This window comes from Canis lupus, chromosome 25, assembly GCF_003254725.2.
Source record: "Canis lupus dingo isolate Sandy chromosome 25, ASM325472v2, whole genome shotgun sequence".
Classification (NCBI taxonomy): domain Eukaryota; kingdom Metazoa; phylum Chordata; class Mammalia; order Carnivora; family Canidae; genus Canis; species Canis lupus.
The window spans coordinates 24759004-24887505 of NC_064267.1; the positions used below are offsets into that span (position 1 = coordinate 24759004).

The window sequence follows — 128502 nt, forward strand, 5'->3', positions numbered from 1 at the left end:
GATTACCTACATTGGATCTCACAGTCCATTTTTAGGGGGAAAAACATTAATGAAGCAGTTAAACTGCAACACTAAAATTGATACATATTAAAAATGTATATAATTTTTGAGAATTTTAAAGATTCAATAAATGATTTGACGGCCTCAGGATTGAAAATGACCTTGGCCTTGGAAGAAACTCACTGCCAATGTGATGGGTAAAAATGCGCTGCTATATACACATAGCTACTCTGTTTTGCTGCTTCTTATTGTCCTCTCAGTAAGAGCAGTGCCCTTGATAAACTTTTCTAGATGTCTCCACTTTTCTGGGCTCTTTTCTCAGCTGCCTCCCACAGAAGTGTAAGCAGATTCATTGGGAGTCTGGTGCTGGCAGAGGGTCTGTCTCCTCGGTTGCATACACTCGCAGTTCAGAAGAGATGACTCCTCCGACATTGTTTAACATGAAAGCATGCTTTATTCATGTTTTGTTTGGATAAAAATCGGCAAGTAATCATTATGTTAAATTTCTACAAAGGTAGTCTTCAAATGCCTATCATATCCTCACACTTTCACTATGCTTTTGTTGGAAGAAATTCCCTTTCCTCGAACTTTTCACATAGGGTTTTAAATAAGATGATAAACACTGGTCTTGTTTTTTTTTACAGTTAAACACCAAAGCAAAAATACATATTGCATTAACTATCCATAACTAACCATGTTCAGTAATTTGGTTTTAGCTAATTACATTGATTATTTTTAAAATTGAATACATAAATAAGTATAAAATCACAATTTTTCAGCTTAATTTAAAAACTTGATAATAAAACTGGGTTATGCTGATGGCTAAGATGTGTTTTCAAAAGGGAAAAATGATTTTACTTTTTAAGAATGCTTTGCTTTAATTCTTAAAAAAAAAAAGGAAAGCAGAAAGTAACCTGAGATCCTAGAATTCTTGTTTATTTTAATTTTTAAGATACATTAAGGAGACAGACATTTGTAAAGATTTTGGCTTTAAATAGTTTCTTTTGGAAAGCATCAACAACTTAAATTTTTCCTTTTTTTAAAATAATTGAAATATTTAAAATTAGTCACTTGCAAAAAAAAAAAAGAGTGAAAACATTATCTTAGGTATGTATGTCCCCAAAACTTACATATTTCTGATTCAGACTTTTAAACTGTCGATACCCAAGAGACAATGCCATTGACATGTACCTGGCACTAGTTCTGCCAGTTAATTTTTTCCCTGGAGAGTGGTTTTGGGCGACAGAGTGGCGTCCGGGCTTCCCGGGTTGTTGCACTGACAAACTGCAGTGGTGGTAAAGTCAAGGAGCCTGACAAAATCTCATTAATCATTTTAAATTAAATCCAACCTTCCTGTCCAACCGCGCCAAGAAGAAAGCCATTTTTTTTTTTTAAGCAAATGAAAATTTCCTCAGTAAAGATTTGGTATCTTTCTCTTGTTGGTCTTTAATTCAATCAGACAAAAATAATATAAGACAATCCACTTTTTGAAGCTTGAAAACAAAACATTTGTCCAGAAATGATTTAACAGATCAACTAAGTGTCTTTTAAAAATAAAGCAAATTCTGAATAAAAATACATGGAAACATTCTGAGGGAAAACTATACTAGTTAATTTAGGGACACCATTTATCTTTATTTTCTGAGTAGGTCAGGGAATTTATTTAGTTCTATCTAAAATATATGATCCTTAATAATATTTGAAAGAGGAAATGGGAAGATCATTATCCATATCTTGGTATATTTTACTCCAGTTTCTGTTTTCCAATCAGATTTTTGCAGTTTTATATGGTAATTGTAATGTGTGTGTGCACACATACGTATATAGACATATGTGCATAATTTCACATCCTTTTGGTATTCATAATTATTTGTAACTGCTTTCTCATTTTATTCATAAACATCATAGCTTCAGAGTAACACATGACGAGGATGTATTTTGGTCTACTTTACCACTATCTAGCATAGGATCTTGTAAATAGCATATACTCAAATATCTGCTAGTTATTTGTTTGAACAGCCCCCAAGTTTTGGGCATTCCAGTTCTTTCTTTTTTTTTTTCCTTGAATTAAAAATAATGGCAGAACTAATGGTGTAAGTAATATCTTTTTCCCTATTTTGGACTATTTCCTTAGGATGGCTTCCCACAGTGGACATATTCAGTTATGAATGCTTAAAAAGAAACTAGGCAGTTAATAGTGATATTTAAGAAGTTCACTTTAAACACAGAAAAACAGACTTCAATTACAATAAACAAATTGCTATTTTAAAGGTTAAGACTTCTGAATAAGCTTACTCTCATCAAACACCATATTAATCATATTGTAAAAAAATGTCAAAGATCAATTTAGAGAAGTAAAAAGATCAATGGTTTAAGCTCTTGAAATAAAAAAAAAGACAATCTTAAAGTAGTGATTCACCCAAATATTTAAAATCAGAAGTCCTCTAGAGATGAATTTATATCTAGAATAGCAGGTTGAATTTGTTTTTAAATATTTTTAAGAAGTTAACTCTAATATGCTGCAATTTGTAAATTGTGTACAACTGAAAGCTCCAAATATATATATATTTAAAATGGACGTAGTTAAACCATCTTTCTATGTGCTTATGTACAAACTAAACCAGATCTAAAATAATTCAGTTGGCCAAGGTCTATGTTAGGTACCGAGGGAGATACAAGAATAAAATTTCCACCACCTGAAAGAATTGGAACAGCTGCGCCAGAGAGGAAAGAGTGTAAGAGGATTTTGAAGGGTAAATAACATTTCAATAGGTAAATGTGGAGGAGAGGTTACAAGCTTTTAAGAAAACAAAACAAAAAACAAAACTAAAGGAAGGATGAAGATACAGGTTGAGATTAGAATGAGTTTTAAATCTGGAGGACTCAGTTTTTAAGTACTGTTTTTCCTTACCTTCTTCTTCTTCTTTTTTTTTTTTTTTTAAGTATACTAGAAAACACAATTGGTAATTGTGTATAGGAAAAATGCACTAGCAGTATGCGATTGGTGTGGTATGTTCTGGGCTTGAAACAGCACAGCCCTTAGTGGGGATGGAAGGTGTAGACAGGCCTGAGCTGTGGTGGACCATAAGTACTCTTGTGGGTTTCAGCAGAGCTCAGATTACGCATTGAGGGTAAGAGAATATTTGATCAGAGACAATATAAAAGCCATTAGCACTACTGTAACTAAAGAACTCAGCCTCAAGCGGAAAAGGTAGACCCAAAGAAGCCTGAATATAGATTGGACACAAACCACTTGGTTGAGCTGCACGTATTGCAAGCTCAGCATTCTTCTTGAAACCCTACTTCCCTAGCTCTTGGGATACCATGCTTCTCTGGTCCTTCTATAGTCTTCACAAACCCTCTGTCTATCAAAACCTAAAATGTTGTTTCCCCCCAATTTTTTTACTCAAACTGCTGAGAGTTCTTTCCAGTGTTTCACTTAACAAAACACCTTTTATTTACTAATATGATCCCAACTTAAATATCCAGCCTCTGCTTTTTTTCAGCCTTCTTCTCCAGCTGCAACCAATGTTCTATTGATACTTTCAATATTCAAAATATCCAAAAATTGGGATCGTTATCTGTTCCATATCACTCCACTGGTTGCTTCTCTTAGTAGCTACCTAGAATAGTAGGACAACCAGATTCTTATATCAAAAAACTTCCTTCAAAATCACTAAATCCTATCAATTTTCATTTTCATTTTTTATTCATTTCTCCTCTCTAAATCCTCTGCCACTTACCTAGTTCAAGCCTTATAATAGAAAGGCAGCCTCTGAAAGCTTTGCTGAATAAGTTATATTTGTGGTAGACCTTAGATGATGAGTAGGGGAACTTTAGATATAGAAGGGAGAGCAGGATGTCACAGAAATGCCAGTTTATAAAAGGTAAAGACAGATCAGACCACATTTGAGGAATGCTGGAGATAAGGCTTTAAAGAAAGATAAGCTGAGGCCAGATTGCACAGTCTTTTTTTTTTTTTTTTTTTTTAAAGATTGATTTATTTCAGAGAAAAAGGGAAAGAGAGTGCATGGGGGGCGGGTAGGGGTAGAGGAAGAGAAGCAGAGGAAAGAGGAAGCATGGAGCCCAATCGGGGCTCAATCCCAGGACCCTGAGATCATGACCTGAGCCTAAATCAAGAGTCAGATGCTCAACCAACTGAGCCACCCAGGCACCCTCAGGTTGTACAGCTTTATATGCCATGGTAAGGCTTAATTTTGTAGAAAGGAATGCATTGAAAGACTTTAAACAGATGTGTCATAAGGAGTTTTGGTTATAGAAAGATAAATTTGTTTTATCAGAAAGAAGATCCACTAGTTCTCAACTTTAGTCACTTGGAAATCCATGGGGACATTATTTGTATATTACAATAACTGAGGAATGCTACTGGCATCTAGTATGCAAAATCCAGGCATGTTAATGTCCCATACTGTAGAGGGCAGTATCCTGTAATGAATACCCTTCCCCCTAAGCCAGTAGGACCTCCATTGGAAAACACTGAATTTCTAATTGAGTAAGCATCCAGTAAACACTTATTATGCTGAGGGTTTTTTTTTATTATTTAATAGAGCATTTAGATTTATACTCACCTAGTTTTTTTTTTAAGATTTTATTTATTTATTCATGAGAGACAGAGAGAGAGAAAGGCAGAGACACAGGCAGAGGGAGAAGCAGGCTCCATGCAGGGAGCCTTACGTGGGACTTGATCCAGGGTCTCCCAGGATCATGCCCTGGGCCGAAGGCGGTGCTAAACCGCTGAGCCACCTGGGCTGCCCTCACCTAGTTTTTAAAATGCCAGGAATAAATCCCTATTTAGTAAGCAAGTAAGTAGTACAAATACTGTCCAATTAAAGAGAGATCTACTTCAAATGATGGCCAAGTAGCTCTTTCAGACCAATCCTTGAACAGATAAAACCACAAATTTTGGACAAAGTTTAGAAATCAACCACCTGAAAGTAATGGAAAGCAACCCAATATAGGCTGATCCTACATTGGAGAGAATACTTGGAAGAAGGGAATAGCAGTAGATGAGTTTCCCATTTTTATAGCTTTTGTCTGTGGGCAGCCCCCAGTCTGCATCCTAGAAGCCTTTTGTGTTACTGACTTGAAGAACCATGGGGCACAGTTTGGAGCAAAAGCAGCTGCAAGAAAATGAAGAAAGAAAAAATGGCAAGAGAAGAAGAGAAAGCACTCTAATTTTTGTGTATGAACTGTGCCCCAAACTCTGGTTTCTCTCTGAAATATGTACATACAGAAAAGATTCCAGGTTAAAAAAGTGAACTGACATTTGAGCAACTTCAGGGGAGCCAGAACTTGCAACTGAGTTCTTCCAGTTAACTTCCAGCTTTAAAAAAAAAAAAAAAAAAGAAAGAAAGAAAGAAAAAGAAAAAGTCTTTGGAGAAATGTATCATAATACGGGGTTTCTACATATTTTATTTGCCGTGTCCAGGACAAAGTCTGAATTACTAACATATGAAGAAACAGGAAAATATAATCTATTCTCAAAAGAAGAGACAATCAAAGAAGATAAAATGATAGAGATTTAAAGCAGCTATTTTACTATGTTCAAGGTTGTAAGGGAAAATGTGCTTGCAGTAAATGAAGACAGGAAATCTCAGCAAAGAAATATAAATTATAAAAACTTGAAGGAATTTCTAGAACCAAAAAGCACAGTAATTAAAATAGTTCATTGAATGAGCTTAAAAGAATGATTACAAAAGAGTCAGTGACCTAGAACAGAGATCAAGAGAAATAATCCAACTGAAGAAAAGAGGAAGATAAAAAAAAATCTGCAAGATGGTATCAAAAGTTCTAGCATATGTATAAAAGGGGAGAGAGGAATGAGACTGAAGAATAATTGACAAAAAAAAAACTCAGAGGAAAATGGGATTTTTATACATATAAGGAGAAAATTTGAATATACGGACTTCTCACTGGAAACAATGGAGAACAGAAGACAGTGGAGGAATATACTTAAATGCTGATGAGGGTTAGAAACTGTCAACACAGAATTATATATGCAGCATAAGTATTCTTCAAAAAGGAAACCAAAATAAAGACATTTTCATGTACAAGGAAACTATGATAATTGATTGCCAGCAGACCTGAACTGTTATAGATGTTAATATTTTTCAGGTTGACATGAGTGATACTCCAAGGAAACTTGGATTTTCAGGAAGGAATAAAACCATTAGAATGATAATGTGGGTACATATAAATGAGGGTTTTTTCCGTTGTTTAAAATGTATATGACAAAAAAAATGTATATGACTACTCAAAGCAAATTATTACATTGTGGAGTTTGTAAAATATGCTATCTGTAATACATATGACAACTATAAGATAACAAATGTAGGAATTGGGTAAACATACCTATATGGTTACAAGGTTTCTATATGTTAAGTGAAGGGGTACAAATATTAACTGTAAATAGGTTATGTAAGGTTGAATATCTTGATATGGGCTTTGTTTACTCAAGTACATGGATTTATTACGATTCATGGATTAGTACACTTAATATTTTTGCATTTCATTGAATGTAAATTTTACCTATAAAGAAAAAAGAATTTTTAAAAAGTGGATCTCTAGCTAATCATATACAAGTTGAATTCTATAGGAACAAAGTGTGCTGGTGTCTGAAACTTATATTACCTGTATCAAAACAATAAGATGGGTTGATTGATGAACTGAGGGATGGATAAATATCTGCTAAAGTGAATGCAGTAATACTCTAATTGTAGTATCCACATAGTGGTTATATAGGTACTCTCTATAAAATATTTTAATTTTCATGCTTGAAAATTTTCATTAAAAAATGTTAAAAAAATAATACTGCCAATCTACATATATAATCTGGCCAGGGCAGAAAAAAATAAGAACAGGAAAAAGGGGAAAGTTGGAAATGTAGGATACAAAAAAGAAATATAAGGAAAGAAAAGAGAATACAACTAAAACAGAGGTAGAGAAAAACCTAATGGTAAGGGAGAGACAGGGATAGGAAAAAAAAGAGATAGGGCAAGATGCCTGCCATTCATGGGAAAATACAAATGATACAATGTTATCATTACTGTTGGTCTTCTCAAAGTTTTCAATAAATTAGTTTTGAAGTTAAAAATTACAAAGAATTATTTTGTCATGGAATTCAAAATTATGCACATGTGAAAATTTAGGTATTTTCCTCAAGATCTGAGAACTTGTTTGCTTCCAGCCTAAAAGTCCCTTTGACTTCCAAAACTGTCACTACCTATGTCTTCTCACTGAAAATTCTTATTACCAACCACTATTCAGTTAGGACCAGATCTGGAAAGAAGCTGGGACTGTACACTTCTGGTAAAAAGTTTCTACTCTTCTGAGTTCCTCCCCCTTGGCTAGCAGCTCTACTCATCACATAGTGTTTCATTTCAAAGCTGTTGCTTTTTACTTAGGAGTATTCCCAGGAAACTTCTGACTTACATATAAATAAATATACTGTTCTTTATCATTTCAATGCTACATATTTCATAATTATAATTGTTAATTAAGCTATGTTTATACACTTGCTCTCCATGAAGCACTATTTTTCTTTTCGTTACCACTCATGTAATATCTATGAAGGCAGGGCCTATGTCTAGGTATTGCCACTACCCAGCCCAGTGTTTAGTACACAGAAGGCCCTTAGTAAATATTTATTGAATGAATGAATGAATAAAGATAATTTATTCATTTATAATATCCCTTTGTCAACTGATTCTAAACAGAAATCATCAAGTTAAGAGAATGGTAAAGCTTGACTAATCACAAAAGATATAAGTTCTAAAACCATTCTGTTCCTATATATATGAATCCCAGATTTTAACATAATTTGCTATCTCAAATGCTTTAAAGGACTTAATGAGAAAAGAGTAACCCAGAACTTTTAAAAATGGAAGGTTAAGTGATGAATTTATACTATAAAAATAAGTGCTTGTTTTGCTTATTACTAGTAATAAATCAATACTCTTTTCAAAGTTCAAAGGAAAGAGAAACTGGTATTGGTTTTTATCCAAGTGAGATCCAACTTTTATGAAGATAGTAATAAGCTCAGATCACAATCAAATAAATTTCAGAACTCAGTTTGAGAGAAAAAGAAAAGGCTTTAGTTAAAATCTTTACAATAAAATAATTATGATTATAAATCTCTTTAGTTAAATATGTACACATTACATGGTATTTTAAAAAAAGAATGAAAATGAGTAGTTTTTCAAGCAAATCTAATGCACAAATATACCATCTTTTAGAGTATGTCAGTTTAACATTCTTAAACAGCTGGGTCAGACAATGGCTCTGCTTTGTGCAAAACATGATAAGCAAAATTAAGAAAAATTCTGCAAAATTCTTTAGTTCCCCAAGGAAATTACTAAAAAAGAAAATAGTAAAAGAAAAAAAAAGGTGTACACTCGAGCTTGATTGTATATAGAGGCTAGAATGACCAGCACTAATGTAACCCCCATATCTGCTAAATAAGTCCTTGGGTAACTTTAGTTTGAAGTTAATAGTTGAAGTCCTAGCAATTGTGCTTTTATGCAGCCACATGGCCAATAAGGTAGATGTTGTCATACAGGTGCCCTACAAAATCTTCACTAATGTTTTGAGCAGCACGACGGGTATTTCGAATAAATTCTCTTTTTGACATTTTATTCTTCACATGAGGGCTAGTGAGGTCAATGGAAAGTAGAATCAAAGAGTAGCACAGTACATAGACAGCATCTGGAATTAAAAATAAACACCTCCAATTATTAGGTGGTTTGAAAAATATCCCAAAGGCATTATCTAATATGATAATCTTCATAATTTAAAGAAATTGAGATTAGATCATCACTATACAGAATGACCAACTCATCCCAGTTTGCCTGAGCCTTTTCCAGTTTTAGCATTGAAAATCCTGTGTCCTGAACATGATAGACTCCTAACTCTGGGAAACGAACTAGGGGTGGTGGAAGGGGAGGTGGGCGGGGGGTGGCGGTGACTGGGTGGCCGGCACTTTGGTGGGCACTTGACGGGATGAGCACTGGGTGTTATTCTGTATGTTGACAAATTGAACACCAATAAAAAATAAATTTATTGGAAAAAAAAAAAAAGAAAAAAGAAAATCCTGTGTCCTGGGAAACTCTTCAGTCCTGGACAAACAAGGATGGTTGATCATCCCAACTAACAATTCACTGAGTATTTTCTTTAACTAATAAATAATTTTATTTTATTTTATTTTTTAATTTTTATTTATTTATGATAGTCAGAGAGAGAGAGAGAGAGAGAGAGAGAGAGAGAGAGGCAGAGACATAGGCAGAGGGAGAAGCAGGCTCCACGCACCGGGAGCCCGACGTGGGATTCGATCCCAGGTCTCCAGGATCGCGCCCTGGGCCAAAGGCAGGCACTAAACCGCTGCGCCACCCAGGGATCCCCCAACTAATAAATAATTTTAGAATAGTTCAAGATTTTATAGTGAAAGCTCATTCTAAATTTAATAATTTTAGAATTGGCTTTATTTTCATCATTGCTTTCAAATGTGATATTTCCATTCAACTATCCATAAAATACACTTGAAATGTTAGTATATCTATCTTCCCATTAAAAAAAAGCCACATATTTACATAAAATGTTTTTTATAAAAATATAATTGGGGGGCAGCCCAGGTGGCTCAGAGGTTTAGCGCAGCCTTCAGCCCAGGGCTGATCCTGGAGACCAGGGATCGAGTCCCACATCGGGCTCCCTGCATGGAACCTGCTTCTCCCTCTGCCTGTGTCTCTGCCTCTCTCTCTGTGTCTCTCATGAATAAATGAATAAAATCTTTAAATTAAAAAAAAATATATATATGTAACTGGGAAGTATTTAATGACAAAGACATGTATTAACTTAGTACTCAAAAATAAAAAGTAAACAACTTATAAGATTATTAACTTAATATCCTCATTTTAGGTATGCATTTTAAAGGTCCATGGAATTTATGTATCAATTTCAAAAGTAAATTTTTAGAGAAAAGATTGCTAAACCTGAGTAGCATGCAACAACAACAAAATGTCTTTATATATGCCCAAGGCAATATCGGATGTTTACTATCAAAACAATAACAAACCTCAAGATACTTGCTACTATTATTTGCTACAACTACTTGCTACTACTATGGGGTTTTTATTTCAGATTCCTGCAGTCTTAATAAAGCAAAATTGAACATTTTGTCTTATAAAAGCATTTTCAACAAATTTCATATGATGGGTAAATGTTTTATAATCTCCACTTAATAAACACAATAAAATTTTTGAGATAACAAGAAAAGTAGAGCTCTGTCAAATGAAGAAATACACAGGATACTCAGGCTATCTTGTGCGCACGTAGATACATACTTATACACACAAGTTATAAAAATTAGTTGTATTAAAAAATTTTAGTAGAAAAATTCTAGGTGTTAACCTATGTAGTATGTGGACTATGAAAAGCTTCAAAAATAATTTCTCAAGTTTTTAGTTAAATTAGTAATAATATGTAATTCTCAAATAAGAATTTTAATGAATTTATAGCTAAGTCTTTCTTCCTACAAGTGTGTTTACTACATATAAATGACAAGCATGATAAACTATTCTAAGCTCACATAAATGTTGTATTCTATAGAATTAGTCATTGCTACAAGTAGTAAAAGAAGTATTCGTAATTACTGAAAGAATGTTTCCCCATGGTGAGAAAAAAATGCCTCATGTACAACTATTTTTACCTGGAGATGGGAAGGGGGATAGAAGAAAGTCACTATATATATTCTTACCAGGACTAAGGCCAAGTTCTCGCATTAAATCAGGGTTACAAGCACAGAATCTATGTGAGAACTTTGTTATGAGAGTTTCAAGATATTCTCCACGCTCTTCAGGGGCATGGATATGACGAAAAAATTCTCTCAGTGCATTGGGCAAAAATTGATTTCTAAAATTATGCAATGTTACAAGGTCATCCAAGACATCTCTCCTAGTGGAAAAAAGAAAAAGATACAGCTTTAGTTAACATTTCTCCACTTAAAAAATGATAAAGACTCATAAATTATGTTTTTGGGTGAAAATATTTTATTACTGATTCTAGATCACCTACTCCTACAAAATATACATAATCCTTAAAATTAAAAAAATACAACTCTGATTAATTTTTAAATCTCTTGTGGATAGGTTATAATAAAGTAAGGTAAATTTAGTAATTCTATTTAGACTTTAGTAATTCTAAATATAAAATGAATTAAAAATAAATTTTGCAATATTAAAAGGGCCAGCTTCTTTTCAAGTGTCTTTTTGGCTAAATTCAAACAGTAACAGAATTCTTTATGTTTTTACCTATAAAAATAATAAGAGTTCTCACTTTCCACACCAATCCACACCACCAAAGGTAACAACTATTTATGTAGGCTTAAAAATAAAATGTCAACATATAGTATATATTTTTTCTAGTATTTGTTTTTATTTCATATGATATACTGTGAACAGTTTTCTATGTCTTTGCACACAGATCTAAGTCATTCTTTTTAATGGCTCAACAGTATCCCATCTTATGGATGTAACAATTCTACTTATATACATTTAGGCTATCTATAATTATACAAATACTTGTGTATATGTGTGTACATATATGTGTATATATTTGACTAAATATATGTATGTATGTGTGTGTATATATATAATTTTTATATATACATACATATTTTTATCAATGGCATTCTAATAAATAGCCATCCTTTGTTATAATATGGTTCCAATTCTTGCTGAACTTAACTATGATTATATGACCATAATCTTTAATTTCTATCAATTGTTTAAGGTAGGGATAGGAAAATTATAGCTACTAGGCCAAATATGGCCTACTATCTATTTTTGCAAATAAAATTTTGTTAGAGCACAGTCATATTCATTTGTTTACAGACTGCATTTTCAGGCTACAATGGCAGCTATAAATAGCTGCAAGAAAAATTTCTCCACTAGATGACTGAAATGTAGTATGGTTTTAAAAGTAAAGTAATGCTTTTAATGAATTAAGCTTTACTAATTTCTGATGAAAACTTAAAAAAATTGTTTTTACCTTTCATCAAGATAGATTCTCAGTTTTTTCCAATTTAGTGTTCTTGTACAGAAGATAAACTTTGCTATTTCCTTTGGTGAGTCATCTAGGATACCCTTGGACATAAAGTAGTTCACTCCCTAAGGCAGAAAGACAAGTCTACATAAATAAAGTCAGTCTTTATTTATAAATTTTAACAATTAGGCAATAGCAGAACAATAGCCATAAATTCTTTCCAGCATTAATAGACTTTTTATAGCTTTAACATGCAAAATACAAGCTAGAACTTGAGCTGAAACTATTACTTGTGGTTGATAGTTTACATGCAATGAAAAGTAGGAAATTCAAAGTTAAGACTCCTAAAGAAATCCTAATTCAATTTTCTGGCTCATGTCAGGTAAAACTAACTATACGGAAATACGGCTTACATGGTAGTGGTGGCTGGGGGAGGAACTACTATACAGATTTTAAAATAAGCCTGTAGCAAATGCTTTTCCACTGCCTAATAAAAAAACATGATTTCTTAAAGACATAGTCTAATACACTATTTAAGGAAAAAGCTTGAGAATAAGATTCTCCAAATCAAAGATCAACAAATTTATTCTGTAAAGAAAAAAAATTAAAATTTAACTTAAAGTAGGCCCAGTTCCAGGCAGGTTTATGGTCTATACACACTTTAGGCATCATTACATTCTATAAAAATTTAGCTTCAACATATAGTGAGGCAAAAATGTAAGAAGACAAATCAATTTTAATGTTTTTTTTTCATAGGATTTATCTTTGAATTTCCTTTTCCCTGCATGCAAAGTTTTCCAGAGAAGCATTATCCACAGTTTGTACCTATCTTAGATTTAAATCAACAACAACAAAACATCAACAAAAAAAATTGAACACTGAAACCAATGTTTTCTCATGTATATGGAGGTCACATTCAAATAAATACCTTATGTGGATTTGAATGTGCAGTTATTGAAATAAAAGGCAGGTGTGTTTATTTCAACTCGTAGTTATCCAGATACATGCGTTCCCATGAATACTTATGTCTGGATAATAGCACACTGTGTGCAGTTAATTAGTAGAGAAAATGATGTATTATATACACGCAACATACTGTTTTCACACATAAATTCCTTCAGCATTTCTTCCCTTTTACAAACACATATAGTACTCAGAAATATTGCACCCATTAAGAATTCAAAAAGTTAGAAGAATTTTTATGACTCTTCTAGATAAAAAAGTCTCATAAAATTTTTATATTAAAAAATTACAAAGCAATTTGGTACCATGAGGTAATGCCTTTGAAAGTTTATAATTATCTATAAATTGTAATTCAAAGATAAGATTTTTTAATATAAAACTAATTTTATGAGCCATGAGGATAATATCCTAATGGCAATGTTATCAGTTTCTCATGTGAATTTTAATAGTACAAAAGCAGTGCTAAAGCACTAATTTCAAAAATGTATATAAGAAGGGCAGAATGTGATAACATGAAACTTTCTAGTCAACTCAATCATAAGCCATATTTCAGACTGCATCCTGGATACAAAGCTAGGAAATACAACATGGTCAAGATGGAAAGCCAAACAATTTGTTTGGAATGAGACTCTCAGCAATTATCTGAGGGGGGCAGGAACTAAAGAAATAGTAATGCTTGTTCCATCCTTTCCTCCATTAGTTTGAATAATCGAGAGTTGACTGTATGTTTTAATTTCATCTACTTAGTAAAAATTATCAGGTTTGATTTTTTTCCCAAAATTCCTCCATTTAAAAGAATATTTCAGAAGTATTTGCAGTGCTTAATTTTAATCTAAGTAATTCAAACCCCAAGGGACACCAACTAAATATTATTTAATAGCTTTTTTATTTATAACTACTTGTAAATCAATATTTCAGAATGTAAAACTAATTCTAATCAATTTATAAAACTATACAAAATATTAAAAAACACTAAATGATCCATTAAATAATACATAATTCTCTATATGATATATGTGTTTTAATATCATTTGGTGCTTCTTAGTTACAAATGAACATTGGTATTTGCCTCATGTAAGCATCCTAAAAATAATGTTGTTGATAATTTCCTAAGAAATACATGTTTTAGGAATTTAATCTTTCACCTAATTTGAAGTCTCCAAGATCACTCATATACAGAGGAGTAAGCATGAACACAGTCATACAGCTTTAAACTCAATCCTGAAAATGAAGGACACAGGTTGAAATAAGCCAACTCTGTTGGTTTTATGAGGAAAGGAGGCATCAGTTTTCAAGCCTGGGATTTCTCTGGATAGGAAGATTACTTCAGAAGGGCTATCAAAGTGAAGGGTCAAGGGATGTGAATGAAATAGGAAAAGGCATAAGATCAGATTATAATTTTCTTCAGTAAGCAAGCTGGCAACCATCTGAATTCCTATCTTGTTACGTAAGCAATGAACTACAAAAGAAAACACAGTAAGAGATTTGTTGAATAACCATACGTTTGTTTAATAAGTGGTGTAAGTATTTTTTTTATTTTTAATACAGTTTTAGAAGAATGGTACAGAGAAATCCCTAGAACACATAGCACATTACTAATCTGGACTAGGGCTCTCAGCAGAGTGAGAGTATGCATGTGGTGTCTCACAGACAAAGGAAATCATGAATATTAATATTAGTCTATACTAACAGTTTCCAGAAAAGGGGAAGGCTGTACAAAGTGTCAGAAAAGGCACTACTTTCCACATAATTCACTATAAAAGTGTCTGATTCTGGATGTCACATTTTGTGGGGCATACTGACAAACTAGAATTTATCTGGATAAAGGAAATCAGGACCTGATAAGATTGTTGAAGGGTCTAGAATTCCTGTTAGATAAGAAAGAGGTGAAGGATGTAGTGATATTAGCCCTAAAGAACAAACTTAGGAAAGGAGATTAAGACTAAGACAGCTGAAAGGCTTTATCAGAAGGAAAAAGGAACAGGCATTATGTGTAGTTTTAGTGAAGATCTTAAACTGATTAAAACTACAGAACTTCTTCCCAGAAAAATTCACATACACATTTTTAAATTATAAATTAAATGCCTGAAGCCTAAGTAAGGACTGCAGGTTAGGAATCCCTATTCTAGATGATGTAGGAGCATGGTTACTGAGTGCCAGTAATAAGGAGAAGGTTAGTGCCATGTAAGGAAGGTCATGCTTGCAATTTTACAGCTGAGTTGTTCAAGGCCAATAGTTCGTCATTTGTTTGATTCATTTTTTTTTTTTACATTTCCAAAATAAGCTTAAGTTTCAAAATTATTAGTTTATTTTGATTGCTTAATCTACACACATTTTACTCCATTATCTCTTCACTGTTCAACTTGCAGAATTATCTGAATTGTTAGAGTCATAGTATATATAGTTCCTTTTCTTTCACATGGGAATAATTCTAAGACATTTTTGTCTTTCAACTCGAAGATAAATTATGATAGTGTCAGTCCTACAATGAATTGGCTCCATAGAATAAAGGGAAGTTTTTGTCATCTGGAAGAAAACTATTGATCAAAATGGATTTTATTTAAAAAATAGTTTTAAAGGACTGTTACAGTGGGATAAATAAAATTCCTGTTATAAAAATAGATTGGATATATAAAGATTCATATTTCTCTGGAAGACCATAAATGTATATATTCATATTAAAAATCTTAAATTCTTTAGTAAGGTGTTTTATTTTTATTTAAAAGAGAGCATGTGTGTGAGCGTGTGTGTGTGTGTGAGTGTGTGTGTGTGTGTGTGTGTCTGTCTGCACTCCATGCTCAGTGAAGACTAGGAACTTGATCTCACAACCCTGAGATCATGACCTGAGCTGAAATTAAGAGTCAGATGCTGAACCAACGGAGCCACCCAGATGCCCCAGTAATGTGATTTTTAAAAGTATCCATTTAACTTTAGATTTAAATATAAAGATAGACACTCAAAGACTAGTTTGTAAAACAGATGTATGTATGCTGTATATATGTGTAGATAGGTATGTATCTGCTTTAAAAGCATTTCTGAAACACTGACTCAAAATATATTAAAATGATCTATATCTTCATTTAAAATGTATTAAGTGCAAGGTATATATGCAAGGTACTCAGTGATAGACACTGAGAAGTATACATTTTTGCTCTAAGAAAATCTAAAGTTTATCTGGGGAGATAAGATAGGTACACAAATAACTAGTAATCGAGTATGACAGGGCCTAAATGAACAAGTATGAAAAATAAGCACTTCAGTAGTTCAGGAAAGGAAAAATCACTGTGGGACAGGACACTTAGACAAGTTTTCCTGGGATATCTACTTTGAAGGAATGGTACAAGTTTAGATAGCTCAGAATGAGGGGAACACTGGAGATGAATATTTTACTTGATATAGTATATGAGCAAAAGCATTATAATACAAAAAAAAGGCAATTTTCAGGAAATAGGGGAACTATTTTGGGTTTGAGAACAAGTCTGGAACCAAACTGTAGTAGGAATAGCACTGAATTTTAAGGCAAGAAGTTTATTTTCTACCTTATATGTAACTGGAAGCCTCTGAAGGCTTTTTAACATGATGAAGCAATGGCCTGTAATATAAATTTGATAGTAATATAAAGAGAAATAATAAAAGGGAAATTACACAGTAGGCTACTACAATTGTCCAGGCTTGAAGCAAAATAAATGCAAAGGAAAGAATCTATTCTAAAAACATATGAAAAAATCCCCCACACATGTTACATATGTATATGAAAATAAGAAGTGAGAGCACATGCTACCATGCTGGCTATCAAGCCAAGGAATAATGAAAAGTGAAAAATAAAGTTAACTGATGTTTCTGGCTTAGATGAAAAGGGAAATGACTGACAAGGGGGAAAAATTCACAAGTTATAGAGAGTGTTGATTTAAAGGAAACAGTAATGGGTTTGGACTTCAAAATTTTGGACTTTCAGGTGATGACAGATAAAACTAAAAGGGAAAGTAGGCAGTTGGCAATGTAACAAGACATTAAAAAATGCAGGTTCAAGGTACAGACTAAGGATCTTGAATAAAAAGAATCAATCAGTAAAGGAGTAGCCAGAGATGGAAGAAGGCAGATACAGGATAACATCCCAGAGGCTAAAAATCATTGAAATGTAAAGAAAAGGATATACAATGCAATTACCTACTATAATTGAAAGATCATAATTTTCAAAAGAGCGATCAAAATCATGGCTCTGCCACTTAATGATTTTGTGAACATAATTTACTCAAAATTTGAACCTCAGTTTCCTAATCAGTGAAAATCTTATTTAAGTGGTTATTGTGAAGATACAAAAGTGTCTAGCCTAGAACATAGCTTGTTTCCCTTTTCCTTTAGGCAGCTCAAGGAGATTAGAATGGGAAAGAGGGTAACGGATTTGGTGATTGGGGAAAAAAGAAAGTAGTGACTTTTAAGGGGTCTCTTTTCACAGCATAATGGGGACTCAAGTCTAAGAAGAAAGCTAAGGAATGAGCTAAAGTTAAGGAAACTGACAGCTCACTCACTTGAAAAATTAGTACAAAGGAGGAAAAAATATTAAAGAACATTAAAATTAAAGGTCAAGAAGAGAAACAAATGCTTTATTTTTTAAAGTATTTTATTTATTTATTCATGAGACACACACACACACAGAGAGAGAGAGAGAGAGAGAGAGAGAGAGAGAGACAGAGAGACAGAGAGGCAGAGACACAGGCAGAGAGAGAAGCAGGCTCCATGCAGGGAGCCTGACGTGGGACTTGATTCCAGGTCTTCAGGATCAGGCCCTGGGCTAAACCACTGAACCACCCAGGCTACCAATAACAAATGTTTTATCAAGACCATTGTGACCCATGAATGTGAGAAGACAAAAGAAAGAGCATCAACAGGGAGAGGAAAAAACTGACATAAGAGCAAGAGATCATGGGAGCAGCAAGTGGAGATTTGGGGACCCAGGGGAAAGACTGAAAATACAAGTGGAATTGAAACTCATCACACTCTGGCCAAGGTCCAAACACTCCCCAAGGAGAAAAGCCTGCAAGGAGAAAGCCTGCAGAGGACTGCCCTGAGGGATAGAGCAGCCACACATAACAGAGTGGCAGAATACACGAGGCATACACCAGAGACACTTCCTGAAGTGCCAGGCCCTGGGCAGTATCTCACTCCTTGTTCATAAAGTCATTACTCTCAGGAGCAGGAAATATAACTTGCTTTCTTAACACAGAGAAGACAGAGACCTAGACAAAAGGCCAAGATGGAGAAATTCATCCCAAAAGGAAGAACAAAAAAAGGTCACAGCCAGGGATCTAATCGAAACAGGAAATATGCCTGCTCCACACTTTAAAGCAACAATTATAAGGACATTAGCTAGGCTTAAGAAAAGCATAGAAGACACCTAGGGAATCCCTCACTGCAGGGATAAAAGAGCTTAAAACCAATCAGGCCAAAATGAAAAATGCAATAACCAAGATATTTGAAACTGACTGGATGCAATGACCACAGGGATGGAAGAAGCAGAGGAACAAATTAAGTGATACAGAAGACGGAATTATGGAAATTATGAAGCTGATCAAAAGAGGGAAGGAAAAATCTTGGATCATGAAGGTAGACTTAGGGAGGTAATAATGCTTTCTGAGACTGGAGGACAGGACAATATGCTGGTTCAGAGACAGGCATATTAAGAAACTGACAAAGGCAGAATGTAGAGTCCATATTGGTTTCTTCTTAGGGTATATATACCATCTAGAAAGAGTTGGAAAAGAGAGCTCAATTGGATCCCACAGTGAAGTGGTAAAGATTTCTATCAGCAATGGTGTGGGCAAAACAGGGAATCCATTAGGAGCAAACAAAAGGAGTATCAAGCAGCAGGATGAACCCAGGCTATGTTAATGTAAATTCATCCTATTACATTAACATAAATTCATCCCACCTCATGTTAAGTTTTCTTTAATAGAACAAATGCTGTAGTAATTCAAGAAAAAAATTAAGAAATTTTGTAAAGTAGACTCCACTGGGTATGTTACTAAAAAATGTTATGCAAGTGATATAGCCCCAAGACTTACATGATCAGATTAGAGTGGTGAGTTGTTTCAATGTAATTTGTTTAGGAGGCAGACAAATAATTCAAGAAATCATGAACAGGTAGCCTACACCAATATTAAGAAGGAATTTAGAATAAAAAAAATGTGTTGGATAAAGAAGATGTGGTATATAGACAATGGAATACTACTCAGCCATCAAAAAATGAAATCTTACCATCTGCAACGATGTGGATAGAACTTGAGGGTATTATGCTAAGTGACATAACTCAATCGGAGAAAGATAATTATCATATGATTTCACCTATATGTAGAATTGAAGAAACAAAACAGAGGATCATAGGGAAAGGGAGGGGGAAAAATAAGACAAAATCAGAAAGGGAGGCAAACCATAAGAGACTCTTAACTATAGGAAACAAACAGGATTGCTGGAGGGGAGAGGTGTGAGGGATTGGGGTAACTGGATGATGAGCATTAAGGAGAGCTCATGATATTATGAGAACTGGGTGTTATATACAACTGATGAATCACTAAATTACCCCTGAAACTAATAATTGAATTTAAACTTAAAAAAGAAAAAGATATGTTGGGGCTTGGTCATCTATTTTTTCTTATTTTTTTTAAGAATGGCTCTTCTCCCATAATTCATGTTTTAAGACACATTTACTTTGTCATATGTCTTCTATTACATCAATACCCACATTTTCTCTTCCCTTTTAATAAAGCCTTATTTTTTGATTCAAATCATTATCCACAGTGTGCTTCAAAAGCAAAATTTACTATACATATGTTCAGAACCAGAAATCATAGAGAATAGAGTGAATTCTAGAAAACTAGGTAAGCAAAGCCAAATGAAAAAGAACCAACTGTTGTTGCAAACCTAAAGCTGACTTAAAAAATACATAGTCTTAATTAAAAAAACAAAACCCCCTGACCACTGGTACTGAAAGTACTGGCTGGCTATTGGCATGGACACCTGGCAAAAACATTATGTAGCAGTTTGTATCAATAACAGAAATCACTAATGAAACAAAATTGGGAGTACCCTTGTTTTCTTAAGAACAGCATAATAAAGACATTTAGAAAAAACCTTGGTTTAACTAATTTTGTTCAAATTTTACAATGTAAAATCCAGAACCATGGCTACTATTTTTTCAAGTAATAAGTCTATCCTTAGAGCATTATATAATAGAAAGCATACTGGATATTCCATTTAGTTTTTTTTAAAATTTTTTATTTATTTATGATAGTCACACACAGAGAGAGAGAGAGAGAGGCAGAGACATAGGCAGAGGGAGAAGCAGGCTCCATGCAGGGAGCCCGACGTGGGATTCGATCCCGGGTCTCCAGGATCATTACCTGGGCCAAAGGCAGGCGCTAAACTGCTGCGCCACCCAGGGATCCCCCATTTAGTTTTTTTAAAGGGCATGTGAAGACTTTTAAAATAACAGTCCTTAAATTTTAACAATAAATATTTACAAAACATAGTTCGATTTAGATTTCTACTTTTTCTTACAATGAGAACTGATACAATAATATTCAAAGATGTATTTTAGCCACAGTGAAATGAACAATTGAATGTCATCTTTTTACATTAAAAATATAAAAATTAAGAGATACAAAAATGTTATGGGTATTTATTTTCTGGATAGTAAAAAACAATTAGCACATCAGAGAGAGCAGCCTTCTATATGTCACATGGAGCATTCCCACTGTATTGTTTGAAAAGAGCACTGATGGCTCAGATGACAGGTCTGATTCTATCTCTCCTTTTTTTATAGTGCTTTCAGAATCACTTAAGCAAAATATAAAACCTTTTAATATTTGCTCAGTTGGCAAATTCTACCTTAAACAGAGAATATGTGATCCATAGTTAAACTATGTGGGATAAAACCACATAGTTAAGGGATATGTTCCATAGTTAAGGGATAAAACCACATAGAACTAGGGTGATATTCATCTGGGGATATATCTGTCAAGTAATAAACTAACACCTTGCTTTTTAGTTGCAGCCAAGTAAATATAGATTACTTAATGAGCAGGGCTTAAGACTATGTATAGAAGTTTTCATTCTGTCATTTCATTTCATTCTACCGCATGAAGTTTTGCAGGGTTTTCTTCTGTAAGTTTCCATACCACTTTGATTCATGGTAACTTAAGCTGCTTATACATATTATGATTGTTATTCCTAATTTAGTCACTAGACTCTGAGACTAAAATCAAAACTATGACAAGGTTTTTAAACTCATCCTATGTGAAAAGATGATAAGAGTGACAAATCAAGTTTCTCTCTTACTGAGGTTCCCATAAGTAGGCTATTCACTAGAAGCCTCTGTGTGACTTAGTTATAATTAAGACAATTGGGAAAGACATGTGAAGATGATTTTGATGTCAGTTTGAAATCTGAACTGCAGATTCCAGTCTTGTCTCTTCTGTCGGAAGAACAGAGAGCACACACTGTCCATGCCTATGTGGGGGAGGTAAAGTTGTGAAGAGGCAGTGCTGCTATATGGCACCCAATTCCTTCTCATAGTTACTGAAAGTGGTCAGAACTAAACATTCTGGAGGATAATGAAGAATCGTACTATTCAGTTTTGAGTATGGAATATGGAATGAAATCAGCTTATTTACAGACTTTGAAGTGGCAAGGATTTCAGCTTTCAAGAACAATTTATGGAGGAAGTTTCCATATGTTAGAGTGCAAAATGTTGATGAACTAATAAGAAATATGGAAAATCCTTCTAATGGAGTCCTGGAGAAATGGAGAAGAAATGTATGACAGATTGTACTGTTTCCTTTTCACGGGAGACAAAGCAGTGACATCAGACAAAATCATATAAACAGCATTACCCAGGTTTTAAATAACAATGAAAAGTTCTAAAAAAAAAAAAGTTCTTATTAATTAGTTTTAATAGACTCAAAAGAAAAAGTTACACTTTGAGTTCTAATAGTCCCCAAAAGTGTGGCTCTGATGACTGAGATAGGTCAATAAGATGAGGAACATGAAAGTAATTTTTAAATGATAAATTACTACTAAAATATCAATATTATTGACAAGTTGCTGGTAGCTAAAGTAAGGTTCTTGGAAAAGGCCCTTCTTCTCTAAACTGTCTGTAAATTAGAAAATAAAAGCTTTCTAGTCAAAATCTGGAAACAAAACTATTAGGTTAAGGTACAATTAATAATAATTCAAACTAAAGAGAAAGTAACAAATCTGAATACTAATATTGGCTAATTTAGAATTCTTGCTTTATAAAAATCACATACAAATAGAACTATTTAAATGACTAGCTCAACTTTAATAAAAACAAGTTTTCTCATATTACCTAGATTCTAATATGTACATTCACAAATATACCTTAACAGCTCAGAAACAATTTTGAAATAAACATTAAGAAAAACTCCAAATCTTAATGGTAGACAAGTGGGATTTAAATAGTAGTTTCACAGCCAGGACATGTGTATACTTACTCATGAATTAAAGTATCTGTTCATCCTACTATCATATTCAGGCAGGACACATGTTTTAATTTGAACATAATTTTAGACACCTAATTAAACTGTTTAAAATGTCCACCAAAAGATTAAGCATTACCACTGACACCAAAAGTTACTGTATATGCAAAAGATTGTTCATCACATGCTACAAAATGAAATTAATGGCAAAGGGTTATTGCCATTTAAAGCTAGCAGATGTTGGTGTGACCGATATATTCTGAAGGAACATTATCTACCAAAATCCAAAAGTTCCAAGAGAGGATGAATCCCAAAGCCTAGAGCAGTGCTTGGTTCTTGATAGTCTAAGTTGCTATAGTTGTACCTCTAGTATAAATATAAAGCTACATTTTGGTGAGCATTTAGAGGCACTAAGCATTTAACATACATTATTTCATTTAGTAGACACAGTAACATCACAATACACATTATCGTGTATTACAGATATTGTCTCCATTTTACAGACAGGGAAACTGAAGCACAGAGGTTAAATAATTTGCCAAGGTCTAAATCATATAATTAGTAAGTGGAGAGGGACTTAATAAATATTTGTTGAATGAATGATTGAATCTGCTGTGCAAAGCCTCTAGGTAGGTGGCTTTCAAGAGAACCTATCAACTTTTAAGGATTATACAATTAAACTAAGGGGTAAAAAAAAGAACCTAACCAGAACAAAAACCTATGAATTAGACCAAAACTCCAGTATACTTTGAAATACCTCAAATATAAACTCTCAAAAGTTGGAGTCACCACTACAAAAAAGCAACAGGTTACTCTGATGCTATATTTATCTGCTAATGGCCAAAAGTAGTTCACAAAGATTGATTGACAGAGAGAGCATCAACTGGGAGGAAGGGAGAAGCAGGCTCCCCACCGAGCAGGGAGCCTGACCTCAGGATCCTGGATCACAACTTGATCCGAAGGCAGAGGCTCAACCACCTGAGCCACCCATGCACACCATAACATTTTTATTACAAAGAAAGTATGACATGAAAGAAAATGTTATGGAATATTAGGGATAAATGTATACTACAGTTAGTTGGTCAAAAAATTTGCATTTAATGTAGTGTTTCCTTCATACTCCCAGATTTCAAAAGCTGTGATTTGATGCTGTACAACTGCTGACATCCATGAACTGAGGAAATACTGTTTTTTAGATTTCTAATAAAGAATTCATCTTTTAGAGTGACATTTACTGTGACATCGGTATTAGCAATTGCTAAATTCAGACAAGATGTGTAGGAAAGACAACTACTTTGGACATTAAAATTGAGAACTTAGATCTAGAAAGTGCTGTCACTTTCTAGAAACCGTGGTCACATCAGATAACCATGGAGTTTTTAAGATGGTCAGGATATGGTAAGGAAACAAAAGGTATACAGATTTTTCTTTGAAATGTACTTAAAATATTAACACAGTTTTGTAAATTTGCCAGGTATATTTATCTAAATTGGTAACAAAAGTAAAATTCAAACAAAGAAAAAAATATCTTGCTCATTTTAGCCCTGCACATTTTAAAATTTGTAGTATGAGTGCTGTGTTGGTAAAATATTCTAACTTTACTCTTTCTTCTAGTTGAAAGTAGGACTTTCAATCCTGATCAATGTAGTAGATCAATACAGCATCCACTAATTTGTTTGCATTTACCCTAGATAATTCACACTAAATGAGATAACAGTATCTCCCATGACAAACTAGGAAAAACAAAAGCACAATGTATCCAATGAAGCAGCTGAAGAATATACAGAATAATACTGATTGAAGAAGCTATAGAATACTCTCGGGTTGAATCTCTTTTTCCAATTAGATTAAGACAAAAGAGGGCCTGGGAAATTTGTTTCCCTCTGAAGCTTCTAAAGGTTTACCCTGAGTCCACATACTTCTGTGGAGTCTCATTCTATACCACATACTGGAATGACTCTTGGTGACAAAGGAAAGGGAGGGTACTGAATATATATTATGGTCAGGGCAGGGTGTAAAATAAAGTTGACCTGAAAGACACAGGATAGTTACCTACTTAAACATAAAATTAACACATGATTGATCAGATTAAAAAGAGAGATATATCCCTACATACCCATACACATGCCACATTGCCCTCAAAAAAGTGAATGGCCTCCATTTTAGTATGACCTGCCTAGTGGTAATCAGACTGAAAATATTAAATTATCTAGCCAGAGGATAACAGTGTCTAAGACACATGGATTTTCACTTTACCTCTAATGCTAATCAGGGGAAAGGGGCTCTTCCAATTAACTTGAGTATTTTAGCTCTTTTGGGTAAATACTTTCAATAGAGGAGAAAGATTTATAAGCTATATATAGTTAGGGACTCCTCTCAGTATTAACTAGCTTCTTTGCTCTAAATTCTCATCAGCAAATTGGGGATAAAATTAATTAGCTAATGATAATTAGCACTGTTTATTTTTATAAGATAATGTGTTCAGGATTACATATCAAACTCTTAATGAGTTTGGATAATAATAATGATGATGGTGATGATGATGCATTAGGATACTCTTGATTGCAAACAACAAGAACCCCAATTAAAAAAAGTAAAGGGATTATTTTCTTATATAACAAGTAAGTTCTAAGTATTTTGGCGCCAGGGTTGTCAGGCTCATGGACCCAATTCTTTCTTCCCAATGTTCTACTTGCCCTGTGTTATTAATAGCTCTCATGGCTGCATCTGTTTCTGTCATTATATGCTCATACGTTAGTGCCCAGAAGTATACACACATACAGGTATGTTCACATACACATTGATACAGTATTTTTGGTCTCTTTTTGAAACTTAAAATTTTCTCTGCATGTTTTCTCCAGTCTTACAGGTCAGAACTGTATTGCATGGATGCCATGGAAGCCAACAGTAATAAAATCAGCACAATTATTTTGGAATTGTATACAACACCCGAGGCTGGGAATGGAGCAATCCTTTCAGCTGGTTCAAGTTCTTTATCTAGTGAGTAGTCTAAGTGATGTGATTTAAACCCTGTCCATATAGGGGCTATTCTGATTTTTTTAAATTACTTTTACAATAGGATACAGTGGTATGAGAAGGACCTTGAACACATCTCCTGAGTTCCACTTATATCCTTCTGTTTTCCCCACTTTGTGGGAACAACTATTTTTCACAGATAATTAGGCTTCATTACTTCAACCACAGCATAATTACCGACCCTCATCCTTTTTTTTTCTTGGTCATTTTTGCTCAGTGGCAGGAGGACCTAAAACCACAAGGAAGTAGTCTCAGCAACCAATCTGAATTATTGTGCCACTTAGGAATATTCCTCCTTTGGGTACTAAAGGCGTCTAACCCAGTGGAGCCCAGAAATGAGAGAAGCAGAATAACAAATTCGGTAAGTGGCTCACTGGTAAAACTAGTGTCGCAGATGCTTGGGCCTGCCTGAAAGCCATTTCACTCTTTTCATTGCTTTTAGCATTTCAACCACAGTTGCTAAATCATGATGACTCTAAGTCAATCAGGTGATCCCTTCTATTCTGTTCTCAAGAGGTCTAGGAATGTTGATGTGATTAAGTCTGTCCATTAGAAATGAGTAGAAGTACACTGAAGGTGCCTGAAAAGACATTTTACTTCCTAACAACCATAAGGAATTTGAGGAGAGTTTCTTTGTTTTGCCCCCAATCTTTGTGCTGAGGATACTTTCATATGAGGATATGAAACTTTGAGTGGTGGTGGCCAGCTTATCATCAAAAGAAGGCATAAGCCATGAGATCAGTGTATCATTGAAATAACTCTAGGATACCCACCTCTGGGTCTCTCTGGAGGTAGGTAAATGTATATATGATTAAGCCACTATTAAGCTGTCTGTTCCTTCCAGCCCAAACCCCCCAACTGGTACATACAAGGAAAAGTGGGCAATACATTTGCCAAACTTCAAAACATCTTAGTGGCCTGTCAGCCTTCACTGAAAATACTCCTGTGTTGCGAGAGATAATTGAGTTAGTATAGAGAATGAGATATCAAGGATGTAATGATAAATGATTTGTTATAAATTATCTGACAAGCATACTTATATCAATGCTTAAAGGCAATCATTTAAATTCAATATTGTTATTAGGTTTGTTGTCCTACCCTTATTTTATAAAGTAAAAATTTTCTTAACATATTAGATAATTAAAATATAGAACATGGATAAACTTCTCAGTCTTTCAAGGCACAACTTTCAGTTTTAATTTTTTTTGTAATAATACCATTAGACAAAAGGAAAGAGAACAAATATAGATTCACAGACTTTCAGAAAGAAAAAAGATTACTGGTAAAATAGACATCATATAATGCTCAGTAAACAAGAAGGTATTCAAGCTATGTGTCTATTTAGAAATACATTTTTTACACATAATAAGATTACAGATAATCTACACTAGCATATCACAGAACATGTCCCCTAGAATGTTACTTTGCTGAGAGAGAGAGAGAGAGAGAGAGAGAGAGACTGCCAAATAAATCTAACACTATGTCAAATAAATCTGAATAATGCTGCATACAACATATACTCACAATGTGCATCAATGTATTAAAGGCTTTGAAAAGTTACTCTTTAAATAAGACAAGTAATCATAACCTATCATGGTCAAATTTATTAGACTCAGGAACTCTGACGATGTCCATTATCCAGCGTAATAATCACTGCAAAGAATACATTTGGGAAATGCTTATCTGTACATTCTGATTATACAAATCAGGGTTTTCTATCTTTAAGAATAAAAATAAAAGTTACCTTTCATCACTGTTATGCTATGAAGTAATGGTAATGAACATTTCGCTGCTGAATACTGGAGCAAAAAGTCAGTAAGATTTAATATATCTGAGTATAAACTCCTGAGTTCCCTTTTATAATGGAGAACTACAAACTTCTTGCTTATATTTTAGCTGGCCCAACAACAACAAAATGTTATATTGAAAATTAATTGCTTATGTATTTCCATTTAAAATGTGTGCATAGGTCCAATTTAAAATATTTCTCATAATAGATTCTACCTCAGATCAATCTCATTATTATGCACAAAATTGTATGCATGCATGTACATCTTCCTTTATGAAGACAAGAAAAATGTGCCTATAGGTTAAAAAAAAAAAAAGACTGCTTTTACCTGACCCCAAAGACAGTATTTTTTTAAAAGATTTATTTATTTTTAAAGAAGAGAAAGAACATGAGAGAGCACACATGTGAGTGAGGGGGTGGGTGGGAGATACTCTCCAGCAGACTCTCAGCTGAGGGGCTCGATCCCACAGAGCCTAAGATCATGACCTAAGATGAAACCAAGAGTCTGGTGCTCAACTGACTGAGCCACCCAGGCCTCTCAAGAATATTATTTAAAAAAAAAATTTAAACATATTTACACAAAAATAAAACCTATAATATACTGAAATTAAATCATGTTTGCTTCCAATTTTTCAGATTCTAAATTTAAAAATAACTGAGAAAATGTTTAATACTAAACGGAGCTCAAGGAATATAGTTAATTGGTTGATAAGTAAAATTACTTTATCATAATACTACTAGGAGAATAAAATCAACACACATAACTTGTACATGCAGGGGAAATACAGCCTAATGTAAACAGATGGTTTTTAGCACATTCCTTTACTAGAATGTGGTCACCTGCCACAAAGTACACAAGCTCATGCACAAGATCAAGACTTTACATACAGCTGAGATCACAACGTCATGCAGATAACAACAGCGTGCTAGATAATCGTACCACAAACTGTGCGGATGTTCTCCCCCACCCCATGAGCCACTGCCAGCAGTTGCTGTGGAGTTTGGTTACCCATATCCGTGACATGAACGATGTCCTTTGGAGAATCTTGTTCCCTGTGGCTGTAAGTATTCTTATTTTTATAATATTTTAATGATGCTTGCTATCAAAATGATAAGTACAGAACTAGAAATTATGGAAAAGTAGGTTTTTATAATACTGAACAATTATACACATCTTAACTCAGGTACTTAAAATAAATCAAAATTTATATTTACACATATCATCAAAACTAATTTACTTTTCAAGCTTAAATGAACCCAAAATAACACATCTGATGATAGTGCTCCAATGAAGTGGGAAAGAAAATCAACCTCCAAAGTACTTCCTTATTTGTAGCACTTAAAAAACTTGGCAAGAGTCATTCTAAGACCTGGCTAAAGTATGACTCGTACAGGTAAGTTCTATATAAAAACATCTATTAGGATAACTCTTTCAATTACATTATTTTAATTCTGAAGATTTTGCTTGGATAAACAACCAAGTTGATATTATTTATATTAGTCAATGAAGAAGTACGAATATAGTCATTAAAATATTTTCCCTCGTTTCTCTGCATCTACAACTGTATTTATCTCAATGTTCTTCTTTGCCTATCTATAACCTAGGTGCATTCTGGTAAAGATAGGATTCTATTTTGTTATCAGACAATACCTGCTAAGTTACCGATGTTTAAAAGAACAGAATCAGAATTCTGGAACCACAAGTCACTCTGAAAGGTTCAGCTTAAAAAAAAAAAAAAAAAAAAAAAAAAAATGAAAGGTTCAGCTTTATGTCTCTTGACAGCACTGTGTACCCCTTTCAGAATAGAGAATTCAACACTTCTGGAATGCTCCAAGATATCTTTAAATCAGGCAAAGGAGTGAAGAAAAAGAAAATACAGCCAACTCTCAACAATGGAAGGTAGGATGGATAAGTAAAATCTGAAGATCTAGAAATCTTATGTTAATAACTTCAATCCCCTCTCTTAGCAAATATTCGATTTAAAAATTTTTTAAAGTTTTATACATAAAAAAAAGGTCTGTTCATTTTACCTTTTTTCTCTGCCCACCCCTCCAAACACAGTAGAGGAGGTGTAACAAGAACTCAATAGTCTGACATATGTAGCTGCAAAGATGGAAACATATTTTGACATCTAGCTTTTTCAATTTAGATATTTAAACCAATCCATATCATATTCTAGTATATAAGGGCCTATCTATGGTTTCATCTTTACATAAAAATGATGGCCTCATAATTTGTTTTAAAAATAGGTATTCCTTTAGCAAGGAATGCTACTTACCATAATCAATATCAGCAGTTACATCCAACTTTTCTGACTTTGTAAATCTACAACTCAGTACTTACCAAGTTATTCTTTCCTTAGAATATGACATTTGCAAGTGATATGAATTAAAGATGATAGTTTTACTCATTATCAGTATAATTTATAACAGGAACCAGATGCCTTGATAAATTGGGCATAATAAGACTGGGGTTTGTAATAGCTGCCTTTCCTGATTCTTATGTACCTAGAGTTAAACACTGTACTATTCTGCCAAGGTTCTTCAGTAATCATCATTTGACTAACTTAAAACACTAATGCAAAATATGTAACTTATTATAAAGCTCATCATAGGAACTGTTTTAATTAGCTACAAGTAATATCTAATTCTAATAAACATTAATAATGAAGTCTCTGAAACCATGCCATTATTCAAATATATAAGTATAGAAGAATCTCTTGAACTGAGAGCTATGCCATAGTGTAAGATCAGAAAGTGACATGGAGACTATTGCTGTAATTTGGAAGGAACAGAACTTAAATTTTACCAAAAATAAGAACAAGTGTATTTTATGATAAAATAAATACACCAGAAAAAAAAATTGCCATAAAAGGATGTTATAAAACCTAAATTTATTTATTTAATTTTAAAAATTTTATTTATTTATTCATGAGAGACACAGAGAGAGAGGCAGAAACATAGGCAGAGAGAGAAAGAAGCAGGCTCCGTGGAGGGAGCCTGATGTGGGACTCGATCCTGGAACTCTGGGATCACGACCTGAGCTGAACATAGATGCTTAACCACTGAGCCACCCAGCCATCCCCAAAACTTAAATTTGTGATAATTTATTCATTTGTTTGTCTTCTAAATTAAGTATCAGTTTTCTACTTAATCTGAACATCAAAACTCTTATTAAACAGTAGTGAGAGAACAGGCTTCTTAATTCAAATATTTATATCAGGCTTTATAATATATATATTTTGTTATATTTGTGGGGCTAAAACTTAACTGATAATGTATGGTGTATCAGTAAACTTTTGCAATGGTGTTATATTTTTATTCATGTCTAAGAAAAGTTAAGAAATCGTATGTAAGAAGCAAAAAGTCAATTTAATTTTTAAAATGTTATTTGTATTATATGCCTATTTATAAAATCAGTATTTCTGTTTAATATTCAAATACAGTACATGGGGAAACATGTTTCTAACTATAACATAGTAAAAGTTATTTTATTTATTTATTTATTTATTTGACAGAGAGTGAGGGAGCACAAGCAGGAGGAATGGCAGAGGGAGAGGGAAAGGCAAGCTCCCCGCTGAGGAAGAGCCTGGCTAGATGCAGGGCTAGATCCCAAGATCCTGGGATCATGAACAGAGTGGAAGGCAGATGCCTAACCAACTGAGCTACTACCCACGCATCCCGAGTTAAGATATTTTAAAAAATATTTGGCTGCATAATTTAAATAATCCTTACTACCTCTACAATGAATTAAAAAAAAAAGTTGGTTTTGAAAATTAAATAAAAGAAAATAACTGGCAGTTAAATTTTTCCAGAGAAAAGAATTCACCTAGAAGTAGTAGTTTTGAGTGCTTTATAATTTCCATTAGATATCTAAGAATAAGTCTAGTAGACATTTAAACATTTGAGGGGGAAAAAGCAATTCTAAGCATCTGACCTTTCCAGGATATATTAAAATGAGAATACAGAAAAAAAAATGAAAGAACTGTCTTCATATTTTGATCATTCTTATATGTTACAGTAAGAAATAATTAGTTAATACAAAATTATTCAATTTTATAACAATCTAAAAGCAGTTTCTATGGAAACATGGACTGTTAAAGGCATTTTGATGTGTCACAAATGAACAATGTCCTTTGTGATTGTCTCTGATAAAAGTTGCATCCTTACTAAATAGAAAAATCAAACAGGAAGAAAATGCTGCAGATAAATCTGATGAACTTATCTTGTGCTCTCCACATATAATATAGTATTTCAATCAGTTCAATGTAGAGGACTGCATATATGTCATGGAAGCTGCCATACAACATGGGCAGGTAGGTTTAAAATGTGAGTTGATAAAGGAAAAAGAAATGACTATGTTATATAGCATTAACTTCAACTTAGTGGGCTTCTCAGTAATTTCCTCATTGAGAAGGAACATCAATGACTGTTACTTTACTTGCAAGTTTATTGTACTAGAAAGCTGCAGCAAGAGAGTAATAAAGTTCAACTATTACAAATATTCAAGTTCTTCACTTACCTCCTCTGGGTTGGCATTAAAGGTGAGGCTGCCTTCATCCAGCTGCATATACAATTTTCTGAAAGAAAATCCTAGAGGTGGGTTCTTATTATATATGGAACAGTGACCCCAAGTGGATTTACACAACCTATAAAAGATAAAATCAGAAAACATTATATATACACATAATAAAACAGTAACATGAAATTTACGTCTAAAGCTGAAAATGTTTAATTCTGTACTTGTTTTTTACTAGAGTGTGATTGACAAATGACTTCAATTTAGCAACTCTGATAGTATTAATAAACATGAGTTATAAAGATTAATAATATTCATGAGTACTATCTGAAGTTAAATATAAACTATTACTAATAATAGCAATGATAGCCTATTTATTTATAATATTCAGTGCTTACTAGATGTCAGGCACTATTTAAAAATTATAATAGTATTAACTTGCTTAATCTTTATAACAACACAATGATTTTGGTGCTAAAGATAAACATAGACACAATAAAAGATTAAAAAGATGATTTAAACCCAAGGAATCTTACTCCATAGTTAGCAATCTCAACCAAGAAGCTAAACAAGATTAAGTAACTATATGCTCTATTGCAAAGTAAAATTGATTGGAGGTAAAGATTGCTAGGTAGGGGCAGCACTTTATTTTTTTTACATATATATATATATCAGTATATATATATACTGCTAACTGGCAAACTAAACATAGAAATTATGATGCTATAACTTCAGTACATACATCAAAAACTATGCGTGATATTAAGCATAGATGCTTTTAAGATACTGCTTCAAAACAGTTTTTTACCATCACAGTGATACATGATTGCTTAAAAATTATATGAAACCTAAAATGCTAGTAGTTTGTATCAAAACACATTATTTTTGCAGATTGGGATAGTCGTGTCCAACTCTGTACAGAGACATTAGCTACTGGTTATTATTTGAAAGCTAAAGTTTAATCTTATTTTTTCTTATTACCAAGATCAGGCGTATTCAGGGTGGTATGGCCACAGACATTTTTTCTTATTACAATGCCTAGAAATTCTTGATCATTAGACCATAGATCATTAAATAGAAGTGCAATACTCTAGAGACACAGAAAATACTGAAATATTTTAGTGCACTTTTAATGACTCTATCTCAAAATTATCTGATTTTTGCGTGTTCAAAAACACCTACTTGTAGTGACAGATATTATTAAAGTAGTTTCATTTTCTGATTTTCATTATTGAATATTGGCTAAATTTCATGTCACACACAATTAGTTTTTCATTTAGAAATTATTTAATGTATATAGGGTAACACGAAGATGTTACCGTCTCAGCCTGTAACATGAAAAATTGTGAGGATAGTGGATAAAGTATGTAATTTAATATGAGAATATCTTAATAGTTAATTTATATCCTTGCATTATTTTTACCAACCAAATTAAATCATTGATTCTAATATAGCAAGTTTAGGAGCTTGTTTAGACATCAATATTTTAGCAAACCCTTTAGTTTTATTGCTTTTGACTTTTATTACTGGTTATGTCAAAGTAACAGAACCTCTCAACATTAATAAATATTCAACACATCCAAAGTTAAAATAAAGACTAAGCTAGCCTTCAATTGAAAATAGAAGTAATTTATCATTAAAAAAATATGTCATAAAAATAGGCATAATTATGTGGTAACAATATAGGAAGCATTCCTTTCAGAAATGAACATCCAGATTTAAATCCCAGATAAAGAATACATTCTGATTGAGGTCAGATAACTTAGAAATAAACTTTTTTTCAGAGTTCAAATACAGGATACAGGATTACAAATTAAGTTTTCTGGAAATACAAAAATGCAGAAAAGAAATTTTAAATGAGCCAGTTTTAAAGCATTTTTTTTGTTCTTTTATTAAGCACCACAAATAGAATTTTTTCTCACTTCCACAGTACCTTCACTATAACAAGACAATGAGAGAGTAACAGGGTGAGGCTGATGATTTTTATCTATTTAGAGGCTGAGATTAACTATATAATTAATACTATAATTCTGTAGCATCAGAAAGCCTAAGTTAGAAATGTCATTTTTGGTAATACATTTTTACTAAAGTTTGGCTATTTGGATAATTTATTAATTCCCTCAATTAGTTTTTCACTTGGAAATTATTTAAAGTAACAAAAAGATCTTTGCTTTTTGTCTTTTCACATCATTAGAAAGTCCCATTTAAAATAATCAATCAATAAATAAATAAATAAGCAAGCCTTAGCATCTCATTCATTTTGGGAATATAAAAAATAGTGAAAGGGAATAAAGGGAAAGGAGAAAAAAATGAGTGGGAAATATCAGAAAGGGAGACAGAACATGAAAGACTCCTAACTCTGGGAAATGAACTAGGGGTGGTGGAAGGGGAGGTGGGCGGGGGATGGGGGTGACTGGGTGACGGGCACAAAGGTGGGCACTTGACGGGATGAGCACTGGGTATTATTCTATATGTTGGCAAACTTAATAAAAATAAATTTATAAAAAAAAGAAATTTATAAAAAAAATTTATAAAAAAAAAAGTAAATATGCCTTAGTAAAGAATTCTAGAAAGCTCAAGATCCAGTGACTCTTCTAAGTTTGGTAACATTTTTACAACTCAAGTATATGATCTTATTTAAAGAGTAACTTCAGTTACATAAAATAGATTATCTTCCAAACATTCTTAAATTTATAGGTTAAATTGGTATAATTGCTACTATAATTTCTATAGTCTACTTTTACTTCAGCAAGCAGATTATCTCCTTACATTCTATTTGACTTCATTGATGAAATGTTGGTTAGAAAAAAAAAAAAGTAGATGAAACAGTCACCACAGATTATGTTAACAAGCACCTCTATGACAGAAAGAAATATATAAATAAGTAAACATAACCTTCATATAAGAAGCACAAACTATACTGGGGTGTGAACACTCTAAATTTTGGAATTATAAATTCTCACTTAACTTGTATTTTTATTTTTGAATTTTTTAAAATTATTTTTAAAGTAATCTCTACATCCAATGTTGGGCTCAAATTTAATAACCCTGAGATCAAGAGTTAGTTGCATGTTCTACGGACCAAGATTGGCAGGTACCCCAACAACTTGTATTTTTAGAATAAACTTATAACTTCTGATTTATAATAAACTGACATCTCTTGATTGGTAACTTATCTTCTAACTACAGAGTCATTTTCTTTTATACTGTCCTTCTTTCCCCAATATCAAATTTGACTGTAATGCTAATTCATTATCTTGACAGGTTTTAATAAAGAGCAAGTCAAAATACAAACCTAGGTTAAAAAGAAATACATCATAATATATGTCTGTTATAAAAATAACATTTAAGCATGACTGCCTTTAGAGATATCTGAATCAAACATGTTAGGTTGAACTTACCCTTGCCAAAGAAGTTCATCATTTGCAAGGTCTTGCCAAACACATGAAGCTAAGCAGAGGTCAGTTGCATTCAGGTAGGACAAGATGGTAAAGCTTAGCTCAGGGGGCAACATTTCCAAATTAATGAATCCTTCCTGTTCTTTAGATTTCCGTGCCTTCAAAAGATGATATATATCAATGCCTCCTTGGACTTGTTTACGATGACTGGTGTTAGAAATGTTGTTGGCAGCCATCCTCCTGCTCTGGTCTCTGCTGAGGTAGCCTTGCTCACTATAACCTTCTTGCTGTAGCTGCTGGTTTCTGGCCACTCTCCACAGCCCCTGACCCATCTGCAAGCCTGGGAGAAAGCCAGGATATAGTAAGAAGGTGAACTGTGACACGAAGCATTAATTCATCAGAATTAGCATTATTCATTAAAACATATTCAAAGGAGTGGCATATTACAAAGAGCTGGAACATCCAAAGTACAAAACTTGGACAGAGAAAGTTGCAGAAATACTTGATTTGATCATCACCTTTATCCCAGTTTGCTGACTACTTTTAAAGTCCACAGGTGACATAATCATTTTTCACATGGTAAGATTTAAAAGTTACTGATGTCCTAAAGACTCTTACAAATTATAATTATGTGGACTTATGGGCCAGTATTAAATACAGCTCTGATCAGAGCACAGGACTTTAGTTAAAAGGCCTCTAGACCCTGCTTTTTATCACAACCCAGGCTAAGCTAAGCTAGCCCCTTTTAACCAAACTCCCAGATGCATAACAGCTGTGAAACAGGTTTTTCCTTTAATTCTTGCCAGTCTACACTTAAGTTGTAGACTGTAATAAAATGTAACATAGGCCCTGAAGTCTAATTCAGAAACCTTATAAATTAGACACCTAGAACTCCATGATAAATAACTTAGTAATGACTATTTGGTTTTGTTGTTGCTTTAAATAAAAATCATAATTTAGACTAATGTTCCAGTTCTTCTCCATATAACCCTGTGGATTCCTCAGAGATGCCTGGGAAAAGATAAAGAAGAAAGTATGTACCAGCCTCATCTACCTCCATTTGACCTCCAATCAGTAGCTCTATGTTTATCTGTTAAGAAATATTAGACTGCCTAGTATATAAATGTTAGGAAACTACTGGCCTAGACTTCCTGTTTGATCTTGGTTTTGGAGTAAGTAACTTCTCCTAGGCAAATAAACTCATTGAGAAAAATGAAATCAAGAAGAGGTTTTAATTAATAGAGACTTCTAGGATCTCTTTTCCAAATAAAAATATTCTTGTTTTATAAATCCGAGTTGACTACTAATATGTGTATGTATGTAATTTAAAAATTTGGGGGGAAATCGGATTTTCAAATAAAATCATTAAAATAAATTTCATAGCACGACCTATCTTTAAAACAGTTTTAATTAGCTGTTTACAATGAGAACTAACAAAAAAGGAAAGAAAAAAGAAAAAACCTCAAGGGTGACTAGAAATTTTAAATATTAGGAACAATTTGAAAATTGAGTAGCATTTCAAAGAATGTCAAAGATATTTTTTTCAGTGTTTAAAAAGGCATGCTCCACATGTATATTTACTGAGTTATTGGCTATTATCTGGATAATGACTACTGTAATGGGTTACTTGTTGATTAGAACAGAAAAACAGTCCAGGATAATTTTTCACTCTTCTCCTTTAAGTGAACTTCTTGGAATCACAGCAGCTTAAGTATAAAGGGATGGGGGGTACAAAGAGAAGGAATAGATTAATAATTTTTAAATATGGGGAAATTAACTTTAACAAAGAAACCAAAAAAAATCTTTTATCTCTACAATACATACCACAATAATGGTAGCAGTTCTTAAATTAGTGATTAGGTCATAATAATTAAATTGTATTTTTAATATGGAATATTAAGAGATTGAAAATACAGAGCCAGAGGAAATCTCTGCAAAACACTTCTAACAAAGGCCTGGTATCTACAATGTACAAAGAAGTCTTAAAATTGAACAATAAGAAAACAACTCACTTAAAAAGTTGCAAAAGATCAACAGATGTCCCACCAAAAAAGATATATTGGTAGCAGATAAGCATATGAAAAGACACCCCACACCATGTGTTGTTCTACAATCTCAAATTAAAACAATGAAATAGTAAATGTTACACATATATTAGAATGCTTGAAATCCAAAATACTGACACCACCATATGCAGGCAAAGGCATGGAAATGCAAAACGGTACAGTCACTTTGGAAAACAGTTTGGCAGTGTCTTACAAAACTAAACATGCTTTTACTATATGATCTGGCATTTGTGACCCTTGGTATCTACCTGAATAAGTTGAAAACTTATATCCACATAAAAACCTGCACACAATGTTTGTAACAACTTTAGGCATAATTACCAAAACTTGTAAGCAACCAAGATATCCTTCAATATAGGTCAGTGGATAAACTATGGTATATCCAGACAATGAAATATTTAGAACTAAAAAAAAAATGAGCTATGAAGCCATGAAAAAACATGGAAGAAACTTAAATGCACATTACTAAGTGAAAGAAAATGATCTGAAAAGAGTACATAGTGTATGATTCCAATTATATGACATTCTGGAAAAGGCAAACTAAAGAGAGCAAAAATTATTAACAGAAAAATAAAGAATATCAACAGAAATTTGTAAGGAAGTTTGTTTGCTAAATGTTTAAATATGCCATGTCATATTATAACATAAGTATAACTTGACACAAATTAACATTTCAAGATTGGAAATCATAAAGATCATTATGTCCATTATGACTATTTCTCTGTTTATCTTAGCAAGAAAATATCTAGAATCACATTACTTGCTAAGGTCATTTAGCATATCTTGTCCTTTTCTGATGATTATTTTTTTCTTTTGTTTTTATACCACTAAAAGTAAATAATACAACATGGTAACTACAATGTTTGAAGTCTCAAGATTTAAGGCATTTGATATCAATTTCTGTGTATTTCCCCTGCAGCATCTTTCTGGTTAAGCAGCTGTTAAGCAGCTGTTGTTATTCTCAGAGATGTTGCTAGGGAACGCAGAATCAGGGTGATTTCCCTAGGCTCTGGACTTTAATGGGGATCACTTAAATTGAGCACTGGATAATGTGATTCAGAAAGCATCCGGCAGGTAGAAAGAGGTAAAGCTAGCAGCTGGCTCTTGGAAGGGGGAAAAAAAAACGTGATGGGGAGGGTGGAAGCTTGAGTCTTATGTGCACATAATTCAGACAAAGGAAACTTCATTCTCTATTCTACTGATGAATAATACCACAAATTGCCCTTCTGAAATGTCCTTTCCCTTTAAAGCAGGTTCTTGATACTGGGCAAAACCAAAGTATAATAAACCACTTGGGGAAGATTAATATCAAATTTACGCTTTGGAGAAAGGAAAGGGTGTTTATAGAGTTCCATCTCCATTCTCCTTAGGGTAACAGGAATGTGAAATGTGGGTGGAACTGTCAGAAAAGTGATAAAACTCTCAATGACATGATATCCATTGCAGAAGCTGTGAAGTAAGTCATGGAGGAAGCACAATATTGTGGACTCTGACATCGAACAGACTTGAGTTTAGATCCTGACTGCACTGTTATTTACTTATAGGACCTTGGGGAATTTATTTACTATTCTAAGCTTTGGTTTCTTCAGATATAATGTGATAATTTGCATATTACATAATAATATCTATAGTTCAAGAGGTTGTTGTATTGAATGAGATAATGCATATAAAGTTCATTCCATAGCTACGAAAATATTAGCTATTAGTTTGTTGTGACAAGACCATATTTTCATAAAGTGAAAATGAGAACATTGGCAAACTTAATGATTCTTCAGTTGTCCAGATGTTATGCCTACTGAATAAACTCATTTGTTCATGTTGATACCCATAATTCTTCATCTCCTTTAGTTACTTCATATTTCAGCCATTATTCTTTTCCTCATAAATACAATTTTTATATTGATGACCAAACCAACCAACCAACCAACTAACCAGACCCAAACCTGAAAAGTGAAAAAGCCTGCTTATATTCCACAAAAAATTTCAAACCTCAGCATGTCTTATGATAGAGCCAATAACAATGGCATGAAACAGATTTTGGTGTTATTAGTAATGTGTCAACATCTGCCTCTAAAAGAGATGTAAAATATGATGATAGTTTCATGCTGGGGTCTTACATGATTTCAAAATTCTTGAAAATAGGTGTGTGGACTGAATTGATCAAAATCTGACTTTAAAATACAAAATTTTCAGATGACTTATTAAAGTTTTAATAAAATCTTAGTATAAAGATTTTCAACATTAAAACATACATCATAAAAGATACAGTACTGTCATTTGTGCCAGGAAATCAGTCCAAAAAATATCAAGCTGCATAGTGGAATCACTGAATATACAAAGAGTTTCAAATTGAAAAAAATTAAACGCAAAAAAACTTTTGTATTTGAAATAAACAGTTGGTACAAATATAGATTGTAATTAAACCACTGCTAATAACTTGTTCACTCAAAACAGGCTGAGAAAAAAAAAAAAACAGGTTGAGGAATATAGACACTTCCAGGAAACAATACTCTTACAAGAGCACAGTTAGTCTATTTCATGTACAAATAAAAGAAATATGGTCATTTCTTGTAATTCATGGTAGTTATGTTCTATAAAGTCACTGCAAACAGTAAATTAGCCAATATGAACCATTGTTCCTAGGAGACATGGAGGGGTTAGGTTCCCACATGCTTCTGGCTACATTTTTTGCCAACTGATGAACATATAAGCTTGTTTTATGCGTGTTTCTATTAAAAGACACTTTTAATATACACTGTTGATTTATTAACACTGAACTCAAATCTGATCAGAGCTCATCTAACATAGGCATTTTCTCTATAAAGCACCATCACAATCTTCTTGCACTTAGGAAGGCTAAACAGTGCTTTAGCAATAAATGTGGAGGCCATTTTAAAAAATGAAATCATCAACAAAAGAGCACAAAATATTAAAAAATGTGCCACTAAAAAGATCACAAAAAGGACACTAGTTTACAATATGAGAGCTAAAACAAAAAAGTGGAGAATCACCTTATTTGACCTTAGCTGGAAATGGCATGTCAAGATACAAATTTTCTGCAGATCTGTACATTTCTGAAAATGACTGTGAAAGTGCTGAGAGTATTGATTTGCAGGATTAAAAACATAAATTTTATTGAGTAGGAAAATTCACAAATACAAAATCTGCAAATAAAGATCGACTATAATTAATACTATTTAAAATATCCCATGCCTTTTTCTCCAAATTTGAATTTATTTTACTTAAAAGTTTATCATATTCAGAGGATTTATAAAATTCTAAGGACCTTCAAAATGAAACCAAAGAGATTTTCTTTTGGTCTCCAAAGTGAGGAACAGTGCTTCATTATTTCTCATCTGATGGAAATAAATTAAAATTTCATAATTACATAGGTTGCAGAGGAGAAATTATGCTAACAAAAATTCCATACAAGATTTCAAAGTTGAAATTCTTCCTTCCAGAGAAGAGAAAAAATTATGGTTTAAAAAAATATCAAGGCAATTTTCAGGAATGATAATATGATAACTATAAACAAAGATTTAGATATTATTTATTAGTAAGTTCAAATGTACATTTTTACAGAGAATGATTAATGCAAAATAAATCTCAAAACTCTTTTTTAAATTGGATGAAGAGGGACGCCTGGGTGTCTCAGGGGCTGAGTGTCTGCCTTTGGCTCAGGGCGTGACCCCAGGATCCCGGGATCCAGTCCTGTATTGGGCTCCCTGTGGGGAGCCTGCTTCTCCCTCTGCCTGTGTCTCTGCCTTTTTCTGTGTCTCTCATGAATAAATAAATAAAATCTTTAAAAATATATAAATAAATTGGATGAAGAATCTCAAAACAATGGCCAAACATGCAAATGAACATTATTTAATAATTTCTATTTTCCTGGAATTATGCAGACACGGCTATAATCTTGATCATTTTAATACAGTAGTCAAATAATGCTCCTGATGTCTCAGAGATATTACATACTGTTTTCATGTAAGGGCCAAATATTTATGTTCAATTCTGTACTACTTGCAAATGTACTCATGTACATATGTATATGAATATGCAAACCTCTCAAATGGATAGAAGACTCAAAAACCTGGTATTACTGGCTATGGTATGGGTAACACCAAACTGAGCAGCTTTGAACACTCAGTAATACTGTGGATAAATATGTCACATTAGCTGAAAGAGACACCTATTTTATTATTTTAACCTAACATATATGAATTTCGTATTTTTATTATCTTATACAGTTCAAACTTAACTTTGTGTTTCTAAAGTCCTATGCTACAATGGCACAGTAGCTGGGATAACATAAATGGAAATTAACATGACTTTAGGAAAATTCCAATATTTTTCAAAAATAAACAAAGTCGGGCGCCTGGGTGGCTCAGATGGTTAAGGGTCTGCCTTTGGCTCAGGTCATAAGGCCTGGGTCCTAGGATGAGCCCCACATTGGGCTCCCTGCTAGTGGGGAGTCTGCTTCCCCATCCCCTGCTCATGCGCTCTCTCTCTCTCTCTTTTTTCTCTCAAATAAATAAATAAAATGTTTAAAAAATAAGGTCTTTGAAAAACTTTATCACTAAGAGTGAATAAAGCTGCTTGCTTACCTAAAGGTCCATTTATGGAGCAGTCACTATCACCTCTAAATGATTTTGTTTCATCTCTACCTGACAATATCTTAGGCATGTTACATCCAGTGTTATTATGCATATATGGTGCTTTTCCTTCCAAATAAGCTTTCAGTATCACATAGCTTGATTTTAATATGCTAAACTCTAAAATTATTTTGATTCATGCTAGCATGGTTTCAGGAATAGGTCTTAAGCCAGGACCAGGATAAATATAAATGGTAGGGTACCATCTCATTAATATGATTTGTGAGATAACAATTAAACAGTAGTAGATAACAGAATATCCTAACTCACTTTTGGAAAAATCTTTTATAGTCAACTCCTAGCTTCTTGTTAAAATTTTAAGTTTCAACACATATATTTACCACCTTTTTCTCCTATTAAAATGAGAGAAAATAAATAAAAAAGGGAAAACTTAAATCTAAAAGAGAAGGAAAACAGGCTATTGAGTGGACAAAACATTTCAACACATTTCTGTAACATGGAAGTGGGAGGAGTAGTGGTTGCTAATGAAGCCATGAAGAGGAAGGAGAAAGACAATATGGAATAGTGCAGAGAATTAAGCAGGGGCTTATTATCTTGCAGAACCTCAAAAGGCTTTTGGGGGTCCAATACACAGTGTAACTATGGAAACAACTGAGAGTAAAATGAGAAACAAAAATCAAGGGATTATTGGGTCACCATTTCCTTCTTTACACAATAATGAAAAAAAAAAAAAAACCAGCCCCTTTGCAATCTTCATGAATATTGAATGAACTAATATGGAACAACAGACCATGAGCTATCCCTCAATACACATGTATCAAGTGTCTAGAATGATTAGCCACACACTCCAACCCCTTTCCCTTATCTAGGTTGAATGAAAAAGTGTTTCCTCTCAAGATTGAACCCTAGAGAAAGACTCCCTTTCTCTTCTAACGTTTGTAAGTGGCCCAGTATAATGGCTATCAAACCAATCATCTCAAAGGAAGGACCACCAGCTCTATACAGGTGCATATATCCACAAATCGAGTATTTTATGGTCCCAAAGATCCACTGTTCAATCTTTTTCTTTTTTTAATTTTTATTTATTTATGATAGTCACACAGAGAGAGAGAGAGAGAGAGAGAGAGAGGCAGAGACACAGGCAGAGGGAGAAACAGGCTCCATGCACCGGGAGCCCGACGTGGGATTCGATCCCTGGTTTCCAGGATCGCACCCTGGGCCAAAGGCAGGCGCCAAACTGCTGCGCCGCCCAGGGATCCCCCACTGTTCAATCTTTAAAGTATAGCTGAAGCATTTACACAATGACTACTTGGCTAGTTTTTCCTAATTTCATACAGTGACTCTTGACAAAAGTTAATTTTAATCTTAATCTAATAAACACAATCATAAAGCATAAATCTACATATTACATATTTGAGAGTTTGCTTAGAGAAGGAATCCACTGAAGGTCTACAATATATAAATATGGCAAAAAGGTATATCTTTCTCCCAACTTCAATCTTTCCAGTCTCCACCTGGGACCCCCTTAAGGGCTACCAAGAAAATCCCAAGGCAATGCTCCTTAAATGTAGATTATGAATGTCCAGTGACCTAAAAAAAATGGAAACAAAAGCAATGGGAAAATGTCAAAAGGAATGTCAAGAGCTAATGTGAAAAAGCTATTAGTCAAACATAGGACAATTTGAGCATCAAAATAAAAATAAGGACAGTAATAGATTATAATCCACATAAAAAAAGAATCCATAAATTTACATTGATGATCAATAAATAAAGGAAAAAAGAAAGCTGTTCTTTATAGTAAAATGTCAACTAATAAAGATTAAAGGAATAATGGGTTAGAGGAATCATTTAGAATCATCATGGGAAAAATTGGTAACCATACAGTGGCTGTGTCACAGGATATTCTTGTTCTTAGGAAACACACTGAAGTGTTAAAACATAATATATACAACCTAGTCTCAAATGGTTCAGAAAAATAGTAATATCTATCTCTATATAGAGAGAGTGCTAAAGTTAGGTTGGAAAATTTTCAAATTGATGAATCTCTTAGAGCATATACTAGTTATTTTTATTATTCTTACAACTTTTCTGTAAACAGAAATCTCGTGTGGAATTCAACCAGGTGAATTTGAAAAAATTCTTCGTTTGATGTGCATGCAGTTTAAAAATTAGTTTAGTTTAGTATTATACACACTAAAAACCATCACTAAGGAAATAGAGGCCCAGCACTATGGCTTAAGAGAAGAGACTCCTGTCAAAGAAAACATCAAAATAGTAAGAATTATTTTTGCCATTTTTGACAGAAATGTTTAAAGGATAGAGAAAAAATTTTTAAAGAAAATTGAAAATACCCCTTTTAATTCTTTTTGTGTTCATATTAAAGGCTTGGAATTTCTGGCTGTTTCTTCCTTCTGTACATAATTTTAAGTATATAATATCTAGTAATATAAATATTAAACTATAATACTGTTTTTGTACTATAAACCACCATTTAATACTCTCTGTGCTAAGCACTTTTAAAACTTTTATAGATGATCTCATTTTAATCCTCACAACAACTCTAATAGGTAGAAATTATTACTCTAATTTTATAGCTGAGGAAACTGTGACCCAAGTAAGTAACTTTGCTTGAGATCTCATAGCTGGTAAATGTAAAATTTAGTACTTAGACTTAGGTCTGAATCCAAAGAATTTGTGTTCTTAACCACCAAATCTTATGCTAGAACTGTTAGAGCTCACAGATGGCAAAGGCAATCTACCATCTGTTTCTTCATTACTGGCTCTCATCTCTTTTTTCTCTGTAACTGCTTATTACCTCCATTGTTGTTCCCAGCTGCAGCTTTTCTCATAGGTTTTGATGTGAAAAAAATTCTGGTTCAAACTCCAACACAGAATCTGATTCACCTATATTTGTGGTCTTCATTTTCCTCATCAGTAAAATAATGGATAATTCTTTTTAAAAATATATATATATATTTGGGGGCAGGGGAGGGAGAGAAAGAATCTCAAGCAGGCTCCATGACCAGTGCAGAGCCCCACACGAGGCTGGATCATGACCTGAGCTAAAACAAAGAGTCAGATGTTTAACTGACTCAGATGTTTAACTGAGGCACCCAGGTGCCTCAATACAGATAATTCTTATCCCATGGGACTTAAAGGGGCTAACTTTAGGGAACCTAGCTCACAGGAGGTAATTTACAATAACAGGTAGTTCTGTAGTTATCTCTCAACCCTCTTTAAATTATTATCCTATATTCTTCCATTTCAGAGTGTACCTGATTATTTTGGATTTAATTACCTGAGCCTATATAGTCCTGCTTCTAAATTTCATTAATTTAGGATCTGTGAAATTTGGAAGAGATGCTATTTACCTTTGCTAGGAGAAAAAAAATAACTAGTAAATATATAATGTAAGAAGCATCAGCTAACTTTGCTTAGACTGATACACTATATATAAAAACAAATTTTGACAAGTAAAGTCAAGTACTTAGTCATCAGTCAGTGATTGAACAGATACCTTTTTGGCACTAAGCACTACCATCATCTTTAATCATGATCATTGTTTCTAGAAATGAAAACTTCAAGACTTCATGGGAAGATTCAACATATCAAAGTTCCTTCTGGCAATATCACAAAATAAATCTGTCAATAAGAGGAAATTTCTACTATGTCTAGTAATCACCAGTAATTTGAATTTTAAAGTGCTTTGTGAATAGCATGTTAATTTCTTAGATCTTTAAAATCAGTGTTACAATTGTTGAGATTCATATTTTTAAGCATACTAATTACAGAATAGTATTTACTCAAATATATTCATTAAAACAATACTTTTGGAACTCACCTATCATACTGTACTTTTTTCAAGTTTATTGGATTTAATTTATTAAAAGAAATATAACTTTTAAAAATGTATATATACACATATCTTTTTTTTATTGTGTTCTTCTTTACTACACTTCACAGATAATGAGTTTTTAACAAATTGAAGGTTTGTGGCAACTTGGCATTAAGCAAGTGTATAAATGCCATTTTCCCAACAGCATCTGTCCACTTTGTATCTGTGTCCAATACAAACATTTTCATTATTGTATTTGTTATGGTGGTCTCTGATCAATGAGCATGACTCTCTGGAAGCTCAGATGACGGTTAGCATCTTTTAGCAATTACCTTTCTAAGTAAGGTATGTACAGGTTTTAGATATAATATTTTTGCACACTTAATAGATGACCATATAAACCTAACTTTTATATGCATTGGGAAAACAAAATTCATTCGATTTGCTTTACTGTGATATTCAGTTTATTGTGGTGGTCTGGAACCAAACCCTCAATATCTCCGAGGTATGCCTGTACAGAGGCAGTCCTTGCTTTGTACAGTATTGCACTACTAATAGTGACCATGGGACCATGCAAGGTAAGGCCACAGCTCTAATATGCACATTTCAGTTAACATGGTACCATGCAAAGTAAGAACTAACTTTAAGTCCTAAGATGAGGAACTGATTCCACACAATAGGCTACATGGATAAATCTAGTACCAAACAGTACCTTAGATCTATAATGTGCTCAGTAAACGTTTGTTGAGTGAACAAAGGGATGAATGGTAAACAATGATAAAATACTGACTTAGATGAACCTCGACTTAAACTTCACATATCTTTTAAAAGCTAACTCAAATTGTATCATGGACTTAAATGTAAAGCATAAAATTGTAAAACTTTTTAAAAAATTCATAGAAGGAAATCTTAAGGATCTAGGACCAGGCAGAGTTCTCATACTTGACATCAAAAGCATGATCCATAAAAGTAAGAACTGACAAAGCATACCTCTATAATCAAAAACTCGCTCTTTGAAAGATCATGTGAAGCAGATGAAAACACAAAGTATGTACAGACTGATAAGATATTTGAAAACCACACCTGACAAAGGGCTAGTATCTAGAATACATAAACTCTCAAAATTCAACAGTAAAAAAAAAAAAAAAAAAAATCAAACAATTCAATTAAAAAGGGGGCAAAAGACATGAACAGATATTTCACTAAAGAGAATATAACAAAGGGTACACAAGCACGTGGTGACATGTTCACCATCATTACCCAGGAGGGAAGTGGATAATCATACAAGGGCATAAAATCTATTGAGCTGTTAAGTATCTTGACTATGGTACAAGATACATGAACCTGTGCAGAATTTCATACACCCATTTATACATGAGAGTAAAAATAAAACTGGGGGAATATGAATAAGAAAGATGGACTGTATCAATGTCAATGCCTGGGTTGTGATTGTATATTACAGTTTTGTAAAATGTTACCATCCATGGAAACTGGGTAAAGAATACAAGAGATGCCTCTGCATATTTCTTGCAACTGCATGTGCATCCAGCATTATCTCAAAAAAGGGGGGACAAAATAGCACACTTAAAACGGGTGAATTTTATGGTATGTGGATCATACCTCAATATAAACTGCTTTTTAATATATAAAAACAAAAACGAAAAAAAACAAGGGTTCCTGGGTGGCTCAGTCAGCTGAGTGCTGACTCTTGATTTCAACTGAGGTCATGATTATCAGGGTCCTAACCAAGTAGGGCTTCAGGCTCACCAGGGAGTCTACTCAAGGTTTTCTTTCCCTCTCCTCTCTCTGCACCTCCCCTGCTCATGCTTTATCTCTATAAAATAAATCTTTTAAAAATTTAATAAAACATTTTAAAAAATAAGAGAGAGAAACTAATGCCTGCTCTAAAGAGAATGACCAAGGATATAGCAAGTCTAGTGTCATTTGGCAAAGAGTAACTATTTTAGATTTCAGGAAATATTACTAATTATTAAAATCTATAACCTAGAAATTTTATCTGACTCCATGGAATTTACTATATAGGTCAAGAGAAGACATGATCAAGGAATACAAATCCTTAAAGACACAATCCTATGTTTTAACTATTTATATAGTCTATATCAATAATTGGGTAAAGAGGGACGCCTGGGTGGCTCAGCAGTTAAGCGTCTGCCTTTGGCTCAGGTCCTGATCCTGGAGACTGGGGATGGAGTACCACATCAGGCTCCCTGCATGGAGCCTGCTTCTCCCTCTGCCTGTGTCTCTGCCTCTCTCTGCGTCTCTCATAAATAAATAAATAAAATCTTAACAAAAAAATAAAAAAAAACTTTCTAAGGTTAAAAAAATTGGGTAAGGATATAAATGCTAAAGGATTGGTATTTGTGTGCCTCCTCCTTGATTTAATAAAAATGCAAATGAAAAATAGATTAGAGAGAAAATCGGTATAATTTGCTTCATTAAAAATCAAAGTACATAAATTAATGTAAATTGGATTTCTTCAAATATTTCTAATATATACAAATAATGGTTTTATGTATTAAAAACATTTTTAAAATCAGAATAAATTTTGTTTAAATCTGCTAAATTCTTACGTATCCTTGTTTTTATTAAAATAACAGCAACATTAATAATAATACTATGCATTGATGTAATAATTATTTGGATGAGCCTATTTTTAAAAAATAAATGTTCAGGCCTCTTTGGTTTTTAAAATTTATTTCTAGTTTTATTATGCTGAGATTAGAGAATATAGGCGTATGATGTCTGCTTGAGAAAAATGCATAAGTTTTCTTGACATTATTACTCGGAAAGATGAGTTAAAAGTTACATCTCCAATTATGCCATATGCTGTGTGACCTTAGATATTTCAAATAAGGTTTGTGAGCTTCCATTTCCTATAAAATGAGGGAAATCACTTCTCTGTATTGTAGGACAGGAGTGCTGTAAGTCTTAACTAAGATAACATATATAAAAGCATCTTTTAATTGGTAAAGCAGTATGTAGGTCCTGCTTCACTTTTTTCTTAATGCAAAAATCCAAGAAACAGCAGTACATTTCTGACATGATCTTAGATGCAGTTTTCTCATTTTAAAAAAGTTTTAGACAAATGAATCGGTATTACATAGCACACTTCTAACTAGAAGGTGGTGTAAATTACTCACCAACAACTATATTAGTCAATGTATTAGAGTTTATAAGAACCATAACACTTTTCTATTAAGTACATAGCTGTTTCTAAAATAGATAGTATTTTTGACTATCTTTCTAATGTCTTGTTCTCTTTTCAAGAGTAGAGTATTTCCACAAAAGCATAAGATAGCTATTAATAGCTGTTGGTGTATCAAACATAAAGCTTATCTGTAAAAATGTTAAGCAACTTTAATCAAAATATCTCTAGGTAACAAATTGAATATCAAATGAAATACTATTCTATAAGACAAAAGTAACTGCAGTAGTACTTTTAGTAATTCCATGGCACCAAACATTCAAATAGCACATGCTGTGGAGACAACTCTGTGTAATAGAGAATGGTTTTACAACATCATTTAAGTAGAAAATACACATGGAAGATGGGAAGAATAGAAACGAGCCTGGAGGATCAAAAAAGCACTCTTGTTTAAATACTTGTATTTGAAGCAAGTCAATTCCATAAGTCTCTTCCTGAGCAAACACTGTTAAATCACCAGTATATGATGATTGGCATAGAAATAATCTAATTAAAATAACTCATTATAAAAAATTAGTTTTGTTCAGTAATTCTATAACATCTGAATTTAAATTCTTAAACAGTGAAATTTAAAAATAAGATTTTTCTTATCTCAAATAAAGACCTAAGATGCCTACCAGAAGTGTTATCTCTAAAATGCTAATTTTATTAAGACTTAAAAATGAGGAAATGTACTTACTTTTATCCTTTTAGAAATTTTCAATATTTTTCAATTAGGAAGTAACAACTAGAATCTTTAAATGATATCATGAGATATTACTCAATGGCATAAGAACATGAGAAATTCTGTGAGAAAATATTTTCTACAATACCTTCAGAATCAAATGGGCAGCCCAATATTTATTTCTCTACTTCCAAAAGAACAGACCACCAAAGTAGTTTAGAACACAGTAGGTGGAGAAATTTTTTTAAAAAAAGAGAAAAAAGAGAGAAGAAAAAACATGATAACCAATCACACCCTTAAAATTGAATGGCAACAATTGTAGAGAAAGAAGGAAGGTAAGCCCACAAGGAGGTCTTTTCTAAGGAGAAAAGGGAAATAGTTAAGTACTAAGAGGTCACAAGGTACCTCAAACACATTAAAAAAAAAAAAAAAGAAAAAACACCTACTCATTAAATTTAAAGATCTGGTCCTGCAAGAGCAGTTTGTGTTACTAAAAGGCATACCATTTGTAGTGTTTTTTTTTTTTTTAATTCAAAAAGACTTACAATATTACTTTCTGAAGCTTTTTTCCAGTTATTTAATTTGATTCTATAGTGAGTGTTACCAAATGGCATGTAAACAAATGTAAAAATTAAAATGTGTCATTTAAATGTAACCAAAAAAGCTGAGAAATTTAGCCTTATTTAACTCTTTTGGCTTGTTTTGCAAGAAATGTTCCACTGTTTTAATCTTTAAATAAATCTTTAAATAAATTTATCATACTTCTCAACTTGTAAAGAAACAAATTCAACTTTTAAAGTAAAAGCAATCATACTTCTCACCAGCATTATTGTTAATTACACTGGTTCTTTCTTAACTGCACTATTACTTAATCATCGACTACCATATCAGCTCCTTGGGGCACAGCACACTCCATGCTCACTAACCAAAATGGCCATTGCTATGAGAGTTAAGGAATTAAAAAGCAAAGCATAATAAAAACCGTAATTACTGAATTGCTTCCAGACAAATTAAATGAGATATTAAAATATTGAGGGAAGCCTGAATACAAGGGAAGTCAGAAATAAGATGAGAAAATATAACTATATTGGGAAAGTCACTTAAATTTTGATGTCTCAATTTCCTCACCTGTAAAACAAGGATTTTGAGCCATATGATCAATCCCTAAGGTCTCTTTTAGCTGTAAAATTCTATAATTCTATAAAAATTAAATGAGAAAAATAAATAAAGAGGTGATGGAGGCCTATGTGTGTGTATAAATCTCTGTTCTTTCTCTTTTCTCCAATGTTGATGACTAAACCTAATGCCTAAACTTGAAACCACAGATCTTTTATCATATCTATGTCACTAAAGTACTTGCCCCACATATGATGTGAACTTATTCAACTTATTAGTTTTATTATAGAATGTATCTCAATAAATTTGTCAGAAGAACAAAATAAAGAAAAAAAGTAACAGAATATAAATTTCTGGAGGTGGATATATTTCATTAAACTTGTTTTAAAATAGTAAAATAATGAAAAAGCAACTTGAGCTGGATGTATATTTCATACACTTCAGTATCAACGATTGATGCATTAATCACAAACCAGCCAAAGGATTAGTTTGTTTCCAAATTTGAATCAAAATGTAGAAAAAACAGTAATACATAGCACTTGGTTAAGTAATAAACTGTAAAATCATACATTTGAATAAGTAATTGCAATGCACTGTGATCAAATGATAATCTCTTGGTAATTCAATGGTTTTATATTGTGAAAAAAGCAAAACCAGTATCTTCTAATCTACACAAAAGCACAGTAAACACACAAAAATCCCCTATTAAACTAATATAATAACTTATAACATGTTTTTGGCTTACTAAGCAGTTATTACCATAAGGTAATTGGTGGATGGAAGTGTTTCAACTGTGTTTTCTCAAGCATTTGTTTAAAATTTTGCAGCTATCTATCATATCACATTCATTAATTGGTTGAAACCTACTATATAAATGAAATATGTTAACCTGACAGGGCATCTCTATTTTTTTTAATAAAGATTTTATTTATTTATTTGAGAGAGAGAGAGAGACAGTGAGTGAGAGAGAACATGAGGGAGCTGGGTGGGGAGAGACGGGGGAGCAGAGGGAGAGGGAGAAGCAGACTCCCTGCTGAGCAGGGAGTAGGGCAAGGGCTTGATCCTGGGAATCTGCGGATCATGACCTGAACTGAAGGCAGACACTTAACTGACTGCACCACTCAGGTACTCTGGGAATCTCAATTTAAAAGCCTAACTCATAATTTGAGAATTGACACATTTAGGCTGGTGTTAAGCACTTAAGTTATAAAAGATAAACCAGAATAATACTTTACTAACAGGTAAAAGCTTTACAACGTCTTTCAAACCTGGAAGCAGCATATACAGTTTTACAGTAGATCACAGCCAAAATAATGTTAGAACACTGAAAGGCTGTACCTTTAATTTTTAAGAAGGTTATGTGATTCACTGACAAAAGCTGTGCTAGTGATGGACAGCCAGGTAATGTGATAGAAGGTGGTACCTGACCCCTATTAATAATGCTGAAAAACAGACCTAAAAACACACTGAAGATATCCCTCTCCCATCTTTATTTGATCTCACAACAACATAAAGACTTCCACAGACTTGCATTCTTTCTATACTAGAAAAGCATTACCTCTAGCTTTTCCTAACCTCTTTTCTCCTTAAGAGCTACCCCGTTGCTCATGTTTGTTTTGATATGTCAACCATATAAAATGGCAATGGGTAAGGAATACACCATCTCCAGTTGTGATATGCTCTGCTCATATAGACCCTAAAAACACAAAACGTACATCATCCCTCATGAGGCAGAATTTCCCAGGAAAAATCTCGAGATTTATTAGATTTATCTTTAGATAATTAGTAGGGGAAAAAAGACAAAAAAAAATGAAAATAGCTGTTTTCAAAGAGAGATAATGCTTGCAAATTTATTTCTTTACAAGTTGACATTTTTCCTTGTCTGACTACACTTCTTTTGGATGCATTTTTTGCTGTTATTCCTATCTAGTCACTCTTAAAAGTTATCAGCCAGGCTGGGTTAGGTGGTCTTGAGGATAGACCTCAAAGATCCTTGCATCCTGGGATTCATGCCCTTATATAAATCCTCTCCACACTGACTTTTCGTTGGATTTACTACTAATAAATGTCACTAATGGTGAGATATCACTTCTGAGATTAGGTTATAAAACACTATTGACAGTCTTGGGTACTCTCTATTCAATTGCTCATCCAGTGGGAAAGCAGCTACCATATTGTGGTAAAAGCCCATGTGGTGGAGAACCTAGGCCTATCAATCACTTGGAAGCAGATCCTCCTACCCCTCAGTGAAGCCTTCAGATGAGATCATAGTCCAACTGTAGGTTGACTACAAACTCAAAGACCTTGAGTCAGAGGCTCTCTACTAAGCTGTAACTAAATTTCTAACCCACAGAAACTGTGAGATAATAAGCCATGTTTATTTTTTTAAGCTGCTAAATTCTGGAGTAATTTGTTACCCAGCAATAGATATCTAATACAGTATCTCATCAGACAAATTATCAAAATAATTGGCAAAAAAATGGAAGTTTCCTATTCAACTTGAAAAACAATAACATTATTTCTTCATTCTCAGATCAATTGGCTCAATTTTGTACACCATTTTCTTAAAAATATGGTTTCAAAAATATGGTTACCATACTGCAAATATTAAAAAGGGAGGAGTAAAGCTGAAATGAAAAACATAAATCAGTTTCACTTTGTAGTAATAAAAATCATGATACATTGATTTGGAGGGAAACATCTAGGATCCTTGAAAAATAAAAATTCAACTTGTTAAATAGACTCCGTTGTTTAATGACTAACTGCTTACATAACCTAAAAATAAAAACAAAAAAAAACTTCAATGAGGATTGGGACTAACTTATGCAGTTTCGTGTAATAATATTTAATCGGAACACCCGCCATGGAAGAGAGTAGAGACCAGTCACAAAGAAAACAAACAGACAAATTAAGAACCTGCCAAATCTGTGACATTTGAAGCACCGGGCAAAGCCATCATGATCTTAAGTAGAAGTGTTTGCATTCGTATCACTGAAAAGTAAGCAAAGAACCGAAAACTGCATATGCATCAAGAAAATACTCTATTTGAAAAGCAGCACTTGGGCTTGAAAAGAGTAACCTTTGCCATGTCTCAGCTTTATTTCATAGCGAGGCTGGGACACTCCCTGGGGTCCCAAGTTAACCTATACTCCAGTGGCCTAGAAACATAAGGACACACCCACTCCCGCCTCCTGGTACAGACTCCACATTTTAACAAGCCGCCGCGGCTGTCACTCAAAATGCTCTGCGCTGCCATTGGTCCCAAAGTCTTGCTGGTTGGCAAGTTTCTGCCAACTGGCAAGCACCGGTTGTCTTTATTCCCGAGAAGAAAAGTAAAAGTATGCAGAAGAGAGAGGCAAGAGCTCTGAAATATTTTGTACCTGAGCGACCTGCGATCCCCACCGCCGCCGCGACGAATCGGCCTCTGGGCGGGGGCTTTTAGTCAAAAAAGAAAATGGCTCAGCCAGGAACTGATGCCCAGGCCATGGAGAAGCCGGTTCAGACTTTACTCGTTCCCGCCGGTGGAGCTAACAGCGGCGAGAACGCCAAAAGCAGCGCAGGATCCCCCTGAACTCCGCGCACCTCAAGCTGCAGCAGGCAGAGCTGCCGACCGTCCGACTTTTTGACGTTTCCTATTGTTGCCGGAAGTGACGTTAGGGTTCTGAGCCTTAGAGAAGCCGCGTTTTGTTCCGGGTATTTACGATTCGCTATAGATCCCCCGTTTCTCACTTCGTCCCCCGAGCTACTCTAAGCACTAACATTAGGCAAACTTTTAATCTGCAACTTGGGATCGGGCTGGCCATTGAAAAGCGCCTCGGCAGAGCCAGCGTCCTCGGGGGTCTGGACAAACGTGGTGTGGAATCTGCAGCGAGGAATCGTGAAGCACCGAGGAGCCGGCAGCTTTGAAGGTGTTGCCGCGGCGCGCGGCGGGCTTCCAGCCACTGTTGAAATACAAACGGTCGACGCGAGCCTCGGGCCGCCGCCGCTCCTCGCTGCTGTCGGCTGGGCTCCGGTGGCTCGCTCCGGTCGCCTATGCTGTCTCCCCCTGTCCCTGCTGAGCGGGGCGGGAGGCCTGCGGGGCCCTCCTCCGTGCTCGGCGGCTGCTGGGGAGGCTGGCGACGGCGCGCCCCGGGTTATGCAGGGGAAGCCTCTCTCTGCTGCCCTTTCCGAAACGGCGGGCGGGAGCGAATGACCAGGTGTGCCTTTTCATCCTTTTAAGTCGAACGGAGGGAGGGGAGTCGTAGAAGTGCCCCGCCTGTAGACTCCACCGGTGTGGCCTTCCTTAGGATAAAGAGCCAAGTAGGGGAGATCGTGGCAGCCAGCTCAGTTTAGGGTTAGGGTGGGCGAGTTACAGGCTGATTCCTTCACTTGGCAGCTCTGAGCTCAGGAAAGATCAGCCTCCTCCGAAATGCGGACTGGAAGGAAGAGGTGAAAAGCTGAGCGTTTCCCTTGCTTGCGTTTCCCTGGGTTTTCTGTATTTCTCCATCTTCTGGACAATTTAGGGTTTTTTGATTTTTATTATTTATTTTTATTTTTATTCTTTTTACCTCTCTAAGGGGAAAAAAAAAATCAGCCTTGGGCATTTTGATTCCGAAATTATGGGTACCCAAGACTGTTGCCCTAAAGCGACCCACAAATATTTTATATTCGTGAGCACTTTGTTTGTGAACATGGCAAGCCTACTGAGCTCCTTGCTCGACCCGCACCCTCTTTGTTTTTCTCCCAATATTCTCGGTGTTTTTCCTTTTCCAGACCTTTTCTGCGTATCTCTTAGACCAGTGTTTCCCCGAATATCTTTTGCGAAAATTTCGTAAGCTTAATTTTACCTCCTATTTTTGATAACGAGTTTTTGTTTGTGTGTGTGTGTGTGTGTTTTTAATAAAATCTAGTATTGTAAGATATGTCACAAACTCTTAGCCATGGACCGTAAGCATTAAAGTCCGTGTACCTGCTTCATTCTGAACAAAAATCACTCTGAGTTCAATGGCTTTCCATGGGGAGGCATCATTTAGGAACTCTGACTGCAAGGAGACTGAGCTAGATTAAAAATCATAAACTGCTATTGTATTCCGTTTTCACGGCGTCTCCCCCAATAGTATATATATATTTTAAAAGGTTGGTTGGTTTATCTATCTATCTATCTATCTATCTATCTATCTATCTATTTATTTATTTATTTATGATAGGCAGGCAGAGACACAGGAGGAGGGAGAAGCAGGCTCCATGCAGGGAGCCCGAGGCAGGACTCGATCCCAGGTCTCCAGGATCAGGCCCTGAGCCAAAGGCAGGCACTAAACCACTGAACCAGCCAGGGATCCCCGCGTCTCCCCCAATAAAAGTAGTTAGGCAGATCTGACTTGTGGAGATACCTCTCCGGAGGATGCTAGGAAGCAATATTGAGTACACCGTAATGGTTGGAATCTATGTTACAAATAGTTCTCCTCTTCATTTCTTTTGATAAGGGTTATAAAGTGAAAACATTAATCAAGCTTAAAAAAATTACAAGTTATTTTTCATTTCTGCAGGTACTGTGCTAATAAAATGCACATAACTTGTAGATTGGCTTCTACAAGTCATAGAATACTTTAATTTTAGTATTTTTCAGTTTTGTAATATATTTAGCAAAGTCTTTCATGAAAATGTAGAACAGTAGCTGTCATTTTTTTGTATGATACTCACTTTTATCCCTTTTTTTTTATCCTGTTTTATTACTTATCTCCTTCACCTGCAGATTCAACCTGTACTTGTATCTTACCCTTCTTCAAAATATTTGTTCTGCTGATATGGAAGAGGATGTGTTCCAAGGACATACTTTGTTGTCAGAAATTCCATTATCAGAGGTAGAAATCTGAGACATTGACATATGTTCCAGGACTTCAGAGGAAGGAAAGATACCACAAAGTATTAAACAAAATTACATGTATTAGAAGCATGGAATATACATTTGAAAGAATTAAAGGAAATCTATGGAGAGATACACAATTTATATAAAAGTTATAGAATGCCTTAGATGGAAAAGGTACCCCTAGAAGAATCATATTAAGATAGGTAGGTCTGGAACGTAATACAATACTATATTGGCTAGTGGCAGTACCTAAGAATATATATTTTTTTGCAGTTACAACCAGATTAGTTCCCATTTCATCTCCCAGGGAAGTAAGGCTGGTCTTGGGAAGCCCTCTCTTACTGTTTCCCTATGTCCATCTATCACCTAGTCATCCTAAAAGGTGTTAAATAAGGTCTATTTTCTTGGCCAGTATTTTGTATAATGTGATTTCAGAATCACTCCCTCTTTTTCTAGTTATCTTCCATTTGGCAGTACCTGAAATTCCTTCTGCCTAAAAAATGTAAATATTTAGAAGTAATTGATTAACTGAAAAATACTAAAATCCATGCATGTTTATAAATTATATTCAATAACCTGTTCTTTACCATATCCCTAAAGGAGAACAGTCTTGGAACAGCAAGATACTATGTTCCTAAAAAGGGGGGAAGCAGCATTGAGTGGCTAGCGGCTCAAAATAGAAAGCCTACTAAGTTTAGGATTTTGCAAATTGCTGACCTTATTAATACAGAGAAAGTATGTAAGGAGATGTTTTGTATCCTGGACAACTGCTGGAATGTTGACTGGGGGAAGATTATACTAACTCTACTTTACCTGATTTCTGAATTGTTCTGTTTTTAATGCCTATGACTTCATTTTAAAGGAACTTCATTCCCAGAGGATTCGTTATTCAAGGTATTGTTATATATTTTCCTTCTATGAAGTGTCCATACATTTAAAAATAGATATTTTTAAGTGTGTTACTGAGCTTTGCCTTACTGCTTGATTAAACTTACAGTTTAGAAGCCTTTTAGCTTTTTCTAACAAAGATTCTTTTTTTTAAATATTTTATTTATTTATTAATGAGATACACACAGAGAAAGTCAGAGACAGACAGTTGGAGAAGCAGGCTCCATGCAGAGAGCCCGATGTGGGACTTGATCCCAGCACTCCGGGACCATACCCTGAACCAAAGGCAGACGCCCAACTGCTGAGCCACCCAGGTGTCCCACTAACAAAGATTCTTTCTTATCATTTATTTGCCTATCAATATTTATTATATGAACCTCTTTTGGGAATAATCTTCTTTGAGAATCAGATTGAAAACTCTACACATTGCAATGAGTCATTTAAAAATACAGTTCCATGGTATTTTCTTCGGTATTTACAAAAATGAACTCATTTATTTAAAATCTCAAATATTTTTCCTGTCTTTTGGTGCACATATACATACACATACTGTTTCATAGATGTATTCTCTAGAATCATATTGCTGTTTCATAGGCCCTGTATATGTCAGACTTAGTGGATATCACCCTAAAATTTTCCGTAAAGTAGTTGTACTAATTTACCCTTCCAGAGCATTGTGTGAGTTTCAGATGTTCTATAGATTCACATTTTGGATTTACTTTGGAATTTCCTAATGATAAATAAGATAGAATGTCTTTTCACTATTTACTCTTTTAGAAAGTTCCTGTTCAGTTCTCTTTCCCATTTTCTATCGTCTTTTTCTTATTGCTTTGAAGGAGATTCTTTACATATTCTAGATATGAATCCTTTTGCTGGTTTAATACATCCACAACATATTTTTCTCTCAGTGGTTTATCTTTCCACTCTCTTAAAGATGTCTTTTGATGAAGAGAGTTGCTAATTTTAATGTGGTTCATTCATAAGGTAAAAAATCTTTCTCTACCTGAAGATCAAAGATACTCTCCTCTATGATCTCCAGCAAGCCTGGTTGTCTTGCATTTTATGTTTAGATCTTCAACAAACCTGGAATTAATTTGGTAAAAGATGTGAGGTACTATTCACATCAAGGGATCAAGATTTATTTACTCTATCTGGATATTAAGTTGACACAGTACCATTTATTGAAAAAGACCATCCTTTCTCCAGGGCTACTCAGCATCAACTTTGTCATAAATCTAGTGTCAATATATGCATGGTCTTTTGTGAACTCTTCTGTTCCATTGTTCTGTTTGTGCATAATTTCACTGATTCTAAATGTTACATTTACATATGGGTCTTTTTTTTTTAATTTTTATTTATTTATGATAGTCACAGAGAGAGAGAGAGAGAGAGAGGCAGAGACACAAGCAGAGGGAGAAACAGGCTCCATGCACCGGGAGCCCGACGTGGGATTCGATCTCGGGTCTCCAGGATCGCGCCCTGGGCCAAAGGCAGGCGCCAAACCGCTGCGCCACCCAGGGATCCCTTTTTTTTTTTTTTTTTTTTTTTTGAGGGAGAAGAGAATGCATTGAATTTATGGATCAATTTATTGAGTCTTCTAATCATTAAACAAGTTGTATACTTTTTCTATTTAGGGCTTTAATAAATCTAAAAGTTTTAGGATTTTTGGTTTTGAGATCTTACACATCTTTTCTAGATTTATTCACACGCTCATGATACTTTTGAGGCTACTTGATTTATACAAGAAAATTTGTTTTAAAAATCATATAATTACTTGATACAGAGAAATACAACTAGTTCTTATGTATTGGCCTTCTACCTAGCTACCTTGCTAAATTCACTTATTTCTTTTGGATTCTTGTATACAATTATGTCATCTGTGAATAGGTACAATTTTATTTCTTCTTTTTTAGTCTTTATTACTTTTATTTCTTCTTCTTGCATTTTTGTACTATGACTCTATTACAATGTTTAAGAGAAATGAGAGGAAACAAGATTCATTCCTAGTCTCAGAAAGAAAGCTTCCCATATTTCACCATGAAGTATGACATTTGCAGTAGGGTTTTTTGTCTTGTTTTTGTTTTTGTAGATATTCTTTATCAAATGCAGACAGTTCCCTTCTATTTCTAATATCCTCTAAGAATTATATCACAAAGGAATGTTGAATTTTATGAAATGTATTAAAATGATTGCATTTTATCCTTTATATGTTAATGTATTGAATTATAGTGATTCACTTTTTGTTTTGCTTATACTTTGGATTATAATCCAATAGTATTAATTTTGTCATTCAGATAGTTTCACCTTTGACTATTGGGAACTGTTTCATTTGTTTCCTGTGTCCTATTGACATAACCCCCATCACTTTGGGATTGGTTTGTTTTTTGTATGCTTTCTCATTTTCTGGAGCTATGTAATACTTCAGGCTCATCTTGTATATTTTCTGTGCCAGTCTTAGAATTTACCATTTCTCCAAGGAGTCGTGTCCTTTTATTGGAGAACAACATTACACGCTAAGATCTGAATATGAAGTGTGCTCTTTACTGCTGGGGTGTTGTTGCTTTTAATCACTTTCAGCTGGCAGAGAAAGGACATATGCATTTATAGACCCGTATAAATATATATATAAATATAAATATAATATAAATATACAGTATACCCGTATCGAGAGGTACTTCAGTATATAATTATCTGTATATTAAGCTGAACATGAAGTTCATTCTGGATGTGTCTAACTCTGATTAGACAGGCATGGCTCATTCTAGTCTGCTCTCCTTACTAATCTATAAACTACCACCCTAGCAGTAAGAAACCTGACTCCTACGATCTTACATATTGTTCAATTCCAGGGTGAATGCATAGAAGTATCAATTAATTCATAAATACATGGGAAACAACTTTATAAACTAGGGTACAGTGTTTTTATATGCAAGTGATTTTGTCTTTAGCCATACAGGCTCCACTCATTTCCGGTAGTTACTTAGCACCTTTTCCACCCATCCACTTCTATGAGGTTGTTTCACACATTGGTAATATAGATTCTCTTGTCACAATCTGCATTCTGTCTTGGGGTTTACCAACTTATAAATGTTTTTTTAAAGGTTACAAACATCAGGGTTCTCTTTGTGCTATATAGTTTTATAGGTTTTGACAAACACATACTGTCATATGTCTACCATCACAGTATCATACAGAATACTTTCACTACCCTAAAAATTTCCCCTACATTTACTTATTCAACCCTCTCTTCTCCTTCCCTCTGAGCCCTTGTGTAACCACCTTTCATCTCTCTTGTTTTTACTGTCACTATAGTTTTGCCTTTTCCAGAATGTCATATAATTAAAATCATACAGTATGTAGCCTTTTCAGACTGATTTCTTTCACTTAGGAAGATGCAGTAAGATCCATCAGTGTCTTTTTGTCACTGCTCATTTCCTTATTGCTGACTAAATATGCTGTTGTGTGAAGATACCACATTTTTTTTCATCCATTCACCTATTGAAGGACATTTCGGTTGCTTTCACATTTTGGTGATTATGAATAGATCTGCTATAAACATTCAAATGCAGGATGTAATATGTACATACTTTTTCAGTTTGATTTGGCTAATACCTTGTTAGCATGATTGCTAATTGTAAGACTGTTTAGCTTTGTATCTGCTAAACTGTCCTCCAAAACAACTATACCATTTATATTTCTTCCAGGAATAAATAAGAATTCCTTTTGTTCCATATTCTCATATAAGCATTTGGTATCATCAATTTTTTGGATTTTAGCCATTATAATAGGTGTGTAGCAGTGTCTCTCTTTTAATTTGCAGTTACTTAATGATATGTAATACTGAGCATCTTATATGCTTGTCATCTGTATGTTTTCTTTGGTGAGATGAATATTCAGATATTTTGCCTATTTTTTAATTGGCTGGGGTTTTTCTTCTTATTCTTATAAGAGTTCTTTGTATATTTTGGAAACAAGTATTTTATTTACTATGTGTTTTGGAAATATTCTCTCCCAGTCTGTAAACTATCTTTTCATTCTCTTAACAATGCCTTTGTAGAAAAGAAATTTTAAATTTTAATGATGTACAACTCACCATTTTTTAAAAAGTTATTGATTGTGCTCTGATATTATCTAAAAACTCATTGCTAAACCTGGGGAAGCAGAGAGGTAGTTGCCTAACTGAACAAAGTATGTGGGAGGGGGTAAGGGAGGGAGGAAAAGTAAAAATCTAGGGTTTAGCAGCTCCTTTCTTTCATGGACTTTCAAATAATCATCCTTATTTCAACCCCCTTGGCCTTACCCCTTAGCCTTTCAAAAGCATTAGGGAACTTCGTTTCTAAACCTATCTTGGCTCTGGTAGTTTCCTCCTAAATGGGCAGACAGGATTAGCCTGTCTCTGCTCTGCTAGGTTGGTTTTCACTTATTCATCTGCTTTCCATCTTCCAAGATTTTGTTGATACTTCTTCTATCATGTGGAATCCCCTCTAATTCATTTTGCCCTGGTGAGTATATGTGGTTTTTAATCATTTACTTTCATTTTAGTGATGTTTAAACAAAAGAGATAAAGATAACATATACTTTTTTTTTCTTGACCAAGAGGCATTTAGCCATTTTATTTTATTTTTTATTTTTTAATAATAAATTTATTTTTTATTGGTGTTCAATTTGCCAACATACAGAATAACACCCAGTGCTCATCCCGTCAAGTGCCCCCCTCAGTGCCCATCACCCATTCACCCCCACCCCCTGCCCACCTCCCCTTCCACCACCCCTAGTTCATTTCCCAGAGTTAGGAGTCTTTATGTTCTGTCTCCCATCATATTTTACCAGCCAATTCCTAATTTTTTTTAACTCAATTTTTACTTTCTAAGCAAAACATCTTATGGATAACTATGAGTTCAAAGCCCTGGGAATAATGACTAAATCTGTAATAAATTCCTTTCTCTCCATTTTTTACTGATTTTATTATGTAACCTTTATAAGCATCTAAAATAGTCACTGATGGAGATTATTTCAGGTTGATGTCTCTTCCCAAATGGTACTTTGTTCAAAATAAAGTATTTGGTAGAGTACCATGAGACACTTTGTAAGAATATGAACATAAGGCAAACTTATTTTTTTTGTAAGGAAAAAAAAGTATTTGGGGGAAAAGCTTATCTTCTATTCGGGAATATACTGTATATAGGCGATAGTACTGGACCAGTAGGAAAGATAATTTAGCGGAAAATACCTAGGATAAAATAAATATAGTAAGTCCCTATAAGAGATGTGAACAAAATAGAGAAGATTCAGAAATAGACTTAACCAGTGTTTTATGGATTTATTTTTAGGTGAAAAATTAGATTATTGAAAGCTGGAGTTGAATGTAATGTTGAATAATGGCAACAGGTGACTTAAAAAGAAGCTTACGGAACCTAGAACAAGTGCTTCGCATGCTAAATTATCCTCAAGAGGTGGATTGTGTAGGGTAAGCTATGTATCAAACTTACTTGTGTTCTTTTTGATAATGAGTTGAGGTAAGATTTGACCTAAAGACAGGTTTTACTTGGGTCAGTTTAAAATTTTTCCTTGAAATGATGAAAATATTTTAGAAAGCAGAGGATTATAGGAGTTTTGTTTTTTTTCAAATATGGGTCAATGAAAAATTCTAACAGATTTAAAACACCTTTAGAAGTAGAACCACAATATATATCCATATAAGGTATGGTTTCTGTACAATTTTTAAACTCATAAAAGTATGATGGATCTAATTATATAATTTGCTATCCTCTCACATTCAGTTAGATGGTATTTTTAATTTAGAAAATTCTAGTTAATGGATTTCTTATGACAACTTACACCATGCACAAAGCTTGTTATTAAGCTAACTCATTTAATAGACCCCACTTGAACCTTTCAGTGTAGTTTTCACTTTCCAACTATGACTTACTTGCTTTTGTAGAATGTAGCGACATGCATTTCTTCTATATTCATGCTATTCTAATATGGTACTCTTGTCATCTCCTACCCCTTGATATTTCCTTTTTCTTCTTACCTGGGATTATCAATTAAAAGTATTCCCCAATAGAATATAAACTATAGACTGGTACTTTGTTTTGTCCACTGCAGGATCCCCGCATCTAGAGTTATGCCTGGCGTGTGTTAGTAGGTAACTAGACACTTATTTATTCAATGAGTGAAATGTCAAGGGACAAGTCCATATTAGGTATATGTTCTAGTAGTAGAGTAAAACTTGGTTAAAACAGTAAAAAAAGAGAATCCGGAAGTAATGTGCTTTACATATAAGAGTGGATGGACAGTAGGGAGAGCTAACCCCAAGAGATAACTGCAGATGAAAGGATAGTGAGGACAGGGGGTGGAAGCTGAAGTCTAATGGCTGATTCCAGGCCTTCTTTGTGAGAAGCAGAAGGTTCCCACAGCACATACCAATCCAATCCTGCTTCATTAAAACAAGGAAATCTCTATTTTCTAGTCTTGCTGGGACTTAACCAGTCCAAATAGCCATGTTTTCTTCTTACTACTTGGAGCATCATTTTAAGATACATTCTGGATAGAAACACTTGGAAAATATACTGATTATTCTCATATCTTTTGAGCATGGCATTTGAGCTTTGATTTTCTAACTGACGTGGGACTATCATTAAGAACACTAATATTTAGACTATTTCACAACATAGTAACTCTGGGTCTGTTGAAATAGATAATGCTACTTGCTGCTAATTCAGATTACTCCGCTCACCCACATACACACTCCCCCCACACATATTTTGATTCCTTCTATTACTTATCCATTTTTAAACTTTTTCTCAGCATCTGCTGTTTCTGTCTCTGTTCCAGTTTATAAGAGCTGTTTTATTACTATTTCCAATCAAAGCCCTTTAAAAACTGGATAACCAAGATTTTTGAATTAAAACAAGAAGCATTAAACGTAGACCAGGCTGTCTTCTAGTCCTAATGTGCATAAAATGGACAGATTTTGCTGTTCAAAAGTATTGTTTTTATATGTTCTGTTTTGAACGAATAAACAAGGTTGTCAGATCAGTTTTCTCATTGGGTAGAATATTATTGTACCCATAAATGTAAAAGAAATAATGTGTTTTGTCCTGAAAAATAAAATTTTATCATTATACACTTGTTCTCTGCCTTTTAAAAAAATTTTGAGTAAGGATGGAGAAATTTACGTATGTCTTGTATTTTGTGGAAAATAAATGTTTTCTGTAAGTACATTTTTACTTTGGTTGAACACATAACTGGCTAATTGAACAAATACCTCCTTACTTTGTTGTGAGAGAATCGGTGAAGATACTTCACATTGAGAAAACAAGGTTCATATGTGTAGACAAATAGAAAACAGTACAAGACCGAGCTGAGGCATTAGACACTGAATGCTCTGGGACTCAGTTTTTCGAAACATCAGTATGGATCAGAACATTGAAGATGGCTTCCTGGAAGGCTTGAGATTTGCCAAATAATTCATAAGAGCGAATAACAGGCAGAAAAGAATGATACCTTTTTAGACTGGAGAAATTAGCATAATCTATTACGGCACAGATATAAGTGGTAGATTGCAAACTGATCAACACTGTTATAGCAGATGCCTTTTCCAGCCCTGTTTTTCTCTCTGTAACATAGAATTCATAATATTTTACCTTTGCAAGGTTTATTATAAAGAGCAAAAGAAGTACTAAAACAAGTGTTTGCAAAACTATAATGTGTACTTGAGCACTAGGTGGTACATTTAATTAGAGAAAATGGACTGATTAAGTAAAGCTGAACTTTGCAAACTCAAATACTGTAGGGAATAGACTGTACTATTACTAAAGAGCTAAATGTTTAATAACTTATTTCATAGTAATTTGGCTATACTGAGAGTAGGGGATAGAATCTAAAGGGTTTTGTGTATCTTCTAATTATTTGGATTAATTTATAAATTATTGACACCATATTTTATATTTCTTAATCTAACTTTGTGAAATTATGCTCATTAAATATCTTTTCTTTTTTCTCCTGAACAGTTTGGTAAAGGGAGATACAGCAGCATCTTTGCCCATCATCAGCTATTCCCTTACCTCATATTCACCTTATATAGCAGAACTTTTGATGGAATCCAACATAGAGCTCATAGCGAAGAATGACTTGCGTTTTGTAGATACTGTCTATAAGGTATTTTTGAGTTTATGAATTATTTCAGGAGTCATTGGATGATTTAAGGGTTTTATAATAATCCCTTAAATATATGTGCAATCCATATTTTCAAATGCATTTCTCATTTGGATGCAGTCCCTATTAGAATCAAGATATAATTTAAGTTTCCTTTATGTTTTATAATCTAATAAGTGGCAGTTGGTAAACATTTGTCATTGGTTATCATTTGCTTTTATTATATCAAATGTTAGTAAAATTTGGCATATTGGCAGAAGTTAGAAATGTAACTATTGAGTGAGGTTTGTGGTTTGTAGAATTATGATTTAGTTATTTGTAAGAGGGAACTACAGCTTTGAGATTTTATGTTTGTTGAGGTCTGGGACCATGTGTTTTGTTTTGTTTTTAAGATTTTATTTATTCATGACAAAGAGATAGAGATAGGCAGAGACATAGGCAGAGGAAGGAGAGAGAGAGAGAGAGAAAGAGGCAGAGACATAGGCAGAGGGAGAAGCAGGCTGCAAGCAGAGAGCCCGATATGCACAGAAAAAATATCAAGTCCTGGACTTGATCCCAGGACCCTGAGCCAAAGGCAGAGACGCTCAACCGCTTGAGCCACCCAGGCTTCCTGGGACCATGTCTTATATGTACTCTAGTATCTACCTTTGTACTGTATGTATACTGAACTTAATCTCATGATTAGAAAAATACCTTCAGATTACCATTAATTTTTACTCACTGGTTTTCTCACTGTTGTTAAAATAAAACCCATTTATCAAATCAATTTATTTTTTTAAGTAGTGAGTTGCATTTGAAAAAATGGGACCTATTATGTGCAGAGTCTATGTCTCATCTTCCCTATCTTTGCCTCTAACACCCAGCAAGCTTCTATGGAAACCTAAAAGGCACTTCTAAAAAAATCCTAGGGTTCTGTAACGTGGGCTTTGAAAATTGCTGATCTAGTTGATCTATTTCTCTCACTTTACAAATGAGACATTGAAACTCAGGCCTACTAACTTGTCTAAGAAGTCATGTGCTAGAAGAATTAAATTATTTTTCTGACATCTGGTATGGTATTTATTATCTAGTAAGTTAAGGAGGTTTTTAGTACCAATGAAGATATTTGAACTTTCTGATCATGGGCTATATTTTTTCATCTCCCTGGACAGCCATCTATTCTCTGCTACTTCCTAGCTACCTGTTTTCTCTGCGAATACCTCTCCTACCTGGTCATGACTCACACCACCCTAATAAATCTCTTTAGTACCCTTAATCCAATGGCTTGATCCTCCCTTCTCCTCTCAGAGATGGTTTTACATTCCTGATCAGGTGGCCATTTATCATTTTGGATTTTGATTTATTCCCTTTTTACAGCTTCTTCGTGATCAATTTAATTATAAACCAATCTTGACAAAAAAACAGTTTCTCCAATGTGGATTTGCAGAATGGAAAATCCAAATTATTTGTGATATTTTGAATTGTGTGATGAAAAAGCACAAGGAATTAAGTAGTCTTGAGAAGGTAATTTTATTAATTCATTTTAACTTGTTCCAAGTGGCCCAGTATTTTAATGTATAAAGTCAATCCCCTAGATAGCAAACTAACACAGATTATTACAGTTAGTACAATTAGTACAATTATTGTAATGTTCACACCTGATGTTTCCTTTAAGTACTGGTCACTTGTTTTTAAGCATTTGTGACTTTGAACTACTAGTCCTAAGCTAACAATTCAAACATTTCCTCACTTCTTAGTTTTCAAAAGACCTGTCTCATCAGATACTTATTATTTGGCCATATTTCATATATGAAAATTTAAATAGAATTTAAATATGTCAGCTTTCACATGAAATTAGTCTTAATACTTTTTTTTTTTTAAAGATTCCATCACAACAAAGAAAGAAAATCAGTTCTATTAAGTCAGAACCTTTAAGCACTGAGAAGACATCTACAGAATCTGTTGGCATGGACAGCACTGGCAGGTTTATAACTTCAGGAAAGGTAGGAAAATTGAAAGAAAATGTTTCAGTGTTAAGAATTATCTAATTACAGAACATTTCAAACATTTATAAAAGTACCCATTGCTGGAGTGCCAGGATGGCTCAGTCAGTTAAGTGTCTGCCTTCTGCTTGAGTCATGATCCCAAGGTCCTGTCATCAAGCCCCACATTGGACTCCCTGCTCAGTGAGGAGCCTACTTCTCCCTTGCCCTCTACCTGCTGCTCCCCTGCTTGTGTGCATGCGCTCTCTCTCTGTTAAATTAAAAAAAAAAAAAAAAAAAAGATTATTCAAGTACCCTTTCTCACTATCAGCAGTTTATCAACCCCTCCTTAATTGTGTTTTATCAGTACTATAACCACTTTTCCAACATCTTTCCCCCAAATCTGAAACAATGAGTCAAATCTCAGACATCATTGAAATAGGTATTTCAATTTTTTTAGTACATAATTCTCTAAAAATCACGACCACAATTTCATCATTACACAAAATAATATAAATGATATAAATAACAGTTTAATCAATAGTGTTTGACATATACCTTAATATATTGTTTCAACTTTAGTAAATGTTGGGGCTCCTGGGTGGCTCAGTTGGTTAAGTGTCTGCCTTCAGCTCACGTCATGATCTCAGGGTCCTGGGATCAAGCCCTGAGTCGGGTTCTCTACTCATGGGAAGCCTGCTTCTCCCTCTCTTCCCTGCTCATGGTCTCGCTCTCTCGCTCTCTCTCCCCTCTCTCTCTCAAGTAAATCAACACAATCTTCTTTAAAACATTTAAAAATAAACTTTTGTAATACTTAAAAGGAAGATGGATATTTCTTCTGCAAAATTAAAATAAAATATGTTTTAAATAATTATATGAGATGTTTAAAATAATTATATGTTTAAAATAATTATATGAGAAAACTATTAATGCAGCTCTGATGTATTTTTTCTGTGCAGAAAAAAGCTGTGGTGATCCGTCACCTGTATAATGAAGATGGCCTTAACATTCCCGAAGATACAATAAGTACTGTAACAGATGTAAGAGAAGCATTTGATGTATGTGACTTAAAGACTACTGAAATAAAGGTTCCTGAAGTAAAGTTCCTTGAAATCAAGTCTGAACAACAAGTAAGAATTTTGGACTTCTTTAGCTGATGCCAGTGTTTACTTTGATGGACATAATTACTTAAGCATCTAAGCTTTGGAATGTCTCTAAGCTTTCAAATTATTAACCGTGACACAACACCTTTGTTACCATTATTTAAGAATAAATAAGTCTACTGTATATGATTCCACAGATATTATTTCCTACTTATGTTTAGGGTGCTGGGCCAGGTGTTATGGGTAAGGCAAAGATGAATAAGAGATAGTACTTTGCTTCAGGGAATTTATAGTCTGGCAAGAGATAGAGATGGCACTACTCTGTACCATGTGGGTTCTCTACTATCTATCTCCTTCATTTTCCTTTTTGGGCCCTTGGGTCCTTTTCTCTCACTTTCTGAATACCTTTCCTGTTATTTCATTGCCACAGACCCTATTATATAGCATGTAATCCATACTGCTCCTGCTAAACTTTTCTGTCTGTCTTCTGTATCTGGTAACTTCTGTATATCACAGTATACAAGTTGTCCTTTATAAAATCTACCACGTGGTCATTAAACTTATTTCCCATGTATAGCAAACTGAATAGTCTCAATGCACTGTCATTTTTTGGCCACTCCCTCTTAGCTTTGTGCTAAGGGCTATTACAAAAGCTAGTTAGTGACAGTTTTATCATACCACCAGGTATTCTTCCAAGAGCTTTATGCAAATTAATTTAATTCTCACAGGAACCCCATTAAGTAGGTACTGTTTTTTTTGTGTGGTTTTTTTTGTGGGTTTTTTTTGTATATATAAGGGAATTGAGACATCAGGGTTATACACCTCAGATGAGGTAATTTCACTGCCCAAGCATCTTGCCTCTACAGATCACTCAACTCTCATGCTATACTGCCTGCTGTAACTGTTGAAACAACACAGTGCAGTGAAAATGGGGATATGTTGATTTTTAAAGGAATTTCAGTTTGTGTAATATGATTTTTAACCTTTCTATTCATTTTAGGATATTAGAATTAATCCTGAGATTACTGCACTACAGACAATGCTTACTGAATGCCAAGAAAAGCTTCAGAAACTGGCTTTGGTAGAGAGTAGATTAGAATCTTTGGAAGAAAAAATGAAAGGAAAAGTGATGGTAAATGAAAAAACCTGGACTAACCTTCTAAGTCGTGTCACTCTTCTTGAAACAGAAATGCTGCTGTCTAAAAAGGTATTTTCTTTACTTAATATTTATAGGATGTCTCAGATATAATCAAGTTTTTATTCATTGTTAAGTGTACATTTTAGAAAAGTTAATTAAGAGACTATTAAGATAGTGGGAAAATGTTTAGTTGAAATGAGGTCCTATTTAGATATAACCCATTTTGTTGTTGCTGTTACAGTTAGTGTTTTTCTTTTTTATCAAATACAATAATCTGGAAAACTATAGGTTCAGCTTTTAGAGCTTTTAATCCTCGAAGCATTTAAAATAAGGTAGGATTGTTTGACTTTTATGAGAAGCTTAAAATTATATTTCTTTAGCACAAATAGCCTCCTGTTTTACAGGGAAAAGAGAAAAATGGACAGGAAAAATTAAATTATGACTTCCTTTTTCACTCATTTACTTTGATCAAATTTCATAGAAACGGTTAACTAAATTTGCCATAGCCTTGTCAAATCTAAGAAGTCTTTTTTTTTTTTTTTTTTTTTTTTTTACTTAGGATTTCCATTTCAGGTTCAGTTAAAAATGTTTAAACATTCTTCATATCGTCTTTATATTTTATGCTTAGCAGAATATAAAAGGAGAACATTTTTCTTTTCCTTTTATTCTAAATAAAATCTGTTATTTCAGAATAATGAATATATAGACTTCAGTGAACTCAATGAAGACTACGAATCTAGTAATGACATAGATATTCTGAATCCTGGTAAGTTCTAATGTAATGGCAATGGTATTGGTGGTACGGTAAGGAGTTTTCATGAGGATGATTTATATTGATATTTGATAATATTCCCAAGCCTTATTTTTTAGAAACTGCAGAACTCCTGGAACAAAGACAGTATTGAATTTATAGACTGCTGAAGTCAAGGATTGCTATAAAAGCCAGCTTACCTATCTTACATGACATAGTGGTTTGGGCAGTAAATTTATTAGACTACACATTTCTGATTTGATAAAATGTTTCCTCTTTGCATTTATCATTCATTCATTTATTTAGCAAATTCCAAAGCTCAACTCTGAGATCCTTGAGATCAAGATCTTTACCTTATGTGCTGTCTAGCAGACAGAAATTAGGTCTGTACTTCTATCTCCAATATCTGAATATAGAGCTCAATTTTTTTTTATATATAGTGAAAGAATATTGAATTCCTGCTATTTGCAAAACTTTGCCTTTTCCAACTTTGCTTTTGCATGTTCATGCTTATAATTTTACTAACATGATTACATACCATACCTTTAAGCCATTTAGTTAACACATATACAAGTTTAAACCACTGTGCTGTGACTTTGATGAGTACACAGGCCACCATCTGAAATGGGTTAGATTATAAATTCAGAAACTTTATAATCTGACCATGACCAATTAGAAGAATCAAGTTTACATATAAATCCTTACATTTATACCTTATATGTACATGCTACATGGAAGCAGAGTTTGATCTCACTTGGAAGAGCAATAATTCAATCTGATTTTAGGATTATGTTAAGTTAGGAATGGTTTTTGTGACTTTTATCAGAAATAGTGTTTCCATGGGGAGCTGTAAGGTGACTTGGTGACTTGGTGTCTTGGTAAAAATCAGTGAGAAGAGGCTTTTTTATTATAAGGATTGGGTTTATGCTGGGTGATTTTGGTGACAGTTTAAAGAAGTGAGGGTTCTTCCAGTTTGAGTGCTATCAGGAAGCAGGAACTGTTTGATTAATAATAAGAAAAAGCTGAAATTTTCAGTGAGAAAGAAGAAGCACTCATGTTATTTGGGAGACAATATACTTGGTCATTTGTGTGTTACTGCTTACATGGTGTCCTTGTTTATAGTCATACATGACAGAGTAGTCTTTTTTGTTTCATCAAGGTAATGAAGTGACCTTATGTGATGTTGATTTTCTATGAAATTATATTCAGTGGAGGATACAGTGAGGATACTTAGGCTCTTTCTGTTTTTGCTTTGATATTTTTGTGGCTTTTTCCTACCAAGAAAAGTATCCATCAAGTTATGGTATCACAAAATTGTCGTTCCAGTATAAACTAGAAGGAAGGGTACATGTGGGCGTATAAAGGAAATTGAAGCAGAAGAGTGGAAAGACAAAAACATGGAGTTATGTGGAGTCCTAAAGATTTTAGCAAAGCTGATAGGATCGGATTTGTTTTATTAGTCATCTTAAAGCAGAATAGTGATTCATTATAGGAATATAACACAAGGACAGTAATTTGTAGAGTCAGTGATTTTATTTCAGAATAGTGAGAGTGTTTACTAAGGCTATAATAGTGAGGATAAGGAGGAAGAGTTTTTTTTAGCTGTTAGGCCTTGATTACTGACAGAAGTGGTAAAGGAGAGGGAAAAAGTCAAGACTGACCACTTGTGTTTGACTTGTGTGACTGGATACATAGTCATTACTCTTTAATAAAATAGAGAATTGAGAAAGTTTGGGAAAAAAAAGTTTACTTTTGAAAATCTCAAATTATGAAATACTTAGGCAAAATATCTGGAAATCAGTTGGACATAAATTTTTCTTGATTGGGAAGTACTGGCTTACAAATTTCAGGTTTCCCTGCTATCGGAAAGAAGAGCATTACTGTGAAACCTTTCATAAGCCTAAGTGGTATAAAGCAAATAAGCAATTACCATTGATTCATAAGAAAACTGGGGGCATTCCCAGACCCAAAAAATAACTTTTCTTAGGCTTTTCTGATACCTAAGGACACATCTTGCTAACAGATGCATAATTAAATTGTGATAAAGCACAGTTGCTTACAGAAACAGTTCAAAGCTGTGGCGCCCTGGTGCTCAGATGCTGAGTATAACTGCCAGGGAAGGAGTTTGGCAGGGCTACTCTCACTACTCAGGGTGTGTGATGCCTCTTTAATGACTTGCTACAAAACAAGCACTGAACTAATGTGGGTCTTTTGTAAAAGACAAGTGGCATAATATGAACTTTCAAAAAGTGGGAGATACCTGTACAGTTAAATGGCAAAGGACCTAACTAGTTCTCTTAATGCAGTAAGGTCATAATTCTCCAAAGTTGGCAGTGAAAGATTGAGGGCCATGCGGAGCGAGTTGGCTAGGAAATCTTGATCTGAGAGATCCCCTGTCTTCACAGAGATCTGTTAGTAGTGACTCTGAAATTCCAAAACAATGGCCTTAGCACACTCTCATAGCACAGCTAAGAAGCCATTATGTTTAAATGAGGAAGATGATACCAATAGCTCAGGAAAGCAATAGGAAAAATTGTCACAGAAAGTAATACACACTTATCTGATCTGGCTATTAAATATGGCCTATGTTTAGTACATGCCTCATTCTGTAATCTCTGGAATGCCCTGTGTGGCTCTTCGAATTGCCACTCTAGCCTGCCTAATACCAGCATTTTCCCATCATGAAGTACACCCTTGAGGCTAGATAGATCCCTCCAATCTAGGCCCCAGAAGGCAGAATCTAGAGAGCCATTCCTTTACCTTCCATTCACCTTTCATTCTGTCTTCCCACTCTTTATTTCCTGTCCTAGGACTCTCCCCCCCTCCCCCCACAATTTTTGAACAGCATAATTCAATACTTTCAAAGGACACTTCTATTCATAGAAAATAACTCAAGATTGGGGAATGGTAGGTATAGTTCCTTCTTAGTTTCAAGTTATTCCTTGAAATCATCTACTGCCAACAGCTCCTGCTAAAAGACCTGGGTTGAGCTAACCCTAACCTAACCTAATTGTACAACCCTAACCTTCAGGGTTGTACAATGTGATTTTGATTGAACTGGATCAAAAGTAGACACCTAATCCAGGGAATACCAAACCAAAAGGTGTTGAGCCAGATCATTTTCTCTCCCTTGGGAATTTGGTATTAGGATACTAAGTTAGTCAAATGATGTTGAGCCTGGGCTGAGCTGGCCATTTTGTTCAGACTCATGCAGAGGAATGGAGTAAATAGGTAAGAGAAGTAGACAAAAGAGACTGGCTCCATGTGAGATGAAAGTAAGTCTTTCTAGTTGTTTCAGTCCTCAGGTAGTAGTACTATTTCCCTAATTGAGGTTGTCTATGTAGGTTTACAATAAAACAGTCCTCATGTAAACCATTTTAAATGGGTGTCTAATTTTTTTTTTTTTTTTTGGCATCGATTTTGAAGCTACCTGTATCTTGGCTATAAAACATAGGGCTTATGGAATCGATTTAATAGCAGCTTGTCTTATCTGTGATGTTTTATAATTGATTTAGTTGTAAATATTTACCATCATTTTGTTGAATAAATGGTATCATCATACTGGAAGTAGAAAGTTGTTCAGTTCTTTAGAAAAAAAATCTGTAAACCCTGAATTTTAAGCATTGTTTTTTCCATACACTTTAACTTAGGATAGAATATTTCTTAATTTTTAAAAAGTATAGTCAGTGTTACTTAACTAACCAAGTGGTGGTATAGTTACCACCACTTTAAGAAAATATACCTGAATCACTTAAAAATTGTGAACTTGCCTATTTATTCAATTGATTTGCTATGATAAACATAATAGTACCTTTTGTAACTTTTGCTAGCCTATTTTTAACATCTAGATCTCTATGTCTAGGTTGTTATCTTAAAAGAATAGTAAAAATATATCTGGGTCTGTACTATTAGCCACTTCATATTAAAATGTCTGTTTTTCTTCCATTTATACATAAAATATTTAGATGACTCCACTGTGAAAGGAAAAGATAACCTAAAAATTAATTTCCCCACAGACAGAAAAAGCAAAGAGAGGCAAACAAGTATTCCTCTTTCCTCTGGCTATAGTACTGTGTCATCAGATTCAACTCCCAGAACCTCAAGTACTAGTTACTGTGGTTTGAAAGAGAATTCAGAGGTAAGAAAAACTGGCAACTGCTTAGATGATTTCCTTTCTAAGGTCAGGAGAACAAGCAAGCATTAGATTTAGTTGTATATGCCATTGGCAAGAAAAATAGTGCAACTGTAAATCTTAATCTCTCGTTAAAATTCTTTATGATAAGTAAATAGTACTTTATGCAATGTTTTAGAGTGGGTTTTATATGTTCGTGGTCCATCTTTGATGATGGTTTACTTTGAGAAATCGCCTAAATTTGTTGCTTTTTAAATTAAAGGAAACAACAATCCAGAAAATGGAAAGGATGAAAAAAATGTAAGTAACAGAAAGGGGCAACAGAAATTCATTTCTCTATAGGGAATTGTATTGGATTACAGTATATATAGAAAGCGCATATGTGTTTCAAACCTTAAAGGTCTCTCAATCAGGTGTGGAATTTCCTTCAGGACTCCAGTGGATAATAAATCCACCTACAGTTATGTGTTTGTGAGATGAGTCACTGTTTTGGTTTCCAACAAGTGATGTAAAACATTGTTAATGGAATTAATTGTGGGATTAAACAGTGCAGAGATATTTTTGGTTGAAAGTTAATCAAGAGTATTATCTACTTTTGATAACTGATTTAGCGAAATATTAAATAATATTTGTAGGTGGAGAGTTTGGAAACATTTTAAGTATTGTTAAAGTATTGCCAGCCTTTCAGACCGTATTGGTAAAGTAATACTAAAAATGATACTTGTATCTTGTACAGATGTGAAACTATAAATGGTTATTAAAGAACACTTAAAAGGAAATATGAAATGAACTTGTATTAGATTATGCACCCCACTACTTTAACTGTATTGCTTTGAAAATTAATAAGCACTAAAATAACTTATGCTTTAAAAATTAAAGACTCATAATTGACTTTGGTTGCTGTTTCTCCTTTCTGACCATAGTATATCCTTAATTTATTATGTACCCATAAATAAGAAAAATACTGAGATTTATTTTAGATTCAAAAGCATAATTTCAGCGACTTAAATCCTATGCCTTATTACGATTTTTTTTTTTTTTTGCTTAATGTTATTTACTTCTTATATTTCAGGTTTGAAGAAACTGCAGAGTTACTGAAATGTCCAAATCATTAATTATAGAATTTTCTACAGGAACTTCTCTAGGACTTTGGCTACTGTACATGTTGTATATTTTAAGAATTCTCTATAAATTTTAATATGCTGCAATATTTTTATGAAGAATTTGAATTCCATTTGGCATATGAGTTTTTTCCAGTATTGAATAAATACTTATTTTTATGCTATGATTACACTTCTTTACTCTATTTTACTTTTCTAAGGAAAACCTATGTGCCAATATATTTCTTTTACAGAGTGAAGTCATTACAGCACTGTATTTTTGTGTTGACATTTGTTGGCAGTGTGCTAAGTAATATGTTTTTTAAAGTACAGGCTTGTGGACTATGGTTTACATCCTGTTGGAAACATTCCAATTGGGACTTGTGTATTGTACCCATGAGGCTCTCATGCATACCATCTTGCCGTCTGTACTGACTAATATGTTGTAATGAAAAGTTAAAAATGCTCATTGAAAATTAAATAAAAATGCGATTTTATGTTTAACCAAAAAGCAGTAATACATTTTCAGTTAACAGTGAAAGAGTGAAGGTATGATTCTCTTTTTGTATTTGGAAACTGGTCAGAAAGTTCATCATGAAAAATGTGTTGAGTATTTTAGTGCTCTATTCCATAACACATTTTAAGACCAGCAGCACAGACACAGATGGTGGCCATCCAGTATTACAAGATATACAGTATGGTTTTTTGTTTTCTTTTAAGTGATGGGAAGTTCTATTTTTTCTAGAGGAAAAGTCTTAGATGAAGAGAAAAATGAAATTCACTTTAAATTACCAGATGCATTACTAGACAAATGATCTTTTTTTAACTTTATACATAAAAAACGTAATAATAGCCCTGGTTAATCTTTAAGAAAATTGATTCCATTATTTGGAAGGAAAAAGGAATATTTTTTCTTTATTATTATTTAGATCATCTGATTGTATTTTATTTATTCTTTGTTTATATTCTATAAGTGTATTTTGATATTTGTCACATGAAACAGTTAAAATTCTGTGTAGAAATAACTAAAGAAAACATTTTTTAGTATTCTGTTTGGTTATTAGACTTTAAAGCTTAGGAATTTTTAAAGTCAAAACTACAAGTTTAAATTTAGTACAATTTCAGTAAATATTTATAGAATTAATGAACCAAATCAGATTTTTTTAATTATAAAAAATTATAAAAATCAAGATATTACAGCTATTAACGGAAAAACTAGTAACTTTTAAAAATATCAGTACCAGCATGGAATTATAGCACCACCTTGTGGTTCATATGCCAGTGTTTTACCTTTTATTAAAACAAGTGATTCCCAACAAAAATGATATTTTCTCTTTTGAAAAACTCAATTAAAAAAAAAAAAAACACGTTTCCTGTGCAACACAGAAAAAATAAGTCTCCTTTTCTCTGTCTCTTTCTTCTGTCCCTCTTTTCTATATATAGCATACATACACAGTTGACCCTTGTACAGCACAGGTATGAATGGTGCAGAACTGCCCAGGTCTACTTTTAACATGGATTTTTTATAGTACAGTACTATAAATGTATTTTTTTCTCCCTTATGATTTTCTTATAACATTTCCTTTTCTCTAGTTTACTTTATTGTAAGAATACAGTATGTAGTATATATAACATTAAAAAGATGCTGTTATATCATCTTTTATGTTTTTAGAAAGGATTCTGGTCAACAGTAGGCTACTAGTTAAGTTTTTGGGGAGTTCAAAGTTATTTGCAGGATTTGACTGCATGGAGGGTAGACTTCCTGACACCTGTGTTCAGCGGTCAATTGTACTCACAATTAGATGATTTGACATTTCTTTAGTCCTAATTTACATATAGTATGCAAAATATAAGTAGCTATTGAAAATATGGTAAAAGATGTCTTATCAACTGGAAATTTGGAATCCACTTTTTATAGTATTTTTATCTAACAACTTTAAACGAGAACTAATAAAATCAACTCATACACTATGTTTACTTACAAAGAATCTCTACACTACCCTGACAACATAATCTTTGCAGAAAACAAAACTAACTTGACTTTGAAGTTACTGAATAATAGCCAAATTATTTATTAACTCTTTTAGAAATAGTAGAAAAATTTTAAAGTTTTCTCAGATAATTTGGTAAGTAGCTTGTAACCTTAAACCGCTTTTTTAACATGAGAGTCTTGAGAAAGTAAGAGAGGAGAATCTTAGAGAGATTCCTTGGAGCTACATTATTAAACCTTTAATGGGAATTTTCACTAACTCCATTCCATTAATTCTCCCATAACCTGGATAAAAGGTATTTATTATACCGCCAACAAAGTCATCTGCAGCTTGTGCTGCCCTACCTGTACTATACTCTGTGAGTAGGCCTGGATAAAGCTTGTATTAGAATGCTAAACAAATGTGTAAAGTAAAATACTACTTAGAACAGACTCAAGAAAAGTAACATCAACAATGTGAAAATCCCAGGCAAAGATATAAGGAGTTGGAGAAAAATAGTTCTATGTTTTGTCCTAGAATTTTTAATATAATGTACATGGAATAAATATATTCACTAAAAAATAAAACTTAAAGACTTTGGAACTGCATTTTATACCATTCATTACTCACAGCTTTATATAATTGACAGGCTCTTGGGGAAACATTAAAAATTAAAGGACCTTGTCAGTTTTACAAACTACAACACTTTTGGAGCTCAAGTAACATTATAGATTTAATTTTTACTTTTTAACAATCCCCAGGTCCATCTGTCCTCTTTCTTTTAAGCTGAAAGTTGTAGAGAAGGTAAAGAGGTAGAGGAGTGTGAAACTTTAAAGTTCAGCTACAAAATTAAAACTTTAATTGTGTCACTTGAGTTTTAATGTTTTAGTGAACATGGTAGGTTCCTTACACTACTCAGAATGAAAGAAGCTAGAAAAGCAGCACTGACAGCAGTAGCAACATGCAATTTATTTGGGAGTGGTAGTGGTGAAAGTTTCTATTTTATAATGATTTTTATTTATTTTATTTTTTTATTATAGCTAATAGTTGTAGGAATGGGGACCATTATTTTTCTCTCTGAAGCCAACTAAAAATTACTCAGAAAATTGTAATTTGATTTTTTTTAAAAAGGGTTTCAAATGCAAAATGTTCAACTCAACATTTTAAAACTAAAAACAGAAGGCTTAAGCATCCCAAATGTATAAATTATTTGAATTTTATATTATGGATGGGTGGTAAGAAAAGGAAAAGCAGAGAATCACAATACTAATTACCCAAGAAAGTTGAACAGTGGGATGTAGAGAGATGGAAATAGGAGTATTGTATAATAAATCCTAATTTGTAGATCCAATCATTCACTTTCCTGAAGTTGATAAGTTGATATGTACTACTTGGACAGCTTCTCTAAATTTAGCTTCTCTAAATCCCAATTAGAATGGTTTTGGTTTTTAGTTTCTTTTACAAAGTGACAGTTTCTATCAAGAACACAACACAATCTCCATTAGCCAGAGATGATTACTCCTAACCTCTAACTCCTGCAGTGTATACCATTTTACCCCTTTGTCTCCTTTCCCATCGCCACTGTGTTCCCTCTCCTGTGCTCTGCTTGCACTCTTCACTGGCCTTCCTGCTTACAGCCAAGCCTCCTTTCATATAGGCAAGTATGTATTTTGAAATGTTCCTTAGATTATGCTATCCCATTGCTTAGAATGTTCTCTAAATTTCTTATTCTACTGAGCAAAGCCCAAACCCTGGACAGTGAAAATCTTTTTCTTCAGTCTCTTCTACATTTTCACAGTCCTCTCCTACAATTCTATCACCTATAGACCTAGTAGCTCTTCAGTTGTGCTTTGCACGCTATTTCATTTGCTGAGGATGATTTTCCTCCCACTCAGCTTATCTTCCAGGCACTGTACCTTCCTTAAAAAGGCTTTTCTCAACTACAGAAGCCAAATTGTATGCTTTTATCTCTTTGCTGCTTTAGGGCCATATTTATACTTTTGATTTTTACACCAGTTTTATAGTTATTGTTTGTTTATATGACTTTAATCTCCATTGGTTCTGTCTTGGTTTTCAATCTTTCTTCAATGTTTATTTCCCCCTAGTGCCTAGGGTTTAATTGTTTATTCATTACAAACTAAGTGGTACCTAGTAATTTCAGTCAACTTAAATGTTGACCAAGTGAATATGAAATTATAATGAAATTATAATCAAGGTTTCCAGATAAGTTTTATCAAGTTGGAAGTTGCAGTCTGGTCAGTCATGCTCTATCCTTTCAATGGAAAGAATGTATTGAAGAAAGATCTAATCACCATGTGTTCTAGAAAAGGATCATCACACTTTGTTGGCATATTAATGAATAATTTAGAATCAAAGTTGATACACCTCTTTACTGGATGTCAGTGTATCTAGGCGCTGACCATAGGTAGAGAACAAGATAAACATGGTTCCTGTTCTCACTGAGCTAGATGCTGAGCAGGAAAAGACAGTTAAATAAGTAATAACTTCTAATAAGTAATTAAAAGAAAGTGTAATGCATCTGACTAACCTGGGGTGGAGAGAAGTCTTCTAAGAAGTGCTGTTAATCTGTGCTGTTAATGTAAGTCCTAACGGATGAACAACGGATAGCCAAGGAAGGTTTAAGCAAAAGGGCTAGCATAAACCAGGTTTTAAGAGGAAGGTCATTTAAAGGACGTTCACTAGGAGTAGCATAGAGAGTGGCTATCCTGTAGGGCAAGGTGTTAGAGGTTCCTTCATTCAGGCCTCAGGGGCAGTTTATATTTAGTAGAAAAGGTGAGCAGGAGAATATCTAGCCAGATTTTGAGTTTTTGAAGCATGTATTTTAGTGCTATATTCTGGAGAATGAAAAAGAAGTGGCAAGGCTAGAAGCAGAGAAACCATTTAGGAGGCCATCACCTTAATCTACCAAAGAGCTGGGGTGACTCGTTTATGATGACTGGAGATGGAGGGAAGTAATGGGATTAAGAAAATGCAATTCTTCTCATTTAAGACTTCTTAAATTTGATTTAAATTGATGGTGTTTGGGACACCTGGGTGGCTCAGTGGTTGAGCGTCTGCCTTTGACTCAGGACATGATCCTGGAGTCCTGGTATCGAGTCCCACATCAGGCTCCCTGCATGGAGCCTGCTTCTCCCTCTGCCTGTGTCTCTGCCTCTCTCTGTGCCTCTGATGAATAAACAAACAAAAAAAATTTTTTTTTTAAAAAGAACTACCTTCACTTTAGTATCTGCATGGAGGGGGGTGATATTACATTAATAATTAGTCTACTATTTTGCCTAATTGATCCTGAACTAGAATCTTGTTAAATATACAAAATCTTGAGCCACTAGTTCCATCTATTGAATCAGATTTGCACTGCACCAAGAACCCAAAGTAACTTGTAGGAACCCGAAATTTGAGGAGCACTAGTTTCCATTGACATACCTTTGCTTTCTCATCATAATCAACATTTGAATCTAAGCTTCCAAATTCAGATTCTTTTAAACTGCTTTCATCTAGGGAACCCTGGGTGGCACAGTGGTTTAGTGCCTGCCTTTGGCCCAGGGCGCGATCCTGGAGACCCAGGATCGAATCCCATGTCGGGCTCCCGGGGAATGGAGCCTGCGTCTCCCTCTGCCTATGTCTCTGCCTCTCTCTCTCTCTCTCTGTGTGACTATCATAAATAAAAAAATATAAATAAATAAAAAATTAAAAAAATAAAAAATAAAAAAAAATAAACTGCTTTCATCTAAATACAACTTTTTATAACCCATGCTCAATGTCTTGGATCATTTCCCCATTTGAATGGATAGTTTATGGTTTTGAATGCATTCAGTTTTTCTTTACTCTTGAATTACATGTAAGGGTTAAAACAGTCTTCTTCCAAAATTAGGTGTAAACTTTGTACAAATTAATGTTTGGTGTCTCATCAGAAATGATTCTTCACTAAAGATGCATAGGTCATACCAATATCTATCTTTGAAATATCTGTGTGTATGCTGAGAAATTTCCCAGCTTTTTACCTTATATTGCCCAAAGTGTAACAAGCAGGGAGAGGCAGAGGAACAAGCAGACTTCTCGTTGAGCACAGAGCCTCACTTGGGGCTCTATCCCAGGACCCTGAGATCATAACTTGAGCTGAAGTCAGATGCTTAACTGACTGAGCCACTCAGGTGCCCTAACCCAGTCTTTGTTTCCTATTCTCTCTACCATGTCTAGAGAACTTTACTTATCCCATGGTTTCAGATTAAACATAACTTATTCCAGGTAACATTCCCTAAGTCCCTAGCATGGTTTATTTAGGCATCCCATTACATACTATTAAAGCATTCTGATTTTCCTTCACTTCAATTTGTACATTTATGTAAGCCACAATTCACAATTGTTGCATAAGATCTGTCCTCCCTGCTACACTGTAAACTGTGTGAGAAACATCCTGAGCTTTGTTTACTGATGTACCCTCCACACTTATCACATGCCTGGTACATGGGACAATCTCCGTTCATTTTGTAATTTGATAAATGAAACTTAGACTCCCTCTAACCCCCATATTACCATACAATTCAAATTTCACAGACAACTTTTACTGATTTCTAAATTCAACATCCTAATTTCAATTTAACATCAGCTGTTTATTTAGATATGATATTCCTGTATCTGGTAATGTATTTAAATGTGAGATATAGTATGTGGCATTAATTTCCAAGTTGGTAACTTTAGAAATCATTCTCCACATTTTAAGCATTGCTATTTTTTAGCCCTAGTGGAAGTTTCTCCCATTAAAAAAGGTGAGGAGGAACGCCTCGATGGCTCAGTGGTTGAGTGTCTGCCTTTGGCTCAGGGAGTGATCCGAGGGTCCTGGAATTGAGTCCCACATCAGGGGCCCCACAGGGAGCCTGTTTCTCCCTCTGCCTGTGTCTCTGCCTCTCTCTTTGTGTCTCTCATGAATAAAGAAAAAAGAAAAAAAGTGAGGAAGTTTTGCACAAAAGTACATTGATCTCATTTAAACCTCAAAAGCCAGTGAATTTGGGGAAAATATTTCAGCTTGTAGCAATATGGCAGACAAGATATTAAAAAATGAAAACTCGTGCAACAAGTTATCAAGTAGTCAACAAATACAATTAATATCACAAGAAATGAGAAGAAATTCCTAAGGGACAAGAGAAAACAAATTTAGTCTTGAATTTGAAACAGCAGTCGCCCTGAGGTAATTTGGTGATAGCAAAAACAAAGCCTTCAGGGTTTTTTTTCCCCCCTCATGTTTCTTCAGTTTTATTAGAGAATAATTTAAATGCAATCACATTCACCAATTTAAGCTTTGAAAAATATGTACATTCTTGTCACCATCACCCTAATCAAGATATAGAACTCTTTGTAGTTAATCTTCTTCCTCCATCCTTGGTCCCTAGCAACACTAATTTGCATTTTGTCATTTTAATTTTATCATTTCTAGAATTTTATGTAAATGTAACCCTATAGTATTTGGCTTTTGAAATTCACCCATGTTGTATATAGTAGTTCATTCCTTTAATATTGCTGAGTAGTTCTTTTATTATGTGGAAATACCACAATTTCTGAATTGTGCCTTAGTTGATGGTTATTTCCAGTTTGGGGAATTATGAATAAAGCTGTTTGAATAACCAAATACAAAGCTTTGTTTGAGTACATATTCATTTCTTCTGGATAAGAAGATAATGATATCTAAGAATGATAGTTGAGTCACATGATAAGATTATTTAACTCTCTGAGATACTGCTAAAGTGTTTTCTAAATTGGCTATACCATTTTAATTTCCCCACCAGCCATTTATGAGTTCCATTTCTCTGCATCCTCACCAACACTTGGTTTTTATCAACCTTTTAGTGGATGCGGGCAATAAAAAAGATGGAATGTCAGGCTGAAATTATGTGCCGTCTTGATATGTGGTAAAATGGGGAAGGCCTCCCACAGCCTAACCATAAGTTCCCCTCCCCGACTCTGCTGCCATGGATAAGATTCCCATAAGAACCAACCTCCTGGGATCCCTGGGTGGCGCAGCGGTTTGGTGCCTGCCTTTGGCCCAGGGCGTGATCCTGGAGACCCGGGATCGAATCCCACATCAGGTTCCCGGTGCATGGAGCCTGCTTCTTCCTCTGCCTATGTCTCTGCCTCTCTCTCTCTGTGACTATCATAAATTAAAAAAAAAAAAAAAAAAAAAAAAAAAAAGAACCAACCTCCTTACCAGGGGGACCAGGCACAGTTCCTGCTTGTCCCTGAGTAGCCAGACAGAGTTATTCAGAGAAGCCAATCACAGGGATGTAGCAACCAGGGAGCACCTCATAATGCTATGAAGCTTACCTCCCACAACCCCTAATTGTTTACTGTTTCCAAGTGTTACTTCAATCTGGCCCTGCCTGGCAGGCAATGTCCTTCTCCCACAGGTTGTGAGTACATGTAACTTAAAACTGTTGATTTCAGCTGTCCTGTATCAGGTGTCATTTGTTGGGCCATCTCCGTAATTTTAGGGTAGTTATCTTTCCCTCAACAAGGCAGTGAATAGGACCTGATTAAAGCTGTGCATAAGGGTGTCTTGGGTTAATTTTAGTTTATATTTCTCTAAGATGTTGAGCATCATATACTTATTTGCTATTTGTATATCCTCTTTGGTGAAGTTTGGCTCAAAGCTGTTACCTTCCTAGTCAGCTGTAAGAGTGCTTTGTCAGATACATGTGTTTACAAAGATTTCTCCCAATCTGACTTCTCATTCATTTCCTTAACAGTGTATTTTATTTTTTAAGATTTATTTATTCATGAGAGACACACAGAGAGAGGCAGAGACATAGCAGAGGGAGAAGCAGGCTCCCTGCAGGGATCCTGACATGGGACTCCATCCCAGAACCCTGGGATCACAACCTGAGCCAAGGCAGACGCTCAACCACTGGCATCCCAGTGTTTTTGTGTTCTTTCTTTTCTTTTTTTTTTTTTTTTTAATTTTATTTGAGAGACTGAGTAAGAGAGGGCACACAGGAGCAGGGGCAGAGGGAGAAGCAGCCTCCCCCACTGAGCAGGGAGCCCAACATAGGGGCTCGATCCCAGGACCCTGAGATTATGACCTAAGCTGAATGCAGACGCTTAACTGACTGAGCCACCCAGGCACCCCTTAAGTGTATTTTAAAGGGCAGAAGTTTTAAATTTTAAAAACATCCACTTGATCTATTTATTAGTTATTGAGAGAAGGGTGGTTGAAATCTCCAACCATAATTGTAGTTGGAGGCTACAAAAAATTTTTTAGTACTCTCATGTATTTGTAATCTGTTGTTAGATGTATAAACATTTTGACTATTTCCTTATGACTAATTGACTATCATTATGAAATGGCCCTGTTTGTCTAGTAATAGCCTGTCTTCTGAAATTGACTTTGACATTGATATGACCACTCCAGCTTTCTTTAGAAAGTATTATTACAGTAATTATTTCCCATCTTTTAGAATATCTGTGGGTGTATTTAAAGTAGGCTTCCTGAAGGTCATATAATTTGGTCTTGTTCTTTCATCCAATCTAAAAATCTCTGGAGTGTTTGGGTCATTTACATTTAATTTGATTGTGGAAATAGTTGGCTTTAAAATCTACCACCTTCTTATTGGTTTCTGTTTCCCATTTTTCTTGCTTCCTTTCTTGTTGTTCTGGTTTCTTTTCCTGTATTATTTTGCACTAATTTAATTTTTGTTATGTTTCTATTTTATATCTTTCAGTGACTTATTTAAAGTATGCTTTTTTTGTTTTGGTGGTTGCCCCAAGGTTTGCAGTATAAATCTTTGACTTTTTATGGGGTACCTTCAAATAATATTACAAAACTTCAAGTAGTACAAGAACATTTTAACATACTTCTATTCCCTCTCAAGCTTTTTGTTATATATTTTACTTCTATATGTGGTAGAAAGTACACAAAACATTCTCATTAATTTTGCTTTAATTAATCCTTTTTAAAGAGGTTTCAATAATTTTTAAAGAATCATGTATGCCCACATATTTGCCATTTCTGGTGCTATTTATTCCTTTATATAGAGCCACATTTTCTCCTGGTATCATTTTCCTTCTGCCTGAAGGGGCTTCTTTAACTTTTCTCACTAGTTTGCTGATGAATTCTGAAAAAGTCTTTCATTTTCAAAAGATGTTTTTTTAAAGTTTTTTGCTGGGTACCCAATTTTTAGGTAAACAGGTTTGTTATTCTTCCTTTCAACAATTTAAAGATGCCTCTCTACTATTGTTTGGTTTGCATTATTTCTGATGAGAAGTCTGTCTGTCTTTGTTCCTTTACAGAATCTTTTAACTCTGCTTTCTTAATATTTCTCTTTATCACTGATTTTTAGTAATGAGAAGGGCTATGTAGAAAAACCAAATTAGACAAATTTTTATAAGTAGAATTTGATGGATTTGGGGATATTACATCTATATACAAAAATCACTTTTATTTCTATAAAGGAGCTATGAATGGAAATTTTCATATATATGTATATATTTATATAAACGTACTATATATAAAAGGAATAGATAATTAATGAACATAGGTATAGATTAATAAAAAGATGCATCTGGGCTTCATGAAGAAGATTATAGAACTTATGTAAAATTTAAAAAAAAACTAATTTTTTTTAAAGATTTTATTTATTCATGAGAGACACAGAGAGAGGCAGAGATACAGGCAGAGGGAGAAGCAGACTCTATACAGGAAGCCTGATGTAGGACTCGATCCCTAGTCTCCAGGATCACACCCTGGGCCAAAGGCAGCACTAAACCACTGAGCCACCAGGGCTGCTCACAAAATGTAAGTTAATGGAGAGCTTTACCATCTTCTTGCTAGGAATATTCAATAAAGATTGTCCATTCTCACCCAGTTTATATTTTATATTTCATCACAATTAATTCCAACCAAAACTTTCAGTGTTTTCCTCCAGATTTTAAGACCATATAGATTAAGAAAAAGTCCCCAAAGATAACTAAGACAATTGAGGAAAAATGGAGTGTGGATTTGTCCAATAAGATATTTGAAATTTTGGGGATGCCTGGGTGGCTCAGCGGTTGAGTGTCTGCCTCCGGCCCAGGGCCTGATCTCAGGGTCCTGGGATGGAGTCCCACATCGGGCTCCCCGCATGGAGCCTGCTTCTCCCTCTGCCTGTGTGTCTGCCTCTCTCTCTCTCTCTCTGTCTCTCATGAATAAATAAAATCTTTAAAAAAAGAAGATATTTTAAATTTTGTAAAGCTGTAGTAATTATAACAGTTTTAGTAATTATAACAGAATTAAAATTCTTTTTTTTAATATTTTTTTTATTTATGACAGATACAGAGAGAGAGAGAGGCAGAGACACAGGCAGAGGGAGAAGCAGGCTCCATGCACCGGGAGCCCGACGTGGGATTCGATCCCGGGTCTCCAGGATCGCGCCCTGGGCCAAAGGCAGGCGCCAAACTGCTGCGCCACCCAGGGATCCCCAGAATTAAAATTCTTAAGTAACTGTTGTATTTCAAGGCAGCCAGTCTATTAGATCAGAGTAGAGATCCCCTAAACAGACTATATAGAGAGTAAGATATAGGACAAATACTGCTTTATTGATTAGTGGGGAAAGAATGAATTATTTGGTAAATAATTGTAGGAATACATGGCTACCAATATAGGGGAAAATGCAGTTACAGCCTCTTTTTACACTATTCACAATCATTTTCAGGTAGATCAAAGACATAAATACGAAAATAGAAAAGAAAGTAAGATCTGTAAACACCAGTATCAACATCATCTTTGAGCTATATCTGCATTTTTAAAATATGCTTATTAAAGTTGGAGAAGCTGTGATTTAAAAGATTATCTTTATGACATTGGGGTAGGGAAATAGTTCTTGAAATACAAAATACACAAGCCATAAGACAGAAAATAAATCTGACATTACTACTAAGCACTTGAATTACTGTCTGGAATGATGGGGGATTCCTAAAGGATTGGTTGTTCATACAGACAGCAGCCCTGCAAATATGTCAGACTGGAAGCTACTTAACCATATTTTCAACATCCTGCATCTGTTGCAAAAATAGCTGTACTTTATTGGCTTAAGTATAAGGGGGGATTTATTACCTCATTGATTTGATGAATAAAGCAAACCACAGATGCCCAGAATTCTCACCAAGGAGGGGAAAACAGCTGAGTTGTAGCGATGTGGAAATTCCAATCCCGAAGACTGTGAGAATTGGACACTGGAGCTAAGGCCAGTGTGCACACCCATCATGTGCATGAAGATACAGCTCATGACTGCCCCACTTCCATCCCACAAATCCAAAGTCCCTTTGTGTGTACTGAGGGACAATTCTCTGGACCTGTTTGAGAAAAAGTCAACATTAGAAAGGATTAAGAGCTCTAAAACCAACACCATTGTATCCTGCAGATAATTTAGATATTCTTGTGGACAAAACACGCATCAACGAGAGGCATGTGCTAGTGGTTATGGCTTGGCTGTCAAGCCTGACCAACTCCAGAGTTGTTCAGCTGCTGTACCTGAACTAGAGATGGTCTTTTCCACATGCAACCTGGAAAGCCTTTCAGCCTCAACTGGCAAAGAGTTCAAATTGCCAGTCATGGAGAATGGACAGATCATTCCAAACTCTTGTTTTCTACACTGTCCTTATCCATCCTTTCTACTCTGCCAGCCATGGTTTTCCCCAATAGAGTCATTTAGAAAGTGATTCCAGTGCTCAAATTCTTTCTTTGATGTCATTCATATCCACAGGGAAGCCTATGAGATTGAGAAGGGAAGCTGGGGGTCTGGATGCCAAGGGTACAAAGTCAAGATGTGAGGTCACACTGCCTGAAGCTCTCAATTTGCACCCTCTATGGGGGTGAACTATTGCAGTGGGCTTGTTGGAGGTGAACAGAGCCTGAGATCAAGGATGTCATCTGAGCACCCTTCCCACTCTAGCATTATTTCCCCCACCTTTTCCATCCTGATGGCATTGGTTGAGGGCTCCTGGGGCAAGTAGTTCAATCTCTGAGCCTTGGTTTCTTTGCCCAAACAGAGAAGTTAGCCTCAGGCCCTTGTTCTCAAACTGGGCACCATAGAACTTTGGGAGGTTCCAGAAGTTACTGCAGGGATTTGTAGAAAACAAAAAATCTTCAACAGGAACCTTGGGAGTTTCCAGAAGTTACTGCAGGGATTTGTAGAAAACAAAAAATGTTGAACAGGAACCCCAAGGGCTCTGAGCACTTATCCTTCATGACTCTTAGCTGATACTTTATTCTCCACTTGTAAATTTTGTGTGATTTATTTCCATGTGATTTCACTGAAAAATTGGAGAATCCCTTAAAAAATATTAATCCATCAAAGGAAAATATGAGATGATAAAGCAGAGACAAAGTTTCTTTCAATAGAAAAACAAACAGGGGCAGCCCAGGTGGCTCAGCAGTTTAGCGCCACCTTCAGTTCAAGGAGTGGTCCTGGAGACCGGGGATTGAGTCCCACGTAGGGCTCCCTGCATGGAGCCTGCTTCTCTCTCTGCCTGTGTCTCTGCCTCTCCCTCTCTCTCTCTCTCTGTGTGTCCCTATGAATAAATAAATAAAATCCTTAAAAAAATAACAGATTGGTATTCAGAATATACAAATGACACCTATAAGTTAACAATCCAGTAGAAAGAAGACAGTATAAAAAAACAATAGGAATTATTGAGAAAAGAAATCCTGAATGGGCAAATATAAACATGAAAATATACTCTGAGGTTCCCGCTATACTTAATAAAATTTTAAAAGTCAGACAATATTAAGTTTCATTAAGATTGTAGTCAACAGGAGTTCTTAAACACTTCTGGTGGGAATGCAGTCCATATAACTACTTGGCAAATACATTGGCAAAATCTCATAAAGGTAAAGGTGTGCAGATCATGAGAATTAGCAATACCACACTGTGGCATATACCTTAGATAAATTCTGCCACAGGTATTTAGAGACTATGTCAGAATATTCACAGTATTCATAGTATGATGTGCATGAAATTATAAAAAAAAAAATGGTAGACAAGTGACTGGAGAGGTAGAATTTTGTATATCATCCTAAGGAGCTTTATACCTTGTGAAACAAGGGGAAGCCCTGGGGACTAAAATTTTGTTTTAGAAAGATTCCCCGGGGTTGAGGGTGAGTTTTAGAAGAGGAATTAGGGATCCCTGGGTGGCGCAGCGGTTTGGCGCCTGCCTTTGGCCCAGGGCGCGATCCTGGAGACCCGGGATCGAATCCCACGTCGGGCTCCCTGTGCATGAAGCCTGCTTCTCCCTCTGCCTGTGTCTCTGCCTCTCTCTCTCTCTCTCTCTCTCTCTCTCTCTCTCTGTGACTATCATAAATAAATAAAATAAAAAATAAATAAAAATAAATAAAAAAGAAGAGGAATTAGAAGATGACAAAGGTAAGGCACAAGGACTGGTTAGGCCTCAACCAATGCCACTGGTTAGGGACAGTGTAACAGTCCAGGAGAGAAACAAGTTTACAGGGAAGAAATAGTGTTGGAGAGAAAGGAGAGACAGAAAAGACAAATACCAAGGAAAAAAAAATCAAAGAATAGTTGATTAGCTGGGATGTGTCTGTCTCGGATGGATGATAGTCATCAAAGAATGTTGATATTAGTCGTGTAGAAAGTCACTTTTGAAGAACCATGTCTTCAAATGGGTCTAATAGGATAAATAATCTCCCATCTGTAATTCCAGATAATTAAATAAATATGTTGATTTGTTAACATTGCTCATTTTTGTCATGGAGTTAAAGACTACAGAATTGGTGTTTTGTTTTCTCTTAAAAGTGAAGCATACAATTATTAATATGAAATAATCTATATAATTATGATAGATATGTAGAATAGACACTTATTTGCTGTGCAGTCTCATACTTCTCTTCCTTTGGGGACTTCACCCATATTTCCTAATGGACAACAATGCCTTTCCTTTGTGAGTGAGTCACGTTGTTTCAAGTGACATGAATTCAGGTGTGGATCCACTTACCTTATAACTCATTCTCCTTATTCTCAGATACTGATTGACAAGTGAGCAGGTGACCCAACTGTGGACAAGGAGTTGGGTTGTTTTGTTTTGTTCTATTCTGGTTTGTCTTAAGGAGTTTGGTCTTTTTTGAGAAAGAGAAACCTCTTTTCTTTTCCATGGTAGCTACCAAAAGAGATGCTCTTTTACTCTCTACAATGTAAATATGAGGATTCAAGTCTGGAGCTGATAGTTATTTGTGCCTGAGTGAAAAGCTCCCATGTGAACCCAGAGAAAAAGCCAATATCTCAAAGGGCACAATGGTAAAAACAGTATGTGAATTGCTGAAGTAAGCTTTTTCCAAAGCCAGATCTACCTGTGGACTTTTCAAATGTGTGAACCAAAATACTGCCATTATTATCAGAGGCTGTATGGTATCATGATATACTCAGAAAATTGTGTGTAACTTTTTTAGGAAAAATTACCTTATTTCTTTAATCTCTTCTTATGGCAAAGAAGAACTATTCAATAACTATGATTTTTAACCATAACACTTTGAAACATTCAAAAAGCTATTAGTACTGTGTTATTATTATACAATTCAAACCAACTGAATTCTACATAGAGGGTATCGATAGCTTTTGACTTTCCTGGACCAAAATATCATTTAATATAAATGAAAGTGGCTTTTTAAATCTGAAGTCACGTAGAAAAATTTATGACAAAGCATTAGCATTTAAGACTGGATTGTGAAGAGTAATGGCAATTATACGCTTTCCTGTTTCATTAGGAAGGTGAATCAAGATGAACAGGAAAATAGCTCAGGAAAGCACTTCCCTCAAACACACAAAACTTACACATTTTAACAAAGGTAAATCATAAGACTTTTCAGAAAAATTGTTAGCCTTTCCCCTAATAGTACAGTTTTAGTTGATTAAATTGTAAAAGCTAAAGTCGAAGGAGACCTGTTTTTTCTTTTTTTTTTTTTTAAATTGTTTTGGTATATCTTTGAAGTTACGAGATGGTCAATGTTTTTTTTTTTTTTTTTAAAGATTTTATTTATTCATGAGAGACACAGAGAATGAAGCAGAAACATAGACAGAGGGAGAAGCGGGCTCCATGCAGAAACCGGATATGGGACTCGATCCAGGGACTCCAGGATCACACCCTGAGCCAAAGGCAGACACTCAACTGCTGAGCCACCCAGGCATCCCAATGGTCAATGTTAAAATATATTTGGTGGTTTAACAATAACATTTTACTTCCAGGATAATGTTCTCACACTTTATAGCTCTGAGAATGTACTTTACGCATGGGAACTAAAAATATTATGCTATGAGAGAGAAACTGAAGCGAAAAAGTTCAAAAGGTATTTCATGAGGGATTTTCTTTTTGTTGGTTTTTGTTTTGTTTTTAGGTTTTAAAAAAGGATAAGACTGTTTGGATTATTTGTTCTGATTTTGTAAAACAAAATACTAATGAATACATGTTAACCTTCAGGTTATCAACATTCTTGCTTAAGATAGATTTATGGTAAAAATAGACTACTGAACTGTCCTGTTAAATTTTTAAAGATGAGTTTGGAGGAGTTACAAATAACTTCCTCTACCCTTAGGTCAAAAAGAGTATGTAAACTTGAATATTTTAGATAAGGGTGCTTATTATAGCTTCAACTTTCATACTTCCTATAAAATGACTATAAGAATATATAATCTCTTTTCTGTTTTTATTATGAATATATACCACATGTTCATCTTTCAACATGTTAGAACATTTTCATTCTGACAATTTGAAAAGTACAAAGAGCAAATTTGTACTAAATTCATAACAAAGAAATAACCTTTAATGTTGTGTGTTATGTATCTAACTTTTGTCTTGTGTTTTTATGTGATTGTGTGGGTTGTTAAAAATAAATGTTATTTTTTAGTTGTAATTTTTATTTTTCATTAAACTCATGTGCTTTTCCCAGTTCATTAAATATTTTTTACAATGCACAATTTGGATTTTAATAGCTACAAAATATTTCCTTTTATTTTTTTAATTTTTATTTTTGTAAAGATTTTACTTATTTAAGAGGGAGTTAGAGCCTGTGCATAAGAGCAGGGGGAGGGAGAAGCAGACTCCTCACTGAGCAGAGAGTGCAATGTGGGACTCCATTCCAGGACACCAGGATCATGACCTGAGCTGAAGGCAGACATTTAACTAACTGAGCCACCCAAGTGCCCCCAAAATATTTCCTTTTAAAAATTTAAGTATTTGAACTTCAACATGCCAGGCACAACACCATAATCTTTTAAATAATTTTCTCTCTGAGTTTATTTTGCTGATTTATAAAGTTCCTAAAAACAGTAAGTGCCATGATAAACACTTCTACACAGAAATCTTTGATGATATGTACTATTATTTCCTTAGGAAGTATTTTCAGGGTGACAGTGATTAAGGTAATTGGTATCTATTCCTGTCTTTATGTCTGTAAAAGTTACATTCATCTGTAGGAGTTTCTGTTTAAGTGTAAACTCATCATTATGGAACTTTCCTTGGCCTTCCTCCTGTGTTTAGTCTTTATTTCTTGGGTCCCATGTTTTTCTTTCCTTGCCATGCTCTGATGTTTTCATGGAGCTCATTTGCTCAGTCTAGAGGCTCTCCAGAATTTTGCCTGAAAAGCTTGGCCCCCTTCATAGCTCCAGCTCTCCCAGTGGGTACATGCCAACCTATGGCTTTTTCCTTCCTTTTGCACAGGTAACCCTGTTTATCTGATTTCCATTTGCCAGATATTTGTTAAAACCTCTGCTGGTAACCCTTCACCCCATTCTCTTCATGGTTTAAAGTTTTAATATTTCTTTGTTGTCATTGTAAGTGGGAGCTATGGAGAGTAGAAAAATGTATTTCTTAACAACGGAAGATCTGGAGGGCGCCTGGGTGGCTCAGTGGTTGAATACGCCTTTGGCTCAGAGCATGATCCCAGAGTTCAGGGATTGAGTCCCACATTGGGCTCCCTGCATGGATCCTGCTTCTCCCTCTGCCTATGTCTCTGCCTCTCTCTCTGTATCCCTCATGAATAAATAAATTAAAATCTTAAAAAAAGAGATCTGCTTCATTAACTTAAATATTTGTATCAACTTCAGGAAAAAAAAATACAAAGTCGGTACAAGCTAACTAGAGAAAAATTCAAACATTGCAGAGGTTCACCCTTACTTTCCTCTCACTGCTTATTAGGTCTACACATAAGTATTATACATATATCCAGAAAAGCAAAAACATTGACTAAGCGGGGTGGGAATTAAGACATAGCATAACAATGAAAGCAGCAGAAAAAGAGCTGGATAGGGAAAATCCATTTGTTGTAGAATTGATTGTCACACTAAGGTCAGAGTATGCCACATAAGCTGGGGTGATGGCAAAATAAATTAAGTCCTTTGGATCTAAGATCGCTGCTCCTGTGTTGATTATACATTCTAAACTGAACCATGCCATTCATTTCAGCAGTGCCACCATATGTGGCAATCGAAAGGACTATTAATGGAGACAGCATTTGCTTTTTCTTTGAACACACAACATCAGCAATACTTTATACACATCTTATAAACACAATTCCATGGACCAGACATATCTTACAGGCCTTGGCTCATTCATTGCAATTTGTTGAATCCTCAAATTGCTAGCACATACTTTAAAAAAAAAAAAAAAATCCTTTCAATAAAATAAAATCCACTTTTATTTTTATGATCATATTTAAGAAAGTATCTCCCCAAATGGTATGGGTCTCAAAGTGGCAGAGATGTTACGTGCTTCCCATTTGAATGACCAAAGATCTCAGGCAATGTATGCATTAATCACAACTACTGGGACACCTGGGTGGCTCAGTGGTTGAGTGTCTGCCTTTGGCGCAGGGTGTGATCCTGGAGTCCCAGGATCGAGCCCCACGTCAGGGTCCCCACAGGGAGTCTGCTTCTCCCTCTGCCTGTGTCTCTGCCTCTCTGTGTGTCTCTCTTGAATAAATAAATAGAAGCTTAAAAAAACAAAACTTTAAAAAAATCACAACTATTTACTGTTCAGGTTCAGATGTTTGTTCAATACATAGAGCTAGAATCAGACTGTGCCTTAGTTTAAAGAGAAAATAATTCAGGATGAACATATCCATAAGTTCTGGCTCAAGCAATCTATTTTTGAAGGAATAAATGCCATTTTGTTTATAATTGGAGGAAATAATGCTTAGGATCGAACCTATTGACTTCTTGGAATTGAAGTCTAGAACACGTGACATTCCTCTCTAAATAATGCATTTGCTAATAGAAACAATCCACCAAGATGTTGAGCCAACACTTCTTTTGGAAGGTAGAGTTCTTTGGAATTTACTGAAAGTGGAAAATTGATTACATTGGGCACAGAGGACATTTATAGTAAGAGAAACACTTTAGATAAGACAAGACTTTTATAAACCAGAAAAGACCTAACATTTAAGAGTGTTTCAGAAAAACACTGTAATGTATTTTCTTATTTTTAATAGGCATTAAAAAGATTGCTGTATCGATACTAACAGAAATTAGGTGGTTAATTGAAGATTTAACTTAAAAGACAAACTGCTCTAACGTTGGTTTTAGAATTTTTCTTTGCGATGTACAGTTTAACTTTGTGGTCTGGCAAGTGCCCAATAGCCATTTATCTAGTATGCATACCTTTCCACAGCTGGATTTTCAAATATGCTTATAAAGTTCATATGACAGAACTATCCTAAAAATAAATATGTCAGCAGGCTTTGCTTTATTGTATGCATTTCTTCTGGATGTAACCTAACGAGATACAAACAGAAGACACTCTAAGACATCCTGCCAAAGCTATTCAAGTATAGCATCGTTTGAGACTGTGGAAGGTGATTTAGAAACACCTGGGTTGAATATTTATATCTCTGCCTTAGGTCCTAAAAGCCTTGCAGTTTTATAGTCCTTTCGGGAAAAGACAGGAACTACATTAACACTTGTTATTGTAACAGTTAATGCACTTACTGCTGAGAAAGACTTTGTAAAAATTTGAAAATTATGCAAAAAAAAAAATAAGGGAAGACTAAAAAGGATTAATGTTTGATCAGCGTTTACACTTTTAAGGATATATTTGAGAAATATCTTTTGAACTTGGGGGCATGAAAAAAGATGCATTGGAATAAAATTCTAATTATAATCTGATGAGCATCATTATTTGCAGTAATATTTAATGGAATGCAGCTATGAGTCCCAGCTAACATTGAAACAACAATTAAGATACTCTGCTCAAGCTTGCTTCATGTAGTCCTCTTGGAAACTGTCTCTTTAACCATATTAATTTTACATTCTCTTTCCCCCGCTCCCTCCGTACATCTGTTTGATTTAACTTGCAGCTACACAAGACAAAAAGCTTAATTAGATAGAAGAATATGAGCTGATAGATCAATAGGGAGAAGAACCATAGTTTCTTTCTCTCTGCACCAATCATGTATTTACATTTAACAGCCATCATCTAGAAGAAAAGTGTCTTTACCTTTCTTGTCAGGAAGAATAATTTTCAGCCAGTTAGCTCATAACCTTTCTTTTCTTTCTTTCTTTCTTTCTTCTTTCTTTCTTTCTTTCTTTCTTTCTTTCTTTCTTTCTTTCTTTTCTTTCTTCTTTCTTTCTTTCTTTCTCTTTCTTTCTTTCTTTCTCTTTCTTTCTTTCTTTCTCTTTCTTTCTTTCTTTCTTTCTTTTTTTTTCTTTCTTTCTTTCTTTCTTTCTTTCTTTCTTTCTTTCCTTCTTTCTTTCTTCTTTCTTTTTTTTTTAGATTGTATTTATTTGTTTGAGAGAGAGCACAAGTGAAGTAAGGGGCAGAGGGAGAAGCAGACACTCCGCAGAGCAGGGAGCAGGGGCTTGATGAGATCAAGCCCATGAGATCATGATCTGAGCCAAAGGCAGATGTTAACTGAGCCACCCAAGTGCCCCCATAATGTATTTTTTCAAAATGGAAACTTTTATAGGTTATCAGATAAGACAGTAGCCCTGGGAAGTGCCAGCCTTTGAAAAAGCCTCCTCCCAGACAAAAGAATGTTTATCAAAAATTACAAAGCACCAATCATTGCTAAAATACTTGAATACTTACTTGCTCTGACACACATCTCATTTAAACCTCAACAATACAATTTGGTAGATACTTGTATTATCTTATCTCACTGATGATATGTCCGTATCAATTATCCATTGTGATGAACAAACTACCTCCCAAGTTAATGGCTTCAAACCTCAACCCTGAATTTTTTTTTTAATGTTTTTATTGGAGTTCAAATTGCCACCATTTAGCATAACACCCACTGCTCATCGTGCCAAGTGTCCCCCTCAGTGCCCATCACCCAGTCACCCCAACCCCCCACCCACCTCCCTTTCCACTACCCCTTGTTCGTTTCCCAAAGTTAGGTGTCTCTCATGTTTTGTCACCCTCACTGATATTTTCACTCATTTTTTCTCCTTTCCCCTTTATTCCCTTTCACTAATTTTTATATTCCCCAAATGAATGAGACCATATAATGTTTGTCCTTCTCCAACTGACTTACTTCACTCAGCATAATATCCTCCAGGTCCATCCACTTCGAAGCAAATGGTGGATATTTGTCGTTTCTAATGGCCGAGTAATATTCCATTGTATACATAGACCACATCTTTATCCATTCATCTTTCGATGGACACCGAGGCTCCTTCCACAGTTTGGCTATTGTGGACATTGCTGCTATAACCGTTGTCAATCCTGAATTTAACATGGTTCTGTGGATAGCAGTTTGGGCGGGGCTTTGCTAGCTAGCCCTTGTGATCAGCTGATGAGTCAGAGCTTGACTGGTCTGTGAAGGCCTTAGCCTCTCTACAATGTGTCTCATTCTCCAGCCTATAAACTGGGGTTAGGGGGGGGGTGGGGGGGGTGGGGGGGTGGAAGAGGAGCGGTGTTTGCTCATGGGGGAAGGGGTAGTCTCAGGGTTCCAAAAGCTCTAGAGTAGAGGCTCTATGATCTCTTGAGGCCCAGGTTTTGAACTAGCACAACCTCATTTCTAGTGTATTCTGTTGGTCAAAGAAAGTTACAAATCCCACCAGGTTTCAAATGTGGTGGGGTGTGTGGTGGGGGGAAGTGGACTCCACTTCTTGGAGAGAGATTCATTGTGACTATTTTTGTATTCAACCACTCTTTCTGAGACAAAGTTGTCATTACTTGCCAAAGATCACACAGTTAATAAGTAACTAGACTCTCATACACTGCTGGCAGGTATTATATATCTACTTTGGCAGTTTGACATTTTTTCTGAGTTACTTGTTTTACTATTAAATTGTAAGAATTCTTTATATATTCTGGATACAAGTCTTTCATCTGGCATGTGTTGTGAATATTTTCTCCCAGTTTTTGGCTTGCCTTTCCATTTTCTTAATAGCATTTTTTAAAGAGCAAATGTTTTTCATTTTAATGAAGTCCAATTTACCAATGATTTTCTTTTATGTCTTGTGCTTTTGGTGTTCTGTTTAAGGAATTGAGTGAATGAAAAGTGGCTAGAAGAGTCAAAAGTGTATAGTCATAGAGGTGTAAAGGTATATAGCCTGACATGATCCAAGTGTTCTGTTTCAAAACAAATTTTGAATTCTATTTAATAAAATAACCTTACTTGCCTTAACATAAAAATAATGCCTTACATATAAGTGAGTTTATCTGATGCTCCAGGATAAAGGCCCACATTTATTCCATAGCACAGGACTGGACACTTTTAAAACACAGAAACTACGGATTGTGAATCAGAGAACTGAATAGCTCACTTGCCTCAGGACCACGACATTATTCATAATGTGCTTTAGAGCCAATAAAAGCGATAAGGCTACAATTAAAAAGAAAAAGCACTGTTGCAGTGCGTGTGTGTGTGTGTGTGTATGTATACATATATATACACACATTATATACATATAATGAATTCTACTACCTTAATTTTCTTTGACCATTAACTATATTAGCTTTCTATGTAGATTCAACTATTCAACTGCTTAAATATGTCTAAGCTACTAACAAACCTTCCTGAATGAATAGCAGATGAACAACTGAATATAAATGAAAACAGATGCCTCAAAAAAGAGGATCCCAAATTGTCATCAACTCTTCACCATCACTACATGTTTTCTCTAACAAGCTCATATGCCCACAGCACATTGCCAAAGTTTATTGACTTCTTCCAAAATTTCTGTATGAAATTATGATGATGATCTCATAGAGTTCAGGGTTGCTGACTAAAGAGCACATCTCCACAGGATATTTTTTCAAAGAAGCTGGTGCCCCCAGCGGTGCTGGGGAGGGAGGCACACAGATGCATTTGAGGACATCACTAGCCTAAACCCTGCTATATGATTTGAAAATCTTCCAAAGTTTGACTTCTTTCAAATCTGAAAATCTGGAGTTACTCCATGATCCAGAGACACAAGGCAACCAAACAACAATACCCACTGGCCCCGTATTTGGAATCCATATTCTCATGCCTTTTATATATAGAAAAAAATGTATATATACATAAAAAATGTAAAATATATATGATTTTATATATGACCTATTGAAATATCAATATTTTTCTCATTATAAACACATACTTGCACAATAAATGTATTCATGATATATTGGATGGGTACTTACATGACATGAAAGACACATAAAATAACATAAAACCATGGGTTCCGCTCTAGACGTATCTGCTTTAGATTTAATGTCTGTTTAAATTTACGTACAAAACATGCTTAAGCAGTGATAATAGTTTAGATGGTAAATGACTGAAGGTGGTATGATACTGAGTTTTTATCCTCGTTGGACAAATCCTGGGACACAGAAAATTCATTTTATACTCGTTTCTATACATACAGATGGATTTAACCACTTAAATAATCTCATGGGTCTATTGCTCTGATTTTACCTATGTCTGTATGTTTTCTCAACTCTTTTTCTGGCAAAAACTGTGGAAATTTTTTTTTAATTGTTAATTTTCAAAGACAGCTTAAGAGAGGGAGACATTCAGATTCATATGCAGAGAGCTACTGGAACCCACACAGATGGGGTTGTGAGCAGCATTGGTAATACTGCATACAAACAAAATTAATTCTTAAAAACCTAGGCCTATTATAACAAGTGCTAAAATTATGGCTCAGTTTGATAGAAACATGTCCAGCTCAAAATTTAATTTCAGGCAACTCTTTACTAAGCAGAATTATAACAACTATCTTATCTGTGCCTTTTGTGTACTTACTTATTTTCTTATTGTTCTAATTGATTAAGGCACTAGACTTCTCTGAAAAATCGCCAATGAATTTAAAAGCAGTATTTTTAAAATTATTTATATTTGGAAATGTCCTTAATTCTGAAGAAGTGTGCAGCATTAACATAAATGGCTAACTTTCTTAAAAGATTAATATTAACCTATCTCCCAGTTTAAAATATAGTAAATAATCCCATGTCCCAAAGACAACTTCTAATACAAGTCCTCTTCGAGGCTTTTTTTTTTGGGGGGGGGGGTGCATTTTTACATAACTGTGACCATTCTCTATATACAGTTTATATCCTGCATCTTAAACTTTAATGTTTGTTCTGTATTACCAAAATTTCATGCATTTAACTTAAAAACCCATCCAGTGACTATACTGTGATTACTTTAATCTCATAATATTGCACATTTAAATTTGCCATTATAAAAATGCTCTAGGGAGCATCTTACTTAATTTCAGATTATTTATTTTACTTAGAGTACCAGTCAGAGTTCAACCAGAGAAGCAGAACCTATAGGAGATATACAAAACTTACTATAACAAAGTGGCTCACATGATCATGGAGGGCAGCTAGGCAAGTGTGGAATCCATTGGGCAGGCTGTCAGGAAGGGCAGGCTGGAACTCTCTGGAATGGGCTGAAACGGCTGTCTGCAAGCAAAGCTTTGCCTTCTGGGAAGCTTCAGCTGCTTTCAGGTCCTTTTAACTGAATAAGACCCACTCAAATTATCTTATAATCTCTTTAATTTACAGTCAGTTGATTATGGACTTTAATCACATCTAAAAAATAACTTCACAACGACACCTTGATAAGTGGTTCTGAGTAACTGGGAACCGTAGCTTAGCCAAGCAGGCACATCAAAAGACCATCGGCGTTAAATTTTCAAAAGTAAAATTACTGAGTAAAAGGGGATGAAATAAGAATATATATATATTCATATTTCTTTCCTAAGGGGTCATCATGATTTTTTCAGGCTTTCTAATTCCATTCTTGCCTTTTTTGGGGGGTAGGTACCAGATTGCTTACCCTACTACACTATGAATCAGTAACACACTTGGGAGTGCCCCAAAATAAAAAAGCTCTAGTGTCTCAAAATAAGCACATAATTTCCTGGTAGCAAGTAATTAAGGACTCTGATTTCCCAGGACATTTTGTCTTCCTTCTCCATTTAAACATGTAGTGCCTGAGTGCTGAACCTTACTGAGTAACAGCCCAGATATATTTATAGGTGGGAATATAAATTACTAAATATTATTTACTTTTTATAGAAAATGTCTGAGACATTTTGGGGGGGAGAGATAGAAGTATTAATTCTGTCCTCAAAAACTCTAAAGACAGTAATTTTCTTTCTTTCTTTTTTTTTTTTTAAAGTTTCTATTTATTCATGAGAGATACAGAGAGAGAGAGAGAGAGAAACAGAGACACAGGCAGAGGGAGAAGCAGGCTCCATGCAAGGCGCCCGATGTGGGACTTGATCCCCGGACTCCAGAATCACACCCTGGGCTGAAGACAGGCGCTAAACTGCTGAGCCACCCAGGGATCCCCCTAAAGACAGTAATTTTCAAACAAATACTAGATGTTATATTCATAGTTAAGCTCATTTTTATATATTTCTCTGGGAAATGAGGTCAATCCACATCCTTAAAATCTACATAACCATAAATAAAAGGCAGACTTTCTGAGGCCCTTGTGGTTTCAGTAGATGTGTGCGAAAGTCCACATTATTTTATCTTTAGAAAATAAAAGCAGAGGTTAGTGGGGTGGTTAACTGGATGGATTTGGGGATGAGCATTTATTTAGCTGAATTCTTAGTTCTACCGTGTACCACTTTTTAAAAGCTGGACAAATCGTCTCCCAAGCCTCAATATTCTCACTTGTAAAGCAGAGTTAATACTTTGTTTCCTTTCTGTCCTCTACCCCTCATCCCAAAGTCTCAAGCAGTTTAGGGGCAGGACAGAAAGTGAAGCTGGTTTACAAAACTGTCTGTCTTTTAGTTCTTCAAAGCCTCAAACTTTCAGAGAATTTATGTTTTGCAGGAAGCAGGAAAAGGGTGGGGTGTCATTTGAAGACAGAGATAGAGTGCCTTGAAAAAAACATAAAGGAACAAATGCTCCTCCAGTACACACAGAAGGTCTCCAAAGCTGAGGGAGAACAGGAGGGGCCTTGTGGATCCTGAGAACAGAGAAGTCTGTGTCCTTCTTTGCATTAGGATCTGGAAAACTGGCAAGGCTCCCCAAAGGGGCAGACACTGCAAGGCTTCCAGCAGGGGTTAGGGGGGCAAAGCTTAAGTAGGCTCATGGTAGGTTTTTAAGGTGTAAGAGTAGCTAAGATCTGGCAAAGCTGAAGAAGCCACACAGACAGCGTCAAAGGATAACTCTGGTCATTGCAAGCATGGATACAGATGACCAGAAGCCCTGATTATCATTTCATGTGACAATAGAACCAGAGCATAGAACTCAGATTCTTTGGCAGATATCTCTTAATACTTCCTGCCTATTTATGGGCTTTGCTTGATCAGTTATATCTCATTTCAAGAATTTTGGATTTTTTCTTTTTACTGGCTTTTGCCCCGGGATATGCTCAAATCCCTTTCATACCCTCAAGTGAACATCAATAATTTCTCTTGATCTGATCATCCCATCAAGTTCTTCCAGCCTCCCTTTTCTTTGATGTCATAGTTCTTATGAGTGCAATGACCCTTGATGTGCTCACTTTCTTAAGTCCTATACACTCCTCAACTGATTACAATTTGGCTTATTTTCTCTTCATGGAGGAAAACTATTTTTGCTGGGAAGAGAATGGCCTCTGACCAAATCCAAAGTTCTTTTGTGTGTGTGTGTGTGTGCTGCACCCTATTTAACCTCTGAGTAGCATTCGACACTGTATGTCACCATATATCAAAGATTTTGTATTTTTTAAGACTTTTTAAAAAGGAGGGAAGTACAGAGATTTCCACATAGTTCCTACCCACTCCCCCACCCGCCACCACCACACAGCCTCTCCCAATGTCAACATCACTCACTGGAATGGTACCTTTTTTTTTTTTTTTTTTTTTTTTTTTACTAAGGATAAACCTACATTGACTCATCATGACCACCCAAAGTTCACAGTTTACCTAAGGATTCATTCTTGGTGTTGTACATTCTGTGGGTTGGACAAAAGCATAGTGACACATAACCATCATTTATAATATTGTCATGTTTTTGCTGCACTAAAGAGGATTTGTATTTTAATCCAGCACTGTACAGGGATGTTTTTAAAAGTAACCATAAAGCAGTATTTCTAGAAGTAGAAGTCACATTACCCCTCCTTCTTGAGACCTGCTCCAGTGTTGTATACTGGATTCTGCAGTTGATGTCCCTATTAAGTGCCTATTCTCCTGAGCTAAGACTTACTTTGTCATTCCTCATTTCTTTCTTTTTTCTCAACTCTCAAATCCAAGTGGATGCCAAGTCCTGTTGCTTCTACCTGAGACATATTTCATGGCCATTTTTCTTCCCTCCAGCTTCTACTAGGTAGAAAGCTCTCATTTCTCTCTCAGAATATTTAATAATCCTTATTTATTTTCCTATTACCAGACTTCCATACACTAGTGAAATCTCACACTATAAACCAAAGGCAATGATTTGCGTGTCTTCCCACAATTTCTCCATCGTCTCTCATTAGTGTCTCTCAACAGTCCTTAGGATATCAGAGTCTCTCCCTGTATCTCAAAGGGTGGTCCCTGGAGTAGCAGAATTAGCACTCCAGGGAACTTGTTAGTAAGGCAAAGTGTTAGGTCCCTCCACAGATGTACTGAGGGTACAATCCTTGAGTCTGTGATTTAGCAAGCCCTCCTCCAGGTGATTCTGAGGCTGAACCTCAGAGAGTGAGGAGAACCCTTCTGTTCTGGTTGCTACCAAACCTTGAAGTCTGTCCTGAATTTCTATTTCTCACACACTTCATGCTCTTCTCGCATTGACCTTCTTGCTCATCCTGTAAATGGCAGACTTCAAGACTGTTCTTTGTAACTGGAATCTCACACTTGCATTTTCTTTTTTTTTCTTGGAAAATTGCTGATATTTTTTCAATATCGACCTCAAAGATTGTGAGAACCCTAACTTCTCTCAAGAAAAGTATTTGCCCTGTCCTCCATGGGCATTCTGTTCACATCCCCATAATAGCATTTGCCATGCTACATTTTAATTTATCCATCTGTCTACCTATCTATAATATTTAACTCCAAGGACTGAATTCCTCAGGTATACAGACTGAGTAAGGTTTGTTCATCATTATACCCCTAGTGGCTTAGCTTATTGTTTTCTGTTTTTCTCTTCTTCTTCCTTTTTTTTTCTTTCTCTTTCCATAGAGGATTTAAGACAGTTGGAAAAATATTTCTGAAATGTTATACTCAGCACCATAGTGGTAACTGTAAAACTTGGCAACTATTACAAGTGTGTAAAAGTATCGTGTATCAGACTAACCAGTTGCCTGTTGCTCTTTTGCCCACCTGCATACATAAAATGACAGTAATTATTTGATAGGTAGACTGATTCCTCTCACGTTCTTACCATATGTTATTTCTATTCCTACTTTATCCATGGGTCCCTGTAGGCCTCTTTATACAACTTCCTATGTGACCCCAGGATTCTGACAACAAGGTTATAATATTTCCCAGGTGATTTCTCTCCACTGTCCAAAATCCTATTGCTTTAGGCTCAGTACTTTCAATTCCCTCCCCTGTTTGTTTGTAAGATTGCCCTTCTCATGTAAAAGGATATTGTGTGGGTGAAGAGAAGCAATTAAGCAAATAAGACCCCTTGCTACCACCTCAGGGTCTGGTCTTGGTTTGATTGCCTCTTTCACTGAAATACAGCCCTCTGTCTGTGCTCATATTTTTACATGAAGACAGACATTTTTTTTAAAGACAACATTGCTCCTGGTGTAAAAATATATTAGTTTACAAACAATGGGAGCTACTTGCTATTTGCAGATGAGATGAGGAAAGGTTTGCTATCACTTTGTACTCACTAAGAGCATCTTTGAGTTCCCGTAGCTTGATGTTAAATTGTTTAGTCAATTACTTCATTAAAGCACAAAACTCAATTCAATAGCTTAAAAACTGAATGTAGTTTCGACTGGTAAATGTGCTTTCACAGAGAGAAAGAATCATGTGACTTGTTTCAGAGAAATGAAATTAAAAAGTTAAGTCAAGAGATTATTTTAAGTACCAATAAAACAAGTTGGAACCCTTTCCGATTAATATCTAACAAAACCAAATCAACTAATAATTCTTAAGCAGCATTTTTATCTCATCATTGGGTATTTGACATTCCTTGATTACTTCCACAGATTCATTTTACATGAGATGCAGAAAACCCCATCTGCAAAGCCAGAAGCAGAGTGACTTCTTCAATGTAATTTTCATTGTCATTGAAAGTGACAGATTTTTGACAAAACTCAGCATTCGCTCTGAACTATTATAGCAGTTCATTTTCCAACAGCAAGTAATTCCAACTCGACACAGTGCTTGATGTAGACATCCAGTTCATGTGCTAAATCTCGTAAACCCCTAACTGTTCAATTTACTTCATATGGGGAAAACTGGGTCAACCTGGAACAATTTCGTACAGAAAAGAAACAGAGCTGCTACAACACTTTGAACTCCAGGTAAGTGAAAGACATAAAGTTGATGTGTTTCTGATGTTCCATTTCAAGATAATAACAATGGATCTATTCTTAAAGAAATACATAAAACTAAAGCTTTTTGAGTCAGATCATCTACCAAAAGGCTACATTTGGAGACCAGTTGCTCAGGGTGCCGAGGTGCTGCCCATGTATCTCAATCTGCTGGAATGGCGCACTAGAGGCCATATAACACGATGCTTTTTTTCCCTGCAGGCTCTGAAGGATCCTCTTCATTCCCATGTCAAAGGTGCAAGAACCACATCCTACTACACATTTCTTCACTTGAACTCCTTGGCTTCTCCCCAGGGCCAGAAATCATTAACCAGTTACTATAGATTTGCCTTCGGTGAGCATATCCAAATGTTTGTCCCCAATTTTGCCTATCATGTTGGTGTTTGCATTATGATTATTCAGGGGCAGGAGATTAATCAGCCTTTCTGTACTTTAAAAAATAGAGGGAGGGATTAGGTTGACTAAAATTGTGTGGAAGGAAAAGGTGTAGCAGTTTGCCTTCTACCAGAGGAGGCCTAGGAAGGAGAATTTAGTTTTATATCATGTTGTCTTTTCCAGTATTGAAAAGAGGTAATCAGACTCAGTGATAAATTCAACATCAGAATTATGTTCTGATTTGCTACTTCCCAGCTGTCCTCTCAGAGGGGTTCCCTGAACACCTAGGGAAGGGCTGGCTGAGCCTCCTGGGAAGGCAGTGATGTTTGGAGGGTGAGCTCTCCTTGTGAGAGGTTGTGTGTGTGCTGTGTGTGGTTTCATCACCTCTCTGCAATCCTTGCAATTTAGCTCAGAAAATTAGGTAGACCAGAGAGCTGCTTGGGATCTTGTTTGTAGGGGATATCACAGTGCATCTGACTGGCCAAGGTGTTGTCAGGTGCCTGTGGAATCATGGAGAAAGTACGTTGCCTTCTCTGAAGGGATTTAATAACCACACTCTCCCTCATGGGACCAACTACTTTGAATGAATATTAGGATAAATTACAGAGGGAAACTGAGGAACTTAATCCAATATTGGTAATTTTTCACTCATTATTTCACAAATATTTTTGAGAAAAGTATATATTGTGCTAAATATTACAGTCTAATTGAGAAAGATGTCTAGACCTATTAAGGTCACTGAAAAGTATAAATTCTGAAATAGAAGGTTTTAAGCCCACTTGGGGGGAGAAAGGCATAAAAGATAATCAAAGCCAAAGAATGTTCTAGTTAACTGATGATATAATATTTCTAACACTTCCTGTTTTTCTCTTACCTTTTCCCAGCCAGAGAGAGAGAGAGAGAGAGAGAGAGAGAGAAGATAAATAGAAATAGCATCAGATACACTATGAGTGGTTAGATATTTATAGCTAATTATATTAGCTATAAATACAGATATTTATATTAAACCCACTTTTTTCTTTCTTTCTTTCTTTCTCTTTCTTTCTTTCTTTCTTTCTTTCTTTCTTTCTTTCTTTCTTCTTTCTTTTCTTTCTTTCTTTCTTTCTTTCTTTTTCTTCTTTCTTTCTTCTTTCTTCTTTCTTTCTCTTTCTCTTTCTTTCTTTCTTCTTTCTTCTGTTCAATGAAATGGCTTTATTTGACTAACATCTCAGGATAGGTGGAGGGAGGGGCCATTAGATGCCTCTAGGCTCCTGATAAAAGGATCTGAGTAGGTAGCCTTGGAGAAAGGAACTCCTCAGAATGTCCCAAAAAAACAGTAAAGGGAAAATGGGATTTTCCAGCTTCTTTATGTAAAACTACATTTCCTAGCATTTTGCTAAAGGTTAATCCTGAGTGATGATGCTTCAAAATAATTTGCTTAAATGTTTTCATCTTGTTTTAATCCTGTAGTAGCTTAAGATATCAATAAATCCAGCTTTATTCTAAAGTCTGTATAAGGCAGCTTTACCCAATTCTTCACAGAATGGTAAAATTAGCATAAGGAAATTTAAAAGTCCTTATTTAATATGGTAACTGGTTCTTTTTTTATTTTTATTTTTTTTAAATTTATTTATGATAGTCACACACAGAGAGAGAGGCAGAGACACAGGCAGAGGGAGGAGCAGGCTCCATGCACCAGGAGCCCGACGTGGGATTTGATCCCAGGTCTGCAGGATCACACCCTGGGCCAAAGGCAGGCACCAAACCGCTGCGCCACCCAGGGATCCCCTGGTGACTGGTTCTTAATCTTGGGGATAGCAAAGGAGAAGTTCACAAATTAGTATTGGTCTTGGAAGAGCTTATTGTCCTGTCAGAGACAAAAGGCTAACAAATACTACAAAATAGTATATAGTCAAGTTTCAAAACGTGTGTATTATAGACATTCAAAAAATTGCGTTTTGGTTGCCATATAAAAAAGCATCATGAAACGTGTGAATAGGAGCCACTAGAACTGAATAGTTTTATAGGCCTCCTCACTCCAGTCATGTCGGGAAATTTTCCTAATATTGCCTTAGAGCCTTCATCTATCAAGTGGGGAGAAAAATGCCTCACTTGTTTGTGAAGGAGATCAGGATATCTTTGTTACCCCCCAAATATGCCACTGTGGCACACTGATTATTGTGAACTGAAGGCAATTAAGAATAAGGACTGTAATTAGAGCCCTCTGCCCTTCCTGAGAAGCAGGACATACATTTTCCCCTCCTGTACCGTGGTGAGGATAGCAACCCTTAGATAGCCAGAGATAGAGAGCTGCACCAAGACCAGACTATGTACCCAAACCTGACTAAAATATCCTTTCAGTTCCACTAGTTGCCCCCATAAATTTTCTAGTCACTTCCACATGGTTTTTCTGCCCTAGAAGCCCAGCCTCCTTTTACTTTTTTTTTTTTTTAATATTTGTATTTATTTATTCATGAGAGACACAGAGAGACTGGCAGAGGATAGGCAGAGGGAGAAGCAGGCTCCATGCAAGGAGCCCAATGTGGTACTCGATTCAGGGAGTCCAGGATCATACTTTGTGCCGAAGGCAGATGCTCAACCACTGAGCCACCCAAGTGTCCCCCAACCTCCCTTTCCTTTATCTGATCACTTCTCCACAATTTATTGGCCCTTGTTAAATTAATATATATAAGCCCTGGAGTCTAACTACTTCTTTGGGTTTCTCACTTCTTTCCTGTGAAGCCCCCATGCATGTAAAATATATTAACATCAATAAAAATCATAAGCTTTTTTTTCTTATCTGTCTTTTGTCCATGTAACTCACAGGTTCCTGGCCATATTGCCTCAGAGAGTAGTGGAAATGTTCTTCTTCCCCTGCATTTGCTGAGGACTTAATGAGGTTAACTTTTGAGAAGTCGTTGGTTCCATCTTAATCATTTTCAACATGATCACATCAAATTAGTCTTTTTTTTTAAAGATTTTACTTATTCATTTATTTATGAGAGACAGAGAGAGAGAGAGAGAGAGAGAGAGAGAGGCAGAGACACAGGCAGAGGGAGAAGCAGGCTCCATGCAGGAAGCCTGAGGTGGGACTTGATCCCAGGTCTCCAGGATCACACCCTGGACTGAAGATGGCACTAAACTGCTGAGCCACCCGGGCTGCCCCAAATTTGTCTTATTCAAATACAGATATTAATTGTAATACAGTTTGAGAATATTATCCTAACATTTGGTCAAGAATTCTTCTCTGTGAACGGTTTCTGTTCAGAAAATGTGTCCATAAATGCTGGGAGGGTATCAGATGGTCACTTCAGAAGAAGGGGGAAGCTGCTATGCACAAAATAAGGAGAGGAATGTGTTGTTTTGCTACTGAGAGGGGTGAGGGATGGGGTTGGAGGAGAAATATGGAGTAAAAGAGGTGGGGACAAGAGAAAAGACAAGCCAGCAAAACAGAAAAGCAGAGAAAAAGAGCCAAGAAAGAAACTTCTGATAAGTGGTAAAAATGGACCTAGGGGAGAGGGCAGTATAATAATTTATATGTTTTCACCCTTCATCCCTCCAGTCATCAATAAAATCAGGTATGCTTACAAAGGCTTTGGTTTGATTTTTGAGGAACACAATAAAGGAGCTGTTCTACATCCAGGTGGATGTGAGGAAGTGCTTAGATAGCATGTGTGGGACAAGAACCCAAGAAGCAGAGGAAGTCATGAGGTAGTAAGCTGTCCAGAAAGTATCCAGCAATCATGGAATGTCTTTGGATTTTCATAACAAATGGAAACATGGAGTTCAATCTAATTTCATCTAAATTACCAAGTGTTAGGTATAAAGCATGTGATTTACACCAATTTGCAAAGACACAGGCAAGAGTTCATATTGTTTCAAAATTCACTCTATTTGTGGGTGGTTATTTTTAACATGTAATCAAATTCTTCGGTTTAATCCTTCAGTTTAAACCAATAATTTCCTCGATCTTCTTTGTTTATCATACTGAGTCCTGCCTTTTCCTAAATCAAGTATATCTCTGTGCCTCTATACTCTATTAGTCCTCATCTACCAGAAATCATGATGACATAAGATTCTTTCTTTAAATGGAGATGCCTTATCAAACTGTTTTCAACTATTCTTCTCCCACAGGTATTTTCAAAGTAGTTGTGTTCTTTGCAACTTTGACTACAGAGTCAAGGGTAATTTCTAAAAATTTGATTCGGAGGAAAAGTCTTTTCCTGCATCCAGTGACATTATGTCTTTCATTTCGGCTACTCCCTCCATTCTTCCCTGAGATCTCCCTACTAAGTTATGCTCCAGGTTTCTGATTCCTTCTTTGGTAGTCTCTGTAACTAATATTGGAGGTGTGGGAGAAGCTCACCTTCAGAGTAAATCCAGACCAAGCCAGCTGTGACAGTGTAAACCTTCCTGACAGAAGCGACTTTTACCTGTGTGTTGTCATGTGATGACATTGCAGTAAAATGTTACACAACCTCAGTATCATCTGAAGGCTCCCTGACACTCTCAGAAGATGCTTTACTGGAGACAGACGGCATATCTTGGCTGATTCACACTCATATTAGATGGGTTTCAGGCACGGAGGAGTCATTATAAAGCAAATATTAGAGTAAAAATATTTGAGCAGTTGCTCTTAAACACTATAAGATTGCAGCCTATACAATAGATCCTTCCATGTTGGTAAAATGATACAACTGACTTCCTGTCAGCACCAATTCTGTCTGAGATTCCAGGTTAGTTTTTGTGGTGTCTCGCATCAGATCAGTAAAGTTTTCAATGTGGTGTGAAGGAGAAGTCCAGGATTTTCCATTCTATGAAAATGCAGCATTTTCAAATAGAGGTACGGACAGACAGGAAAATGGTTTTGTGCTCATGTTCCTAAGGAATCTCTCCTACCGTATCCTTATACAAATTGTTAATCAATTTGGCAATTAGATTGAGTAAGATGTGAGAATGTTACTTGGAGTATATTTGTTCTTTACTTAAAAATAAAAGTCTACCTTACATTGTACATGGACTCCCAAGATCTATATTAAAGAAAATCCTTCAAACTTCCAAGAATTCCTCAATATCATTAATTTGTTCCTTTATGTGTATGTCAAATAAAAGGGAATTTATTTTGGCATATTACTTAGACACTAGGGTGGTATCCTTTTTTTATTTTTTTCTTTTTTTAAAAAGATTATTTTATTTTTTCAGGAGAGACAGAGAGGCAGAGACATAGGCAGAGGGAGAAGCAAGGTCCCTGCAGGGAGCCCAGTGTGGATATGATTCCGGAAATCCAGGATCACGCCCTGAGCCAAAGGCAGATGCTCAACCACTTCGCCACCCAGGTGTCCCACTAGGGTTATATTCTTTTTTTTTTTTAATTTTTTTTATTTATTTATTTATTTATGATAGTCACAGAGAGAGAGAGAGGCAGAGACATAGGCAGAGGGAGAAGCAGGCACCATGCATCGGGAGCCCGACGCGGGACTTGATCCCGGGTCTCCAGGATCGCGCCCTGGGCCAAAGGCAGGAGCTAAACCGCTGCGCCACCCGGGGTTCCCCCACTAGGGTTATATTCTTAAATAGAGCATATTTTATTCCAAAGCCATCATAATGATTGAACTTTTAAATTTTTAAATCTGCAAGAATTATTTAAAATCTACATTATTTTTATCGGAAAAATTTTTTTGTAAGTAAACCTTTAAGGAAATTCATTGTTTTTTTTTCTCAAAATTAAAAAAAATGATTTTATTTATTTATTTGAGACAGAGAGAGGGTATGAGCAAAGCGTAGGGGTGGGGCAGAGGCAAGGGAGAAGCAGACTGCTGAGCAGGGAGCCCAAAGCCAGGTTGAGTCTGAGATCATAACCTGAACCAAAGGTGGGAACTTTATTTATCGACTGGAGCCAATCAGTCTCCCCCTATCTCGTGATTTAGGCATCTCACAAATCACAAATAAATGTGGACTAATTACTGGAGACAGAATTTCCTTTCCTTTTATTATAGGCACATTTCTTTGTAACCCATGTGCTCACTCCAATTTTATAGAAACTTAATTTAGCCCTTCAATTAATTATATTTATGAATTTTAACAGTTTCTGCTGTATGATAAATATACTAATTTTCTGTGGCTAGAATTCCATAGTTCCATGACCACTGTGTAGATAACATGAATTTGCTAGCTCTTTTCTATTTTGTTTCTATCCTCTCACTGTGGTGAGAATAACCCATTGAACTAGAAATTAAAAAAAAAAATCATAGTAAATATCTTATTGTAAGTATATTGAAAGAAGAAATCCATGGAAATATCTAGATGGCCTTACATTTCAGGACTCAGACCTTAGATCTCAGCATTCACATTTGATGTACACAGGCCTCTGTCATATGCCATTAACATTAAGTTAATGTCTTGAACTTTGTTCTTTAGCACAATTATAGCTCAAATTGCCTACACAATTGAGTGTTTAAAGGGAGATACATATGATGTGTAGTTTAAGCCTAAGTGGGGAAAGAAATGCACTTACATTGTTTTCACCCTTTACATCTTGAAGAATCCAGCATGATGTAACATCTTTATGGATAACGAGATGAGCGACATTGATTTTAACAGAGGCCTCTGCCTCTTTATGATAACGAAAGTCAGAAAAATGATCCTGTTGATATATGGAATGAAGAATAGCAAGCTATTCCTTCAGATAATAATAAATCATGTGTTTGATGAGGAAGTCTCAGAAGACATTTTAGTATTCAGAAGTGCTTATAGCAAAATAAGTGTAAAATAGTAGAGATAGTTCACTATTACCAGCCACAATCTTTTTTCTTTTCCACTAAGTAAAAATAAATGCAACTCTGGATAGCATGAGGTGGTGGTATATACTGGAAATGATCTAGGGCTTCATTGACAAGATGGTAATTTTGTTCAGATCCCTATCACATACCTGCTTGACCTTGCGTAAGCTGCTTGCATTCCCAAGGCTTCACTTTCTTATTAGTAAAAGAGGCATATGACAGAGGCCTGTGTACATGAAATGTGAATGCTGAGATCTAAGGTCTGAGTCCTGAAGTGTAAGGCCATCTAGATATTTCCATGGATTTCTTCTTTCAATATACTTACAATAAGATATTTACTATGATTTTTTTTGTTTTAATTTCTAGGAAGCATTTCTTTGAGTATTTCAGAGAAGGGACCAACCTCAACGGTGGGAGTGTGGGCAGCCACAGTCTTCCAGGAATTTTGAGTTCTGTCTGAAATTTGCTCACAGGCCAGGCTAAATGCCCTGGTGATAAAAGAAAACCGATTCTTTCCTCCCTGATCTTTCTTCAATCTTTTCTGATAGAGGGAATTGTATGGAGGGCATATTCAATATAATATATTTATCAAATACTTGGTACATTGACCTTGGGCAATTTGTTTAGTGTCCACTTCACAGGATCAAATGAAGCTCAGGACAGCAGCTGGCATGTTGCAAGTGCTCAGTGCTAGTCCCAATTGGCATCATGCCTTCCAACTCCTGCTCCCTCTGCCCCTGACTTCTACAGGGGAGACTTGCTCCTGGAGCCTCCTAACTAGTCCTCTTGCCTCTAGCTCTGCACTTCCCTAATTCAAATGCATACCAGCATTAGGTCAATTTTCCCAAACAATACCTTTAATTATGTCATTTTCTTATTAAAGGCCATAAATAAATTTCCATTTTCAAAAGGATAAATAAAATTTTAAGTCCTTAACGTTTGTCCAGGACCTCGTAGCTCTGTCTGGCTTGTCTAGCCTCAATTAACTTTATGTCTGTTTGTCCATCATGTAATCATTCCACACCACCCAAACTGGTTTTACTAGCAGTGTCCCAGTCACGCTTTCCCCTTTGCTGTTGACTAATTTTTTTTTAAATTCCAGTATAATTTACATGTCGGGTTATATTAGTTTCAGGGGTGGTATATAGTGATTCAGCAATTCTTTCTACATCACTCAGTGCTCATCAAGATAAGAGTACTTTTAGTCCCCTTTGTCTATTTCATTCATCCCCCTCCATCTCCCTCTCCTGAGTCTTCTTGACATTGCCAGTGCTCCTTGTTATTTTTCTCTTCTTAAGACTTCTCGTACTCTATTTCTCACAAACTTGACTGGACTCCACTTTATTACTTTATCACAGAGGTGTGTGGTATGATACTTTACCTAGAAGAAAGGGTTAATAAGACCTAAATTCTTCAGGCAATGTAACCTTTCCCTTTCCTTCAAGAAAGTAGAACTATTTAACTTAGCAGATCAAGAATATAGGGTTATGTATCGTTTACCTAAAATTTTAGTGTGGGCTATGACTTGTAAGATTTGCAAGTGAAGTTTACTTTGCTCTGCTGGTTGCTATTTGCATAAGTGAATCTGTTTGGTTAACTTTAATATAATTTTCTGTCTTTTTTTCTTTCTTTGCATGCATACAATAATTTCTTGTGTTATCTAAGAGAATGACAATTCTGTTTCAAAGATTATTCAGAGCTTCCTAAAAAACAAAATGAAACCTGAAGTCCTGCTATATATTTAATGTTACTGATTCAATTATATCTTTGCTATTTACATTTAGGTTGTGAAAGTTAAACAACATACAGGAGAATACCTTGCTCCCTATAAATCTTTGTACAGATACTCTTGTTTTATGAGTTATTTTCAAAATGTCAAAAATGAACAATACCCCTTCCTCCCCATGGTAACAGCAATCTTAGACTCAATTTCTATGTCTGCTCTCCCCAAACTGATTATGATCACACTTCCTTGGGTTTGTGGACCTTATTTACATGGGGGTGGGGGTGGGGGAGGAAAAACAGGTTGTCATTGGTTAAAAGAAACGTGTGAGTGTTTTGGATTACTCTCAGAAAATTTCAGAATGATTCTGAGTTTGCACAGTAACCAGTGAGCAAGTTCTCTTTCCTGCTCCCATGCCAGAGAGGGTTCAGCTTCAGTTAACCATTCAGGTCTTGGCTATGCTATCAAGACTCTTTCTCTTGAAAAGATGTGGACATAATCCTGAAAAGAAATTTATACATATCTATTTCCCAATTCTAAGATTTGCTGTCTTCAAAATCTTAAATATATAACAAAGTAATTCACAAGAAAAAGAGTACAATGATGTTATTTTTCAAAAAATTGTTAAGAGGAAAAATTGTTAGGATGGAAAAAATGATGAAATCAAGTGGAGACTTGAGTTTCAAGCATGAATGTGAACAACTTTTTTCTTTTAAATCTTAAACTTGCTGTAGTTTTTTTGTTTGCTTTGTTTTGGTTTTGTTTTTCAACAACTACTGCCTTGGGCAGCCTTTGGCTTTTCTTGTAACAGATTCAGTTGCTTCTCTGAGGCATCTTCTCTGCTTCTACATGACAAGTGAGGCAGGTATTTGCTGTCAGTGAAGTGGACTGAATCAACAGATGTCACTCTTTATATGCCACAACCTGGTGAATCAACAGGAGGTAGCAGGGGTAGGGGGCCAGTGATTTGGCTCACCATAGGGTGTTAATAGGAGACTCCAGGAACTCAGTAGACAAGTAGCTTATTCTACTTTGGTCTCAAAATCATGATCTATTTAAGAAAATAATATTATCAGTATTTACCCATAATTATCAATAATTATCAATAAATTAGTATTATGAATTAGATCAGTACTTTCATAAGAGATAAGAAACCATAACGCCCCATATGGAATTTTCTTTGTTGGTAATCAATTCTTATATATGCTAATTAAGTTGATCAAACTGCTGTTCTTCTGTAGCAGATTTCCTTAATCTGTGTTTCTTTCTCTTAGGATATCAGAGAAACTTAATTTTCATGAGTTTGCTAAATGTTAGCTCTGTCTTTAGAAACTGGGTCAGTAGAGTTGTTGGTGTTGGAATCCTCCATCACTCACACTGCATTTGGAAATTATGGATATTGAACCTGGTTAGTCTCATAAACCATGGGGAGCAATAATTTCCCTCCTTTTTCTATTTTGTTTGCCCTCATTTTGCCTAGAAGATGCGATCTAGCATAAGGACCACCTTTATTGCTTTTTGACCGTCATAGCTCACATAATACTTTATATGTACATTAAGGCTTCAGAAACATTTGATCTTACTGAGAATGGTAAAATATGACAAATAGTATTTTACATTTTAGAAAAGCAGTATTTGCTAAAGGACTATATACTATATAACTGTGATACATTCTCCTAATACTTGAACTCATTTGTTCCTCACAAGTATCTCATTATATAGTGAAGAAATAGACTTGAGAACTTGCTTAAGATTTAGAATGAATATATTTTATGTTGAAAGATAGGTTTGATTCAAGTTGTCTCTGGAATTATCAGATATATTTTATCACATTTGATTAATGATAGCCGGCATTTATTGTATTTTTAATATGTTAAGCACTATTCTAAGTAAGCGTTTTACTTCTATTAGCCCAACAGCAACACAAGGAGATAGGTGCACTATTATTTTTGTTTTGGAAATGCAAAATGCACACATTGAAAGTTTTAGAAGCTAGAGCCCCAAGGGCCTGTAGCTGATAAAAAGCTTAACTGGGAGTTAAACCTTGGAAGTCATTTCAAAGACCCTGCCTTCTGCTGATTTTGATACAACTTTCAATTTAAAATTAGGCTGTAACCTAATAGGTGATTATTATGTAAGATTCCATTCCTCACTTTGAATAATTTTTTGTGTTTTCCTAGCTAAGCCATTTAATTTTATTGAGCTTTCCTTTTCATTTTTATAAATTATCTCTTATTCATGTGTGGAGGCCGAGGAAATTAAAGCCATCCCACCTCAAGTTTAGCATTAGCACAAGTACAGCCATCTTAGGCCCCTGTTAATAAGAGTTGAACTTTACAGAAAAAAACTGCAGAATGTCCTTGACAGGGAATCCCATATCAGAAATACAACAGAGCTCAGAGAATCCCATATTAGATCTTAAGAAACTCCCCCACCCTTTCCCCCATATTGGAATGGGAAAAAAATTCCTCCACCCCTTCTGAAAATCCCTTAGACTAACCAATAAAAACCCAGCTGTAACCCACTTCAGGGTCCAAGCCCCTGCTCTGCTGTGTGGAGTATACTTGGACCCAAGCTTGACCTTGTAAATAAACCCTCCTGTACTTACATTTGTGTCAGCTCCTTGGTGGTTTCTCGGATTCGCAATCTTGGGCACAACAGATGTTTCTATATTAGCTTCATCAAAAGATTGTTGTTGGGAGTCATCATGCAATACATTTAATATAAAGCAAAATAAATTTAATATAAAGCAAAATAAAATATAAAGCAAAATAATCATGTATTATACACAAACACATCCAATTGATTTCTGACAAAGGTACAGAAATAATTCGATGGAAGAATTTTCAACAGATGGTGCTGCAGCAGTGGGCATCCTGAAAAATGGAGTTCAACCTAAACCTCATACTTTTTCAAAAATTAAAATACAGTAGAGATTTAAATGCAAAATGTAAAACTATAAGGCATTTAGGAAAAAAGCAAAAGAATATCTTAAAACTTGGACATGACATCAAAAACACGATCCATCAAAAACACTTTTGATAAATTGAACTTCATCAAAATAATAAGCTTTTGTTCTGTGTAAGATCCTGTGCAGAGAATAAAAAGCACAAGTTACACACTAGTAGACAATATTTTCAAGCCCCATATGTGACAAAGGAGTTATATCTGAAGCGTATAAAGAATTCTCAAAGTCAACAATTAAAAAAAATTAGAAAGTGGACACAAGACATAAATAGACATTTCCCAAGGAGAAGATGCTTAGGGCAAAAAGCACATTTGAAGGGATATTCAGCCTCATTTGTTAATGTGTATTAAGGAAATGAATAACAAAACCCCAATGAGATATCACTCTATATCTATAAGAATAGCTAAAATTAAAAATACTGGCAACTCCGGGGGTACCTGGGTGGCTCAGATGGTTAAGCTTCAGATTCTTGATTTCAGCTCAGGTCATGATCTCACGGTCCTAGGATCAAGCCCTGCATCAGGTTCCATGCTAAGCAGGGAGTTTTCTTGTCTCTCTCTCTGCTCCCCTCGCCCCCCACTCTTTCTCTCTTTCTCTCACTAAAATAAACAAATGGGTGACGGGCACTGAAGGGGGCACTTGATGGGATGAGCACTGGGTGTTATTCTGTATGTTGGCAAATTGAACACCAATAAAAAATAAATTTATCATTAAAAAAATAAATAAATAAAATAAACAAATAAATCTTTAAAAAAATACTGGCAACTCCCAATGCTGGTGAGAATGCCAACAAACTTAATTTCTTTTTTTTTTTTTTTTTTCAAACTTAATTTCTTATTCATTGCTGGTGGGTATCTAAAATGGTACAACTACCCAGAAAAAGGCTGGCAGTCTCTGCATGGGAATCTATATAAAATTTTTATGTATGAGTTTTGAATTATATTTTAATAAAAAGTTAAAGAAATAGCATGTGAAACATAGTAAGATGGAAATGAGTTTTTACTGTATTTATTGCTTAGTTGCAATGGTAAAAATAACTATTGATAATAACGTACATATGATAGACATGTATAGTTTTTTTAAAAAAGCATTTGTTTTTAGTTGCTTCAGATTAAAATACTTGAAACATTAGCAATTTAAGGGGGCAAATTCCTTTTAAAATGCTAATGGAGCTTGCTGAAGTAAGGAAATCATTTTATTTGAAAAAATTCAGAGAGACCACTGGATGGCAGTAGAGGTTTGGGGTTTTGTTCACTTGGACTTTGTTTTAGAGAAAACTGAGAAAATAAAGGGCCAAATTTGGTTTGCCCTCAGCAAGCAAAAATCTGTTACGATAGACATTATTGGTTATTAGGAAGGTTTAAGAAACAAATCCAATCATTTAAAAAAATTAGCGTTGGTGTAAGTTAAAACGTATAATAAATAGCATTGCAAGAGACTATAGGCAGAATAAAACGTAAAATAAATCTTGGGCTAACTGTCTAGGATGAAAGTGAACAATTTTAGAGGAAAAAAAGTTTGGCATTGACCTCTGTGATGGCATTTACAATTTTCTGCTTCAAAATCCTAAAGATCTTCAGAAATTTTAAGCAATTCCTTTATTTCTGCCTCTTCCTACTAATAATTACACAAAATTCAGCTGCACTTTGTTTCTTTTATGGGAAAATGTCTTCTTCTTTTAGATTTATAAATTAAAGCAATCCAGATTGTGAGGTGGAGGAACAAAAATCTGCGTTTTTATGATACCATATTTCAAAATATTCCATATCTTTTATTTTGATAAAGCTGAGAAAAAAAAAATCCCTGTATCACTTGCTGGGTTTTCTGTAAAATTTACTTGCTGGGGCAAATTAAGACATTGACTTAATATCAAGTTTCAAGGGACCCTATGTTTTTCTTAATTAATGACTTATTAATTAAGTAACTTACACATCTCATTCTAAATATATATTGTCATCAAGGGCATTTTTGAGGTATTTATTTGCATATGTTGCTGTTCTTTTGTGTCATTTTTTTTTTTTCCGTGGAATAAAATGATGGGTATCAGATCTTGGACTATATGTAGGAGAGACACTTTCAAGATCTCATTTGAACATTCATGGTAGTGTTAAACCAAATTTCTACGTGAGTCAGGCATCATGATAATTTTTACAACCAAATGGTTCAATTTTGAGTCTGCCTTCTACAATGCCAGCCTAACTTTATGGATGATATGATGAGAGAGAAGTGGGATGATTATAATGAGATGTGCACAGTGAGGTTGGGATGGCAATACAGTGTAGCATTGTTGTGGGGTTTGAATGTGATCATGCTGTGGAAGAGTTTAGTATTGTGCCTGGCCCAGAGCAGATGCCCAATGAATTCCATTTGCTGTGAGTACCTGGTTGGGATCAGTAATGAATAAATTGGAGCATTCTCCTCCAAGCATGCCCACAGAGTGACTGATTGGGATCAGAAGATATTAAAGCAAAAAAAGCAAAAAAAAAAAAAAAAAAGATATTAAAGCAAATATATGATATGAAGGCATAACAGACTCAGCATTGTAGAGTTTTTTGAAATAAAGAGCTAATATTAATGTCTTAGGAGAGGGGAGAATCTAATACCATCCCAAAGAAGGGCATCCACCTTCACAGGAGTCACTTGCCCCAAATTTTGCTCTTAAAAGCCCTCACTTGCAGAGAGTTTGGGACTTTGTTCTCCTGGGTGGTGCCAGACCAATAAATTGCCTTTCTTCACCGTAAAATCTCCATGATAATTTTTATTGGTTTGCTGCACATTAGGCAGATGAACTCTGCTTTGGTTTGGTTATACATTTCACTAGAAGAATAAAATTGTTAATTTCCTCTCTAAGTCAATAATAAAATAGTTAATGTATGAATAACATAAGTTTACAACAATTATTGGTAATGCTTTATTTATAAAGCAATTAAAATGTCTTTACCTCTTCAATGTTTATCACTGTCTATTTTTTCCTTCGCTTTGATAATAAATGTGATCTTGGATTTTGAAATTAAAAAGTTTTCTAAAGAAAATTTTCTAGGTTCACCAAGGCTAATAAAGAGAGGTAGTCAACTAATCAGTAGTGTTTCTTAAGAATCCACTGAGGGAAGGGTGCTTGGGTGGCTTAGGTCATGATTCCAGGCACCTCACATCAGGCTCCCTGCTTAGCAGGAAGCCTGCTTCTCCCTCTCTCTCTTCCTGTAGCTCCCCCCTGCTTGTGCTCCAGTTCCCTGTCAAAACAAACAAACAAACAAACAAACAAAAAACCAAAAACCCTATTTTTTTAAAAAAAATAATCCATCTGAGTATATACTTTTTATCATGTTTAGTTTCCTTAAAAACTTGGCATGTGTTCAGACAGATGATATTTTGCATAAAACGTATTCTTCACTCCTCTTTGTTCTACTATTTCCAGTCCCTATCCTTTCAGCCCCCACGTTTTTCTGTTTTTCTCTTTGCTTATAACTTTTCCACTTGAAAATCCATCCTTGATTCAAGCGAATCTTTTGGAGGGTATATGTATTACAGAATGCTAAGACGGACAGACAATGTGGGCTCAGAATCTAGGTGTTACTTTCCATGAAGATGAATATATACTAAACCTTAGAGGGGAACATATCATCATAATTTCAAAAGGCTTGACCTTGCCCAGATGATCGGAAGTTGCATTTTGTTTCTTGCAGTTGCTCTCCAGAATTTCCTAGCAACACTTTATAAGTGACTTCTTTTTAATACTTTTGGGAAAAGCACCAGGGGACTAGATTAATGTTTTACTATAAGAGTTAATTTGATTCATGTGCTCAGCATCTGTACTCCAAAGCAGCACATTCCTGAGAAATTGCTTGAATCTTTTCATAAAAGAAATCGTCCACTGCGTTATAAAGAAGAGGCCCTTTGGAACTAATCTCACTGCAAATTTCAGTACTTTATGCTTTAAACTAGTAATGGATAAGTCAGAGCATTCTCTTTCAAGCATGTCCACAGAAGTGATCTGATTACCATGACTTATTGTTTATGCTGAATGCTCATATTGAGTCTTAAATAGCATCCTCTTCATCCTCACCTCAGCTCTCTCGGCAAAGTAGCAAGACGTAATTATTCCATTTTTATTAATGCCAACATTAAAACAGAGAGTTAGGATATGATGGAGTAGATTGTTTCTAAAGCCTTTTAGAAGAGCATGGCTATACATACCAAATAAGCGCATTTACTTTTGTAAGCCGACAAGCTGTGCTACCAATTTCACAACTGAGTAGAATCAGGCAAGGGAGCAGAAAAGAAAAAAGATGCAAAATGGTTTTAGTAACTATGTGACTGATATTGTGCTATGCAGTATAAAATGGTTGTATCATCAAATCTTCAGAACCCTATGATGAAATTTCCTTTTACAACTCAAGGAAACAGGAAATCAGCAAGGTGAGGTGACCTTGATCACACAGTTTGAAGCAGGTAGAACATATTTTTAAGCCCTGACTTGTCGGACTCAAAACCTAGTCCTTTTTGGAACCAATATGCACTGTTGGTGGGAATGCTGTGTAGGGAAACAATTTGAAGGGTTCAGCAATCTCTCTTCTGGATATATATGCAAAGGAAATTAAATCAGTATCTTAGAGAGACACTTGCACTCCCATGTTCATTGCAGCATTACTCACAATAGCCAAGATATGGAAACAACATATAAATAGCATATATAGATATGACATATATACATATGGAGAATATTATTATATTATATATTATTTATATTATTATATATTACTGCTATATATTATTATATCTTATATTATTACACATAATTTATTGTTATAAATTATTATATATAGAGAATATCACTATATTATATATTACTCATATTATTATATACTATTGTTATATACTGCATATGAGTTATTATTATATATTATTTTATAATACATAATATATACATTAGAGAAATTGAAATATAAGACAGTGGTCTCTAAATAGGAAAATGAGCATTTTGCTCCTTAAAAGGGTTTTCAAGAATTGATTTAGGGTGTCTTATGACAATCATAGCTTTTATCATTTAGGCCAAACTTCTCCAATGAGTATCAGTTATTCAAGGGGCAGAGTCATATTTTACTCATTTTTGTTCTCAGAACATAACAGAAAATATTGGTGTCTATTCAAGTTTGGTTGAATTAATGAACAACTAAGATATTCTTTCTTGGCATCCCAACTTGGTCAAAAACCCCCTCTTCCAAACATCTGTGTTAGAGCGGATCCCTGACTTCAGCACATTGACCACAAGCTGACTGTAGTGGGGGAGTCCTGATGTAACCAGGAGTGCCTGGAAGAGGCAGATGTTGATAGTACATTGACTTCCAGAAAACTTACCACCAAGGTCAGCATCCTCCAGTTAAACACTCTTGTAGTAAGTTTTGAAAATGAAGTAATGGTTTCAGTATCCTTCCTTTCCTATCATGAGAAAGCACGTGCTCAAAATATGTCTCAAGTAAAAAAAAATTTTTTTAAAGATGATTTGTGGGGCACCTGGGTGGCTCAGTGGTTGAGCATCTGCCTTTGGCTCTGGTCATGATCCCGGGGTCCTGGGATTGAGTCCTGCATCAGGATCCCTGCTGGAAGCCTGCTTCTTCCTCTGCCTATATCTCTCTGCCTCTCTCTACCTGTGTCTCTCATGAATAAGTAAAAACAAACAAACAAACAAACAAAAGATGATTTGTGGCAATGCCTGGAATTTTGAGCCCTTTTGTCTGATGAGTACAACAGTTTTTAAAAAAAGATTTCTAAGGAAATTCAATACCTTAAAAAATTTATTTAGCAAAGGTTTATTGAACAATCAGGAAAATAACAATCTCTTGTCCATATTCAAACCATCTTCTGGAGGTTGCAGAAATATATGTTTTAAAATATTGGCATTATTTTTGAAATATTTCTTGATGTCCAGGGTTCTTAGCATACAAGTGCTTAATGAGTTTTAGTTATCATCATCATTATTACTGATATTAACATCTTTTATGACCTTCATTGTTCACCCTTTCCAATTTCCATGGTCCCATTCAATTCCATTTCTTCTTTCTTGATCTAACCCAATCTTCTCTAGCTTGACTAAAGCCTGGCTTATGGATTCATCTGTTTTACTTCCCTAAGTCCAGCAAGAGTCATAGGATTGAAGTTTCTTGCCAGAAACCACACCTTAAATCTCCTGTTATCTCTTCCTTGACTTCTTCAAAATCCAGCAGCTAACAAGAAGCATCAAAACTGTCTCTGCAGCTACTTCTGTGCATGCTTTACCTCCAGTGAGGTTAAGGACAGCTATTTTGGAAACATGGAAGAGATTACTGAAGTGTATAAGAGAGAACGGGGGAAGACAAAGGGAGTATAAGAAGAAAGGAGTATCAAAGGCATACCAAACTTCCTGTTTGGTTGCAGACCACCTCAATAAAGTGAATAGCACAATAAAATGAGTCCAATGAAGTTTTTGGTTTCCCAGTGCATATAAAATATATGTTTACAGTATAATAGTCTATTGAGTGTACAATACATCTAAAAAACAGTGTACATATCTTCATTAAAAAACATTCTATTACTAAAAATTTCTAACTATCATCTGAGCTTTCAGTGAGTCATAATCTTTTGCTGGCGGAGGGTCTTGCCTTGACACTGATGGCTGCTGACTGATCAGGGTGCTTGTTGCTGAAGGTTGGGGTGGCCGTGGCAGTTTCTTCACGTAAGACAACGAAGTCCGCCTCATCAATTGACACTACCTTTCAAGAATGATTTCTCACTAGTGTGTGATGCTGTTTGATAGCATTTTGCCCACAGAACTTCTTTCAGAATTGGACTTAATTTTCTCAAACCTGCCACTGCTTTATCAATTACATTTGTGTAACATTCTAAATTGTTTGTTGTCATTTTGACCATCTTCACATCATCTTAACCAGGAATAGATTTGATTTTAAGAAACCACTTTCTTTGCTCATCTGTAAGAAAAAACTCCTCACTCATTCAAGTTTTATCATGAAATTGCAGCAATTCATACTCAATTTCAGGCTCTGCTTCTATTTCAAACTCTTGCTATTTCCACCACATCTCCATTTACTGCCTCCATTGAATTCTTGAACCCCTCACAGTCAACTTTGAGGGTTGGAGTCAACTTCGAGGGTTGGAGTCTTCTTCCAAACTCCTCTTCACGTTGGTATTTTGACGTCTTCTCATGAATCACAAATGTTCTTAATGGCATCTGGAAGGGTGAGTTCTTTCCAGAAGGTTTTCAATTTGCTTTGTCCAGACCCATCAGAGGAAACACTATGTATGGCAGCTAGAACCTTACACAATGTATTTCTTAAATAATAAGACCTGAAAGTCAAAATTACTCCTTGATCCATGGACTGCAGAACGGATGTTGTGCCAGCAGGCATGGAAACAACATGCCACCTACTATACACCTCCATCAGACCTCTTGGGTGACCAGGTGCACTGTCAGTGGGCAGTCACATTTTGAAAGGGATCTTTTTTTTCTGAGCAGTGGGCTTAAAATATTCAGTAAGTCATGTTGTAAACAGATGTGCTGTCAACCAGGCTTTGTTGTTCCATTCGCAGAGCACAAGCAGAGTAGATTTAGCATAGTTCTTAAGGGCCCTACATTTTCAGAGTGGTCAATGAGTGTTGGCTTCAACTGAAAGTCACCAGCTACATTAGCCCCTACCAAGAGAGTCAGTCTGAGCTTTGAAGCTTTCAAGCTAGGGATTGACTTCTATCTATGAAAGTCCTAGATGGCATCTTCTTCCAATAGAAGGCAGTTTTGTCTACATTCAAAATTTATTGTTTAGTGTAGCCGTCTTCATTAATGATCTGAGTCTGATCTTCTGGAAAGCTCGCTGAAGCTTTTGCATCAGCACTCTTCTGTTATGGAGATGGCTTCTTTCTTCTTTCCTAAACCTCATGAACCAAACCTTGCAACTTCAAACTTTTCTCCTGCAGCTTTCTTGCCTCTCAGCCTTCATAGGACAGAAATAATTTGGAGCCTTGTTCTGGATTAAGCTTTGGCTTATGGGAATGCTGTGCCTGGTTTGATCTTCTATCTAGACCACTCAAACTTTCTCCATATCAGCAATAAGGCTGTTTCACCTTCTTAAACATTTGTGTGTTCAGTGGAGTAGCACTTTTAGTTTCCTTCAAGAACCTTTCCTTTGCTTTCACAGCCTGGCTAACTATTTGACAGGAGAGGCACATTTGATAACTATTTGGCTATCTTGGCTTTTGACATATCTTTCTCACTAAAATCATTTCTAGCTTTTCATTTCAAGTGTGAGATGTATGACTCTTCCTTTCACTTGAGCACTTAGGGTTTGTTGTACAATAACGTTGTAGGGTTACTAATTAGCCTAATTTCAATGCTATGTGTTTCAAGAAATAGGAAGTCTGAGGAGGAGAGAGACAGTGGTATGGCTGATGAGGAGAGCACTCAGAACACATACATTTATTGATTAAGTTTGCTTATACTCTTAAAAAAATTTAACATGTTTCAGTTTATCTTTTAGCAGTATCATCAAGGCACAATTCTTCTCTTATGAAACCTGGCCCCGGTTTCTGTGACACCACAAGAAAATGATTCAAGAGGAGCAAATGAACATTCACACAGACACACACACACACTCAATTGCTGGCATTTCTCTGATCAGGTGTCATTCCTTGAAGAATAAGATAAGGATCATACTAGAGATAGCGGAGCTCCTATTTCTCAACCTTGATGCAATCAGAACCTCATGACTAGTTTTGGTCGATGGTTGTGGGTGGAAATGACATGTAATGTTTGTTACCTTAGCGCAATAGCCTCTTCTACCTAATACAGATTTTGCACAAGATACATCCAAACACACTTTACTTTTTCCAATATCAGCAATTTTATTTTCCTATTGTGAGAGCAATCTAGGAAGGTATATGGTGACAGTTAAGGGGTCCCCTGGTCCTGCATCAAATTTCTAGCTTGGGAAGAAGAGGGGGACCCATTTTCTAGCTGGGGTAGTCTGTAATTTTTCAGATGACAGATAGATCAAAGTGATTGTCCTATCTTAAGAGGATTGGTGACTTCTTAGAATTTTAGAGTGCTAATAGATGCCTTTTCCCTTAGGGGACAAACAGGTCTACCCAGGACATTCATCATCTTTGCATAATTTACGCATATTTTTAACTTCCAATTCAAATGTTTAAACATTTAATGTTAAACATTTAAACATTTGAATCCTGTTAATCACACAGTGTAAGTAGCAGAGTCAACACTAAGAGTCATTACATTATCTCAAAAGAAAACACACCTTAAAATCAATTAAGCTCATCTATTTGAATATTCAACTGGTGATAATACAACATTTAAATATCCTCCTACAAACCAATTTTTGACAATAATCAGAGTACTAAAATTATCTTTCAAGAAAGCAATCCTAGAGGAACAAAACCTAGAGAAACAGCAGAACAAACAAACAAAAAAAAACTATGTCTCACATTTGCCCCAGTACAACCAGTACCTCTCTTTCTACCTGATATTCTGAGATTGTAGCCTCTAAAACATGCAATAAGTAAGAATAGAGTTGTTCCAATTTTAGGGATAGAGTTGGTCCAATTTTCCAATTTTATTGCTACAAACAATACATTTTACAGTCCCCATCAGATGTCCCCCCTACCATCTGAAGTTCCAATTGGAATCAAAGCAACAAGTGAAGATCTAGTACTTGTAAGTATCCCATTGATTTTACAACTTTTGACTCCCTCCAAAACTTAATTACCAATAGCCTACTGTTGACAAGAAGCCTTACCGATAATGAAAACAGTTGACGCATATTTTATATGTTATATGCAATCTTAGAATAAAGAAAACTGGAGAAAAGAAAATGTTATAAACATCATAAAGAAGAGAAAATACACTTATTTCTTGAAAAAAAAATCCACATATACGTGGACTTGTATAGATCAAACTCGTGTTGTCCAAGGTTAATTATAAAGTTAAAGATTAGGCATATCTGTGTCAGAAACAGAAATCTAATTCCTGGGAACCATAGCTAAAGAAAAGGCAACAATTTTGTGTTTTTCTTAACCAGATATGTACACCAATCAAGACTTGTATATTTGATCTGTCAAATTTGAAACTGTATGCAATTTTTGCATACTTTATATATATAATGCTTCTGGGTTTAAACACTTCTGAAGAGGGGATCCCTTGTGGCTCAGTGGTTTAGTGCCTGCCTTCGGTCCAGGGCTTGGTCCTGAAGTCGCGGGATCGAGTCCGGCATTAGTCTCCCTGCATGGAGCCTGCTTCTCCCTCTACCTGTGTCTCTGCCATTCTCTCTCTCTCTCTGTGTCTCTCATGAATACATAAATAAAATATTTAAATAAATAAATAAATAAGTCAACACTTTGAAGAGATAGACTTTCTCCATTTCCTTGGTGATTTCCACCACCTATTCCTTCCCTCTTTCCACAAGTGTCAAATCTTTTGTATGTGTCCAATACTATGTGAGGTAGCGGAGACGGCAGTAAATAAAACCAAACATTGACTCATGTCAGCATGGTGCTTGGGATAGCATGGAGACAGGGATTAAACACATAATCACCTAAATAATATTTAATATAATCTCCTAAAGCATATTTGTGATAAGGACAGTAAATTGTTGGTATTTGGATTCGTATCATCATGTAGCCGAGGGGTATGATCTAGTTTGGAGATTAGGCAGATTTTCTTTTTTTTTTTTTTTCTATTTTAGTCATAGTTTTATTAAAAAAAAACGTAAATTTCAAACAGTACAGTGCAAAAATATATAAACAATTATTTTATGTCAGATAATGTTGGCTCTAACAAATCAGCAAGGTTTTTTGTTATTATTATACAAACACGGCAACAAAATGTGAAAATAAAACAGCTGCACTTGGGAAAGCATGAAATATAACATTACAACCATGGGTTTT

At 35.0% G+C, this 128502-nt stretch overlaps 2 protein-coding genes and 1 long non-coding RNA gene across 14 annotated transcripts; 2 read left to right on the plus strand and 1 right to left on the minus strand.

The window, feature by feature from the left end:
- Positions 1 to 8091: 8091 nt before the first annotated feature.
- On the minus strand, positions 8092 to 56642 carry FBXO8 (F-box protein 8). Of its 2 annotated transcripts, none has more exons than XM_035721525.2 (6): positions 56529 to 56642; positions 35257 to 35593; positions 31859 to 31985; positions 12061 to 12179; positions 10769 to 10965; positions 8092 to 8724 (listed from the first exon to the last, which is right to left on the minus strand). In XM_035721525.2, the coding sequence occupies exons 1-6, from the start codon at positions 56581 to 56583 to the stop codon at positions 8537 to 8539; spliced, it is 1023 nt and encodes a 340-aa protein (XP_035577418.2). In that variant the 5' UTR covers positions 56584 to 56642; the 3' UTR covers positions 8092 to 8536. The 2 variants fall into 2 exon arrangements, with proteins under 2 accessions (XP_035577418.2, XP_035577422.1); XM_035721529.2 differs by lacking the exon at positions 56529 to 56642 and adding an exon at positions 54356 to 54488.
- LOC125753590 (uncharacterized) lies at positions 38248 to 39141 on the plus strand. The gene is made up of 2 exons (XR_007405720.1): positions 38248 to 38403; positions 38690 to 39141. It is a non-coding gene; the product is annotated as an uncharacterized LOC125753590 (long non-coding RNA).
- On the plus strand, positions 54531 to 92753 carry CEP44 (centrosomal protein 44). 11 transcript variants are annotated; one of them, XM_049100826.1, is made up of 12 exons: positions 54531 to 54969; positions 57481 to 57512; positions 62837 to 62973; positions 65522 to 65669; positions 67023 to 67169; positions 67529 to 67648; positions 68587 to 68757; positions 69731 to 69937; positions 70559 to 70634; positions 74636 to 74757; positions 75014 to 75051; positions 75824 to 78429. In XM_049100826.1, the coding sequence occupies exons 3-12, from the start codon at positions 62885 to 62887 to the stop codon at positions 75864 to 75866; spliced, it is 1161 nt and encodes a 386-aa protein (XP_048956783.1). In that variant the 5' UTR covers positions 54531 to 54969; positions 57481 to 57512; positions 62837 to 62884; the 3' UTR covers positions 75867 to 78429. The 11 variants fall into 11 exon arrangements, with proteins under 11 accessions (XP_048956783.1, XP_035577399.1, XP_048956787.1 ...); XM_035721502.2 differs by lacking the exons at positions 75014 to 75051; positions 75824 to 78429 and adding exons at positions 56505 to 56613; positions 87138 to 90507 and having other exon boundaries at positions 54939 to 54969; XM_049100828.1 differs by lacking the exon at positions 54531 to 54969 and adding an exon at positions 56636 to 56821.
- The last annotated feature ends 35749 nt before the right edge of the window (positions 92754 to 128502 follow it).

What these genes read in the sequence shown, in the direction of transcription:
- FBXO8 (XM_035721525.2), bottom strand. Translation starts at nt 56,583, where the DNA reads ATGTCCTTGGAACACATCCTCTTCCATATCAGCAGAACAAATATTTTG. An exon ending in AACAAATATTTTGAAGAAGG is followed by an intron (nt 35,594 to 56,528) that starts GTAAGATACAAG and finishes GCTTTCTCCCAG; the next exon opens with GCTTGCAGATGGGTCAGGGG. An exon ending in AGAATCTATCTTGATGAAAG is followed by an intron (nt 10,966 to 12,060) that starts GTAAAAACAATT and finishes TTTTTCCACTAG; the next exon opens with GAGAGATGTCTTGGATGACC.
- CEP44 (XM_035721512.2), top strand. Translation starts at nt 62,885, where the DNA reads ATGGCAACAGGTGACTTAAAAAGAAGCTTACGGAACCTAGAACAAGTG. An exon ending in TTGTAGATACTGTCTATAAG is followed by an intron (nt 65,670 to 67,022) that starts GTATTTTTGAGT and finishes CCCTTTTTACAG; the next exon opens with CTTCTTCGTGATCAATTTAA. An exon ending in GTTTGAAAGAGAATTCAGAG is followed by an intron (nt 74,758 to 87,137) that starts GTAAGAAAAACT and finishes TATTTATGACAG; the next exon opens with ATACAGAGAGAGAGAGAGGC.